This window comes from Ambystoma mexicanum, chromosome 5p (genome assembly GCF_040938575.1).
Source record: "Ambystoma mexicanum isolate Mex_15411 chromosome 5p, UKY_AmexF1_1, whole genome shotgun sequence".
Classification (NCBI taxonomy): Eukaryota; Metazoa; Chordata; class Amphibia; order Caudata; family Ambystomatidae; genus Ambystoma; species Ambystoma mexicanum.
The window spans coordinates 359,056,222-359,200,400 of NC_090930.1; the positions used below are offsets into that span (position 1 = coordinate 359,056,222).

Genomic DNA, 144,179 nt, shown 5'->3' on the forward strand with positions numbered 1-144,179 from the left:
GCAGCTCTCTCCTGAGTTCATCAAAGGCTCATGGGCCCTGTCTAGGCTTAGGAGCTACAGTAACACATGGAACCGATGGGAGCTGTGGTGCAGCCAACCGGGTTTTCATGCAGTTTCTGCAACTGTAGTGCAAGACCGCGATTGTAATAGGCCTGTCTAAGGATGGGCAAGCTTTCAGGACCCTCAGGGTCTACAGGTGAGGCATATCGGTCGGTCATGAGATGGTGGATGGAGTGCCCAGCCCTGGTGCATCTGTTACCAGATGCGCCTTTGCGAGTGCTTCCGGCACTCAGATACGCTATCCTCTGGAATGTGGAGGACGTTTTTTGATTATTTCTTGGCTGTCCAGACAATAGTCAACTGTCAGTCTCTAGACTGTGAGGGAAGTTAGCTATGTTGCTCTGTTTCGTGGTCTGTAGAATGGTATCTGATTTGAAGGCATTAGAACTAGACAGAAAAAATGTCTATTCAGAAGGGGTCGCGTTTAGTGTAGCCAAACGCATGAAGACTGCTTGCAAAGTAATTGCTTATCCTTATTTTCCTGATAACCCTAAACTCTGCATAGCGCAATGTAGTAAATACTATGAGAAAGCTGTAGCTAATGTCTGGCCAGCAGGAGTGACCCAGATGCTCATAGCACGTAGGAGGCCTTACCATGCAGTATCTTCAGCAACTATAGCTAGGTGGGACAGGGAAATTATGCAATTTGCAGGCGTTGATTTGAGTGTGTTCAGTGCGCATTTAGCTAGAGCCGCTATGGCATCTAGAGCATTTACTGCAGGTGTCTCTTTGCAAGATATTATAAAATCAGCTGACTGGTCTTCTGATAATAAATTTAAAAGATTGGGTCTCATTACGCGTATGGATGTAGCCATGCCGCTTTTAGCGGCATGGCTACCCCATACCGGGTACCGGGTACCGGGTCCGGGTTCCAGGAATGAGGAATTACCAGGCCATTCCGACCTTGGAGGGCCCGGTAATTCCCTTTCTCGGGACCCGGACCCGGTGCATCCCCATTCCCATTTCAGCCCTCACAGTGCTCAATGGGAATGGGGAGGATGCTAACAACGGGCCCGTTAATGACAGGCCCGTTGTTAGCATCCTGGTCTGCTAGCGGGTTCCGCAAAGGACGCCTTTTTTTACCAACAGTTCTTTGTGGAACCCGCGTGCAGACCTTGTAATGAGGTGGTAGAGAGTTAACGGCACCGGCAGCTCTACCTGCGCCGTTAACCCTCTACCACATTCCTCAAAATGAGGCCCATTGTATTTTAAGCATGTGTCAGAGATTGCTGTGACAGTCATAGGTAGCTTTGAACAACCATAATGCTCGCCTCTGGTCTTGACATAGAATGAACACTACCCAGGGTTGCAGCTCAGGGGAGTCTTGATTCTATTAAAGACACAGAGGCTAGCATTATCCCACCCTTGATATGCTGGAAGTGTTATTTTTTAATGTAACGCAGTGTCATGTATTGAGAAACTGTTGGTGTAACCCTACTCTAATGGTACAATTTTCTTCTTGCCTTTTAGGGGATGACCAGAACAATTCTTGAACATTAATGTTCAGCTGGTTGACTGGCGTCTGGATTTCGTCTGGATTTGTTTGGGAGTGTAAGCCATGGAGAATCCGGTGTTGGAGGAGCCGTTGCTCCATTCATTTTCCTTGGAGTTGGCTTGTATGCATATTGACAATTTTCCCAAGAGGGGTGTTCATTTGTTGTCAAAAGAAAGAGGAAGGGACCAAGGCGGGACGTGTGTCATATGAGGAGCAGAGTCATGATTTGTGGACTTTGTGGACATTAGACTACAGGGAACAAAGGGTTTTGAAAAGCTGCTGAACTGTAATCCTGGGTAATCTTCATTCTATATTAGTGTGATTCTTGCCATATGGAGTACAGTAATGAACAGTGATACTTGCTAATAAATGGGCTCTTAATTTCCCATCCGGAGAATCTATGATATACGGCATATAAAAATACTGTCCATTTAGACCTGGATGCCAGACTCAAATGGCGTTGCTGGAGTCTCCAACATCCACTCTCCATTCCAGTGGTTTTGGCATTGCCAAGGTGCAACACAAGAAACAATTAACACCATGGGGAAGGGTGTTAGTGTACTTAAATGGTTCAGGGTACTGTTTTATTATTTGGTTCAGTAGAAATAGGAATTTGCATACATGGTCTTTGTTTCTGATCCTGAGAGCTGTTGTCTCTCCAACATGTCCAAGTTTTTAGTGAAGCTATGCTCTACCAGCTTGCTCCATACTATATGGAAAATTAGGATTAATTATGTCTCTTCACACGTACACATTTTGGGCCGGAATCATGGAAATATTTGTGCAGAAATTAGAGTACTTGTGCGCCAAAGTGCATGCGTAATCCCATTCGTCGATTCATGGAATCGAATGTGCAGGATATTCCTTGGACTTCGCGCATGTTCAGCATAGCTCTGCGAGCTGCCGAATGCTTTGCGTGAGACTCCTGCACAGAGAGCGGGCAGGGGGTGGAGCTTGCTATGAGGAAGAACAAGGGAAAAAGTGGGAGTTACAAGGGATGGGCTGCAGGCAGTCCATAGCACACCCACAAATTCGCACGGCAAAGCTTATTCATGTATGTGACTGTGCAACCTCTCACTTGCGAAATACCTGTGAAATACCTGTGCAAATTCCTTGATATCTCTGCCACCCGAAGGCAGGTGTATGGACACTTGCAAATGGGATTTGCAGCACAACGGGGAGTTTGCATGTCGGATATAGGGGTGCTTGCATGCAGACAGGGTTCCGATCGCACTTAGGGGTGCGTGTACGCTGCATAGTGTGGTGCTGAGCTGGTTTACGGTGGTTCGCACGCATATTTTCTAAGTTTTAACCGATTTACCAAGTGTCATACGCATGTTGTTGGGATGCCAGCAACAGTTACTGGGCACCCTGCGCACAGTGCCCGAGATGCAGGCCTGCATGCGGGAGACTCCACAAACTGTTTGAAGGGTGACTGTTTCCGCACCAGGGTGAGCACACAAATGTAGCTGTTCTGGCTGTTTATACTTTGCGTTGGGGCGTGTCAGGGCCATTCCATGCGCAACATGCGAATACGGTTATTTTGCATTGTAAATTCTATGAATACGGGGGTTCGCATGTCTTATTCTGCGTGAAGGCTTGTGCACTGTCACTCTCTGTGCATGGTAATAGCGGGACAAATACGCACTTTTCCATGATCCGACCTTCACTCTCATTCACATTCAAATGTTTTAGCGTTGTTTCAAGGACTATTGTTCATATCCCTTGCTAGGGAAATCAGATAAGTTTAGCAACAAACACACAGTCAGCAAATAACTTAGTATACACGCTCAGCATGTGAAATTATGGCTTTTTCATGTGGAGATTGTGCGCCTGATTCAAGTGTTTTATAATGGTGCAATCCCATAGGAACACGTTCCATATTTGTTCTCCAAACACTAAAAATAGTCAGTCTCAATATTACCAAATATTTACAAATATATAACACACAATCAGACCCTAAAGTCTCCAAATAGAGCAGGCAGCATGATTAGTTAAGTGGAGTTAGTGCTAATAACATGATTGTGTTCGTTACAAAGAAATAAAGAAAACGCAGTAGGATTTACAGATGCGGGAGATTGTGTTTTTTCATTGTTTTATTTGTATTTTTTTTTATTTAGACAACCCGGAAGTCATGTGGGACAAACACAATGTACATAGGATTAAGTATTGGATGACTGAGGCTATCCTGATATCGGGTTATGTTTACAATGTGCAGGGGTTAGCGGCTTGTTGGTAAGACTGGTAATGATGTGGTTGATTGGGCAAGGAACATAGATTAGGGACATTAAAAGACGGGTGGGGCGATATAATGCAAGTAATAACTGAGTTCTGCTCATGGTGCTGCTTCCTCCATGCAGTTCCAATACAATAAACGAGGCAGCATGAGTGAGGCTCCTTGAAATAGCGCGCCTTGCCGAAGATTGCATGTTGTGTGGTATTTGATGCCACGAGGCATGATTTTTGTACCTATAGTGTTAGGCATTTGAACAGTGATTTTTAGGGTTTGTCTACGGAATCTGAGCAGTAGCTTTCTGGGAACTGATAAGGGAGCAGATTGTGTTAAATACTGTGGCTGTTATGTTTAAAGTGTTCATCTCCAGAATGGCACCTTCTCGACACCCAATGGTAAATGGTTCTGCAATGTGATTTCAGGAATTCAGTACCCACAACACACACTCCAGTGGTTTTATTTCAACCAGTTACTCTGTGGTTCATGACACTGACAGACAAATGGAAAACATAATTTGATTTTTCAATGAAACAACTATGCGTTTATTGTAGATATTGTCAGAAAAGGTATGAAGCATCCGTTTTATAATTGAATTTGTGCACATGTCACCACTGCCATAGTAGCACACAACACAATGATCAACATTCTATCAATTAATAGTCTACAACTTTTTACGTTCAGGTAATCAGCAAAGCATTGTGTAGAATCATATTTAGACACAAAGGGTGAATTGGCATTATTTTATTCCCAAAGCTTTGGTAATATGAATGGACAAGGTTAAGCGGACAATGTGACAAACAAGGTACATACAACCTAGAGAAACATTCTTCCTTATCAGAGATCTAAGAGCGTAAGTTCAGGACTTTGATGACGAGGAGAAGGGACTACCGAGTTAAGGCTAGTTGAATTAAATCAATGCATTATGTTAGAAAGAGTCGTTGTTTAGTTTATACGACTATTCGACATCCTTTTCTTTGCATGCAACAATAAAATAAAAATATTTAGCATCTGCCATAGAATCCATGAGCTTCTCAGTTCTAGGAAGAACCTCTAGCTGTTTCATTACAAAGCCTTTTTCAGTGAGGGTTTCTTTTAAATACGTTTTTTCAATGCATAGTGTTGGGAAACGTTTTGATCCAACCATGTAAAACGTATTTTCAATAACTCCCATCATTATAAGATACCCTCCTGTTCTTAACAGGCATGCAGCATTTTCCACACCAGTAGAGAACTTTTTCTTGTCACTGCAGAGAAATTCCAAACAGAATTCTAGGAGCAAGCAGTCGGCTTGAGGCAACGCATGAGGGGCTAGTGGGTTACGTTGGCCAATGTCATATGTTAGTGTCTGCGTCACAGTTCTTCTCACTTTCTCTTCCTTTTCCATCCACTTGTTTCTAAAAATGTAAGCAAATAAATGCATTACTTCGCAACCTGTAATTTGTTGAAATAGCTTTAGGATGCGATGTGGTTCACAAAGTCAACAACATTTGCACATAATTCAGAATCTTTAGGAGAGCAGAGCACTACCCTCGTAATGAAGTTGTCAACATATACTAATAGCACAATACCTGTGGCTTCTCGAAACATGTAGCGCTGTTGTTATCACGACAATCGTATAAGTGTCAATTGTTATTCATTGTAACATCTCTTGAACTCCTATTTCCCCTCTTGAATTGCACTTGGAGGTTAATCAGCCCACCCTTAAGCATGGCGGAAGCAGAGTGATTTGGCAGAACATTTGGGAAGAAGATGTGAATGCACAGGCATGGGCTGCACACTGCCCATATTACCCAGTTGCTTTGGTCTTCTGTTACTTCTCTCTGTTCAGCGGATTGATGGAGCCACAGTTATGGACAGGGGGTGGAGTTGTGAGAGCGTCTTATAAAGGAAGACAGAGGTGAAAGTCCATCATTACAAGAGTTATATTAGGTCATGTCGAATTGTGCCATGCTGTTGTGATAAATTGGTTTCTGCTCTGCAGGAGTACAAGCATGAGCAGAGGCTAAACTGCCTACTCCCCCTCACACTTCTACAAAACAAGAGTGACCCCAATCATACAGGTAAAACAGACACAAATACGAGAAACAACTCCTTTGCCTTTTGGAATATCGTGGGCTGAAGGAAGACTATAATCTCAGTGGACAGCAGTGTATAACAATCCAACTATGTATGTCCAATTAGGTTTTATAAAAAGATATACTTTGGTTGAGCACATCATCTTCAATAAAAGCTAAATATAAAAACACTATACATAACCCACCCCTGTGGAAAGAACAGAGAATATGCAAGGTAGAATGATGCAGCACTTTGAGTAGGGAAGCAGGGTAGAAAAGGGAAATATTTAATCATAATGATTTTAAAAAGGATATGTTTTGGTTTGAAAAGGGAAGAATGGTGACCTAGGCAGGCTTTAAGACACAGAGATAGGCCAAGGGGACAGGTACCAGTCAATGGCAGATTTGCTGGCCTTGCTGTTTGACAACAGCAAACCAGACTTCTAGTTGCTACTCGTGTGGTTCGAACTGGCTCAAATTGGGTTTTGGTGTTGTTCCAGATGGGAAGCTATGTCGAGCTGAAGTTCATTTTGGTTTGAAGTGATGTGTGAAGAGGGATGGTTAGTGAGGGTTAGCAGGGTTGGTTCAGCTGCATAGATGATGGTAACTTAATGTGCTGTTCTATGCGGTAAGTTTGATGAGGCACTCAAGGACATGCAGATTGTGAGGGACACCAGGCTCAGTTATATGTTTGGTTCGACTGTGAAGATGCTGGTGACTGGATTGCACTTTGAGTTAGGTAGTTCAATGCAGTTACTTTTCAGTGAGCCCACCAGCGAGATTTTGATTGGTGATGAAGTTCGGCAGCAAAGATACTGGTGGTTCAAAAGGTTGTTTGAACATGGCAGAGTTGACAAGTTTGAGCAGAGGCAACAATGCACCTCAGTGCAGTCGTTTGATTGCGCGAGATAACATCTCAAGGATCGATTGAGTGCCAGAGGCAGCTCTGGAGGGTTCTGGTCTTTCAAATGGAGTTCAACAGGCATGCATCAGTTTGAAGCAGTTTGAAGCAGTTTGACAACAAAAACAGGAATTCTGTCCTGTCTTTGCTCTCAGGCACTGTGAATGCCACTATGGGGTCTCAGGGACAAGTGTAGTCCTTTTCTTAATCTAACAATGCAAAAGAGTCTGGTGCAAACTTCCAGGAGTCCTTTACCACAATGAGGTTCTTGGCAGCAGTGGGAATGACAGAGATGCATGTCATGTTCCGGCATAACGTCACTCCCATTGATCCCCAGGAATGGGTAGGGAGCGGCGCTCCTCTGCCTTGGACACTCAGTCTTCACCTCACTGGTGAAGGGCTTTAGAAAGTCATCTCTCTCAAAGGAAACTACAGGCCCATCACAACAGTGCCATTCCTGCTGAAAATCCTTGACAAGGCCGCCTATCTAAAGATACAAGCCTACCTTGAATCTCACAACATCCTAGGCAAAAGACAGTCTGGTTTCCGCCCACGCCATGGTACAGAATCAGCACTACTCGACCTAAAGAACCAACTACTTAAAAATATGGACAAAGGCAAATGCGCCATCCTCCTACTCCTTGACCTGTCTGCCGCGTTCGATCTAGTCGACCACAAAACACTGAGGACACATCTCGCCAACACAGCCCACTTCTCGGTTAAAGCCACAACTTGGATCTCATCCTTCTTGGAGGGCAGAGCTATGAAGGTCTACTCGGACCAAGCGTCAGCCACCCCCTCCCCTATCAATTGTGGAGTACCACAAGGGTCCTGCACCTCCCCTACTCTATACAACCTATTCACACTCCCACTATTCAATGACCTGTAAGAATCCGGCATAACGTTCACCAACTATGCCGAAGACACTCAAATCCTTCTCCAACTAACTGGTGATTACGAGCAAGACCTAAAAACCTTACAAAACACGTATGCCATCATCCAAGCATGGATGGCAGCCAACGGCCTATGTCTCAATGGAGACAAGACAGAGATCCTACTAGTGGGCCCTAAAGAATCCCTCAACAAGTTAGACAGCAAATACAGTACCTTCCTAATTGAGAACTCAGTAATCTCTGTCTCCCCTGATGTAAAAACATTTGGTGTATGCCTCGACTCCACCCTGTCCATGGACAGACAAGTCAGTTACATCTCCTCCTCAGCAGCTCTTACAACCAAAATAATCAATGCAGTAAAGCCTCGCCTGTCCACTACAAACCGCCTCAATATAGCCAGAGCCACCATAGGCGCTAAACTGGACTACTGTAACGTCCTCCTACTAGGTATCTCCGCCAAAAACATTAATAGACTCCAGATTTCACAAAACAGCGCTTTGAGAGCAGCCCTCAATATTCCAAAGAGGGAACACATCTCCCTAGCAAGACAAAATGCACCCTGGCTCCCAGTCAAAGAGCGCATCCAGTTCAAGACTCTCACCATTACACATAGAGGCATATCCCAATCTGCCCCTAGCTACCTCAATAAATGGATACATCCAGTCCAATCACTCCGACCCAAGAGGGACCCATATGCCAACCAACTCGCAATCCCAAACTTCACTAGAGTCAAAGCTGACGGCTCGAGTTTCGAAGTCCTAGCGCCAAAAGCCTGGAACTCCTTACTGCCCAAACTAAGAGCCGAAACATCCCTCATAGCTTTTAGAAAATCTCTGAAACCCTATTTAAGTGAATCCCACCTATAATTCTATTGCATGCAACAATGTCTGTAAACCACAACTTTACCATGCTCTCGGTTCCCATGTAACCTTGGAACCACAGCCATGCCTCTAACCAAGTTCACAATGTTAAGTAAATTCTCTTGTAACAACGCCACGATGCCTGAGGTCAGCTGCTGCGCTTTAAAAATGGAAATAAATAAATAAATCATTTCACATGTGTTTGCTCCCAAGCCAATTAAAGATTGAGTCGGAGATCCTTTATTTTAAAGGCAGAAGTCCATTTGGATTAACACAAGGCTGCTTTTAGGGGTCCCATCCCTTTGCTTGAGGCAAATATACTTAATATTTAATTGCTTTGAATTAAAAGAAGTGGAGAAGACAGGAAGAAAGAGAGAATATAGAGAGAAACATGATGGTGGAGTTTTCCTTTGGCTATGCTGAACTCCCTCTATCTACACTACACAACTACAGTACACTGTACCCTTCCCTTGTCAATATCATCAAAGGCCCTTTTGGTATGCAGAACCCTAGTGTGAGGATAGTCCTTTTGGAATGGTCGTGCCCTTTTTTGCTGTTTCCTAGACTAACATCTGCTGAGAGGCTGGCTAGCTATGGATAGTTGTTACTTGACTTCGTAAAGGATTCAAAGGAGAGGCACAGACATCCAGTCTCCTGCCCTATCACTTGGCAGAGGCAGGATTTCTGGCCAGAATAAACATAACACTTCCACAGCTCAGTTGGTCTCACAGTGCTGACACTTGTATGATAATTGATGTGGTTGTAAAAGCCTATGATAGTCGGTAGGGTAGCCACCACACCCTAAACTCATGTAGGGCATATATTTAAAGTTTACCGCTGACAGCTTGATATTAACTTTCATAGTTATGTGGTTTTGGGAACAGGGGTGCATATATTAAATAAAGCACTTGTGTTGCAATGACCTGGCTGACCCTGTAGCTACCAGAGAGCACCTGTGCACAATGAGCCTGCACAGGTGGCCACTGATGCATTGTGCTTTTGGTATGGCGTTATTAGAGAGGTGGGTCTAATCAGCAGGCCACCCTTTCTGGGAGAGAAATACATGCATCTTTGTATCACAAAAGCCAGCTGTGTTATCTGGAAATTATAGTGTGCATTTGCCATGTACACAAGCTCTTGGAAGATTTGGCTGTGAGCTACTTCATTGAAACCATATGATCTCAGTTGCCATGCTTGCACTGATGGTATGATTTCCAAGAAATATTGACAATCATCTCTTCTCAATTCAATATGATCTTTGGTTTCCTGTTGGAGAAGAGGAAGGTTCGTAAGAGTGCAAGAACATCCAAAAGCCCTTTTTATGTCATGTAGTGTAATTATGTGACAAACTTACTTCTGCTCTGCTGTGTTATAAAGATGATTAGTGCCTAAACCAACCACTCAGCTCCCATGCTTCTAAAACACAATGGCAATCTTATTCATAAATGTAAAACAGGCACAGCTAGGAAATATGCAACTTTTGTGTTTTGGGGTAACATGGCCAAGTGAACGTTATACTCAGAGAAGGGTTGTTAAGTTTTTGGTGGGTACACAAGGTAAACAAAATGTATAGCCAAATGCCCCATGGGATTGGAGGAACGCAATGCTGGTTTACGTGGTGCAGTCCCAGGCCCTGTGACAGGTGGTCTTTGCTTGGTTGCATCACCCCCAAAGTGCTTTGTACTCAAGGATGTGTAGGGGAAAGAAAGGAATGAGATGTATAGAGAAAAGCAAGATGGTGGAATTCTTCCATAACTCAGCTGATTGACCTGCCCCTTCAGACCCATTGCATCAAAGGCCCTTTTGTATGCAACAACCTTGTGTTAGGCACTTCCCTTGCTGTCCTTCTGTAGGGAGTTGTTAGTCGACCTCACAAAGGATCAACAGTGAAGCAGCTCCCACTTGCTCTTGTCCTGCTGGGTGTAGCAGAAACAGCAACTCTAGAGAGAATGCACACAGCATGTCCATGGATGCCCTTGGCTCACAGATGTGAACTATATATGATACAGATGAGATAACGCTATACTCAGAATGTGCACTGCCTTCCACCATACCCCAAACTCAGTTCATGTTTACAGATTAAAGTGGCAGCAGGATGTTAGTACATAATAAATATGAGGTGCACATTTTAAATGCAGCATCTGTGTGGAAGTTACTTGGTTGTAACTTAGGTGTTAGACAGGGCATTCGTAAAAACTGGACGCAGTCTGTTCCAATGAAGAGTATGTGCTGCATGTCATGAAACTGAAATATCAGGGTACTGGGCTGCACTCCGATTTTGCCATGCAGTCTGATGATAGGGGATTGTGGTTAGCAGATCACCCTTTCTGATATGGAATTACCTGAATAATTGCATTACTACCATTAAAAAAGCTAGGGATTATTCATCTTTACCAGATGGCAATTATTCACAAGTGAAATGAGGTGATGTGTGGCCTACTTCTGCAATTTTGGGGTGTTCACTTTACATAGCCTGCAAGAAAAGGGGAAGTGGGTTAGTTAATAGGATAGAGGAAGAAGTGAATCCTGTGGTGTTGATGTTTGCAAACCTGAAGTATCAGAGTATTGAGTGCAAGTGTTTAAGAGTAATGTTGATCAATAACAAGGCTCATACGGAAATACTAGTTAATCAGCAATTGTTGTGGGGGGAAAACAGAGTCTGGGTGTAAAGACTGGAGGGGGTATCTGTACTTCCGCCCTCTATATAGTGGGGTAAAGGTACAGACCGCCGCTGCCAAAGCTCTAATTTGCCTAGCAATGGACGAATAGACTGGCTTAAGCATTTTAGGAGGTGATGCAGTCTGGTTCTTAAGTACATTGTTTGCCCAAAGCCCACACAAAGGAATGTCCACACACTATGCTAGGTGATAAAACAGCTTCTTTATATAAACTAAGTTTCAGTAATATACACACATTTAAATAATAACACTTTGTACTTGGAAATACATATTCACAGAATGGCAAACATATACACTCTATGTGTTATCACACAATACTTAAATTCGGTAATAGACTCACTAACTGCAGGCAGTTCTAAATAGGCATGTAAATTCTTAAGTGATGTGTAACAGCATAGAATGCGGAAGAAAAGCAGGTTAGTTACGAACAGTGTCAGAATGCTTTCTTTAGACTAGATACTCAATTCTGTGTGAGGATCCTCCCACCTGGGCAAACTGTAATAGAAAAGGTAGGGTCTAGCTTAGCTTGTCTTTTACAGACCACTCCAATAATGTTCAATACAAGTTTTATTTTTTTCTATTGAGAGGTTCTACTATCCAAAGGTACCTGAGAGGCCACATGTGAACAAGATCCAAGATGAATGTCAGACCCATGGACGACTCCTGAGGCTAGAAGATGCTCTTCTGCATCACAGTACCTTTGGTGCCTCAGGAGGTGAAGTGGCAGAGCTTTTTGGTTTCACTCAATGCTTTCCACCAAGTATGGATTCCCCTTGAAGAAGGAGCCACAGGGATGCTGAGTCCATGAGAAAAATTGAATCAAAGTCTTTCTGAAGTGCAGCAGTTTTACTCTTCACAGTGCTTTCCTTTGGTCGATGATTTCTCTGACTGTAGAAGAGATGAATTTTGCTGTGGGCTCTTTAAAATCTTGGCCGATACGAGTATGATCCCTGGCACCCTCTGATGACTTTGGGCACCAATGGGTGCATAGGTCAGTTTTGGTATTGGGTTTCGGATTTACGTAGTTATCTGACTTTTGGTTCTTATGTGCTGCAGCCGCATCACAGATTCAGGACAGCTTCTGGCAACCTGTTCCCAGCCACTGGAGTGGACCTCAGACCCTCACCAATTCTGCACCCTCGGGACATTTTTGTTGGCTTCTGGTGGCAGGAATCCCACCGGCGGACTGTCCTCTGCACCCTGTGACTCTGGACTCTCTCAGGAAAAAGTGGTCAATGAGGATGGCAAGGATGTCCTTTGAAAAGTTCTTAGGCAGTTTGGAACTTTCACTGCTCCGGTTGTCCAGCAGCACTATGCAAGGTTACCCGCTCTTCTGGGAGGTAGACTGCATTATCTTCCAGCGGTCACAAAATGCACCTCCAGACTCAGGTTGATAGCAATGGACTTCTCCAACTCGAGATATCTAGGCAATCCTCTTCAGGACTTGTGAAGACCCCTTCTGCGGATGGCAGGCACACAGGACTGGCTTCTGGGATACTTCGGTGAAAAGTAGCAGGTTGCATGATGGTCCCTAGTATCTTGGGGAGAGGTCTCTTTTGCAGGTCATCTCTGACACGGCAGCTTTTGGATTACACAAAGAAAATGCAACAGCAGATTTCTCCCCCAGCTGGGCTTAAAGGAAAAGTTTCTTCTTCAGCTTTGACTTCAGATACTGAACAATTTGGTAAAGGAGAGGTTCATAGATATACACATCTGTTACCAATTCACTCTGGATGAGCCAGGCTCAGTCAGCCAATCAGGCAGATGGGAATTCATGCCATTTACTCCACCCAGACACCCATAACAAAGAATGTAGATTGGGGTATGTACCCAGTCTTTCAGCACACTACTCAGCATTCATGTCAGTTTCAGTCAGGGCTGTCTCATTCATTGTGTCACACACACAAAAACCAGACACCCACAACACAGATTGTGAGTTCACTAGACTCCATTCATACATGTTCCACCCCTAAGGTATACTCAAAATGCACAGCACGTGGGAATGCTCCAGTCAGTCTAACAGGAGGCATCCCCAGAGCTAGATATGGTATTTCCACCCAACAGCCAGTCAGGAGGACAAGGAACAGAGACATAAATAGTGTTTCCAGCCAACAGCCACTCAGGAGGAAGGGAACAGAGACAGGATTTCACAGGTCTTTGGGAAACAAGGTAAAAGGCAAAATAAACTGAGAGGCCACAGTGGTCATCTTGCATTTGTATGGGAATCCATTGATTCCTATGGCAGGGCCTGGGTATCCTGAAAAGAGAGCCGCTGCCATGTCAGCATGTAGCTGCCACTAGCTCATTCCCTGGTCTCTGGGCAACACACAGGTGCCTGAAAACACATTTAAGAGGTACAAGGTGTTCCCCCACCAATGTGCGCAATAAGGGTATCCCATGGGTGTTGTTCACCAAAAGATAAAACAAAGAGCTGCACTGCCAGAGGTCCAGGCAGGACCTCAGTGGCAGAAAACATAGAGAAAAAACACTCAGAGAAGTGGTAGGGTTAGGACGAAGAGGCCCAGCATCACATGTGGCGCTGAAATATAAGTGAACAATCTCTTGACTGTGGAAAAAACAACGGCCCGGTCTCTAGAAAAATATTACCTGGTAGTCTCAGTTTGAGCTGAAGGGTGTCCTTCTCCCTTCTTCTGAGGTTCTTTGGGTTCCATCACCTAAATTCTTTTTTGTTGGTTTGGTCCCTGGAGTGAAAGGGTTGCCAAACCGTCTGTTTCCCTTTAACCAAACCATATCTTTGGAGCATAGCTCTGGGGAAACGTGCTCGCCTTGGAAGCAAGACGACACGGAGCAACACAGGTTCCATCTCCGGGACCGCGCTGAGAAACATCTGGGTATTGAGTTCATTATAAACAACCAATTACAAATTGACTATGTATTTTAGTATCATGATAGGCTTAGGGGATTCCTACATACTTTTTCTTCAGGCTTCTTGAGGTGCCCTCTGTCCCTTTTTATATCATTCTTGCATTGAAAGTGTTGCTGATCCCTTCCTCTCTAGCTTGCTGAGAGTCCTGTTATTGAGATTTAGCATCTGTTTAGTTTTCACAGATGACTGGCTCCCTTCCTCCTCTTACCCTGTTCTGGTCTATCTCTTCATTTACCTCAAGCTGCAAGCCCTTTCCTTCTTCCTCTATGGGCTTGTCCATTCAAATCATTTTTTCACCTCTAATCCCTGCCGTGGGACTAGCTTACCGTGTGGCAAATCAACTTCTGGGGCACCAGTGGTCCAGGGATGAATATCAGTTTCTAATAGGGATAAGAACAGATTGGAAACACAAGTCAATTATAATCCTCCTTGTCCAATTTTGGTAATGTGGACGGAAAAGCAGGCTTATCTCCGAAAAGTCATGTATTGTTAGTTAGTTGCAACACTGCAAAACTACAATTATTTTCCAATGATAAAAGGGACTGCCAAGTCAAGGTTCTATCTAAATATCTACTTTACTATTATCACAACAGACAGTTCTAGCACCCTACAAAATACAGCGCTCCGTAAAGGAATGCAGAGGACAGACAGTTTCAAAGAAGGAAAACAGATGCACTCTGGATACTGTCTCGAGTGAAGTCGGTATGATAATTAATAACAATAGTTCAAGGACAGTTGGATTCAACACAAAAGGAGTAATTGGTTATAAAATGTCACTAGGGGCATTTGCAGGGGGCTGTAGGAGTTCTTGGAGCTAAACAAGGTCAAATCGGTTTCAAGGTTCTTTGCAGCTTTTGTGACAGAGTTCAAGAGGAGAGACAGCTGCTTTTTGCAGGCGACAGGAAGTTTGGTGAGCAAGGCTGGACAGATGACTGCAGACAGCCTACATGGCAGCGTAGGGTCTGGAATCGTTATCTCAGTCCTGGTCAATGGTTCTGAAGTACTGGTTGAGGTGTCTCGGACGGCTTCAGCAAATGCAGCTTAACAACAGCATGCAGTGTAATCAGTTGCAGATCGACTGGCTCCAAAATTTCCTTTAAGGCAGACATTGGTAGATGTTTGTCGATGCACTCCTCCTAGATTCTTCACTGGGCTCATGTCGCCCTTTAAGACGGATGGCCCAAAGCTGAGGAGAGTGTTGCAGATAACTATCTTGTGCTTGGTATTTTTCAGACACTCTGTAGCATTTCCCTCCTAGGAAGCCTGCTGCAGAGGCTACCAGGGTTTGCTGTGTGCTGGCTGTGTACCAGTTCTGGAGCTGCTAAATGGGCCTTCTGGATTCAATATCACCCTCTGTTCCTTTGGGGATGTTTAGATGAAGGATCTTGCTTCTCTCTTGGAGGTCCTCACCTTCCTTCACTGGAGCAAGATGCAAGGCAGACTGTACCTTCAATCAACGTCCAATGATGAGTTCTTCATTCTGCTTCTGGTTAAGCCTTCAGATGATCTGCTCAAAATAGGGGCTCAACACATTTTTAAAGCCAAATGGACCACAGGAATTGGTGTAGGCTAAGCCTACCTTAATGAACAAATCCTGGGTCCCCACCAACCAAATGGCAATAATCAGAGTCCTTTGCAACATAAAACATAAAGGGGTGAAAATATGTAATACTAAGTCATTCCCATTTTCATGTCTGGTGTGGATCAAAGTGTCTCTTTGGTCAATGGAGCTCTCTGTGGTTCCTGATTAAAGCGACAGGTCTCCCTTGAAGCTGCGGAGAGACCAGACATTCTGGTGTCATCAATCCACATACTCGTACCTTCTGAATGTGGTCCTCCTGCAGGAGAAATACTGAAATAGATGCAATTCCAGACATGAAATATCACTGTCAATCGATACTAAGATTGGGAGCTGGCTTCAGGTTGACAGAGTGCATATGAAAGGGTGTTGAGGGTTTCCTGTCTTCTTTGTTAGCCTATGCATAATTTAAGTAACTTTGGATCTCACCCTAAGTTACTAGGGGAAACCAGATGTAGAGCCCTTGCTCGCTATTCTTAGAGAGGCAAAGCTCCACCCTACTGATGAGGTCCTTTCAAACTGAAACAAGTGTCTGAGGTTGCTGTTGGTACACTTGTTCAGATGAGAATTGCCTAGCATTTCAGTGCTGGACTACCCCAGGGCAGGACAAAGATTCGTGTTTTGGATATTTCTCCTCTGTGAAAGATAGTAAGCTAAAGATTCTGGTTAAGGCTCTCATAACCAGGACAGATGTCAGGCAGAGGAACTCCCAGGACCCTCTTTGTTTTTTCCCTACACTGAATCCCATGCGTGACATGTCACTGTCAATCAATACTAAGGGTGGGAGCTGGCTTCAGGTTGACACAGTGCATATGAAATGATGTTGGGGGGTTCCTTTCTCCTTTGTTAGCATCTGCATCCAGGCTCCATGTGGGCCTGTTTGACATATAATCTATCAGTATGTTAATGGCCCAACAAAAGGACAGGGAGGATCCATAGGGCCTTTGTCAGTTAATGAGGCTGGCCATGACAGGGGGAAGGTTTAGTCCTGCACCTTCTGGAGATGCAATGTGTACTCCACCTGTCAGATCTCAACTAAATATAACAGGGGGCACAGTGCTGTAGGCTGTGTCCACCCAGAGTATAGTCTGTGGTCATGCGTTGAGCATAGGAAAATGTGTGCAGCTTAGCCCCACACATTTTCCAGAGGTTCATCTGCCATCACCTAATTTCATGTAAAAACATTTTTAAAAACAGGTGAGCGCCCACCCACCATGTGGATGGTCGAATTCCTCACATACCCTCTTGACCTGACCAGTCTGGCCCATGCCCCCTTATGTTCTCGTACTCCCTCCTGGCTACCACCTCCTGCCCCCTCCTGATACACTGCTCCAAATCCTGATATTCACCCTCTGCTTTTGCTCTTCCCGTCCAATGTGTGCTAGTCTACCCCATTCAGCAGCTGATAGTCACCTCCTTTCATCCCCTGATGATCTCCTCCTTTCAACTCTTGAGGTTTTGTTCTGCTTCTCTAGCCCCATTCCACCCCAAAAATCTTCTCTGGTACAGTTGCAAAATGCCTTCCTCTCTTTCCCACCTGATTCAAGCTCTCCCCTACCTCTTCAAACTCCTCCAAAGTCTCTTTTCAATCCCCAACCTCAGCCACACTCCTCCACCTGTCTCCATCCTCCTTAAAAGTCTCCCCTGACCAACCCACATGCTTCAACCCCCTCTCTCTTTTTCCAACCTGGTGCAAAGTCTCTTAGATGTTTTCAACTCCCCTAAACTACCTCTGTCAGTCCCTACCTTTTAGGGGAAACATTTCCACTCATAGTTTCATGTTCCCACCTTCTCATTCCTAGAACTACTGCTGCCATGATCCTTAGCCAGCGCTCTCACTAAGAATAATCCAAGCAAATAAATATGCTCAAAAGACTTGCGTAGGTTCAAAACACCTATGCCAAGCCTGTTTGAAACAGGTCTGACCATGGCGGCCAAAGCTCTCTGTAATTATTGCCCTGGCCTGTGTCATTCATCACCTACTCCCTCCTTCCCATATTTCTGAGTTGTTTTGAATTTGTATTTTTCCCTGCCTAAAATCATGTCTCTCAGTGAAACTGTCCCTACTCTGTACCCTTCTTGCTTTAATGCTATGTTACAAAAGCATTTACTGGTACTGCAGTGGGACATACATAGTATCTTCATTGAAGTCAGTACTCAAAAATCCCTTGTGAATGTTGCTCCTCGTTTCACTTATCATTATGAAAATTAATAATATGCCCTGCATTTCTTTCCCCATTTGTAAAGTGATGCAGTGGGGCACATTAAAATGGGTCAAAATATCCCACATCAAGAAACCTCTCTCTGCCCATAACCGACCAAAGTTGTTAAACATGGCAAAGGCATACTGACTGTCTGTAAATATATTCATACTAAGCCCTTCGGAAAGTTCACAAACTTGAGTCAATGCAATAATCTCTGCGGCCTGCGCAGAGGTATGTGGAATTCTTTTGGTTTCCACAATAGTGCTTAATGTAGTGATTGCGTAAGCAGCAGTGGATGTACCATCTGGAAGATTGAAGCAGGAGCCATTGCAAAACAGCTCCCCTTGTTGTTTCTTTAAGGGTGTATCAGTTAAATCAATTCTGCCTTTCGTTTCTTGCTCTGTGGTGTAGAGGCAGTCATGTGACATCTTGTCACTGCAAGCAGCCTTGAGCAGATCAAAAGGTTTCTGGCAAACCATGTTCCACAGAATGCCCTTCTTTGTCAATGCCAACATTGGCTTTATCATTAATGAGAAGTTAGGGATCCACTGTCAACAGTATGAAGCCATGCCTATCAAGGCTCTGACCTCTTTCTCTGTATTTTGGACAGACATGCCAGAGATGCTTTGTATCCATTCAGGCGTCAGTCTTCTGCCCTCCTTTGACAGGAGATAGCCTAAATTGGCGATCTCCTGTCGACAATATTGAAACTTTTTCAATGAAGCCCTATGCCCATGTTCTGTTAGATGAATAAGCAGCAACACAGTGCCCTCCTTGCAAGCAACTTACTAATCTGCAGCTAAAACAAGATCTTCAACATACTGCAACAACGTACAAGTGGAAGGCAACTCAAGTGTATCAAGCTGTTCCTTCAAAGCTCTACTATAAATGCTTGGACTCTCAGTGTACCCTTGTGGGACACAAGTTAATGTAAACGAGTGTCCCCCTAGGGTGAACGCGAACAAATATGTACTGTCAACATGTACAGGAATACTAAAGAAAGCATTCTTTAGATCCACAACACTGAAATGAGTAGCTGAAGCTGGAATCATTGTCAATATAGTGGTCACATCAGGCACAATTGGAAATTGTGGAGCAACAATCTTATTCATAGCACGTAAATCAATAATAAAACGGAAAGGAATGGCATTATCCCCTTTCTTATACACCAGTAGAATCGGACTATTACACAAACTTCCTGCAATTTCCTCAATCACTCCTCGATGTACAAAATCAGAAACTATACTCTTCAAAGCTTGTTCACCGTCAACTGAAATCTTATACTGTGAAATATGTGGCAATTTAACACCTGGTTTCAACACAATTTTAACAGGCCCAATTTGCAAAATACTAACGTCATTATCATCTACTGCCCATAAACATGCCGGAACCTTATCCAATTCAGTTGGTAAAGGCCAAATGAAGAATTGTGAAACAGAACTTCATTGAGGTGAAATCGTTAAATGCACTCCATCCGGAGAACAGTAAATTACAGCATTCAATTCTTTCAACAGATTTAACCCCAACTCATTTTTGCCACAATTCGTCGTCAAAAGAAATGGACATGGATCAGTAAATAGCCCCAGTGAAATCGGTACCGGCTGAGAGACCGGACTAACCACTGGCTTACTTGAGAACCCTACAGAAATGTTGTTCTGCCCTGACAGTGGACTATCTGGAACCCGTGAATGATCAACAAAACAATCTGCGCTCCTGTATCTATCAAAAATAGATGCATCCTATTCCCCACCATCATCTCAACGTAGGGCCCTTTCTGATCGACAGGAATAGGTACTGGTTCCAGACACTGCTTCGGGCTGTCCTAACGGAAAAGTACATCATCAAATGCATGATCCTCAGAGAAATAGACAGTCAAAAGATTATCAAATATGTTCCCATTATTAACACTATGCTGCTGACTATCCTGTGAGAATTACTGTTGATTCTGAACAAACTGACTTCTACCAGGACCCCCTATCCCAAGACGGCCTCTGGATCATCTACCCATGGTACTATATGTGTTATTCGATCGCTACTGAAGGATCGGGAATTGTGCTCGCCAATGACCTTCTTGTCTGCAATAGGCACATTGGTTCATATGCACAGGACACATTTGCGCACTACTCTGCAATGCAAACTGACCTCTAAACTGTGTATTCCCACCTCTACTTCCTCTTACTATTTGCTGGAACAATACTTTTGTTTTTAAGACTCCCTTCTTCTTTTCTATCTTGTCTTTTTCAGTATTGACTCTATTTTCATAATACTGAGTTTGAGGGACCGGAGGGGGGGATCTGCACTTCCGCTCTCTATTTGGCAGATTGTCAATAAGGTAGAAATGGACGAGCAATCAAGGCCTAGCTTCTTGGGAGGTGATGCGGGCTGGTTCTTAAATACAGTGTAGTCCCCAAGCACCCACAAAGGAATGTCCGCACACTCTATCAGTTAAAACACAGTCTTTATATAATTAATATTCAAGGTTATATACAATGTCACAATAACGCACTTTGTACTCGGTTATCTATAATGGCAATTATACAGTTCTACGTGGTACCACAATTACTATTAGATCTCTTTAAAGTGCACCAACGGTACGGTTAAATGGCACACAAATCAAGTCGTAAAGGAAACCAACAGTAGAGAAAAGTGGAAAGAAGTTGATATGAACAATTGGCAGAAATGCTGGTCAGTATTGTTAAACACAGCTCTGTGCGGAGATCCCCCCACCTGGGCAACCTGTAGAATAAAGATACAAGCCCAGTCCATATATTGTTCATGATAGACTTCCCAATAACCCTGCAACTCCAAAGTACCTGGTGTTGTAGCATTCCTCGTCGGGGAATCAACGGCCCTTCTTGAGTGTCCTCCCTTTAAGGCAGGAGTCACGGGTCATCGAACGTCCGACGGAAAACGGGGTGAGCTATGACGGTGAAGTGGCAGCTTTGTTCCTAGCAGTGCTTGTTGACGGGGAAGCGTAAATGTCCTGCAAGGAAGAGGAGTGCAGGGCACCTCAGTGTCGATAGTTCTGGACCGCAAAGAGTTTGAAGAACTGTGGCCGAGCAAGGGCATCGAGTCTTCAGCGTCTCTGTGTTATTTGTGTGATGGGAAACCCACCGGGGGATGCTCCTCGGTGCGTCAACGGTCAGGGCTTCTCCAGCAGGATACAGTGGCAACGATGCGGACGAGAGTGTCCTTGGATTCGAAAGTTCTTAGGCAAACGGGATCACGCCAGCTCTGGTTGGCGACGGCGGTCATCGAAAAGTGCCAGACAACAGTCCAGGCACTTCTCCCTGGGATTCCGCAGCAGTCCCCGTCTCGGGTCAGCAGTCTGTCGAAGGTCTGTCTTCCAGGGCGCTTTGGCAAAGATCAGCTGGTGCACAATGGTCCCTCATAGCTCGGGAAGAGGGCGCCTTACCAGGTACTCTCTGGGACAATCCTTGGAGACACAGCAGCTTTCAGATTATGAAGGAGAGCAACAGTAAATCTTCTTTTCCAGCAGGGCTTCAAGGTCAAGCTTCAGTTACTCCAGTTACTTGTCATAGAGGACTTCAGCTTCTGAACACGATTCCTAGCAGTGAGAGGTCCCCAGATATACTGTCGATCTCCCATTCATTCCGCTGGGTCATACTCAAGCATCCAATCACGACGAAGGGCATTCATGCAGGCAGCCAGCCAATCAGGCACACAGTGCCTTCAGGCCATTCTGTTCTCTCCAGACACTCACAACAAGTTATGTGTATTGGGACAAGTACCCAGCCATTCAACACTCCACACTGCATTCGTTCCTGTTTCGGGCAGGGCTGTCTCAGTCATTGTGTCAAACACCAGATACTGGACACACACAACACAGAATGAGTATTCGTCACACACTCTATTCACCCAGGTCCCAAACACAGGCGTATCCACAACATACGGTCATTGGGAAGGCTCCAGCCAGTCTGGTCAGCAATTCCCCTTACTACCATATACGGAACTTCCACCCAAAAGCCAGTCAGGGGAAGGGACAGAGTCAAGGCTTCCCGGGACTTCGGGAAGATCAAGGTAACAGGCGTTGGAAGGCAAGAGGCCACGAGGGCCATTTTGTCTCCATCAGGAATCTACCAATTCCAATGACAGGGCCTGGGCATCCAAAAATGGAGGATGCTCAGGGCACTAGTCAATTCAGCACAGAACTGCCACCAACCCATACCCTGCTCTGTGGGCCACACACAGGTGCCCAAAAACATACACTAGAGGCACACGGTTGCACCGCTACCCATCGGTGCCATAAGGGTATCCCATGGGTCTGTTCACCAAAACCAAATGAGAAAGCTGCACACCGCCAGGAGTCCCACATGAACTCCTGCGCGGAAAACACAACAGACCACACGATAAAAAGCAGTAAAGGACAAGGATATGGAGGCCATGTCCCTCCGATGCATTTCCAGCATCACACTGATCCATGTGCAATACTTTGGACTGCGATTTAGATTTAGAAGTCATCATTTATGATTGAACATCAAGCAACAATCCACGCACAAATGTGTCTACAGCCTTTTTCCTGACTCGTACTTCAGTCCTGACCGCTAAAATCTGAAAACACTTGTTCGAATCGATTAAAAAATTCAGTAGCACTCTCAGATTTTCCCTGGATGCAAGCTGTAAGGTTGTCCCAAACTATTCTTCTCTGTGGAACCAAAGTTTTCAATGTAGTTACTATTCTGTCTGGCGGTGTCAATATCAAATGTGGTGGTTTCTCACCAGCCTACCTTTCTCCATCTATCCGTACCAAGTTAACCCATGTGTCAACCAGCCCTGCCAGATCATCTACGGTTCGAATCTGTTTCCATAAATCAGCAGGTAGGATCACAGGGAACATCAAATCTATATCACCCAGCGTGAAAACTGATGAATGCAAGACAGATTCAATTTCTTTATAAAATCCTGTTGGATTCTTCCTAATATCTGGAATTGTTTGTCTAATGGTATTCACTTCCTGTCTAAAAAATGGGACATGCACAAACTATGAGACATAGTGTGCTTCAATAGTAGTGGCTGGTGTGCCTGCTGCGGCATCAGCCAGAATTTCTACTTTAGGAACAAATGTCGGAGGAACCTCCCTCATTGGCAATTGTAAAGTAGGCAATTCTGAACGCTTATTAATCAACAAAGCTAAATCTAGTGGCAAAGTATTCAAAGCAGTATCGGGCAAAAATGCTCTCTTATAAATGACCATCAAATCTGCGGGACAACAAACCTGTCTCTTCATAAAATCATCTTGTAGATACTATACCATCACCTGTAACACTTTCCTTTGCATTGCCGGAGCATACTGACTAAATGTGTCATGCACTTCAATGGGAGAAATTGAAACATCCGAAATCTATCTAAGCACGTCTCTTGTGCAAATGCGCGTTTCTTCACTCATTGCTTTCAATGAAGGAAGAAATTGTTTCTGCACATATGAGGGTTCCACTCTATTACCATCTATTTCATCATTCTGTAACCAAACTAACCCCCTATTAAACTCAAAAACCTTCTCGACATGCTCATGTACTTTCTCCGCAGTGTTGCTTGAATGGGCAAGGGCATTCAAATCCCTTTACCCCTGTGGGACATTCATTTCTCTCAAATCACTCCAAATATCAGCTAAGTGCGTTCCCATCCCCTCTATCAAATTATCTTGTTCTGGAATACTTTCTTGGACATAAATCACAACTAAAACAGCTGATTCTTCACCCTCTTCTATATATTTCTTAGCCCATGCATACAATTCTCCTCTCCTAGCTTTAGATACTGTACTACGAGTCACTATTCTTAAATCAGCACTCATCCCTTCAATCGCTATAAGTGGAGCAGAACCACTTGCAAAAGAAAGTTCAGACAAATCTTGTTCAATAGGCTATGGAGATACTACCGCTGGCGGTAAACACGGAATTAAGGGAACAGCAACTGTTGGTAAGGGCGAGGATGCAGAATGGTTAACAACAACAGGAAGAGGAGCAACAACACGAGGAGGAGCAACAACAGGAGAAAGAGGAACAACGGGAGCAGCTGCAACAGCGGGAAGAGGTAAAACAACAGGGAGAGTCACATAAGGAGGTGGTGCAGTGGCAACAGTCCTACGCTCAATCAATAACTTATTGATCAGTTCATGTGAGGTGTGAAAATCCTTAGACGGATATATTTTCTGTACTCCAAGTTGAAACGCCCTATCCATACTTCTAATAGATTCCGACAGTTTCTGTTGATCATACAATAATGCTTTTTCAGTGTTAGACATATGTCGACATGCATATTTCTCTTTACTCTTTCTCCAATCCTTAATTAAATGCTGCAGGCCTAGCCTTTTTCTTCAACAATATAGATTCTACTCTATACGGGCAATTTCAAAACTGCCATGAACTGGCCACTGAAATTCAGAAGCATGTCTAGTTTGTCTGTGCCAAATATCATTGGATACAATACTATTTAGGCCGTACTTACAGTACATAGTACACGCCAGCGAACCAAAGGTGGCGTCGGTCCACCTCATTCCAAAGATTGTCTCTGTGGAATAAACCCCTGAAACAGGCAGAACATTTTTTTTCGGCTGAGGGCTCCATCTGGAACATCCTCCCTGCCTCCCTGAAACTTGAGGAGAACCATTTCCGGTCCCAGAAGCACCTCAAAACCTTCCTCTATGATTCTGCTTTCTCTCCTCCTCTCCCCTGCTGAACTCCTGGCTGAAACTGAAAGTACACTGGTCACCTGGCTACCCTCTGATCTCAGGCCAGATGCCCTCCATCCCTGTTGAACACCTGCACTGCCTCCTTGGCAACCCCCGCACTTGGGGACTGTTTTTCTGTATCCCTACAGTCCCCTACCAGCACTTGATATGATATGATAGTTTATTTATATAGCGCCTATACACAATGTGTTTGAAAGCGCTTCAAGGCAAGGGAGGGAACAAGGGAAAATACGACATTCTTACAGGCCATGAACAGTAAGGATGTGAAATTAACTATCCTACTCGGCCTGATGACATTTCAGATAGTGCAAGAGCTAAGACATAGATAAGGAAGGGAGGCGGAGAGTGGGAAGGAAATGGAAACAGACAGGCGATTACTGTACTAGGCCTAACAACATTTCTGGTAGAGCAGGAGAAAAAACAAAAGGTGAGGGAGAGGTGTGCAGAAAGGTAGGGGAGGAACAAAACAAGTGACTATCATACCAGGCCTGACGACATTTCAGATAGTGCTAGAGCGGGGCGTGGGGAAGTAAGGGGAGGGGGAGGAGACAGATGAGGTTGCTATCATACTACGTGTAGGGACAATTCTGATAGAGTAAATGCATAGAAGAAAGTAAGGGGAGGAGATAGGAAAAGGGAGAAGGGAAAGGAGGAGAGAACAGAGTTAGCAGTCAAAAGCGTGGAGAAGCAAGAGAGGAGAGTGAATACAATTGCAGAAGACAGAAGTAACACATAGGCCCTCATTACAACCCTCGCGTAGGACCATGGTGCTATTAGCACCATGGCCCATGCCGGATTCTGCCATGGTGGATGGCGGATTTACCGCCCCATTCCAAGGTTGGCGGGGCGGTAAATCCCCATTCACCATTGCCCCTTCCCCATTGCCATTTTTGCCCCATAGGGCTCAATGGGGATGGGGAAGGCGCTAATTACGGCACCGTAAATTACGGTGCCGTAATTAGCACCAAGGTCGCTTAGCGCCTTGGTCTTTAACGCCTGCAAAAAGCAGGCGTTAAAGTGTGAATCTGGTGTTAAGGGTTTAACGGCACTGCAGCCTTGTACGGCGCTGTTAACCCCTTAACACCAGGGTTGTAATGAGGCTGATAATGTTGCAAGCCAGGATACAAGATGAAGATGGGAACAGCATGATTCAGGGCCACCATGAGTACAAGATGCAAAGGAAGTCCAGCATGAGAGTTGAGAAAGGATGACACACCGCGAATGAATGAAGCCCATAAAAGTCAAATCCAGCATTCGCCACAAGACGGTGATGGTGAAACCAGAATGTATCAGGAGGGGGGAAGGCGGGGTAGAAGAATCAAGCAAAACAGGCAAAACAGGCAACACCTGTGTGCGAGAATGGTGGGGGCACAAGGGGCACAAGGGGTACAAGGGAACATCACGGGGATACCTGATGTCTGCACTTACCCTTGCATTTGCCACCAGCCGGCCGCACTTTGTTATTTATTGCTTTATTATTCTATTATTTTACTGTCGATAACATGTACTGCACTTCCCCCCACACATTTCCCCCTCCCCCTTCCACTGCACTTGCACGGTCGCAATGTCATCTGGTCTAGTAAGATCATTGTCTCTGTCCCCCCTCCCTTGCCTCGTCGCTCCTTGAAACACTTGTGTATAGGTGCATTATAAATTTCATATCATATTATATCAAACTGATTGAAAACTGATTGAAGCTCATTGGTTTCCCCATGATTAAAAACGCCATCACTAGTTTCCTGTGAAGCCTCTAGTTATAGTCCAATTGCGTGTATCCAATATAATTTAAGGATACTGGATAAGGTGGCTAGGCTCCAAATAAGGGATTTGATTGAGCGTTCATATCTCATAGGAGACTGGCAATCTGACTTGTATCCTTTCTCAGACAAAGAAGATGTATTGTTAAAGAATATCTGTTTGGAATCTGTGGAGGCATCATGAAGCAGACACAGACAACATAGTCACGCTTGGTCCACAGAATTGTATTTACTCAAAATGAAGGATGGAGCAAGGCCTAACTTGCCCTTCCTAAGATGGATTTCCCTACATAATGAAAACTAAGGATATTATAGAAAATGTCTGCCTGTATCCAAAACCTATACTAACCCCCTGTCTAATTGTATACAATGTGTTAGGTGTTAGGCAGAATCCTGTGCAGTTCCCTTAGGGAGCACTACAGAAGATTAGGACTACAGGTATATGCAATAAATCCCCTTTGGTATCAGTCTGTACCACACAGATTTAGTTGGTAGCTGTGGCTGAGCAGTCAGTCTTATCTCAAGAGGGAGATGAGTAGTATTCAGGGTTTACACAATAGGACCACAATACTATGAAACAAGAAAACACTGACCAAAGCTTTGTATCAAAAAGAATATATATATATATATATTTATTTTACACACTCTTAATTCCACACACAAATCACTATCCTTAAAGCAAGTTATAACAGTCTAGAAAAGTATTCACACCTCCCTAATTAAATTGTAGACATGTTTGAGCAAGAGTGAAAACTGAGCAAAACGGCACAGTGTAAACCAAGCAGAAATGGCACTCTAACAATTTCTTCAGAGGGAGGGAAAGGACACGTTATACAGGGTTAGACTCCTAAACAAACCAGCAACACTTCCCAATTGAATTGTGAATAAGTTTGGCAAGGTAGTACTTTAGCATAAGAAAATCGAGCAAAATGGCACTTCAGCAATATTTAAAAAGGGAAGGAAAGGTGATTATACGAGTTTAGGTGCACCATTACATTTGTTGCTCAAAAGCAATCTAGAGAAGGCAGTTGTAACAGATTTAGCCAGAGTTAATAGGCCTGTGCCAGAGTCAGTGGTACAAGGCAAAGTGCCCCGGATCAAAAGGTTCTAGTAGCTGCAGTCAAGTCTTTGTTTAACGATTTGAAAAGGCAGTTGCAGGGAGTAAAAGATAATGATAGACGAAAGGGGCGGCCAACCGAGTAGGTAAGTAAAGGGTTTAAAACACCATTAGCAGTACCCAACGAAACGGGAGGCCTGGCGGAACAATGTACCTTGAAAGTGGAAGAGGCTCTTGCAGTGGAGGTAACTCCTGGCAGTTCCTGCAGTCCGGGAGAACCAGCAGAGGAAGAGAGGCTCTCGTCGTGGAGGAATGTTCAAGTTCCTGCACTGCCCAGGGATGAAGCCAGCCGCGGTGCTGCCAAAATGAATTTAAAGTTACGCTCCTTTAAATCGCGGTCGTGGTGGACGGGTGCCTGGCTATCCGGTCTCCGAGTGCAGGGTAATGGCGATTCGACCGAGGCAGGTCCTGGAGGGTGACTGGCAAACTGGTTGGCCCCACCAGCTCAAGGGAAGAAGACTCTTGCAGGTGAAGATCTTCTCGAGTCGTTGGAGAAAAGTGGTGAGGATCTGCAGCAGGGCTTTACCGGTGGTTCAGTCATTGCAGATATCTTCAGCTTCTCTCCTCTTCAGGTTTCTTAGTTCCAGTGGTGACGTCTTGTCCTCCAGTGCTCAGAGCCCTGCTTTTATGCAGAAGGACCCCCATTCATACAGCCTAGCTGTCACTCATGCAGTGCGGTGGTTATCCTGACGGGATAAGCCCCCAGCCTATCAGGGCAGAGTGTGACTTGGGTTGCCTAGGTAACCCTGTCCAGGGTGCCTATTCCCCCTCCCACACATCCTGTCTACCCCCGACTCAGTGGTGCCAAAAGGAGGGCTTCTGTGCAGAAGCCCGCCAAAAGGACAAAGAAAGGATCCCCGACCCGGGTTAGGATTTCAGAGAAAGACATGAGAAAGAAATAATATCGAAGATCTGGCAATAAAAACCTACTGGAGTAAAGTTAATATTAAAATAAACCGCTGGTATGTTATAGGCTGTCAGTAAAAGTGGTAGCCTCGAACAACGGGAAAATCCCATAGGAAAAAAATTCACGGTTGAATATTCACGGTAGTAACCACTGCCACCAGCCAGAAACTTTGCAGAGAGGTACTGGACAATACCCCCTTGAATATGACACCAGGGAAAAACTATTAACCCTTCCCATTATTTCCATAGTAAGATGGGTTGTAATGGTTTTGTTCATAAGTATTGACTAGTAAAGACAATAGCGACTTTACATTCCCTGGGAGACAGTAGTCAGTCCCAGGGTATGGAGTCTATGTTTGGGAGTCACTATGACACACCTGTGTTACTGCACTGAGGGTGCTGTGTAACACACATGTAAAACGATGATACCTATGAGGGTGAGAAAACCCCATAGACCATAAGCACCAAAAACAGCTTAAAACACACATCAGCAATCTGCCTAAGAGTGGGGAAAAGGAGTCTCACTCTTAGGAGGAGAAACAAATAAACCCTTAAAATCCAGCAAAGCTGCTGGGGGACTCTATAGGTAAGGGAAATTAGCCTAATCAGAGAATTCTCCCCAACATTAGGGATGTCGGCTTCAAAATAAGTAGTGTTCAAAATAAAGTTCAAAGCTTCTTCCAGTTCTTGGCATGTAATCACCTCTCTCTTCCCCAAGTTCAAAATAGTTCATAAGGCATAGGGGATCCCTTCCCTAAGAGTTCAAATCTTGCAGCCTTTCAAAACAACACAATAGTTCACATAAGTAGTTCAGCTTCCTGACTTCAAAAGTACGTAAGAGCTGTTGTAGGTTAAACACAAGTTTATTAATAGATGCTTTCAGTGGCTTTTCCATAAAGGGGGCATTAGGTCTAGGTGCGGTTGTCGGACCACACGGTCCACCCATTATAGGCCTCGCAACCGATACACCTTCTTTGCTGCTTTTCCATCACCACTGCACCACTGCTTCAACTTGACAGTGATGCTTGCTTTTATTCACCTTTAACACACTCTCTTGACACTTCACGTCGCATGGTTAACCACCATGCACTTGTTACACTTTCTTGTATTCTCCTTGCTCTTGCCAATGTAGGTTGGCTCATAACATTCAGTTCCTTGACTTCTCTTGGGTATTGCCAATGCCTGTTTCTTCATGTAATACAATTCCGTTGAATCCTCTTGGTGTTTACAAATTCTTGTAGGCAGAATTGCAACTTTTCTTTCACTCCAAGCTATATTCAAAGTGCTCAAATTTGCTTTCACTCTGATCGGTCTTCAAAAGTACTTATATTGGTTTTCATAACTATGTGTGCTTCTGTTCAAATCAATGTTCATTACTTGTTTTGCATGTTTGCCTCCTATCTTGGTGTTTCCCCTTCTTGGTACACTAATCGGTCGCAGTGTACGGCTTCCTGCTAGGTCCTATGCCGCCACAAATTCTTTCCTTACCATGCAGTACCTTGTGTCTTCTCCCAGTGGCTCTCGATAGCTGCGCTCACCCAGCGATGCTCCTGACATGTCCCCTTTGCTTGGTCCCACCAGTCTCCCACTTGTGGTTCACCACCAGCTGCCAGCTTGCTGCTGCACAAACTCTGCATCTTCCAAAGGGTCTCAAGCGCTACGCATGCCACACTGCTGCACCAGAGAAGTCTGCCTGCACCCAGTAGTTCATTACCCTGCATCCACAGCTGACTCCGTTTATACAACAATTCTGGCCTTTAAAGTTCCTGCCATCATGATTGGTCCAAAAAGGACTAGACTGCTCACTGCTGAAGTCCAGCCTTACTCGTGCTGTCTTTGTGTTAATAAAATGAGGATGTGTCTCTCGAGTTGTTCTCTTCCCTGTCCCAGTACTGTATTGATGTTTCTTGGGGAATATTTCAAGGGAGGAACAGGGAAAGGACTAACAATAGCTTATAAAGACTTGAGGGAGAGGGGGTTCATTCTGAAAAGGAAATGGGGATACCATGTCTCATTTTAGGACGCCCCCTCTCCAAGTCTCCTCCACAGGGATGTCATTTCACCAAAATGCCAGGGTTAGTGGAAGTGACTTCACACAGCCCTTGACCTCTGATGACATCACAGGAAATTATGCCATCTGACCCCACCCCAAAGTGACATCACAGGAAGTGATGGAACACAAAATGTTGACCCTTGACAAAACAGGGAGCGGCATCACATAGCATTGTTTCTAAGTACACTATGAAAAATATGGTTACGGTATCACTGTATTATTGATATTCATTGCATACAAGAATGCATCACAATATGTATCATTAATATCAGTGCGTGTAGGCCCACATATATCCAAGTTAATGTGAATGCAAGAAGGCCAAACGATAATCAACCCCAACAGGAAGAAAGGCTGAGTTCACCTTGCCGGGAGTCGAACCTGCTGATTACACACACATTGCAGCAGTGTGCGCTCTACCCACTGAGCTATTTTACTGGCTATAGCTACCAGAAAAACAGCCACTCCAGAAAAAAAGAGTCTGCTTCTGGCAACAGCCCAAAAGCCTCAATTAAAAAAAAATCATTAAATGCATGCGGTTTTCATTGTTTTGCCCTTTTCCACTGCTTACCAAGTATATGTGTGTCAAAGGCTGCTTTGGCATGCTTTTTCCTATAAATTTCAGGTGGGAATCTGATTGATTTGACCTTTTAGTCATCCTAAGCAATGCATCCGTGCCTAAAACTGCTTTGGCATTCTCACTCTCCTACAAAATGCACTTGGGTTTTCACTGCTTTGACAAACCATCCATGTCACAAAGTCGAGTAGGTTCAACACATCACAGATGAATAGGGTTATGTTCAAACATAGATTTAATATTGAAGTATACAGGGTTGACAAACACAATAGAATTAAAACAAAAACATCATGGTTACCTTTGAGGAGTACAGCTTGAGTTTTGAACTTATGACAACTGATCTTGTTCGCTCACTCAGGCAGGTGATCAAGTGAGAGTCACTCAAGCTCCAAGGGTTTTTAAGTATACCCTCCACTTGTTTCTCATCTTAGTGGTTGATATGTTCTGGTTGTCTTTCATGCATACTCAACTCTATTAAAACATGCTTGAAGCTGAGTCCCTGGGCCCATGTCCACCTGCACACTAGATCAGTGGAAATGTAGATGGTGGGATTGTACCTCCTCTCTTAATGTCATGGCTTAATTCAGCTTTTTTGACAGCCTTACATCTGTTCCTGGATGGGATACAACAGCTTTCAGACACCCCCCATCCTGTCCCTTCATGTGTACCTATTTGACATTTGACCACAGACTTGTACATTGACTCCTCCCAGGCTCATCCTTAACAGCCACTTTGACCATCCTCTTTCTTAAACTCTAGGCCAGGTGGATAATTCAGGGGCAATGTGCTTGTCCTGGAAGCATAGGTGTGATACCCGGTCCCATGCTTAGAGTTATGAGTCTAACATGAAGCAGGTTATAAATACACAAGTATTATTTTTTTACTCACCAAATCAATGTGTGCCTCCATGTGCCTTCCACAACTTCTTTTGTCCCTTCTCCCACCCTGTTGTTCACACTCTCACTTTCCTGAATATCTATTCATGCTAACTCTCACACTAATGGCTCCTCCAGCCTCCTCATGTGATCTCTTTACCATTTCCTTCGAGTTATCTCCCTCTTGCTGCTAAATATCTCCCCAAATCTCCTCTCTCTTACTTTTTTGTTTGGCGTCCTTATCTCTCCTTACCACCTCCTTGTGGTTTTAACTTGCCTCCTCCTTGACATCTCCTCCAACTTCCCCCATCTCTTTCTTCTCAATCTCCTCTTTTTGATTCATTCCAACTTCCTCCTTACTTGTCTTTCTTTTCTAATTCTTCCTTGGTTTGGATTTCCTTATACTCTTTTCCTGAATGCCTCCCGAAACTGAGCTGCACCTCTCCCTGGTACTATATCTCTCCACATCCTTGTTTCTCCTCTCAACCACTGCAAGATATCACTGTCCGACATCCTATTGGATAGCCTTCCAATTTCCCCTGTGTGTATCCTTCCAAACTCCTCCTTAAGTTTCCTTCCTCCCCTCATTGAATCTACTATCCTTTGGTTTCCTGTGTTCCCCAAATCACCTCTCACCCATGCCTCCTTCCGCCTTCACTTTGATGTCCTATCCAGTAACGGGTTAGTGATTCACTGTTTCAGGAAAGGTACAGCATCCTCAGATCTGCTGACATATCCATTCCTTTCAATCAATGCATGCAGTGAATTATATAGGTGATCTCTGACATGCCAGAATATGATGTAACAACAGTATCAGCCATCATTGACAAATTAATTCATACAGATGGCATCAGGTTCCAGCTGGCACATGAATGTCAAGCACATGACATGAGAATGAAACCATTCTGCAGAGATTGGGGTTTCCACATGGCATTCACATGCTGCTGAGAATCACATTGAGAGACAATGCTTAAAAGCATGGACAGATAATTAGCATGGTTTTGCTCAGTATCCACATTCATCAAAACTAGTCTGCATTACGAAAGGCAGGTCATGAAATAACTCGTGAACAAAAAAAATACAAGTCGTTTGAACTCCTACAGTAAAGCCTGACGATTCCACTGGAATCATGCACTGCTAGGAAAAAGTGATGAGCAATCACAGTATCACTGAGTCTTTTACACTGAAGGAAGTGTTATGTGGTAGGGTCTGAATGGTTGTCTGCTGTCAATAGTAGCTGTAGATGCAAAACGTATCTGAAGAACATTATCAGGGCTGCTTTAATGTGAATTTATCAAATCAATGTTTTGAGATTAATTTCAAATACACAAAGCAAAACCGTTTTGAGGATCTGTATGAAGATCCCTGAGCTACAGCTACGTTTATAAGTGATTTAGAGAAACCTATGAGAAACACAGGTATATGTAGAAGACTTGGATGTTTAGGCATTTTGATTGAAAGCAATAGACAGGGATTTTAGTGGTATTTTTTCAATTTGTTTTGAACAAAATACATTATGAGAACTTATTGTGGAACTAATTGATGCCAAGTTAAGGGATCATAACATTCTACAACATGCAGCTAATAGGTATGTCAGTGCCGATTACTGAAAAGAACACCAGGAATTTGAGGATGGACCCCTCCCCCCAAGAAAATTAGAAGGTAGCCACAAAATGTTAGCAGACACCCTCAAATGCTAGGCCATACATATCTTACGAACAAGCAAGCTTAGAACTAGGAACAATGTGTTTCTGATTTCTTTTATATACAGCAGACATGATTGATCCCAGTGCTTTAGGTGCATTATGGCTGGAATATTTACAAGGTTCCTGGAAATAAGGAACGGAGTGGGAACTGGGACCTTGAAGTCATCTCTGGTGTGGCTTGGGATTTACTGTTTGCAAAAGGGAATCCAATAATGTCCTTAATTCACTATAAGGCTAGGGTTGATGTAAGGTGTTGGTTACTTGGCATTTGATATATTTATCCTAATAGGTGACTAAGATAGATGTTTGCTCACTGGATGCTTTTTCAGTTTTGTAAGCACCCCTCAACCACTATGTTCACCTCTGTTTATGCTACAGAGGTGGCAGTGGATAGTGACATCAGGGAATGATGACCCATCTCAAGAAGTAAAGAGGAGAATCCCACATGACAACCCTGGACATTTATCACTGAAACCTATTGTCTATGGGAGGTTGATCAGTGTATTGTTCATGACTTTATCGAAGCAGATGTAATCACTTTCCCAAATGTCAGAGCAACAGAAGCAGTGGTACATTTATGGGATGGGTGAATAATGTTGTCTGATCAGCCCACATCTATTATTTTGGGCCTTTTTAAGCATGTTCCTAATTCCCCCCTCCCCGCCCCCATAACATGCTTTCATTGTATTTTATTTACTGTATAATTAAAGGTGCTGATTTCTGTAAAACGATGCCGTTGTTGTTTATCTATGTAACTTAGTGGTGTGTTATAACAGATCCAGAAATACCATGTATTTGGAGTAATTCTGCGTTCACGTTTGATTCAATTAAAATACATTGGCAAAATCAGTGTTTTGCTTCTCTCTCAGTGTAGACTCTACGCTTCTGTTCCAAGCACCTTCCTTAAAAGGTGTACATGACAGAACCATGGAAACGGCTATGAATTGGAAAGACTGGTCTTCCCCCTACTGTAATGACATGCACAGTTAGCAACTATTTTGGATGGTTGCCCAGAATAATTGCCATTGTTTAAGATTTTTTTTTGTTTTGTCCCAGCCAATAAACCTTGAGTTTTACACGCATCTTTAATAGCGGTGCAAAACAGAAGTTGCCTTTAGTCCCAAAGGGGAAGAACCCTCTCAAATTAACAAATGTGTTTGGATGCCATGCGGCTCTAAAGAATCTGCAGATACCTCAACAACTAAGAACTAAAAAGCTATGTTTGAATCAGGGACTTTAAGAGAAGCAGGTTGATAATACAAGCTGAGGAACTGGGAAATCACTCTCCATCACCATGAGCACTGTTCCCCTAAGACCTGATTCAAGTGGCTAGAGTGTTGATATGGACTCGGAAGAGGCCTCCGTGAATGTGTAAGAGTGATGGGGTGTGCCTTGAGCCGGAGCAGTAGAGTGGGTCATCATGCACATTGTATTTGGCTTGGTCCTTCTTCACATTGTAGCAGGCAAGTCAAGGTCACCTAACAGTTGTTGCTGCCTGTTGGGGTGCAAGGTATTGAGAGATCTCAGAGTGAAAGAGGGGGCCAGAATTGGAGGGGATGTCCCTGCTACACAAAGAGCAGATGGACTTAGGGTATACAAACCAGCAGTGAGTGATGGGTGAGGTGCAATAGGTGAGGGAGGGGGAGCATGTTCCTTTGGTTTCTTAGGACCTGACTCATCTCCCATTTTATTTGCTCTGGAAATCCCCTCCTTCCCTTATCTTTTTACCTCTACACTGCCATATAGCTCGAAGTAACAGCTGTGCACTTTCAAATCCTGTACTGCTTACGTAATAGCCAGTTCACACTTTCATTTATTTGAATATGCCCTTGAAGCTATATCTGAGTATTTACCATTATATTTACCATTGTTTCCCAAGCACCTCTAAGAATCCCTCTCAGTGTACACTAAGGATGGGAAAAAAGAAAGCACCTATGAAATCATATCTTCCACTGGCCACCAAATAATCATCTGTAACAATGGCACCATCCAGGATCTCTGCTTCTTGAGATTGAATAATGATAATAATTTGATATTTATGTAGTGCTTTTATCCAAAGCACTTTACATTTAACATATGTTTACAATTATTTGTATGCAATTGAAACTGGTACTCGCTTTATTGACATTGTAATGATGAAAGGTTGAATCGACTTATTGGGATTTGAACCAGTCACCTGCAGATCCCACACATGCCATTACTGGTGAATTATTGCATGGGTAACTACATGTTATGTTATGTTAAGGGAATTTATAAAGCGCACAATTCACCCCAGGGCAACTTAGTGATGAGCAACACTCAGAAAGAGGACTAAAGGAAACCGTAAACCCTAGAATAGGTAGGTTTCAGAGACCGAATACATACAAGGGAAGCATATTTCAAAGGGATTAGATCCCTCTGTTCCTCTACAAAAGGTGGTTGATTCAGTAATAAATCCCCTAAATAAAAGTGGCAACCAGAATCATGTTAATAGCAAAGGACATAAACGAACCCTCCTTTCCACAGTTGAACAAAACTACTTAAGACTTGGCTCTTTAATAAATTCTAACTCTAAGAGATTCACTTCTGTACCCAGCCTTTACCAAGCACCCCTGCAACAAGCGTTCCTAAGTACTTAATGCAATGATTGTAGTATTACGTAGAAATGTTATCTTTTTTCGACAATATGTAAGACTGTAAGTATCCGTGTTCTATGCAAGACCTGAAACTTTCCTTGTAACCTATGCTGTGGTACCCTAGGGTTTTGGGCGTACAAATAAATAAATAAATAAATACATAAATAAATAAATAAATAGGAAGTATTCAGAGACCCTCGACAAATCCTCCCGGAAACCATGGCGGAAACAATCTCTACTGATTTGTTCAGCTCGCCAAAGTTCTTCTTCACATCTTTTTCTTATCCTGCAACCATTACTACTTTCTCAAAGAGGGAAATGGAATGTGAGAAAGGCTCCAAATAGCCATTATAAATCCCTTTCTACACCATCTACTCAGGCAGAGGGGAATGATTCACCGCAGACATTGGATGTGACTCAGAAACTATTTGAGGCCGAGAAAATCCCACATCAATGAGGATGTAAAGCATATAGGATCCCACCTCAAGTTCATATTCTGCCTTGTTTATTAGTCCACAGAACATAAAGAAAGAAGGAGATGATTGTTCTAGTGAGAGATGGGAATTTGCATTTGATGAGGATGAAGCTAAATGAATGATAAGTAACCTTAGTTCCTCGAGGGCAGCTGGCCCTGATGGCCTGCCTAATCAGGAGCTAAAAAAAAACATAGGGTTAACAAGGCTGAAACACATGTATGGGGTTGGTACTCTTGTTCAAAGTAGGCTTGCTTGGCATTTCGGTGCTGGACTGCCCTTGTGGGTGAGTCAAAGACTGATATGCAAATGTATATTCTTCCTTTGTGAAAAGTACAGTGAGCTAAAAGCTTTGGCTGCAGATTCTCGCGGTGGGATAAAACCACAGAAACGGTTATTATACCATGTTCTTTCTAGAGAGGGGCGCCTGCTACCTTTTTTTGTATTTTTGTGAGGACTTGGGGTTGGTTACCCTAAGTTACCTGGGGGAAACCAGAGGTGGACCCCTTGCTCACTGTGCTCAGAGAGACACAGCTCCACCTCACTGATGATTCCCCTCAAGGCTGAAACACATATATGGGGTTACTGTTGGTACCCTTGTTCAAAGGAGGTTTGCCTGGCATTTCGGTGCTGGACTGCCCTTGTGGGCGGAACAAAGACTGATATGCAAATGGATATTCCTCCTTTCTGAAAAGTACAGTGAGCTAAAAGCGATGACTGTGGACTCTCAAAGTGGGAAAATAAAACACAAAACAGGATATAATGCCATGTTTTTTCTAGAGAGGGGCACCTGCTACCCTTTTTGTATTTTTGTAAGGGGCTTGCGGTTGGACACCCTAAGTTACCTGGGGGGAACCTAGATGTGGACCCCTTGCTCACTGTGCTCAAAGAGGCACAGCTCTACCTCACTAATGAGGTCCAACAAGGCTGAAACACGTGTATGGGGTTGCTTTTGGTACTCTTGTTCAAAGGGGCTTTGTCTGGCATTTCGGTGCTGAATTGCACTTGTGGGCGGGACAAATACTGATATTCAAATGGATATTCCTGCTTTGTGAAAAGTATAGTGAGCTAAAAGTGATGGCTGTGGACTCTCAACGTGGGGAAAAAACCCCAGAGAGGGGCGCCTGCTACATTTGTAGGTTATTTTTCTAAGGGATTTGGGGTTGGTCACCCTAAGTTACCTGGGGGAACCCAGATGTGGACCCCTTGCTCACTGTGCTCAGAGAGTATACCCAAGTATACTTGGGCGTGGCAATAAACCGGAACATGGATGACATAGGCCAAATTCTCCTATTAAGGGCTAAAATATCAAAGCTGACCATAGAGGGGGCTGCCCTTCTTAGAGTGTATGGTAAATTCTCGATGATACCGCTGGTTACTTTCTATGACCAGAAAGTTATTCATATTTTAACCTACAGTGCTGTAGCAACATTAAATCTAACGTGGAACATCTGGGAAATATTGGAGGGATTTTCTGCATGAGGATCTTGAGATGGCCAAACTCGCTTCCAATGGTTTGTATTCGACATGAGCTACGGTTGCAATCAATGGCTTTGATGGTCCTTTGGAAAACTATGGCATTATATAGATGTTCCCATGTGACATCAGAAACCCCCTTCTCTATCCTCGATCCACAAAAGGTAGAACAACAAGGGAGTCTGACCACGTGGAGATTGCAGGTTGAGTATCCTGGCAGAAAAAGACTTTGGGCCTCATTATAAGTTTGCCGGTCTGGTAAGTACAGTACTGGTAAGCTTGCTGGTACCGTAGCTACTAGACCAGCAAACTACAAGGTCTTCCAGTGAGTGCCTGTCAGTCCGGCAGGTCCGACCTGCCATGCGGAACGGCACCCGCAAGCTGACATACCCGGTAGCGCCAGCACCATTCCCATTGAGCCCTACGGGGCTGGATTGAGGGACCAGAATGCCCCAGTAATTGCCCATTGCTGGGTGCTGGGAAAAAAACGACTCAGGCGGCAGCCGTGCCGTTAATTACTGACACAGCTACTGCCATAGACGTTGTGAGGCCCATTCAGTTTAGCGATTTAGCCTTAAATCCAGTAAAAGTGAGAAAAAGAAATACAGGATTTAAACTGGATTGAAACTGTTGACAACAGGGATAGAGATAAAATGAGACCATTTTTAGTTATGGAGCAAAGAGGTCTGAACCAATTGCCGATTTACCTCCAAGAATTCCCATCGGCTCTTTATAGAGACCTCCTACTTAGGTGTAGGCTGAACATCTTAGATATACGGGAGGTCCAACTAGCAAGGAAAACAATTGACTTGGCAAACGCGCAATGGAGGTATTTCAGGGAAGGGGGGGTGTTGAAACTCTTTTTCCCCTAGCTACCGCCTGCAAAGTCCTACCTGAAGTGCAATCAAGATTTTTAGAGGCTAATGTGGAGCAGAGATCATCTCTATCAGCTAAACAGTGGTGGGAATGGGGTCTCTTAGTAGAAATGACTAGTTTGGTCCTAGGAACTATGGAATTAGTGGACTTTGTGCTTAAGGACACGGCCTAATTGAGGATATGTTTGTTTGTTTTGTTTGTTTGTTTTATTATTTGTATTGCGCACCAGACACAAGGGTATCAGGGCGCATCGCATAAGATAATTCATAAGATAATTCACAGCTTGGTTACACATCAAGGTAATACAATACTTTGGGATGGGATATTCAGCTATTACATCCCCATTCTAGTTCCTATCCTTTCACATGTAAGCGCTGCGATTCTAGTTCTTACATAGACCACTTTTTTGTGTCTACCCTTATTCACAATTTGAGCGAATTGGTACATATCAACGACCATGGTTATGGGGATCACTATGCCAACTTCACTAATTTAAATATATTGGATTGGAGTCTTGATTCACAGATCTCGCTACAACTTATAGAAAACCAAAGTTCATGTTGATCTATTAGATGGAACAAACACACTTGTATGAGGCTGATCAGGTACATTCAGGAGGATCCTTTCTACTAATCCATTAGGCACATCTACCCATGGATGGGTGAGGAGACGCAAAGGCAACTTAGTAGCACCATCAATATGTATGTAATGGGCATTGCGCAAGATTACAAGCCTCTCCGCTCCCTAAAGGAACATAGGCATGCCTTTAATCTACAAATGCATCAGTTTAAGATTAAGAAGAACCTCAATTTGAGGAAATGAAACAGATGTAATCTGGGTAATGAGTATTGAAAAACAAACATGTTCTAAACCAATGCAAAACCGGATTAGAGAATTTAAACATTTTACAGCAATCAAAGACAACCAGCGTATGATGTATAACATCTTAAACCATGATACACAGAACATCTGGACTCTCATGAGAACCCTTAATGCACCTTATATTCACAATGACCCGGCTATTTTAGCCTCCACCTGAGTTTAATATTTTACCAAGAAATTCAAACTACCAAATATTTTCCTTGCTGATCATTACTGCAATTATGCAGAATTAATTATTGACTGCTGTCCATGGTCTATTGAGGATATTGTGGACGCTATATCAAATAAAAGGACTCGAAGGCTTCAGGTCCTGATGGGATCCCTTCCTGAGCAATAAAAACCGATCCCCACTTATGGGCGAGAATCTTTAAAATCAAATTTGATGTTATATTTTCCAGCAAACAGATCCCACGATCATGGTGTTCTGCAATAATTGAACCCAATTACAAAAAGGGAAATGTCAATGAACCAGCAAATTTCAGAACCATAGCTTTAACTGATGCCTCCTCAAAGGTATTCTCTCAACTAATTTTAAAGGAATTACAAGATTATATATATAAAAATAACAGACTTTCCAAATGTGAAGTAGGCTTTCGGAAAGCTAAAGGCTGTCCTTTAAATGCTACCATTGTATCGCTATTGCAGTGTCAAACCAAACAAAAGGATAAAGGAGCTGTATATATGGCTGCAATAGATCTGAGTGCAGCTTTTGACACTGTAATAAGGGAAATAGTTTGGAATAAAATGATTCATTTTGGTATCCAGGTACATCTAGTAGTAATACAATTGGAACATTGACAGAGGAAATTCATACTGAAATTGGGCTAAAACAAGGCTGCTCTTTAGCCACAATACTATTTAATGTATATCTTTTTGATTTAGATTATAGATGGAAAGATATTATAACCTATCCGGTACGTTTAGCTCATCTCAAATTAAATTGTGTAAGTTTTGCGGATGATCTGTTGCTGTTAGACAAAACCCAGCAGGGACTACAAAACAAATTGAATTCTCTTTATGAATTTGCGGAATCCCATAACCTTCAGATCAATCAAGCTAAATCGAAGATCATCATTTTTTCTGATGGGAAGCGAAAAATAAAGCAATTCAACTGGTCTGTGGTAAGGTAAAGCTTGAAGAAGTTAAGGAATTAACATACCTTGGTTATATAGTTATTATACTGGTGGAAAGAAACGTTGTGTAAGAAATGTAAGAAATGTAACCCTCTTATTGCCCAGATGTGCATTTTCTAGAGGAAATATTGCACCTTTTCCATAGTTCCAATTATACAATTCTATCTTTTGAAGATCAAGCCTAGTGTTTTGTACATTCTTGACACTTGCACTGTAGACATCAATGACTATCTTGATATGATTCAGGGAAAACTATGGAAAAGGGTGTTGGGTTTGGCATACTCAGCTCCTAACGATATAATTAGGCACAAATTGGGTCTGCTACCACATTCAGACAAAAGAAATTGGAGGTTATTAAACAACTATAGCAACTATAGCAAAAATGTGCTTTATGAAGACTTGAATAACATTATAGAAGCTGGTGTATCATCTACTTTAATTACTTTTGTTAAGAAGATGGATAAAATATTTTATCTCGCTAATATAACTAAGGAAGATCTTATTCTTTGGGCCTCATTACAACCCAGGCAGTAAGTTCCCTACTTTACCACCATGGTGTAAACTCTGTTTGCACCATGGTGGATGGTGGATTTACCGCCCCATTCCAAGGTGAGTGGGGCGGTAAATACCCATTCCCCATTTACCCTTCCCCATTCCCATTTTTGCCCCATAGGGCATAATGGGAGTGGGGAAGGCGCTAATTACGGCACCGTAAATTACGGTGCCGTAATTAGCACCAAGGCGGGTTAGTGCCTTGCATTTTAACGCCTGCTAAAAGCAGGCGTTAAAATGGTAATCAGGCGTTAAGGGTTAACGGCGCCGACGGCGCCGTTAAACCCTTAATGCCTGGGTTGTAATGAGGCCCTTTGTCTTCCTTCCAACAAGCAGAAATTCAAACGATTGAGTTTGTGCCAGGGGTTTATATATGCGCTTTCGGCTAAACCCATTTTTTTTACTTATGAGCGCATTTCTAACTGGAATGTATACAAGGATGGACATGGAATTCATAGTAATGAATGTTGTTTCTGTTGTGTACCTCAATTAGTTGAATCTTTGAAACACCTTGTGATGTACTGTATGCATTTTGAAATTGCTAAGGTTCAAGGAATTTGGAAGGTACTGGTATACAGGATCTGAATTATCTAGGGTTGCACTATGGAATAAGTGTATTTGGGGGGAAAGTTCTACTCTCGTAATCAGTCTGACAAAATATTGAAAGTGATAAAAGATCAACTAGCACCTCGATCTGGTTAGACCTAATTTGATTTGTAGTATTCTAAATGAATTGGTGAAAAAGTACGATTTGAGGAAATTGGTTAGACTGTATTTTGCCCCACACAGACAAGTACCGGCTCAAGTATCGCTTTCTCGCTTTCCTCTCTGTCACACTGCTATGCTGCTACATTTCCTTCGGTCCTTCGGATCCTGCTTCTATCTAAAGAAAGCATACTTTCAGCATACTTTCTGCGTTATTCATCGCTTTCACAGTGATTGACATTGCAAATCAATGATCCCGCCCCAGATTTGCAGGGATTGGCTCCTGTTTTAAGCCTATGGTCGCTTGTTAGCAGCTCGTGCGCGAGCAATAAGTACCGGCTCAAGTACCGCTTTCCCGCTTGCCACTCTGTCACGCAGCTACGCTGCTGGATTTCCTTCAGACCTTCGGATCCTGCTTCTATCTAAAGAAAGGTGACTTTGTGGCTTCTACTCATCAGTGCCTGCCACGGATTTAGTGACTTTTATTGATGCTGACCCCTCTTTTTGTTTCAGCGTACTTTCAGTGTACTTTCAGCGTTATTCATCGCTTTCACAGTGATTGACATTGCAAATCAATGATCCCTCCCATATTTGTAGGGATTGGCTCCTGTTTTAAGCCTATGGTCGCTTGTTAGCTACTTATTGCTCGTGCACACTTACAGCGCGCGCACACGGCAAGTAGTGGCTCAAGTGCCACTTTCCCGCTTACCCGTGTTAGCTGCGGTCTGTGGCTGCGGTCTGTTGACTTTAATTTATTGTTCATTGTCCATGATTTGCTTGATCCAAACTTGATATTAACCACTTGTTTTATTTGGATTTTCAGTGTTCTACTTCTATTGTTATTTTAGAATTTTTGTCACTCGCTAGTGAGCAAATTTGCAGTTTTATTTTAAGGTTATTGGAAAGCCTTTAGCACTATTTCATTGCATCTTTTTTGATAATTGTTGAATGGTGTTTTACACCTACAAACTTACTACAAACATGCCTAACAATGCATGCGCTCTCCTCAACCTAACTGCTTGTGGACAAGTGCCAGCTCAATCCCCAAGATGCTTCTCTGCCATTGCGCTGACTCCTTTTCTAGCGCCTCGTGTCATTGGCCCAATAATGCCTGCCAAATTTCCTTTTCCTACAGTATTGAATGAAGCCTCCCAAATGCTGGACTTGAATCATCCTTCAACCTCACATATCCCTAGACTCAATGCCTTATCCTCCACCATCAACAAATGACCAGCTGCCTATCAATCTCCACAGGCTCACATGCATACTCACCCATTGTCTGATGTCACAATGCTTAATTCAGTCAATCCTCATTCCTTGGCCCCAGACAAAGGGTCTGTTCCCTCACCAATCAAATTCCCTTCCTTGCATCCTGATGTCTCAGATATTTCCATTCATGCATCCTCGAGTGCTTTACCTATTTCTTCGAAGTCTGAAGAAACTCTTGCTGAGATTTCTATCCACTCCTCAGCCATTTGTTCATCCTTGTTTATTCATTCACTTGCCATGCCCACGCCTCGACTCCCACAAGCACTGCCCTCAGCTGCCCTGCCCCAACAACTTGCATCCATTCAAGCGAGGGCACTTCCATTAACCTTGCAATTTCAACCATGAATAAACTGTACGATACTATAGATCACAAACTTTTGAATCAATCTGCTCTGTTTGAAGAACTTGCCAAATGGCTAAATGGCTACATGCACACGGCTCTCCACCCAGTATTATATCGCCCATTAACTCTCCATCTACCCATCCTCAATCACAGACTCCTAATCATCTCAATGCCATTGCTGATGACCTATTGTTGCTCCCCCTTTGCCATTAAAGCCAATTTTGCAGGACGCCCTTGCTGACTCTGCTCCCTCACCACCAATTCCTTCAGATGTTGCTCCCGAGTCCTCTTCCACTCCCTCGCTCCCACCTGCACCTCATATCTCTATACCTGAGTCTACACCTGTTCCCCCTTTGCCTTCTGAATCAGCTCTTATCCCCATGCCTGTTCCAATTTCAGGTGCTTCTTCTCATGTGCCAATTTTGTCTTCCCTCCCAAGGCAATCTTTATCATGTTCTTTTTCTGTAGATATCACAGGGTCAAAAGCTATCCCCATTGCTAAACCATCACATCGAATATCTCGCCCTGCAATCAAGAAAACCAAAAACCTGGCCGCTTTAAAACACTCAAAACATACTCTCACAGCTTTCTTCAAAGCTCTAGGACAGTCTTCTAAATCCACTACGTCCTCTATTACTCCTTATGTGTCCCCTCAACTTCAACCATCTTCTGTCCTCAACAACATAGAGCCCCTAGCTCCTTCTTCAAGATCACTTTCCCCTTCCCCGGTCACTCATCCAGTGTCCCTTTCCCCATTAAGTCAGCTAGTTCAATCTCTTGAATATCATGAGCAACCACATCAGTCGGTTGCACCGACACTACCACCACAAACACAAACTATGCCTCTTCAATCCTTGCCTAACTTACCAATTGTTCCTACCAATCTTCCCACCATGAATGTACACTTTGATTACAAAGCAAGCATTGATGCCTATTTAGCTTCGCGTTTGTGCCATCTGCAGATTCCTACAGGTCCTTTCGTCACGTCATCTTCCAGGATGTCTGATTCAGCTCCTGCCATACAAACTCAAACAAACAGTATGCAGATTGCTCTTCCAACCAAAAAGAATTTTACTTTTCGATCTCCTTCCATCTCGCCCACTCCTCAGACACATACTCCTTGCCTCTGCATTATCAGATCTAAAAGCCAGTGTTGATGCTTATTTAGCTTCGCAATTAAGCTCTACGCAGACTTGTCATGAAGATTCTGAGCTAACTACACATAGCTCCTCAGTGTTAACGATGCAAGATGAAGAAAACGCCTTACGCTCATGTTTTAGAGCGACTTCATTGGCCCCATCTTCAAAATGGCCCACTTCAAGTTCGACTGCCAAACCTTTCTCTAAACCTCCACTGTCATTGCATTCCCCCCTCCCACTCTTTTATTCTTAAGTGTGGAGATGGAAATTTTAGCAAATATGAATTTAAATCAATCAAGCGTTCTAAACATATTTGGAGATATTGAGGACTTGAATGATATTACCACCCATGACATAGACGAGATAGAATTTGTTTCTGATACTTGTGTTTCCATGGTGAGACTTTGCATCCCTTCTGGCATAGTCTGGAATTCAATCTGGCGTTGCAAAATGCAACTGTTCGAACTGGGTTTTCTCCTAGCTCTAGATCCAGAATCTTCTTCGCACCTGACACAAGCCCCAAGGTCTAAAGTCAACATCTATCAAGGCTCTGCCAATAAAGCTTATAGTTGTTCTGCAATTTCTTCGTATTGCCCGTTTTAACCACCAACTGCCTTACCCTTTTCACCTTTGAAACTCGCTAGTTGGAACACCCGAGGCCATGCTCACTTGCACATCTCTATGTCCACTCTTTCCTCTACCCACCATATCATAGCCCTAGAGGAAACTTGGTTGCTAACCCACCCTGTATGGGACAGAGTTGATCTTACTTTGCTCCCGGCTCTACCTAGTAAGGGCAGACCCTCTTCTGCCTTTCTGTTTCACCACGGGCATCAGTACAAGCCCATATTCAACTGGTGAAGATTATCCATCGCGCCTTCACCATTGCACTGGTTAATATTTACCACAATCCCCTTGGACAAACGGATGAATCCTTTTATGATGGTTTGGCCTCCATCCTTGATACGGTACTAAAAACTCCACATATCTCACATACAATTGTCCTGGACGACATCACTCTTGACTGCTGAAACCAAGCTTGATCTAACCAGTCAACATCTATGTGGTCTTCTTTTATGATGCAACGCAATTCCCACATGGTCAATGGTGCTGTTCCAGGCGATCTCCCCGCTCAATGCACTTGGCATCGTGGATCTAGCTCAAGCATCATTGATTACATTTCTGTGAATGATAAACTGTTTCAACACATAGACAGCCTTACCATCATTGATCAACTTCATAGCGACCAGAAATTACTTTCCATACAGATTCAGTGGTGTCTTTTTATGGAAGAAACTCACCATCTTTCCACCGAATTACTTGTCAACTCGGCTAGTTCTCGAGTGTGTTGGAATCTTTCAACTTTGTCATCATTCAAACATAGTGTTGAATATAATGCCCAGTCGAATCATCCCATACACTATTCTGAGCTATTGCACCATTTTGTCAATACTCTAACCACTTCGCGAAGGTTGAGTGGTCGACATAAACATTCTTTCGATCTGGATATTCAATCTGCTAAAGCTGACTATCGGAGAGCGCGAAAAGCCATTTTGCGATCAAACTCTTCTTCATACAGGTGTGATCTTTCCATGCTTAAATGTAAATATAAGAATTGGATCAGAAGCAGAAAAGCTCTCCTGTTCCAGCATGACAGTGAAACGATGCTCAGGGAAATGAGGAACACAAATTCAAGCTCCATGTGGCAATTACTTCAGCACCCAGACATCTACTTCACCGGGTGCTCTGCAGATCGATGGGGTCTCAGACTCAGCATGGCTGACTCACTTCTTGACGCTTTATACCGACCCAGAATTCTCGAATAACAATGTTCAATGTAATACTCTTATTCCATGGGAAGTCGAATTCACAATTTCTGCAATTCAAGACCAAATCATGAAAGCAAGCTCATCTTGGGCCGCTGGCCCAGATGGCCTGTCTAATATGATCTTTAAGGCCTATCCATTTGAATGGGCAAATATTCTATACATCATCTTCCGTAATATTCTAAAGCATCAACTAATTCCTCCTTCCTGGAAGACCTCACTAATCATTCCGATCTTTAAAAAGGGCGACCGTAGTTTACCATCCAACTATCGCCTTATAGCGCTTCTTGATGCCCCCGGTAAACTCTTCTGTAAATTAATTATTCGTGACTTTAACATATAGACCAAAAACTCCCATCTGCGTTATCCCCAGTAATCAGGTTTTGTTGCTGGTTTAGGCACTGCCATCAACTTAATCTGTCTAAATGCACTTAAAGCACAGTGTCATACCACAAAACAGCACATTTTCTTTGCTTTCGTGGACCTTCACGCTGCGTTCGATTCTGTCAGCAGACCTCTTTTATTCGCTAAATTACTTCATGATCACTGTTCGGCCACTCTTTTTGACATAATCTCTGCTTTACACACTGATACTTCAATCCAAATCCGTCTTTCATTAGATGAACGTTTGTCCCCAAGCATCCCCACGACTCGTGGTCTAAAACAAGGCTGTCTCTTAGTCTCGGCTATTTTCAATTGTTTTATTCAAAATGTGAAACTTGCCTTCGAAGACATCGGGCCTCATTATGAGTTTGGAGGTAACCATGGCGCTATTAATGCCATGGCTGCCTCCAAATCCTTACCGACTCCGCCCTGGTGCATGGAGCTATTACTGCCCCATTCCAAGCTTGGCGGGGGCGGTAATTCCCCATTCACCAGGGCCCTTCCCCATTCCCATTTGAGCCCCCATAGGGCTCAATGGGAATGGGGAAGGTGCTAATAAAAGTACCGCAAACTGCGGTACCGTTATTAACACCAAAGTCCCTTTGCTGGTCCCGTCCTTAACGCCTGGTAAAACCAGGTGTTAAGGGAGGACCCGCAAAGGGAACTCGTAATAGGGCGGTAAGGGATTACCGGTACTGATGCCCTTACCGGTACCGGTAATCCCTTAACGCCCGGGTCGTAATGAGGCCCATCATCTCAGATTTCCCCAAATTCAATAATCATCCAATCAAAGCATTAATGTATGCTGATGATTTGGTTCTCATCTCCAAAACTCATTCCGGTCTACAGAATCTTCTAAATGCATTCCATAATTATATTCATTGTAACGAATTAAGAGTAAACGCCAACAAAACCCAAATTGTATCATTTTGCCCAAGAAAACATAGACCCCTAATCCATCTCTGGCATATCAATCAGATCCCATTAACTGTGGTTTCTCAGTACACCTATCTTGGGATGATCCTCGAGGGCAAGTCTCATGCCTCTAGCCACATTTCACACTTAGGTAACAAAGTGAAAACTGCCATTTCGCAGGCCTCCCTCATAATGTTCAAATATGGCAAATTTTCAGTTAATCCCGCTTTGCAATTTTGGAACATGAAAGTTACCCTCACCTTACTTTATGGCCTTGAAACCACTAATGAAGACCTATCATCGCAGTTTGTACTTTGGGAAGCTACATTTTGGAGACATGTGCTACATCTACCGCAATGTACCCCTTGTGCATGGATCAGGTTTGAGTTGGGTGTAGTCTCATTGCAAGCACTCCACAACTGGCGAGTTTGTGCACTCTTTAGGTAATGCTTACTTTCAACTTCCCATACTTCTATACTGAAATTGCTATCTAATTATATGTTTTCTGTAACACATGTCTTTATACATACATGGCTAACAAAAGCTTATAACATTTTGGCAAATGCAGAAGTCTCAATTGAAACCTTAGTAACGAACCCAGACAGAGCCAAATTTAAAATTTACCAATCTGATTGGCTTGTGACAAGAGATCTCTGCTTACAATATAAAGATGGGGACGGCTTAAGGTTCCCTCACAAAAAAATTGAAACGTAGCACTTTATTTGATGCTATCGCCAACCCCGACATACCGTCTGGGTATTCTACGCCTGAGGTTCAATTTATGGATCACAAGAGACATACAAGTCAGACGCAAGCTTTTACCACCCACAGGCAGCGTTTGTCGGTTTTGTATGATGCCTGATACCCATGAAACACTTATTAATTTGATCACTGAATGTGTGCCTCTCTGTGGTGCAAGAGAAACACACTTCTCAAAATATTCTAAATACCTAGGTCACTTAGATCCCCGAGATTGTTGGGCAGCAATTTTAAATTCGTCTTGCACAGCAATACAAATAGCTACTGTTAATTTCTTGAACTGTTTGTTGTTTGATTCTGTGCCTTGCTAGCCTTTTGCATTTTATTTTTCATTACTCTCTTTTTATGTTAAATTGTGTTGTTTTTTATGATTGTATTCATGATTGTTTTATATTTGAAAGGTTGATTAAGTACAGCCAAACAAATAAATTTAAAAAAAAAAATGAAAATGTATGAACATGTATAAAAAAAATGTTTTAATGTAAATTAATTTTAGATTTTTCTACTTTATATAACTTGAACTAAGATGACATTTTTGTAAAGGTTCTGTGATGAACTAAACACAATAAAAAAATAAAAATAAAAAAAAATAATACAATACATAAGAAAGATGCTGAACAGAGAAAATGTACAGCCAAGGCAAATCGAAAAGAAGCAGAGACAGGGCATAGTCCTAGCAGAGGGCATATACAGAAGACAAAGTCATGATATAGTTAATAGCTACAAATTTTACACAAGGTGGGGTGAGTTAGTGCTAGGTGGCATGAATAGGCCTAGATGTCAGTGTCTATGAGCCATCTTATTATGTTGTGGCAGACGTTTGGGGGTCGATTGATCTGCCCTCAGTGGAGTGGGTAAGGAGTTTCACAATTGGGCTGCCTCAACCGGGAAGCTACTGCCCCCCCCCACTCTAGATAACTTAAATCTAGGGCATGAGAGGCGGTTAGTACTGGATAATCTGGTAGTTCTTTTTGAGGATTTCATGGTCAGTCTATCTGACAGGTAGCAGGGTGCCGCGTTGTTTAGGCATTTGTATGCGAGTGTGGCGACTTTAAGTTTGATCTTATCATCTGCTGAAAGCCAGTTATTGGCTCTTCTGGTTTCAGAGAGATGTTCTCTCCTGGAAATTCCCAATGTGCTCTAAAGACATCATTTTGAAGGAATTGGATTTTCTTAATAGTTTGTTTATTCGTCCCTAGATACAGCGCATTACAGTAATCAAGCTTAGATAAAATAAGTGCCCTAGCAACGGTACTACAGCTGTCGTTAGACAGGCAGGGTTTGCCTGCTCTAATCAGTTTGCAGGTATATGTCGTGGCTGAGGCCAAGGCACTGACCTGCTTCTTGAAAGATAGGGTTGAGTCCAGATAGAAACCCAATGTTTTCACCTCCTTTCCGACGGTGATGTTATTGTTGTCAATATTGAAGGCAGAGTATTTGGGGCTCAATTCTTTAAGGTTTGTGGTCGTGCCCAGGATAATGATCTCTGTCTTGTCATCATTCAGGCATAGTCCGTGATTGGCCATCCATGCCTGGATGATGAGATAAACCCTATTCACCAGGGCAAAATCCTTGTAATAATCCCCAGTAAGTGGTAAGAGGATCTGAGTATCATCTGGATAGCTAGTGTAGGTGATACGAAGATGATCCAGATCATCGAAAAGGGGCTTTGTGAAAATATTGTATAGGGTAGGTGAGACACCGGATCCCTGGGGCACTCCACAAGTGATGGGGATTGGGTCTGACACAGCAGTAGGCGAGAAGACTCTTATGGTCCGATTGCTGAGAAAGGATTGAATACACGCTATGGCTTCATCTGAGAAGTGTGCAGTAGTATCCAGGTGGCTGCATAGGACTCTGTGGTCCACAAGGTCAAATGCGGCTGATAAGTCCAGTAAAGTAAAAGAGCTGAAGTCCCTTTGTCTCTGAGTTCATCAATCTGATCTTTCAGGTCTATTAGAGCTGTTTCGGTCCTGTACTGAGGCCAAAAGCCAGACTGCCGTGCTCCTAGTAGAAGGTTAGATTCCAGATGCTTTTGAATTTGTGAATAGGCCATTTTGTCTATGATTTTCAAGAGAAAAGGCACTGTTGTAATCGGACGGTAATTGGTAGGTTTCAAAGGGTCCAGTGTCTGTTTTTTCAGTAAAGGGAGAACCCGCGACTCATTCAGGTTGGATGGGATAATGCCAGATGTGAATGAAGCATTAATGAGTTTCGTAATGAAGGGGGCCAGGTCTCTGGCTGCATCCTTTATGAGTTGTGCAGGGCATTGGTCACCCTGACAGTTTGAAGGTTTGAGCGATAGTATGATTTTTTCAGTTTTAATTATGGTGACTTTAGAGAACTGAAATTGGAGCGGGTCAGCAATGTTATCAGGGGGAGCAGAAGCAGTTGTGGGGGTAGTGGTACTAGCTAATGAAGCTTTTTTCTTAGCAATTTTTGTTTGTAAAGTTGTAACGTTGTTAGCTAGTGCGTGCTGTATATTAGTGCACCATGATATATCTTATATACAGTTGTCCGGTACTGGGATGGGGGCTTCTAGCTCTTTCAGTATGACGAAGAGCTCCTTCATGCTTGATTTGGCCTGTGCTATTCTGGAGTTATAAGTTTCACGTTTAGCTAGGAGTATTTAGTTTTTATAGAGGGCCGCTATAGTACTAAGGTTCGACTTGTTTTCCTCGAATGGTCGTAATCTCCAAGATGTCTCACATTGTCTTTTTTTCATTTGTAATTTTTTCAAGTGTCGAGTGTACCATGAGTTGAGGTGGGCTTTGGCTTTGCTTTGTCTCATTTTAAGTGGTGCCACTGAGTCAAGTGAGGTGGACATGACTTGATTATATTCCTTCACCAATAGGTCAGGTCTCAGATTTTCAGGGAGCGCATTGAGTGTAGGGAGGATGAGAGGGAGTAGATTGTCATAAGTAATATTCTTTTTATTCCTTGTGGGAATAGGTGGAGCTAACGATATAGGCAAGGAGATACGCTTTTCAGTTGCTAAGGAGAAGGTTACAAGGTGATGGTCTGTCCAAATCTGAGGTGATATGGATGAAATTGAGGCATTGCAATTGTGGTCTGCCACCCAATCGAATGTTCTTCCTTTGTTGTGAGAAGGGTGAAGCACTCTCTGAGTGAAGCCTAGATTTGTTAGGATATTGGCCACACTAGCCGCATGGGAGTCTTTAGGGTCATTGTAGCCTAGGTTCAAGTAGTAGGATTTGAGAAGAGTATTTTAAATTATTAGATAAAATATTGGAGATATTTTCTTCAAAAGTGCTGATAAGGCCTGGAGGTCTGTATATCAGATGGATTGTGAGAGTCTGGGAGTTGTTTATATTATGTTTGGCTATGAGATTCTCACATGATTTAATGTCAAGAGGTGGCGCTAGTCTGGGATGAAGATTATCTTTTGGGATAAGGGCAATGCCTCCTCCTCGTGTTTCATGGATATGGTTTTGTAATTTCAATTTTAGTTTGAATTTTAAAAATGATGTACCTTAGGATGATTAGTGTGATTTTAAGGGATGGATGTTAATAAGTTGTTAGTATATTGATGTCAATATTAAAAATGTGATTTGTAAAACCAATAAAACATTTAAAACAAAAAGGTCCCACCTCAAGTTCATAATATGTGTCAGAAATATATGCAAATCCCCTAAATCTCTGGAGGATTACCAAATAATCATTGTCGACCCCTCAGAATTTATTTCCAATGTCACCAATGTTACAATTCCAGAGAAGATTAACCAGATCCCCATCCCTTTCACCCAATTCTGACCAAGAGCCTCACATTGCAATTACTGAAGGTGACCCAAATATCAATAGATCTGCGATATTGAAGATATCAGAACCTCACAGTGCAAACCATGTCACAAAACCAGTGGAACTGAAGAGAGTGGGAACATTATTAGTCAAAAACATACATGAATTAATAATGGATACATCCATGGAATAGAATTGGGGTGGAAGTTCTACAAAAGAAGAAATGTTTGAGTACTAGAAATGAATTGAACTCTAACAATATTTTGGCAGCTATAAGACCTATATTGGACCTTATCATGAATGATCTGCCTGTGATAAAAACTATGCTGAAAGTAATCTCCCAGGTACTAATCTTTTTGATGAATTATCTGATTCCTTAATGTGTCTGCAGAGGATATACAAATTTAACAAAACACTACAGCCATTAATCCCCTCCTCTTCTGAAACACAGACACAATATAATATGAACAATTCAAGGAAATCTCTTGCAGTAACCAACCCTCAAAATTTAACAAAATATCAACATTTCAACAATATTTTTTATGCTAGGAACTCTTTGCAAGGATTGAGAATAAGAGGCACGAGTGACATCAATAATTTAGGTTATCATCATAATGTACACATGTGCAATAGGTCCTCCCCTCAACACTGGGTTCCAGTAGCTTTAAGAATACCCCTATGATCCAATATATATTTGTAGGTTTTGAATTGGTCCTGTTTCAGGAAACCTGGCTATTGAATTCCATTAATTTAAATGGCTTTACTATCATCGAGCAAAAAGAAACACATCAGAACGGGGGACGCCTGTCCAATGTTCTATTAATAGCCATTTGGAATTCGGTATTAATGACTACAGCAGAATTACAAGTTAATAATCTTGGTATTTCTGCTGCTCATACTCACTTTAGGGTATGTGGCCAGATTGTTTGTTTAATTGTGATTAACGTTTACTGCAACCCCACAATATCAACAGATTTCTTGGTGGATCTTTCTTTTCTCCTCTCACTTGTAATGAAAGAATTGTTGCCCACTGAAATAATATTGGCGGGGACTTGAATTTTTCTAGCCTCACACTTAAGACTAATGGCAATGGCAATGGCAAACATGAATTCTTTGCTGAATGGTGAAAAGTGGGTGGATTGTCTGTCTGAATGGAATTTGAAAATAGTGAATGGGTGTATTGGGGGAGAGGAAGCGCTGAGGTCAACTTGGTCCAATGCTCATAACAGCTCAGTGATTGATAATTTGTTCATGTCCAAAACCATGTTGGACTGCTGCGTTGAATTTAAAATTAATGAGACGGATAGAAGTGACCACAGCATTCTTACAGCTACCCTCAATTTGGGAACTAGTTTGGCCTGTGATCTGTATAAGCTACCTCTGGAGGTTAATCAGGGTCCAAATAGGGCAGTTAAGCTCCAAACGGGAAGGGGGGGAATCTCTAAACTTGAAACTTGACCGTTTATTGAGACACATGATTGAAACCGATCTATCTTGGGCCTGTAATCTGTTTAATTATACTGACCTTATTTGGGGTCTAGAAGCTCCTAACTTAATGACCATTAAGGCCGGGGCTAGCCATGAACATGATTTTGACAAAGTGACCTACTGGAAAAAAACAAAACTTAGAAGAGCAATTCAAGCTCTTAAATGCTGCCAAGGAGATCTGCTGGCTATAGCTACTAGACGCACATATTTGTTGAATTGTTATAAAAACTGTTCCAGGGTTTAAGGGGCTTTGAGATTTCAAAGGGAGGGGGTGTCCATGTTAAGTGATCTATCCAAAAACAACTACAGTAACTTCTGGGAGATTGTAAACTATGGTAAAAAATGGCAGCTTGGGCTCCAAGGCGTGGCGTTCACATTTTGAGAGGCTGTACGGTTCTATGATTGAAGAAAGTGTTCCCTGTCACATTATGTCTCATTGGAGTTCGACTATTACAAGGGAATGCATTGAAGATCTGATCGTGAGAGACTCGTTTTCAAGAGCCCCAGGACCAAATGGCCTCTCAAACTCGTTTTTGAAATCTAATGCCCCAGCATGGTCAGTAGTATTGTATAACCTCTTCAAGAACATCATAGAGTATGAGGTAACCACTCTCTCATGTAGCTCAGCAGTAGTCATTCCCATCTTCATGGGGGGTGATCGGGCTGAGACAGTCAACTATCGCCGATCGCTCTTCTTGATGCTGATAGAAGGATCTTTGCTTCATTGATTTTGGTCGGACTGGAAGCCTGGGCGGAGGGGTGTGGAATCCTCCAAAAACATCAGACTGGGTTTAGAAAAGGCTTGTCCACAGCTCTTAATGGGGTCTTAATACACACGTTGATTGGGAAGTCTTGGGCCAGAGGCGGGTCAGTCCTATATGGAGTTTGGATTCACCTGTCTCTGGACATTAACACAATTAACAGAAACAGGTTATGGGCTAAATTGGATGCTTGGGGTATTCCGTCGGGCCTTTTTTTCCATTATCCTACATCTTCACAAGGGCATGAAGATACAGGTGAGACTGGATGCCAACTATAATCTCACTGCTCTGATCATGACGAGTAGAGGGGTTAGGCAGGGTTGCATTTTGGCTCCCTACCTATTTGACCTCTACATTTCAGATCTGGGTAGGGTCCTAAGTCTTTATGCTCTGGCGGCCCCCAAGATCGGGACCCAAACACTGAGCTGGCTACCATAAGCAGACAATGTGGTTTAAGTAGATTTAATACTTTGAGATTGCGCAAGTGCGGGGGAGATGGAAGAGGAGAAGCACCAGGGGAAGAGGAGGAGGAGCAAGTGCAAGATATGAGATAAAAAAAAGTAGAAGTGCGGCCAGCATGTGGCAGTGCAGGTTTAAGTGCAGAAAACAAATGTTAGATAAGTGCAGGTAGGGGGTTGTAGGGTTGCAGATACAGACCCAAGTGCAGGATTGCCATGAGGCAGTGCAGGTGTGCAACTGGGCAGGCGGGGACCCGGGCCCATGGTCCAGAGGGTAGCCAGGTGACCAGTGCAGTGTCAGACAGGAGATCAGCAAGAGATAAGCTAGAAGCAAAGAGGAAAGTCTTGAGCTGCTTCTGGAACCAGGGATGGTTCTGCTCAAGTTTCAGAGATGAAGGGAGGCTGTTCCAGAGGGAGGCACTAGCCAAAGAGAGAGCTCTGCCCCCAACTTGTTGTTTGGAAAACTGACAGACCCTCAAGGTGTTGGAGTTGGAGGAGTGAAGAGCTTGAGAAGGAAGATACTTCAGAAGAGAAAGTGGGAGATATTTTGATCCCAGGGTCCAGAAGGCCTCGTGGACAATGCAACGGGTCTTCAACTTGATCCTTGCAGCCACTGGGAGTCAATGGAGAGAGTTCACTGCTGGAGAGATACAATCCCTGGGCCTGAGGCCAAGGACAAGTCTTGCAGTCCTGTTCTGGATGAGTTGCAGAGGATGGTGGGTAGAGGTAGGCAGATTTAAAAAGAGGCTGTTTCAGTAGTCAAGCCTAGAGAGAACCAGAGCTCTAGATACAGTGAGCTTCTGGGGGAAGGAGAGGAAATGAAGAATATCTCTGAGGAGGTACAATTGGTAGTTTGACTTCTTAGAGACATTGGTAATATGAGGAGAGATGGAGATTGAGGAATTGAAGATAACCCTGAGGTCCAGAGCCTCACAGGAGGGAGCAGGAGGAGGGCCAAAGGAGGCCAGACAGACAGTGGCGGGATAGAGGGGTGCAGGTGTGCCAATGAGGAGGATCTCCATCTTGCTGCCATTCAGGCAGAGATCATTGGTTGGAGCACCACTCCGGGATTGCCGTCAGACAATCCGTGATGAGAGAAGGAGAAGAGGTAGCAGAGGGGAGCCTGAAAGCAAGCTGGGTGTCATCAGCATAGCACTGGAAGTTGGAGCAGAGAGCAGCAATGTGCTCAGCGGGAGGTGCCAGGTATTGGTTGAACAACTAGGCAGAAAGGTTAGACCACTGGGGAACATTGCAGGTGGAGAGAGAGATAGAGGAGAGGAAGGGCCCAAGTTGAACCTGGGAGGGATGGTCAGTGAGGAAAGAAGTCAGCCAGGCTACAGCCTGATCAGTGATACCCAGGTTATCACAGAGCCAGATGAGCAGGATGACATGGTTGACTATGTCAAAGGCAGAAGAGAGATCCAGTAGGATGAGGACAGAGGGGAGATTAGAATCAAGGTTAGAGAGCAGGTCTTCACAGATATTCAGGAGAGCGGTTTCTGTGCTTCTGGCTGCTCTGAAGCCAGACTGATGGCCATAGAAACAACCAACAGATTCAGTGCCAAGATTAGGCTGGGAGTTGGCCAGCCTTGTGAAGAGTTTGCCCAGGAAAGGTATGCTAGAGATAGGGGGATAGGTAGTCGGAAGGGAGAGGTTGGCTGAGGGTTTCTTGAGAAGAGGGTGCATAAGAGAGTTCTTCAGCCGGAGGGAAAGGTTCGGGAGGCAAAAGAGTGGTTCCAAAGTCAGCCAGTGCTGGAGCAGGGGGTCAATGTGGTCTTTGATGGTTTTATAAGAACACGGAAGAGCCTGTTTTGATGAGCGTTTCATAGATCAGACGTGTCTAGAAACCTCATCAAGGAAGAAGAGAGGGAAGGCAGAAAAGGAAGGGGGGAGGTGACTGCAAGGAGGCTGGAGGAGGGGGAGGGACTGGAGGGAGAATCAGGAGAAGCTGAGAGGGTGGACAGGATTTCCTGGGTTTTAGAGATGAAGTGAGAAGCCAGGGCCGAACAAAGAGCCTGGGAAGGGATATGAGAGGCACACACTGCAACAGAATTGGCCAGCTCCTTGCAGATTTTAAAGAGTTTGACTAAGTTGTTAGATATTACAGAAACACAGGCTTGGATGTGTGCTGTCTTCTTATTGAGGACAGAGTGTCAGTATTGCCTTTGGTGCAGGTGGCAGGCCGCTTTGTTAGAGGATGTACAAGATACCAACCATTTCCTCTCAGCCACCCCTACACTTGTGTTTAATGGTGATGAGGTCTGAGCCGTACCAGGAGTTACATTTGACTTTAGGCTTCATGTGGAACCTCATGACAAGGGCAAGTATATTGAGAGTATCAGAGATAGCAGACTGGAGCATGGAAAGGGCTGCTCAAGGGTGTTAGTCAGCCAGAGGTGCAGGAGGTGGAGAGAACGATGCAGCGAAAGCCTCAACTGACACACGCTTCATGGCCCGGGGGTAGGCTTGGCCTGAGGGGTAGAGAGAGAGAGATGAGAAGAAAGAAGAAAGCGGTCACTCACTCTGGGAAGATCAGGGCTACACCCCCACCAGAATGGTTGGATCTGGGTGCAGAGAGGATCTTGTAGCCATCAGGAAGAAGAGTGTCAAAGCTTGTGACAGAGCCTGCCGTGAACCATTTCTCAGTGAGACCAAGGACATCAAGGTCAAGTTCTTCCAGGAGATAGCTGATGTCAGAGGAGTGTTTGACGGCAGAGCGAGAGTTTAGAGTGTCGAGATGGCGAAGGCTGCCATCCTTGAAAGACTTCCGGGGAGGGGTACAAGTCAGAGGTACTCTCTGTGGAGGTGTAGAAGCAGCCCGAGGTAGGGCAGGGGAGGTATGCGGAGAGGGCAAGGTAGCCGAGGAGGAGGAGGATGGTGCCAGACTAGTGGTGGCGGGTGGGGGCAAGTAAGCTGATGTAGGAAGTGAAGGGATAGCGGGAGAGAAGAGGAAATTGATAAGGCATGGGGAGTGTCTATCAAAGAGGAGGAGGTTGGCTTGAGGGCCTTGGACCAAGACAGTGCCATTGAGGTAATTATTAATGATGATGTTAGAGGAGCGGAAGGCAGTCATAAGGGCCTTCCATTGGGTGCCACCATTAATGGGAGAAGAAGAGTTAGGAGAGAGCACAGAGACCATACGAAGGGTCCGTAGGTCTGGTGAAGGAACGAAAAAGAGGATGCCATTGAGGGTCTGTCTGGAGGAAGCTCTAGTGTAGGTATCAGCAATAGGGAGGCCTGGGTTGGAGACCAGGATATCCTTTTTGAACTTCTTCCTCCCAGAGAAAGCCTTTGGCAACTTTTAAACAACTTAGAAGTTCCCTAGAACTTAACATCAGCAATTACAAACCATAACCTTGACAATTATGCATTAGCATGCTATGGTACTGGGGAGAATGTGCCAAACCTTTCCCACTTGGTTGATAAGTGAGACAGGCATGTGTAATTTCTTCCTTTGTCCCTATATAAATCCGTTGGTGATACTGGAAGCACTGAATATGGATGCACCATCTTTAGGATTGATATATTGTTCTTTGCAAATGATGAGTTTTTAATAAGTAAAACGTCAACCATCCTGCATAATGGGCTTGACGTATTCAACACAAATGGTGAATAAATGGGCAATAAGTTCAATATGACTTAAAGTAAGTGTATGATTTGGTCACCTAAAAAACTCAGGCTCCAAGTATACATCTTGGTGGTATTTAAATGCAGAGAGCAGAATACCATGACTATCAAGGAGGAAAAATCGATGTGAAAGGCTAATGTGGGAACCAACTTACCAGGAGTATGCTCTCTCCATTCAGACTAGGTGGGTTAATTTGCTCCTTCTTGGGGTACTATGGTGGCCAAGCCCCTCACCCCCCTTCCCCAACTTCGGAGGTTTCTAATTGACAGTGCATATCCTGCCTTATTATATGTAGAGATATTTTAGGTTATTCAAATTTTCAACAATTGGAAATAAAATAATCAAAGTTATTAAAATCTTTGTTCACACAACCAACAAGCACAACATAATAATCACTAAGGCCAGAACTAGGTATTCATGGTGTTGTTTATGAATGACTTCTAAAACCTTTGCCTTCTTGGCATGGATCATGCACAAGCTTTTATGTGACTACATATTAAAAGGCCTTGAGTAATGTATTATCAAATTTTTTTTTATTTGTGTATTTGTTTGGTTGATTAAATCAACCTTTCAAATTTGTCATACATATTACAAACATACATGCATATTAACACTATTAATTACACAGTATTCAATTTATATTTACCTGATTACACTTTCGTATCATCCTTGTCACAACAATCTCACTGATTTATACACTTTACAATAGCAGTGATTGTGTGAAATTAATTACCGATCCCAAAAGGAAAATACAATCAGTAAAATCTAAACAATAAATCTCTAAAACAGACATGAAACAGTATTCAATCACTGACACCATTCTGCTTCTAATGTATCTCTATCGGGAAGTATTGCTCAAAAAATAGGTTGCTGCAAATCTACCTTGGATAAAATATGTCTGAAGGTTAGTTTGAGATTTAGATTTGACTTATATATCTGATCATATGCAAGTTGCTCTAGGGAATTTGTCTGATACTAAATTAGCTATTAAACATACCTATGAAGAATAGTTTGTATTTGTGTTCGTTTGCTGGAGTAAACTTCTCTGGTTTCCTAGTTAGCTATTTGGGAAAGTAGATCGTTCTAGGTTGGGGATCCTACCAGGGGAAAATTGAAGAACAGTCAGAAAATATACTGTACGTAAAGTGTTACCTTGGAATTTTACTCTTGCTACTCATGCCAGCAAATGGAAACTGCATTCGAACAATTAATGTATAATTTGTCAGACCATTAGAGAGGATGTACATCTGTATGAATAGCAATACATACAATTAATTAAGCAATATGACCTGAGCGGCGGGGGCATTACAGACTCAGGTAGTGCCCCGGGGCCCATATTTATAGGCCCAAGCGAGTCGGTAATGCCCCCGCCGCGAGGGTCATATTGCTTTTAGTACCCCGGCCCGCATTATGTGTGTGACCAGGGCACTAAAAGCATTTTTTTCTGTCCCGAAAAGCTGCAGCGTTTCGGGACAGAAAAAAAAAAACGACCAAGAAAATGGCCGCGGGGAAAGGGAAAACAGGAGTCCGTTTTCCCTTTCCATGGTGGCCATCGGGAGCGGACGCGCTGGGAACACAAGTGATCCCAGCACATCCGCTCCTGAAAAAAAAAAAAGCAGAAGGTAAGTAGGGTTGGGAGGGGGGAAGGTTGGAAAAAAAAAAGTACCTGCGTCTCTGCTAGGGGACGATGCAAGCCTCCAGCCGTGTGTCTCCACACAGCTGGAGCCTGCAATCGTTCCCCAGCGGGGACGCAGCAGCAAAAAGATAAGTGGGGCGGGGAGGGCAGGGAGGGTGGGAAAAAAAAGTTTACCAGAGTCCCCGGCGGGGGTGAAGGCAGCCTCTCAGCCGTGGGGAGGCTCAGAGCGGGGATGGCCCCGCTTCGAGCCTCCTCATTGGCTGAGGGGCTGACACGCCCCCCTCTGGGGACAAAGGCCGTGGAATCCCGACAGAGGGATTCCCGGCCTGGTAATGACTCGGCGAGGGCCAATCAGAATGGCTCTTGCATTCTGATTGCGTCCTCGCCGGGTACTAAATTGCAATATATGTATGTGGTAAAAATAAAATGAAAATCAAAGAATTAGCAGAATGATGCAAACAAAGCTTTCTCACCTTTGCTGCATAAGAAGTGGGAGCGTGAAGAGGTGAGGTGGGCTGGCTACTTAGTGAGGATTGTTTACCACGGATCGTGGGCCAAGGAGTAAATCCTCTGTTTTATTCAGATTGAGTTGTAAGCCGTTGTTACACAGCCATTTGTGAACGTTGGCTAAGCCTTTTACCAGGGCAGAACATATATCAGCAGGGCTAGAGACATCGTCATCTACATATGAATGATATTGTAACTGAAACATTTGTAAAATGTTCATCAAAGGTTGCACATACAGATTAAACAATAAAGATGACAGCAGTGAACCCTGAGGAACCTCACAATCTAATATATTTGCTGATTGAATTTCAGATTCTTCTCACTGCATTGTTGGCACTCCATTGCTTATGGTACTTACTTTTAATCAACAAAGTGGGCACCATGTGCCACCAACAATTCATATATGTCATTGCTCACATTATTGTAGTTATCCAAAAGGTAGAAAGTTTGAAATATGGAAATATACAATTTAAAAAATAAGTGGTGCTAGCTCGAACAGTTACACGCCTGAATATGTACATTACCTGTCGCCTTCAAGCTCACAAGCATACTTCAGAAGGCTGGTCCAGTCATATGCCCCACGGTCATTTTTAAGCCATTTCTGCAGCTCTTCCAAGCACGACTCAGTGTAAGTTGTTGCAATGATCTCTTTGAAATAATCACAGGCTGCGATGTACTGGTGAATAGTGGGAGCTATACACAGTCCAATCAGTGTATTTCCTTTAATACCATCTGATATATAAAAGAAAATGGTGAACTTAGTTAGTATAAACGCATATTAAAGAGATAATGAATGCTCAGCAAATATGCACTTTGCCTGCTCATGGCCGCCCTAGTTGTAGGAGCCGCGTTGTTTGTTACACAAATAACCAGCTACAATGAACTGATGGCATGTCTAGCACGTGCCCTATAATAACCATTTTTTTTAATATGGTTATCAACAAAATCAATATAAAAACTGAACGATTTAGAGAAGGGAAAAGGTGATGCAAAATTTTACGAAAACGAGTGCAATCAGAAGTAACCTCCTCAGTTTAAAAAACAAAAAAAGAGTCCAACACACGGGTGTAAAAAGCACTGTCTGAAAAGGGATCGACATTTGGACATGGATCGATCAGGATCATACAATCACTGCACCTACAAAAATTCTGAATACGAAAATGCTGAAACATGTGTGTGCGTTTCAGCGCAAGTATATATGGGGGTGGGTTAATGTAATAAATAAAGGGGAGTATGGGCAAGGCTTAGGGGGGTGACCCCCTGACTGTACTTGCAGTGAAAGGAAAAAAATCAAATCAACATTTTCGTAATCAAATTCATTTTTTCGCAGTGCTCATTTAGATCCGATCGATCTAGTTAAGGTGATCCACTGAAGTATTTCAATCCGAAATGTGCCATTAATATCATTAAAGTTGTCTTTTCCCCCAGCAAAAGCGGAGGCTACGTTCCTGCAACATGCCTCCATGCTGCATGCATCCTGTATGGCGCCAGATGACAGACATTAAACATGAGACTCTACTTTGAAAGACATGTGTGCGGACACTTCGTTGTGTGTTACCTACTCTCAACAAACCTTTCCTTCTCTCAATCTTACTTAATTGGAATTATTTTTTGAGAAATTGCTCATGGAAGCATTTTAATAAGTATCATGCATTCAGGAATATAGTGAAAGCTGCACAAACCATACCCAAACTAATAACCCTGTGTATGTGCAAAGCACACTTCTACACTTCCACGACAGACGCACTGGATTTTGTAAAGATAAAATATTGGGAGAGGCATCTTTCCAGCATGATAGCAGCTTCCACTACTTTGCCTGGAGTCTTTCCCTTCCCAAGCATCTTACTCTCGCAAGACATTCTTATGCCCGGTCTACTTGATGGAGCTCGTAGGCACCTAGCTGCCCCTCAGTGTGTGAATCTCTCTATGTTCCTTAATACTTGGGGTATTGACAGTATGTGCTGCTGTATGTTGTATCTTTGACCCAAGTACGCACAAAGCAATACCCACAGTAACAGCCCAAAATGTGGTTTGGTATTTTTGGTTAGAGAGTGTAAGGCTTCAAGGGAACTCTTGTCAAATATCGGATTGACTTGGTGGGAAATGCTGGTCTAGGCTTTTCTATTGTTCGTTTCAGGACACCATTGTCACAGTATTTCGGGTGTCATGCTTAACATGGTGTCTAAGTGCTCAGTAGGGTGGTACACATGGGGGGTGAGGGACAACATGTCCCAGGATTTACATCACCCTTGGGCCTATATACTATGACCCAGAATTGACAGTCTCCAAGTAATCAGAGGAAGTCAAGACAACGTAGAACATTGAAAATGAATAAGGGACCAACAGCGAATTATACAAGAGACACACCTAACAAAAAAAGCTGCGGGGACCGTATACAATTATTTAGTTGTGTTTTTTTATTTGATATAACGCAAACCTCTGTTGCTCTGCATGGTCTTGCTTCAAACCTCTGTTGCTCTGCATGGTCTTGCTTCCAAGACCAGCGCGTTGGCTCTGTGCTTTCCTCCGTTCATGTTTTCTCATTTACCTCATGTGCTAGAGGGATGACCACTCTGTTTCAAAATGGTTTGGGTTTTCAGCTGCATGACGTGATTGGGGATGGAGAAGGTCAAAAGAATGTAAATCAAAGAATTAGCAGAATGATGCAAACAGCACCTTCTCACCTTTGTAGCATAAGAAGTAGGGAGCCTGGAGAGTAGAGGTAGGCTGGCTACTTAGTGAGGATTGTTTACCACGGATCGTGGGCCAAGGAGTAAATCCTCTGTTTTATTCAGATTGAGTTGTAAGCCGTTGTTACACAGCCATTTGTGAACATTGGCTAAGCCTTCTACCAGGGCAGAACATGTATCAGCAGGGCTAGAGACATTGTCATCTACATATGAATGATATTGTAACTGAAACATTTGTAAAATGTCCATCAAAGGTTGCACATACAGATTAAACAATAAGGGTGACACCAGTGAACCCTGAGGAACCTCACAATCTAATATATTTGCTGATTGGATCTCTGATTGTTCTCACTGCATTGCTGACACTCCATTGCTTGTGGTACTTACTTTTAATCAACAAAGTGGGCAGCATGTGCCCCCAACAATGCATATATGTCATTGCTCACATGATTGTAGTTATCCAAAAGGTAGAAAATGTGAAACATGGCAACATAAAATGTAATAAATAAGTGGTGCTAGCTCGAACAGTTACAAGCCTGTACATTACCTGTTGCCTTCAAGCTCACAAGCATACTTCAGAAGGTTGGTCCAGTCCTGGGAACAGTTTGCTTCCAAAACAGCGATGTTGTATTTGTGAATATATATGCCCTAAACTAAGGCATTCACGAGTTCTTTGATGGGATACTTGCACCCGGACCCAACATTTGGATTATGCAATTGTTTGGGGTTGATTTTGTCCTGCCCATTAACGGGGAACAGAACAGATTTTCAGTTACAACTTGACCACTCCCTATACCAGTGAAAACACTTCACAATAGCATGGAATATATATCCACATGTTTGATTTTAGGAGATGCAAGAAAGTGGCAAATGAGAATTCACATTCCAATAAGCTGTGCCATCGTGCATCTTCAAGAATATATCATGCCCTACAAACGTACCCGTGGGTGGGTGACATATAGAGAGCACAGCTTCCTAAATCCCTGTGCAATCACTTTCCACCTCAAGTGACATCATCCTTTCGTGACGATCACATCCATTGCGCATTCTGGTTCTTTAAAATAGATTCTCGCTCCGGCGTGTCGTTTTAAACCACTCTTTAAAAGAATACTAATTATTCCTGAAAAATAACATGTGCTAGTGAACAGCTATGACACCCTGTGGTAGGCACACGGGCCCAGCTTCACAAAATGCAGTGCAATTGAAAGGAGTGCAGAAAATGCACTCATTAACAGGCCGATTCATGGAATTAATGTGCGCTGAAATTTTCGGCGCAAGCATGCGAAAGCGCGCAAATCGCAGTGCAAGTGCGAAAATCACATCAAAACCAGTGCACACCGATGCGGTCTGTGCGCGTGTAAATCCCTGGATGTGCGCTAAATATCTGTGTGGCGCACGCCGGCGCACACGTCTCCAAACAGCGTGCGCTAAGTGCACAGCAAAAGCGCACATAGCGCAGAGCACACAACAAAAGTAGGCGGAACAGGGGGCGTAAACTGCAGAATGGGGAACAACGCATGAAAATGTAGGCATCACGGGGGAAGTACAGGAGGCAAATGCGCAGAACGCCCAAACGCGCGTCTACAACACGTATTCATCGAATCGAACGGGGCTAATGCGTGCGCCAAAAAAGATGCGCTAATCCGGAAACACGTACACCAGCAGTAAGCAGGCGTACGTGGACCCGCACAGCATAAAAGTGTGCACAAACAACAAACAAGCTCAGACATAAGATGAATATACCGTTCCTAGAAGCAGTGGTGTAGGGATACCGCAGGAGGAGGAGGAGGATAGTCAGGCCCTGAATTTTTACACCCAGAACCAGCCTTTTTGGGATGCCTGATGACCAGGTGTATGGGAGGTACAGGTTTCCACCTCACATAATACTCGACCTGGTGAGTGAGTGGGAGGATGACCTCACATCACCCACCCTGTGCTCCCAAGCACTCAGCCCCCTGGAGAAGATCCTCAATGTACTGCACTTCTTGGCCACTGGATCATTTCAGCGGACAAGTGCTATAGTGGGGGGGTGTCACAGGCCACGCAGTCACGTTGCCTACACCAGGTGTTCGCCATCATGACTGCATGCCCATCAGTCCGCAGGCACATATACCTGCCCAGAACACCTGCATAAAGGCAGGCTGCCGTCCAGGATTTCTATGGGATGGCACAATTCCCCAAAGTGCTAGGTGCCATTGATTGCACCCTTGTGGCTCTACATCCCACCAGGGCATCTGAGCACATCTATAGAAACCGCAGGCACTGGCATTCCATCAACGTGCAGGTAGTATATGATGCCAAGGGAATCATCACCTCAGTATATGCCAACTATCCTGGGTCCACCCATGACAGTTTCATTTACAGAATGTCAACCCTAAACCGGGACCTAGAAGCTGGGCGGCATGGTGATACATGGCTGCTTGGTGAGTATAAATGCCACTGCACATGCATGCTTGTCAGATACTGAGTAATGTCACAACCCCACTAATGATACCCATCACCACCTCCCCAGGGGACAGTGCCTACCCTCTGAGCACCCACATGATGACGCCAATTCGGAACCCCACCACGCCACCCGAGGTAAGATACAACACAGCCCATATTGCAACCCGGGGCATAGTGGAGCGCACATTTGGAGTACTCAAGTCACGCTTTCGCTCCCTTGACCGCTCTGTTGGGCAGCTGGTATATGCTCCCCCAGTAGTGTGCAGGATCATAGTGGCAGCATGAGTCCTGCACAACGTTGCAACACGTCGGGGCCTGCTGGTGGACATGGTGGTGCCCCCACATCCCCAACCACTTGCACACCTGCTGCGCATGGGAGGGGAAAGGGCACATGGTGAGGCAGCCCGTACGCAGCTGGTGGCTAATTACTTCACATAAAATCACACCCCTGTGGAGTACACACAGCCCTGGCACATACCAGCTGACAATCAATGATGATGACATAAGGGACACTCAACTGTCACAACCATACCATCCTGAGATTGGTCACCTGGAAGTGTTACATTGTGTGCATCCCTACCTACCCAAATACCACCAATTCTGTGTCGTCAAAAGACATACATCTATGCTTCTAAATTCATTACCCCCTTGCTAAATACAACATGAGAACAGCACCATGTCACCCAACCCCTCCCCAGCTCCACCACCAAACACGCCATGGCATGTCATGCAATGTGAAAGCAAAAAAAGCAATGCACAAGACCTGACACAAGTGTCACAAAGTACACTGTCCCTAATGGAAACTGCCCACACACAATATGCTCCGAGTAATGTATAACTAACAACACACATTACCAAATACCTACCACCAACACAATGCTGCAACACACCATGGAAAAATGCAAAAACATGACAGTACTAAGTTCAAGTAGTGGTAGTCTTACAACCTGAATTCGCCAGCACATCGACCCCTTACAACTGTAGAGTGTTGCTGCCACGCAAATGTCTCAGTGTACTGCATACAACAAGAACTGCATCTGCAAAGTAGACGGCCTTGTGAAGACATGAGGAAGGAACCTGCAGATTAGGAGGAAGAAATGGATGCACAAGCACATATCAATACACCATGCAGTGTACAATACAACAACAATATCCACTAGGGATGTCTACACAGTATTGACTACAGACTGCCCACACAGCTCATGGGAGCTCAACGTCACTGTGTAATTCACTGTCACTTGGTCACACCCTTTGCAAGCCCATGGAAACGGAAAGCAGGAGGGGTGTGTGTCTCACGAACCCAAGCATCTAACCCAAACTCAGGACAAGCCTGCATGTGCCCAGCCGGAATACAGTGGATGCCCACGGGAGCCAAACAAGGCAACACACTGTAAAAAAAAAATCAAAAATCAAAAATGCCCATGTGGGGGCCAGGGGGGTAGGGGGAGGTCACCCATGAGGTTCGAGGACAGGGTGCACACCAACACCCACCAGTGTGGATGTTGCGAAAAAAAACCCTCCTTGGGCTCATGGCCTGCACGGCTATGCCTTGTGGGAGAACTGCTGTCGCTCTGCTCATCCTCTGCTGCTGCATCAGGAGGCGGTGGCACTATGGGAGGCAGCCCACGCAAAGCCCTGGTATGTTCCTCCATGGCAGCAAGCATGCGGGTCTGGAAGGTCTGATTCTGGAGGATTAAAGTGCGGAGATCCCCATGTAGCACATCACGGGTTGCCTGCATTTCTGCACGCATGGCCTCGCGTGATGCCCCAATGTCCTCATGTGTTGCATGCAGCTCAGCTGAGAGGGAACGTGTGAGCTGCTCCAGCTGCTGATCTGCCCTAACATTTCGGGAAGCCTCAAGTTCAAGCAGACTCTGCCTGAGGTTACGGAGTTCCACCCTCAGGGCTTCCCTGTGGCCCTGTGACTCTATTGATATGGATTCGCGCAGAGTCTTCAGTGCCGCCCGTCTGTCCCTGTTGGACGCCAACATTTCTTCCCTGTGTGATTGGCAGAGAGGAGCGCCTGCTACCTTTTTTTTAAATGTTTTCAAGGAACCTGGGGTTGATCACCCTAGGTTACCTGGGGGCAACCAGACGTGGACTCCCTGCTCACTGTACTTAGAGAGGCACAGCTTCACCTCACTGATGATGCCCAACAAGGCTGAAACACGTGTATGGGGTTGCTGGTGGTACTCTTGTTCAGAGAGGAATTGCCATAGCATTTCGGTGCTGGACTGCCCATGTGGGTGGGACAAAGACTGATATGCAAATGGATATTTCCCATCTGTGAAAGGTACAGTGAGGAAAAAGTGTGTGCTGCAAACTCTAACCTCAGAACAGGTTATCATTCCTTGTTCTTTCTGGAGAGGAGCGCCTGCTACCTTTTTTTGAAATGTTTTCAAGGAACCTGGGGTTGGTCACCCTAGGTTACCTGGGGGCAACCAGACGTGGACTCCCTGCTCACTGTACTTAGAGAGGCACAGCTTCACCTCACTGATGATGCCCAACAAGGCTGAAACACGTGTATGGGGTTGCTGGTGGTACTCTTGTTCAGAGAGGAATTGCCATAGCATTTCGGTGCTGGACTGCCCATGTGGGCGGGACAAAGACTGATATGCAAACTGATATTTCCCATCTGTGAAAGGTACAGTGAGCACAAAGCGTGTGCTGCAAACTCTCACCTCAGAACAGGTTATCATGCCTTGTTCTTTCTGGAGAGGAGCGCCTGCTACCTTTTTTGAAATGTTTTCAAGGAACCTGGGGTTGGTCACCCTAGGTTACCTGGGGGCAACCAGACGTGGACTCCCTGCTCACTGTACTTAGAGAGGCACAGCTTCACCTCACCGATGATGCCCAACAAGGCTGAAACACGTCTATGGGCTTGATGGCGGTACTCTTGTTCAGAGATGAATTGCCATAGCATTTCGGTGCTGGACTGCCCATGTGGGCGGGACAACGACTGATATGCAAATGGATATTTCCCATCTGTGAAAGGTACAGTGAGCAAAAAGCGTGTGCTGCAAACTCTCACCTCAGAACATGTTATCATGCCTTGTTCTTTCTGGAGAGGAGGTCCTGCTACCTTTTTTTGAAAAGATACAACACAGCCCATATTGCAACCCGGGGCATAGTGGAGCGCACATTTGGAGTGCTCAAGTCACGCTTTCGCTCCCTTGACTGCTCTGGTGGGCAGCTGTTATATGCTCCCCCAGTAGTGCGCAGGATCATAGTGGCAGCATGTGTCCTGCACAACGTTGCAACACGCCGGGGCCTGCTGGTGGACATGATGGTGCCCCCACATCCCCAACCACTTGCACACCTGCTGCGCATGGGAGGGGAAAGGGCACATGGTGAGGCAGCCCGTACGCAGCTGGTGGCTAATTACTTCACATAAAATCACACCCCTGTGGAGTACACACAGCCCTGGCACATACCAGCTGACAATCAATGATGATGACATAAGGGACACTCAACTGTCACAACCATACCATCCTGAGATTGGTCACCTGGAAGTGTTACATTGTGTGCATCCCTACCTACCCAAACACCACCAATGCTGTGTCATCAAAAACCATACATCTATGCTTCTAAATTCATTACCCCCTTGCTAAATACAACATGAGAACAGCACCATGTCACCCAACCCCTCCCCAGCTCCACCACCAAACACGCCATGGCATGTCATGCAATGTGAAAGCAAAAAAAGCAATGCAAAAGATCTGACACAAGTGTTACAAAGTACACTGTCCCTAATGGAAACTGCCCACACACAATATGCTCCCAGTAATGTATAACTAACAACACACATTACCAAATACCTACCACCAACACAATGCTGCAACACACCATGGAAAAATGCAAAAACATGACAGTACTAAGTTCAAGTAGTGGTAGTCTTACAACCTGAATACGCCAGCACATCGACCCCTTACAACTGTAGAGTGTTGCTGCCACGCAAATGTCTCACTGTACTGCATACAACATGAACTGCATCTGCAAAGTAGACGGCCTTGTGAAGACATGAGGAAGGAATCTGCAGATTGGGAGGAAGACATGGATGCACAAGCACATATCAATACACCATGCAGTGTACAATACAACAACAATATCCACTAGGGATATCTACACAGTATTGACTACAGACTGCCCACACAGCTCATGGGAGCCCAACGTCACTGTGTAATTCACTGTCACTTGGTCACACCCTTTGCAAGCCCATGGAAACGGAAAGCAGGAGGGGTGTGTGTCTCACGAACCCAAGCATCTAACCCAAACTCAGGACAAGCCTGCATGTGCCCAGCCGGAATACAGTGGATGCCCACGGGAGCCAAACAAGGCAACACACTGTAAAAAAAAAATCAAAAATCAAAAATGCCCATGTGGGGGCCAGGGGGGGAGGGGGAGGTCACCCATGAGGTTCGAGGACAGGGTGCACACCAACACCCACCAGTGTGGATGTTGCGAAAAAAAAACCCTCCTTGGGCTCATGGCCTGCACGGCTATGCCTTGTGGGAGAACTGCTGTCGCTCTGCTCATCCTCTGCTGCTGCATCAGGAGGCGGTGGCACTATGGGAGGCAGCCCACGCAAAGCCCTGGTATGTTCCTCCATGGCAGCAAGCATGCGGGTCTGGAAGGTCTGATTCTGGAGGATTAAAGTGCGGAGATCCCCATGTAGCACATCACGGGTTGCCTGCATTTCTGCACGCATGGCCTCGCGTGATTCCCCAATCTCCTCACGTGTTGCATGCAGCTCAGCTGAGAGGGAACGTGTGAGCTGCTCCAGCTGCTGTTCTGCCCTAACATTTCGGGAAGCCTCAAGTTCAAGCAGACTCTGCTTGCGGTTACGGAGTTCCACCCTCAGGGCTTCCCTGTGGCCCTGTGACTCTATTGATATGGATTCGCGCAGAGTCTCCAGTGCCGCCCGTCTGTCCCTGTTGGACGCTAACATTTCTTCCCTGTGTGATTGGCAGAGAGGAGCGCCTGCTACCTTTTTTTTAAATGTTTTCAAGGAACCTGGGGTTGATCACCCTAGGTTACCTGGGGGCAACCAGACGTGGACTCCCTGCTCACTGTACTTAGAGAGGCACAGCTTCACCTCACTGATGATGCCCAACAAGGCTGAAACACGTGTATGGGGTTGCTGGTGGTACTCTTGTTCAGAGAGGAATTGCCATAGCATTTCGGTGCTGGACTGCCCATGTGGGCGGGACAAAGACAGATATGCAAATGGATATTTCCCATCTGTGAAAGGTACAGTGAGCAAAAAGCGTGTGCTGCAAACTCTAACCTCAGAACAGGTTATCATGCCTTGTTCTTTCTGGAGAGGAGCGCCTGCTACCTTTTTTTGAAATGTTTTCAAGGAACCTGGGATTGGTCACCCTAGGTTACCTGGGGGCAACCAGACGTGGACTCCCTGCTCACTGTACTTAGAGAGGCACAGCTTCACCTCACTGATGATGCCCAACAAGGCTGAAACACGTCTATGGGGTTGCTGGTGGTACTCTTGTTCAGAGAGGAATTGCCATAGCATTTCGGTGCTGGACTGCCCATGTGGGCAGGACAACGACTGATATGCAAATGGATATTTCCCATCTGTGAAAGGTACAGTGAGCAAAAAGCGTGTGCTGCAAACTCTCACCTCAGAACAGGTTATCATGCCTTGTTCTTTCTGGAGAGGAGGTCCTGCTACGTTTTTTTGAAAAGATACAACACAGCCCATATTGCAACCCGGGGCATAGTGGAGTGCACATTTGGAGTGCTCAAGTCATGCTTTCGCTCCCTTGACCGCTCGGTGGGCAGCTGTTATATGCTCCCCCAGTAGTGTGCAGGATCATAGTGGCAGTATGTGTCCTGCACAACGTTGCAACACGCCGGGGCCCGCTGGTGGACATGATGGTGCCCCCACATCCCCAACCACTTGCACACCTGCTGCGCATGGGAGGGGAAAGGGCACATGGTGAGGCAGCCCGTACGCAGCTGGTAGCTAATTACTTCACATAAAATCACACCCCTGTGGAGTACACACAGCCCTGGCACATACCAGCTGACAATCAATGATGATGACATAAGGGACACTCAACTGTCACAACCATACCATCCTGAGATTGGTCACCTGGAAGTGTTACATTGTGTGCATCCCTACCTACCCAAACACCACCAATGCTGTGTCATCAAAAAACATACATCTATGCTTCTAAATTCATTACCCCCTTGCTAAATACAACATGAGAACAGAACCATGTCACCCAACCCCTCCCCAGCTCCACCACCAAACACGCCATGGCATGTCATGCAATGTGAAAGCAAAAAAAGCAATGAAAAAGATCTGACACAAGTGTCACAAAGTACACTGTCCCTAATGGAAACTGCCCACACACAATATGCTCCCAGTAATGTATAACTAACAACACACATTACCAAATACCTACCACCAACACAATGCTGCAACACACCATGGAAAAATGCAAAAACATGACAGTACTAAGTTCAAGTAGTGGTAGTCTTACAACCTGAATATGCCAGCACATCGACCCCTTACAACTGTAGAGTGTTGCTGCCTCGCAAATGTCTCAGTGTACTGCATACAACATGAACTGCATCTGCAAAGTAGACGGCCTTGTGAAGACATGAGGAAGGAATCTGCAGATTGGGAGGAAGACATGGATGCACAAGCACATAACAATACACCATGCAGTGTACAATACAACAGCAATATCCACTAGGGATGTCTACACAGTATTGACTACAGACTGGCCACACAGCTCATGGGAGCCCAACGTCACTGTGTATTTCACTGTCACTTGGTCACACCCTTTGCAAGCCCATGGAAACGGAAAGCAGGAGGGGTGTGTGTCTCACGAACCCAAGCATCTAACCCAAACTCAGGACAAGCATGCATGTGCCCAGCCGGAATACAGTGGATGTCCATGGGAGCCAAACAAGGCAACACACTGTAAAAAAAAAATTAAAAAAAAAAAATGCCCATGTGGGGGCCAGGGGGCTAGGGGGAGGTCACCCATGAGGTTCGAGGACAGGGTGCACACCAACACCCACCAGCGTGGATGTTGCAAAAAAAAAAACCTCCTTGTGCTCATGGCCTGCACGGCTATGCCATTGTGGGAGAAATGCTGTTGCTCTGCTCATCCTCTGCTGCTGCATCAGGAGGCGTTGGCACTATGGGAGGCAGCCCAAGCAAAGCCCTGGTATGGTCCTCCATAGCAGCAAGCATGCGGGTCTGGAAGGTCTGATTCTGGAGGATTAAAGTGCGGAGATCCCCATGTAGCACATCACGGGTTGCCTGCATTTCTGCACGCATGGCCTCGCGTGATGCCCCGATCTCCTCACGTGTTGCACGCAGCTCAGCTGAGAGGGAACCTGTGAGCTGCTCCAGCTGCTGTTCTGCCCTAACTTTTCGGGAAGCCTCAAGTTCAAGCAGACTCTGCTTGAGGTTACGGAGTTCCACCCTCAGGGCTTCCCTGTGGCCCTGTGACTCTATTGATATGGATTCGCGCAGAGTCTCCAGTGCCGCCCGTCTGTTCCTGTTGGACGCCAACATTTCTTCCCTGTGTGATTGGCAAATGGAGTCTGTTGCCTGCTGTTGTTGCTCCATCTGCCTTTCAGGGGGGATAATGGAACTGGCCACCCTCTCCATTGCCTGAGCCATCATTTCTACTGATGCTGCCTGTCGGGTTTCCATACTGTACATGGAGTTTTCCCATACAGTATTGCCTGTTGGCGCACGGCCACCGTATCGACGGGCACCACACCTGTTTGGGGCAAGGCGATCTGCACCTTGCTTTGCTGGCACTGCCTGAGGCTGCAGGACTGCATCCCCCTCTGATCTGCTGGCCCAGGAACAGGATCAGATGCTGTGGAGTGTGACCCTGCATCCGTAACCGCTAAAGGCGGACCTACCAACACTGACATCCCCATAGAGGGTTCCACCCCTGGTCCAGGTGGGTTGGACAGAACAGAATCCCTGCCAGAAACACTTACCTGCGACGAAACATAAGTCTCATCATCTGGCACCTGAATAGAGGTCTGGGGAGGTGCACCCAGAGACACCCCTGGACAGTATGTTCTGCAGTAACTTTGGGTTTTCACCCATCACCACACCACGTCCCTCACTGGTGCCCGGTCATGCCTAAGATTCCTCCTTGGTCTGCACCATCTCCTCAACCTCAACAGCACCAAGTGCGTCATCACCTGCAAAAACATGAAAGACAACAAATGGAAACAGGCATGAGCACCATAGCACACACATAGGCCGTGACAAGCCAGAGATCCAGTACATGATTTACACATGTCCCACATGACTATAACACTGCCATGCATGCACTGTCAAAGAGTTGGAAGTGGAGTCAAAAAGGCAGACACTGGGGAGAGCAAGATGGAAAAGCAACACATTTGCAGCATGTTGGGAAGCACTGGCATCACACATCAGGCTGTGAGTGGCATGTCCAATACACATACATGACACATGCCACCACACAGATGTCATATAGCATAGCCATGGTAAATTACAAAACTACAGCAATATGTCAGTGAATGAGTACTGTCACACATCCATGTCACATCGACATGATGCGAAGATTGATGCTGAATAGTGTTGCAAAATATGCATGTGCCACACACTGAAACACATCCAGTGTCCAATAACACAGTCATCGTGGGCTGATCAATGGTTGGTCACTTTAACATCACAGGAAACATCTGTCATCTTCCGTATACAAACAGGCCCTAACAAAACATTTCTGCAGCCCAATACTCCATCGGCCTGAATGGTGTAATCATTAACATAACTAGGTAAAATAGTGGCCCAGTGTGGGCTGTAAACAATGACCGAAGCATATCACATATGTTGCAATAGGGCAGAATAATGTGTAGCAAAAATGGGAGAGTGGAAACAATCAGCCTGAATGAACACTTACAAAATCTGAACAATGTAGTTGCAAGATGACAGTTCAATGTAAAGTGCACTAATGTGGGCCTTATTGGCAACTGTGGGCAGAAGGGATACAGTCATACCCAAATCCAATGCACGTGAATGTATGGGAGGAAGCAAATGGGTGACCCATAACACTCAGGAGTACAGACCCTCACCTGGCACTCAATCAGAACCCGTCACCCAAACAACATACGCATGGATTACACACACACGCATGGGCACTCACCGGACAATGCCTCGTAATCAGGTAGATCTCCCACACCTTGGATCTGTTCCTCTGTGACGAAGGTCCCAGCAACAGACTCATGTTCAGTGAGTTTGTTGTCCTCTTGTGGAGACCCACTGCCAGTCACCAGAGTAGCGGCATGATTTGAGGCCAGCTTGTTCTTTGCTCTGCATTTCAGCTCATTCCACCGCTTGTAGCAATCATCAGCTGTGCGCCTCACAAATCCAAGGGCACTTATGCGGTCCGCGATGGTCTGCTAGTGTGCCCTACGTTGACCAGGTGTGGTCTTGCACCCTGCAGTCACCAACATTTTGCGGCTATGTGCCGACACATAGCTCACAAGTGCATCAAGTTTGGGGTCATTAAAGCTAGGCTTCCTTGATGTGCCGGACTGTGTTGTCGTGTCTGGGGTCTCAGCCTGTACTGCCAGAGCACCCTTCTTCCTCTTCTTCAAAGGTGGAGCACAGCCTGAGTGGCTTGCGCCGCTCTGGTCAGTAGGGGCAGAAGCGCAGGTGGACTGGGTACTGGGAGTATGTGAAGGCACAACGACCATAGGTCTTGGTGCAGGCATTGGCTGAAGTGTGATGTTGGCAGGGGCAATGTCAGTTTGATGGACCAGGACTGACACTGTCCCGGCTGGGAGACTCAGAGCTGGGGTGGATAGAGGTGCAGCTGCCCCTGCAGCCTCCCCACCCTGCCTACTTGGGGCAGCAGATGACATCGCGTGTTACACACAGCCTACAATGACCTCTGAAGGGGTACGAGACACACGGGGCAAGCACAGTTGGTAAATGCGTACGCAACTCACCGTCTGCCTGGAAAAAGAATGTGAAAAAAACATGCGTGTGCACGTAGGCAACACCCTCGCCAAAAGAAGAACTGTACGCTGTTTGAGGAGACAGGCCCCAAAAAAATAAAGAACGCTGTAAGAGATAACAGGGGGTACGAACTTGAAACGCTGTGAAGTAATCGCGTGTGAACCGACAAGAAATACAGAATTCACCCACTAACTCTCCACGAAAAGCACGTACAAGGGAATGGGGTCCTACACATACCTTTTAAAGCGGCCCACACGTACAGCGTCACTTACGCGTGTACGCGCTAAGGCCCTTTCCTCCAATTACACGAGCTGATACTCGGACGTGCAGTTTTTGGACGTGTACGATGAACATGCACCCGTGTTGATGGAAACGCCTGCACGTGTCACGTCACTTACGCGCATAGGCCCTTTCCTCGGATTACACGCATCCACACGTGGACGTGCAGTTTTTTCAGGCGCGCTGAACCACTATGCCCACATCACGAGGGAAACGCCCGCGCGAGTCACGTCACAGAAGTGCTTACGTGCTAAGGGCCTTTGGTCCAATGAAACCACGTACGTGTGCTGACGCGCTTACGTGCAAAGGGCCTTTCCTCGAATTACACGCTGACGTGCAAGATTTTCACGTGCCAAATCACTCTGTATCAAGCTGGCCACGCAACAACACACGGAAGACCACGCTCCTGCCCAGAAGGCTGAATTACTGCCCCCCAGAGCCCCGAGCACGCTCCCACCTGCCATCTGCTGGTGCCTGACTGCCTGCTGCCTATGTGCCCTGCTATTTGCTGCCTGCACGTCAGCCAGGGGTGCAGTTGCTGTGACCACCCCTGCTGGAACCGAAGACTCCCGACTGGGATACCATCGCTCCACAGCCCAGCTCCCGGACCCAGTTGCCCACCCACTCCTGCCTCTGGGGTTGCCATGTTGGGCACAACACCATCTGGCACCACTGGCAACCCCCAGCCAGAGAGGCAGAGGGCCACCAGTTTCAGTGCCAGGGAAGTTGGTGTCCTGGTGGAGCAAGTCCTGGGGCAGTATGATGCCCTCTTTGGAAGTTTGCGCGCCGACAATGAAGGACGGACCAGGATCTGGATGGACATCGTGACTGCCATTAACGCAGAGGGGGTGGCAGTCCGCGACTTACACCATGTCAAAAAGCGCTGGGAGGACTTCAGGTCCAGGACCCTCAACAAGGCCCGGCGCCTCTTGAAGGCAGCGGATGCCAAGGGCGCCAGGGCCACCTGTCCGACCACCAGATAAGGGTCCTGGAACACATATGCCCAGCGCTCCACATCCAGGTCCTTGAGAGGCAGACCCGTCTGGAGTCGAGCGGTAAGTGTACATGCATACTGATTGGACCCTGTGTGTGTGGTGGTGTGCCAGTAGTGTGCAGGTTGCACATGTGTTTTCATAGGGCCATGTAGGGATGTGTATGAACAGGGGGCGTGAGGCTGCCACATGTGAGTCCTCTTAGGTGTGAGACACATCGATGGTGTATGTGTTGGTAAGCATGCTGTGCAAATGCAGGTGTGGTAGCACACATGTTTGAATTTCTGTGTATGTACGTTGGCATGGTTGTGGTGTCACACATGGATGGTGGTTCCTGCTGCATGTAACGGCACTGTGTACATGTGCATGTGTGTGTCTTTGACAAGTGGGCAACTGTGATGCAACATGGATGCATGTGACACTGATATGTAGAAGGCTGAATGCCAGATGTGACATGTATGGCGATCGCATCACTGCGACAGTTGGAGGAGATGTAGACATGCATGTAAGTGTGGTGGCGTGTGTGCATGTCTAGTGCACTCCCTGTGTTTCATGTGATGTCAGGCTCACCTTCGGCTGCTCATGCTGTTGTATGTGTATGGATGTTTCTGCCTGGTGCAATATTGCTGTGAAAATGCTCATGTGTGTGAGTTGAAATGACATGTGTGTCATGAGGTGTGATGCCATGTCTGAAGTTTGATACTGCCACTCATGTGCAACTGTCATGTGTGTATCAGTCCATTGTACAGTGCCCTGATGTCTGTGTTTTATCTCTCCCTGACTGCAGCGTCAACTGATGAAGAGAGCGGAGAGGGTGCTGTGGAGCACAGCGTCAGGGATCGCACCACGAGCCAGAGAGGCAAGGCCCGGCTCCCCTCCCAGATAGTCATCTCGTCGAGGAGTGAGGAGTCTGGTGCCGCATCCCAGGCCGCAGCTGCCGAGGGTAGGTCCAAGAGGCAGAGGTCGAAGGTGGACTCCTCGGCAGCAGAAGGGGCAGCTGAGACCCCACAGGGTCCAACGGAGGAAGATGGCATGGAGTCATCCAGGTTGGTGGGGGGTTTGGTGGAGGAGGAGGCCATGGAAGGGACACACACGGGGTCTGGAGGTGGGGATTCCACTGGTGCTAGTGGTGCAGTGCAGGGGCAGGGACAGGAGGCAGCACAGGTAGTCGCTGAGGTGGCTGTGTGTAATCCTATCCTGATCCTGTCACTGCATCATCTGGTTCCAACAGGGATGCCTACGTCCAGACCCGTTTTCAGGGAGCGGATGAGCGCACAACAACTGGCCTTCCTCTCCCTGTGGACGTGGCTATCTGGGACCGTGTTGAGCCTGTCCTGAGTGGGATAGCGTTGCATCAACGGGGCATGCGAGGTGACCTGCAGTCTTTTCGTGGAGAGACTGCACGTCGTCTTGCATGCCTCTTTGACCACGTTGACCTACTGGGACGGGTCACCGGTGCTGGATTCCTCTGTGTGCTTGACCTTCTTGCGACCCTCTCCTCACCTGAACCCCCTACCCGCCAGTCGTCCTCCATGCCATCTTCCCACCCATGTGTCACCTGGGTATCCTGTAGAGTTGCCCCTGACCCAGCGGCCAGGCTGGTGGAGGACACATCCCTGCCACAGTCGGGAGTCGGACATCCAGCAGGGGTGGCCACCACGACAACTGCACCCCAGCCGGAGGAGGACATGCAGGCAGCAAGAACCAGGGCGCAGGCACAGGCACAGCAGCAGAAACATGGTGGGAGCAATAATGGCTCAGGGTCTTCAACATCGGAAGGGCAGGCATCGGCCATAGGGCAGGAGGACCCCAGATTTCAAGTGTCTTCCATGTGGCAGCGGTTGGGCCACGCCATAGATGCGGAGCGGCAGTGGGCGGAAGAGGCACGGCTCACAATGATCAGGGCGGAGAACTCCATGCGGAGGGCCCTGAGCGGGCCGAGTGCCTCGAGGCAATTCGCAGGGAGTTGGAGGTGAACATGTCGTCGTCCCTGCGAACCCTCGGGGCCATGGAAGAGGACCGCCTCCAGGACATGAGCAGGAGTTCGATGATGCCCTGGCCCGGGACATCAAAAAGTGAGCCGTCGGACTAGCCCGCTGCCATTGTAAATAGTTAGATAGTGTTAGGTTTCCTTTCTGTTTTTGTTTATTTTGGGACGCTCGGACAATGCACCACATTTTTGTATATAGTTCATTATTAGGTAGAGTTTTTTGTAGGTTTCATTTCATTTGCTGGGCTCATGGACCCTGGATTGCTGATTTGTATATAGTTGAACAGTGGATGTTTCTCGTTTTTATTTTTATTTCACCATGGCGCAATGGATTTCATATATTTTTTTTCCCTTGGATTTGCTTTGTTGGACTGAGACTTTGGACACATTTTTATTTAGATTTCTTTGGATTCCGATTTCATATTTTTTATTTTTTTCCAGACATGCTGCATTTTATTTCTTATTCCGATTATTGATTTTTGTTTTTTTCATTACATTCATGTTGTGTTCAATAGCTTTTTGTTTCATACTTCGATGTGTGGTATTCTCTCATTGGTTTCATGCATGTCATGATATGGGTTTTCACATTCACTTGCACCCATTGTGTGTGTGTGACGGACATGTTTTCATGTACATACTTGCCATTTGGGTTCTATTATGTAGTGACCATTTCTCTGTGGGTGGATGCAATACTTGTTTGGGTCTTTGGGCTGGGGTGGCGTGTGGTGTGGGTGGCCATGAGGCCCATGATTGAGGATCGTCATGACGTGGGTGCTGGAGGACATGAGTGGGGGCCTGCTGGCAGGTGCCCCTGACTGCTGGGGGGTGGGGGTGCTGGGGGACATGAGTGGGATATGAGTGGGGGCCTGCTGGCAGGTGCCCCTGACTGCTGGGGGGTGGGGGTGCTGGGGGACATGAGTGGGGGCCTGCTGGCAGGTGCCCCTGACTGCTGGGGCGTGGGGGTGCTGGGGGACATGAGTGGGGGCCTGCTGGCAGGTGCCCCTGACTGCTGGGGGGTGGGGGTGCTGGGGAACATGAGTGGGACATGAGTGAGGGCCTGCTAGCTGGTGCCCCTGACTACTGGGGGGTGGGGGTGCTTGGGGACATGAGTGGGGGCCTGCTGGCAGGTGCCCCTGACTGCTGGGGGGTGGGGCTGTTGGGGGACATGAGTGGGTCATGAGTGGAGGCCTGCTGGCAGGTGCCCCTGACTCCTGGGGGGTGGGGGTACTGGGGAACATGAATTGGTGATCACCAGTGCAAGGTGATATGTGGCTTGGCTGGGGGGCATGGCCATGGTGGATGGGCTGCCTGCGGGACATGACCAGGGGTGCAGGGTAGTCCCCTGTGGTGTGGGCTGCCTGTAGGGGCCGTGGAGGGTGTAGAGGGAACACCTGGGAGGACCCACACTTCCAATTCACGTGTAGGGCTCCCTGCGTGTGAAACTTCCTGCGCACCCCCGAAATACATGTACCCCTCTCCAATCGCGTGTGAAACTTCTCGCGCACCCCAGGAATACACATACCCCACTCGCACAGAGCATTTTGCATGTGAAACTTCCTGCGCACCCCCGAAATACACGTACACCGCTCCAATCGCATGTGAAACTTCCAGCGCACCCACAGAATACACGTACCCCACTCCCACAGGGCCTATCGTGTGTGAAACTTCCCGTGCACCCTAGGAATACACGTACCCCACTCGCACAGGGCATTTCGCGTGTGTAACTTCCCGCGCACCCCAGGAATACACGTACCCCACTCGCACAGTGCCTATCGCGTGTGAATCTTCCCGTGCCCCCCAAGAATACACGTACCCCACTCGCATAGGGCATTTCGTGTGTGAAACTTCCCGCGCACCCCCGAAATACACATACCCCACTCCAATCGCGTGTGAAACGTCCCGCGCACCCCAGGAATACACATACCCCACTCGCACAGGTCATTTCGCGTGTGTAACTTCCCGCGCACCCCAGGAATACACGTACCTCACTCGCACAGGGCATTTCGCATGTGTAACTTCCCGCGCACCCCAGGAATACACGTACCTCACTCGCACAGGGCATTTCGCATGTGTAACTTCCCACGCACCCCAGGAATATACGTACCCCACTTGCACAGGGCGTATCACGTGTGAAACTTCCCACGCACCCCAGGAATACACATACCCCATGAGCACAGGGCATTTCGCGTGTAAAACTTCCCACACACCCCTGTTATACACGTACCCCACTCCAATCGCGTGTGAAACTTCCCGCGTGTTAGGAGAATTCTCTGTTTAGGCTAAATTTCCTAACCTAGTGAGTCCACCAGCAGCTTTGCTGGATTTCTGGAGTTTGTTTTTTCCATCCTGCCAAGAGTGAGACTCTTTTCCTCCCACTCTTGGACATGTATGTGGGTAATTCCTTTGAATGTCAATGTGTTCTATGGGCTATGGGGTCTTTTACTCCATAGGGTCTCATATGTTTTTCTATGTGTGTTACACCGCACCCTACGTGCCGTAACACTGGGGCGTCCTAGCAGGCCTCCACCATAGACTCCATACCCGGGGACTGACTACTGTCTCCCCGGGCATGTAAAGTCACCATTGGTTTTACTAGACCTAAATTTACTAACAGAACTAGTACAAACCATCTTATTGTGGACGTACTAGTAGGGGTAATTCGATTACTCCTGGATCTGTTATTCGAGATGGCACTGTCCCGTCCCACCTCGTCGAGTTTTGGCTGGTGGTAGTGGAAACTACTTGTTATGTTCGACCCCGAACATAACCCTATGGGATTTGTCCCATTGTTGGAGATTGATACTTTTTCTCGTTAATCTCTGACGTACCACCGATCTACTTATCTGAAATAAGTTTATCGGAGGGTATTTTCTGCCAGAACTCGGTTTGTAAAATGGCGTCTGTGTTCGTCTCTGTGACTCCTAAACCAAAGGTTGAGCCCTTTGTTCCACTTTTGGCGGGCTCTGTACAGAGGCCCTCCAAAGTGATGCCATTCTGTCTGGGTTACCACAGGGGTGTGGGAAGGGTTTAGGCACCCTGGACCGAGTTGCCTTGCCAACTCCGGTCGCACTCTGGAGTGATTGGCCCAAGTGGTGAGCCTCCCCGCTCACCACTTAGCATGTGTTGATTGACAGCTAGGCTGAATGAATGGGGGTTTTCTGCATAAAAGCAGGGCTTTTGAGGCTGGATCTTCAGAAGTCGCCACAGGACCTAAGAATCCGACGAGGATAACGCTGTGTCGACCTGCACGACAACACCTCCGGTGGAGCCCTGCGGAACCGACTCACCACTTCCCGACGACAGAGGAGATCTCCCTGCCGGAGAGTCTCTTCCCCTGGCTGGTGGGAACAACCAGTCCCCTTTGCTTTTTATTCGCCTCAGGACGCAGTGGTCGAATTGCCCGTGCAGTGCACCTCGGCAACCGGATAGCCACTACCCCTGTACCACAACCAAAAGGTGGTGCCTTGTGACGGAGCACTCCGCGGCTGGTCTCTTCGCTGGTGGTGCACCGGACTTGACTTTTCTTCGACAACGAGATCATCTCTACTCTTGGCAAAGACCCGACGTGCATCCACCACCAGGAACAACTGCCCCCGCCGGAGCTGCCCTCCACAACAAGGTACCGTGTCCGCCTGGCTTCCCTTTCGATCGGTTCGAGTGAGGTGTCTTAATCCTCTCCGTTCCGTGGGGTCGCCTCCAAGCTTTCTCACGTATTGTTCTGAACTAGTTCAATCTGCCGATAACAATTTGCTACAAAGACTCGAACGCATTTCTACTAGAAACTTTTGGGACATATCGCCTTGCCTCTCTCTGAGTGGGCCTGGCCTCTGAACTTTATGATCTATTGTGGTTCTTGCCTTCTTGCCTTGCATTTTTCCCGCAAAGTATTGCACTGTGTTGATTTCGTAACCTGCCTATTTTTCTCTCCCGTCCTAACTAATATTAGAGTGCCATCTAGGTTGAGGCATACACCCCTGTCTGTAAATAAGTGGTGCCGGTAAAACCTAGACTTGTCGAAATATTGCTAGGGGGATTGATTGTTTCTTCTTCATAGAGTAATTGTGATTGATTTGTTTGCCGTGATAGTGCCATAGTGTTTTTGATAGATGTTTCGTTATAAATAAATACCTTAATATCTTTACACTGAGCCTTGTTGCGTGTTTGCTTGTCTTACTGTGAAGAATTGCCCTATCTTGTATACTCCACATACTGCTTAACTCTTCTTGAGGGAAGTCTGACTGCTCAGCCACAGCTACCAACAGTGAATCTGTGTGGTACGGACTGCTACCAAGTGGGTTTACTGCCAAACACCTGTAGCCCTAAATCTTTTGCAGTGGTCCCAGAGGGAACTGCACAGGTTTCCGCCTAACACCGCGCACTCAAGGAATACATGTACCCCACTCGCACAGGGCCTATCGTGTGTGAAACTTCCCACGCACCGCCAAAATACACGTACCCCGCTCCAATTGCGTGTGAAACTTCCCGTGCACCCCAGGAATAAACGTACCCCACTAGCACTAGTCCACATGTACAAGTGATCATATACACCACAAACTATGTGGGCAAGACCACTCGTAAAGTAAAAACCAGAATCATGGAACATCGAAGTTGTCTGAAGAATAGAACTGAAAATGCTCCCATGGTGAAACACTTCAACTTGCTAAAGCACAATCATGAGGACTTTAAATGGACTGTACTAATAGCCCTTAAAGGAACTAATTTTTCAGCTCGAGAAAAGAAACTGTTGAGGATGGAGCAAAAAATGATATATACGCTGCACAGTGATGTGATTGGTCTCAATGAATCTATTGATTGGCAGAATATTTAGCCACTTCTATGCTTTGGTCTTATTCTATCACAGTGACGTTTGCACGTTTTCCATCTAGACTTATATATGTCGAGTACACCTCCGTGTAGATCTTCTGTCACTCCCCTCCACCTCTGTTCACGCTTGGGCCACTGTCTTGCAGGCACTTACTCTACTTCTTAAGATGGCCGCCGTCGTGTTCCTTGTTTTTCCAGGCTCTGGCCTTATTTCCACTAAACATAGAGGTAGGACTACCAGGTAACTATGACTACCTGCTAGCATTGGTGGCGAGCCTCCTGAGCCACTCGGGGAGTTGTTCCCGCTGAGTACAGAGCACTTATCCTCTGGCGGTTATTAGGTTCAGGGTAAGCGATATTAATTTTTTATTTCCTAAGCGCTCATGAACAAGTTTAAGTGAGATGGGTTACGAGCGTATATTTATGCTAGCTCCGCTCGTATATTTCTATTTTCTTCTAGTGTCGAACGAAGGATTCCCGCTGAACTGTTGCCTTTATGGGCTCTCCTAAGGTATACCAGTGTTGCTTATACCTCACAGTAGCACATCCCTGGGTGTCATCTTCGGGTTCGGGACATAATTGACCTTCACTTTCCTCTTTACTTTTCGGAGCGATGCATGGCCCTCACAGTAATTTCGAGCACTGTTGAGCTTCTGTATTTGCACTTTGAGCATAGCGTTTCTCTGACTTACATTACTTTACCGGTTATGAAATGATTCGACCATTTTGCTCGGCGATCCACCCCTACGTACCTTCGTATTTCTGATGTATCCTTGTGACGTCCGCCACACAGTACTTGACATCTGCATTTTGGTCTCCCATTCTGTTGTGTGTTAAACACAATTTCTGCTTTTCTGTAAGCGACTCATTACGCTTATAAGGTATTTTTTATCTCCTGTAGGATTGACCATACGGTCTTCTACCTCCTACTATTCTGAGCTTCTGTATTTGCACTTTGAGCATAGCGTTTCTCTGATTTACATTACTTTACCGGTTATGAAATGATTCGACCATTCTGCTCGGCGATCCACCCCTACGTACCTTCGTATTTCTGATGTATCCTTGTGACGTCCGCCACACAGTATTGACATCTGCATTTTGGTCTCCCATTCTGTTGTGTGTTAAACACAATTTCTGCTTTTCTGTAAGCGACTCATTACGCTTATAAGGTATTTTTTATCTCCTGTAGGATTGACCATATGGTCTTCTACCTCCTACTATTCTGAGTAGCGAGCACCCACAGGCGTCATTTGAGGTATTTGTTTCCTCTTTTTGTATGCCTCTGTTCATAGATTTTGAACTTTTCATAGTATCTTGCTACTCATGAGCTGACTATTTGTTTTTCTCTTTTATCCTCACAGATGCTAGAGAGTGTTCACTGTTATGTGCTATATTTCAACTGTAACTGGGTTACCTTAATATTTTCCTCCTGATGAATGTTCCATACTTGTTTTAGGAACAGAAACACGTCGAGATACCTCTCTGTAATGTAACCAGAGATCTAAATTTATGACACAATGATTCCAACGGAAGTAGGGTACTATACAATGTGTTTAATAGGTACCCCCTTGTGCTCTTTCAACACACTGGTTTTGTAACTAGCCAAACTAGTTTGTCACGTAACTTCTGTTTTAGTTTGTTTTTTTATTTTGAATATTGTATGTTTTGTACTGTGGACCACTTCATTTAATTGGTTGTTTTAACTTCTATGATTTATTATTAAAATTTGATTTTAATTGTGACTGGTCCCCAATGTGATAAATAGTTTTTCCCGTACCTCTGGCATCTACACTTTAGCTTTGTCTCTCTTTATATATACAGGCTATTGTCTACCTGGACATAGACAAAGTATACATAGCTAACTGTTCTTAGCTATTAGTATACCAGGCTTCCTCCTAGTATAAATTGAGTCTGTACTGGGCCAGCCCTGGACTAGAACCAGATTGCAGCTTTTCACTGTGCCTTTTTCTGCATCATTGCTGGCACCTCTGCTGGGGTCCTATGAGTTCTGCGGATGTCATGCCTCACCATGAGGAAGACCTCTATCTAACCTAAGCATTGAACGAGCAGAGCCAGGGGTAGCAAACATGGAGCCAAAGGTCACTGCCCGCAGTGCCGACATCAGAGACCTTTCTTTGTAAACTCGAACCCATTTATCGGGGAGGAAGGATAGCTCAGGGTCAACGCTTTTGTCTTGGAAACAGGGCAACACTGCAACACAGGTTCGAATCCCGATCCGCCTTAGGCAGCTGTGTTATAAATGAACAATAAAATAAATACATATTGAGTAATGGTTGCATGTCATAATGGTGGGTCTGTGGTGCCCTATGAGCACGGTTAAATCTTAACCGATAGTGTCCATGGGGCACTGTGGCTGTTTACAGGAGGCTGGGGACGTTTGTCCTCTTACTGTGCTTGGCCACAGATCATGCCTATTGCATACCATTGATATATCAAAGTACAGAATTTAAAGAAGAAAAACATTAAGTGAAATACAAGCTTGTTTGAAATGTTTAACCTTCTGTAAACTTTTGAAATTCTATTCTTGATGAATATGGTTGCAACAGAAAATGTAAAATTCACTGAAATTCACCCGTTTTGTTTCCGTAAGCAACTTAAATTCCCCCATGGACTGCACTGCTCATGGGCGAACATGTGACATCACAAATTACATGCACATACCTAGATTTTCCACAGGCCACGACTACAAATGAGCTAAGATAACAATAGTAACATTCTAGAAAGCTTAGGTTAAGTTTTGTTTTGTAAGAGAGCTCTATATTCTCAAGAGCCTACGATGTGCGTTATCATGGGTGTTTCATGGTGGTGGTGAGATATGTTTGTGTGCCTATGATTGGTGAGTTTCAGTAGTTGATAGGCTTTTATTTGCGACCATCACTTTCCTTCAAATAAAGTTGTTTTTTTGAATTCCAACGGCTTTTTTTTGGGGAAGACTAGCCATAACTGTAACAGTTGTTTTGTTCCGTAACTTCACAAATATGTGTAAATCATATGTAATTTGCAATGAAGAGAGAATGATGTGCTTTGCCAAAAAACATGCACTGAACTGTTACTCCTTTACTCTCTCTGGCTTGAGTAGTTGCGGCACGACAATCGCCTTGTTAGATTAGTCAAATAGTGCTTACCGGCACTCCCTCGGACTCCCTGACCTCTACAAACCGTGCACAGCCCTGGTCAAAATCATGGAATGAAAGTCATTTAAAAAATCAATGTACACGTTACAGCCACAAATGGCACATATGCAGGTTGGCATTAGCTTTCTGAATGTACACAAGTGGTGAAAGGAAATCTACTCTGTGGAATATATGTACACTGGAACTAGTCTTGCAGTGTGCCCCTTCTCCTCTGCAGCCTGTGCACCACACTTTCATGAGATCGGTTCAACGCATGTGGACAATCAACACGAAAGACGGAGGAAAATTGCTGTCAAACGCTAAATCACGTATCTGAACAGAAACAAAAAAATCACTACACATTTCTCACAAATGTACACAGATATTGAGCATTGTAATCACACCAAATCCAAAATATTGAGGATGGAACTGAAGTGATAATATTCAGCACCACTTTACTTACATGTGGTGAAGGCTCTTTGCAGCTGTTCGAGTTTTTGTGTTATTGTGTCATGAACGAAAGAACATTCAGCACGAAAATACGTTTTAACAACAAATTGCGGTATGCAATACTGCTCATATAGTCTTTTCATTGAACTACTGTCCGCCATGGTATTATTCAGAAGTGGTGTGATGTGTCCCAGTTCTTGCTCGTATGCGGGTTCTTCCTTGCCCGTGTCCTTTCCTTCAGCAGTACACAGTGCGTGGCTTGGTACCTTTATAGTCCACTGTTACTCAATTTCTACAATGAAGTGTTTAATTAGTATGAGACCAGGATTGGATCCGGATCTCATGCATTTTATGTCTTGTTTATCTTCTACTTTGAATACATCATGTGCTTTCACCCCTCCAGGTATGTAAATGCAAGTCAAATATGTACTGAAAAAGAAGCTCACTGTTTCCCACAGCTAAAGGATTACATGTGCTACTAAAAGTCTTTCTAGCAGTCTAATATTTTTTGAGGATAAAATGAGTACCCTGGAGCAAAAACAAGGGTGTATTTGCTATAGAAGCTCACCAACATATCCAATGAGGCAAACCATACAGTGGGAGCATGGCCAGTTTTGTTGATATGCAGCTGGGCAGAAATGAGCACAGAAACTGGCATAGTATTCCCGTCTCAGAAGCCTCACAATCACAGGCTTCTCTGGGTTTCTATAGGGCTTTCTACAGTTGTGTTACTTTTTTATTTATTAATTTGTATTGCGCTGGTAGCTCGCAAGCTTCGGGGAGCAGTGACATGAACACAGTGAGACACATGAGAAACATAAATGGCATGTTACAATAGACGACAGGTGAGTAGAAAGGAAGTCAAAATATGATTTTTAGTTGAAAATGTGTGCAGGGAGATTGTTTCATAGGCCAGAGAAAGACTTTCCTGCTCCATTTTGCGCTTGTGGGTGGCCACTGTGATCATGCCTTGATCAGCCGATCTCAGCTTTCTGTTGGGCACATATAGGAAAAGTTTAGATTTTAGGTATACCGGAGCCTTTCCGAAGATGCATCTGTGTACCAACGTCAAAGACTTTAATTGGACCCTGTCTTCAACTTTTAACCAGTGCAGTTCTTTCTTAGCTTCACTAATGTGCTGGATACTAGTTTTTTGTTTGATAATTCTTACTGCATTGTTGTGGATGACTTGGTAGCTGTGAAAACATTGTTTCTGGATCCTAAAATGAGGGCATTACCGTAGTCAAGGCTTGATAATATAGTAGCTCTTGCGATGGTAGCACAGTTGTCTTCTGATAAGTATGGCCTAATGGTGTTAAGCAGTTTGAGATGGTGGGAGCATGCTTTTTTTTAAATATATTGGGCTTGTGCTTCAGTCCTGAGGGATGCTTCAAGCATCATACCGAGAGTTTTGACCTTACCCAGGACTTGAATTTGGGTGTCATTTATCACAAATGAACTGTAAGATGTATGTAGCTTTGTTTTGGCTGAATGTTATCCAAAGACCATAAGCTCGTTTTCTTTGCCATTTAGGCACATCCAGTTCATGTGCATCCATTATTCCACAGTATTGTAGGCCATGGCTAGTTGCTCACTGTCTTTCTGATAGTCCCCACTTAGTTCAGTCACTAGCTGAGTGTTATCAGAGTAGTTGCTGAAAAATGTGTTGATGTTGTCAAGAATTAGGCAGAGGTATCTCAGGTACAAATTGAATAAGAGAGGGGACATGCTGGCCCCCTGTGGTACACCACAGATGATTTCTTTTTCCAGGGAGAACTTGCCCCTCCAGTGACTCTAGACATCATATTTTTAAGAAAAGACATTATCCAGCCTATAGCTTCTGCTGAGCAGTTTTCCGTTTTCTTCAGTGCTGTTTTGAGTAGATTATGGTTGAGAAGGTTGAAAGCGGCGCTCAGGTCTAGAAGGATGAGAAGGCCGGCTTTCCCCTTGTCTATAATGCTGAGCAATTTAGTCTGCAAATCTAACATAGCTGTCTCTGTGCTATGGGTGGGGCGAACACCTGATTGTTGGTAGTGTAGGGACTCTGATGCTTCTACATGAGCTTGGAGTTGCATTGTAGCAAACTTGCCCATGATTTTGAGAATAAAGTTACAATTAGTAATGGGTCTAAGGTTATTTGTATCTCTCTGGTCCAGGTTCGGTTTCTTAACTAATGGTGTTACTGTGACCCTTTTTATGCTTTCAAGCACTGTTTGGTCTCTGAAAGAGGTCTTGATCACTTTTGTCAGAATCGGGGTGAAGATGTCTGGATTGTCCAGAATTATATTTGGCAGAAGTATGTTTTCAGCACAGGTTGTAGGTTTCATGGTGGCAAGCACTTTTATCATGTCGCAGGTGGTGAGTTGTGACAACTTAAAATGGGCTGAAGGGTGGATGATTTCCTCAGAGGGCAATGATGTTGGCATCTTACTAATGGATTGGGACTTTGCTATGATGTCCCTGGCCTTAGCAGTTTTGCTAAAGAAGGCAGTCTGGGTTGTGTCACACTCTTCTTGAGCGGGTGAGAAGAGAGTAGTGATTTCCTTAGGTTTCTCAACAACCGATTTCAAGATGTTGAATAGTTTGTTGGTGGAGTTAGCTGCAGTGATAATCTGTTCATTATAAAAGTTCTTTTTAGCATCTATTATCATGTTTTTATAGGTTTTCTCACTATCTTTCCATAGCACTTTTTTCTCTGGGGTGGGATTTATTAGCCATTCATTTTCCCCTTTTCTCTTTGCTTTTTTTTGTTCCAACAGCTCTCCCATGAACCATTGTTGATCTTTACAGTTAGATCTAACTGTCTAAGGTTGTGGTGGTGTCTTCTGATCCGCCAATTTCTGAAGGTGGCATAGAAGGTTTGTCAGTAGGTACTCACTTGAGTCTTCCTTACTTTCGTTAGTTTCAATGTTATCCAAGCTTTGCTTGAGTTGCTCTTTGCTGATGTTTTTAAAAATCTGCTGTGTTACTTTGATCGGAAGGTTAGGGGTCTTGGGTTTCGGTAATGGTGGGGAGATGTAGAAAGTGACACTGTAATGGTCGGACCATATACATGGGTCAGTTTTGTAGTATTGTGAGATAAGGTTGTTAGTAACAACCCAGTCCAGTAGATGACCGCTATCCATGGTGGGTTCAAGATTTGCCACCTTATAATTGATGTGTTTTATAGGTTTTGCTAATTTAATGGCCTTTTTATCACTGGGGTGCCCTTGCCCAGTAGCAGTGTTGCTGTATTAGGTCCTTTAAGCATATTCAAATAATGAGTTATTGCTTCATTAAATTCAGTTGTAGTGGAGGGTGGCCCGTACACTACGATTATGTTTAGACTGCTGTTGTGTGTTGGAAGGTGTTTAAGGTGCAGGATCTTGGTGCCACTGCATGATATATTAGTGGAAAACAATTGGATGGTATCTTTAGTAATTACTGTTACACCCCACCCTGTCCGATTTCTCTGTTGGTGTAGTAAATGGCATACCCCTCTGGGAACGCAATATAGAATGTCGGTACAATCGGCTCTTTCAGCCAGGTCTCCGTAATGCACATGATATCTAGGTTTTCATCAGTAATCCTGTTGTGTACACATTGTGCGTGTTTTTTTAGGGAGCGGCTATTTAGTAGGCTGATCTTTAGGTCTGGTATGAGACGTGTCGATTGGGAGGTCAGTTGTGGCGCGTTCGAAGGCTGTCTGACTTTTTTTGCATGTCTTCCTGTTGCGAGAGCTTCCTTTGCCGGGCTTTGTACTTGGCTAATTCTGTCTAAGATTGTTTCGATGGCCGCTTTAGCTAAGTTCAAACATTGGTGTTTGTGTAAGTCTAAAAGTAGTAAGTCAGATGGTAGCAGCTCATGATTACCTGATGTTTCGGTAGGAGTTTTCTGTATGCTCTCAGGCAGAGTGTTGTGCACCGAACGATGTGGACGGCGAGGACCTGCGCACGACCAGCTTGGCTCCTGAAGCGCTGGCGCTGAAGCACCTGACGTTTCTGCAAATGAAGCGCTGGTGCTTCTGGGAGTCGTGGTCCCAGGCATCAAGTTTCAGATTGTGGTGGAGCGCAGGGGGCAGTCCTTCACAATATGTGTGCCTAATAGAATGTGGCACAAGTGACACAATAAAGTTGCCTTGGTACTTTGGCAGTCAATAGGATGAAGAAGAATATGTTGAAACGCTGAGTGCACACACGCATCTATGAAAATCACAGCGCATGTGGTGCGCTTTAACTGTCGTTGACAATTACAATTTCACATTTTACAAAGTATGCTGAATCACATTCACAGTATTAGATCAGAAGATGAAACAGTCATTTGCCTCTTTATTTGCTCAATGTAGCTTGCTCACAAACTTAAAGTAAGAGATTCACAGAGACAAGTCCCTGCCTTCTACCGCCCCATGAGTGTTAGAAATAGAGATTCTCACCACCCAAGATGTCACTGGTGAAATAGAGTACCTTGGAGCAGCAGGGGTTTAAATATTGGGTCCGGCGGGACCGGCGGGACCGGCGCACGACCGGCTTGGCTCCTGAGGTGCTGGCGCTGAAGCGACAGACATTTCTGTAAATGGAGCGCCGGTGCTTCTGGGAGTATTGGTCCCAGGCGTCAAGATTCAGAATGTGGCGGAGCGCAGGAGGCAGTCCTTCACAATATGTGTGCCTGATAGAATGTGGCACAAGTGACACAATAAAGTTGCCTTGGTACTTTGGCAGTCAATAGGATGAAGAAAAACATGTGGAAATGCTGAGCGCACACACGCTTCTTTGAAAATCACAGCGCGTGTGGAGCGCTTTAACTGTGGTTGACAATTACAATTTCAGAGTTTACAAAGTATACTGAATCACATTCACAGTATTAGATCAGAAGATGAAACAATCATTCATCTCTTCATTCGCTCAATGTAGCTTGCTCTGTTATATGCAGTACCCTTTGGGAACACCACACACAATTAAGACTACACGTGACAGTACAAATTCACCTTTGGTACAAGCCTGTACTACACAGTTAAAGTGGTAGCGATGGCTGAGCCGCCAGACTTATCTCAAGAGTAAGTGAGCAGTATCAAATAGTTACACAAAGGACAGCAATTACTATGATTCAGGCAAACACTGACTCATGGTTTTCAAGTAAAAGAATATACATTGATTTCACTCTTCAGTTGTATAACATTACACTATTATAAGCAGTTTAAAAATCACACTCTTAATACACCACACCACTCCCAATAAGTTCCAGACAAGTTAAGCTCACAAAGTGAAGTGGGAGCAAAATGTCACTCTCGCAATTTAAAAGGGAGGGAAAAACAAAGTTAATAGAACTGGAACCACACCAGCAGGTAAGTACTCAGGGCAATTGAGCAATAGGAACTACAGTGATAGAATCAGTTAGAAAAGGCTTAGGGCCAAAGTCAATGGGTCAAAAGTCTTTTGCTCAAGATCACACAGTTCAGGGTAGTTCGCAGTACAATTTGTGCCATGGATTCCGGACGAGGTTGGTTGGCAGAAAGCTTAGTTCAAAGAGAAGGACAAGCCCTAGGTTTGGAGAAAGATTTCAAACACATTCCCTGCGGCTGAATGAAACGAACAACCGGATTTGCACAGTACCTTAAACAAAGAGGGAGCTGTAGCTGAAGCAGACGTTCCTGGTAGTTCCTGCAGGCTCACGGTTCCTGAAGGCGACTGTTGGACTGACAAGAAGTAGGAAGACTGGAGGGTCCTGCACAACCCAGGGAAGAAACCAGCAGCAGAGCAAAGCAACGAATAAAAGGTGCGCTCCTTATAACCCAAGCAGGGTCTGACCTTCCTGGCTATCCGGCCCACTGTAGATCTGTACAGCAAATTCAACCATAGGAGGGGTCCTGGCTTGCAGTTTGGGCAAACTGGTTGGTCCCACCAGCTCAAGGGAAGACGTTTCCTGGAGGATCTTCTCGGTCGTCGGATTCTGAAGATTCGGACCTGCAGCAGGGCTTCACCGGGCGGTTCAGTCATTGTAGGGGTCCTCTTCCATCAGCTCCTCTTTGGTTCTTTTGTTCCAGTGACAACTCTGCCTTTCCAGTCCCAGAGACCTGCTTTTTATGCAGTTTTCCCCCATTCATACAGCCTGGCTGTCAATCACACAGCAGGGTGGCAAGTCCTGGCAAGGACAGTCACCCAGCCAATCAAACAGGAGTGTGACTTGGGTTACCAAGGGAACCCATGGCAGGGGTCCTAAGACCCCTCCTTCACATCCTGCCGGCCCAGACTTTCAGGCACCTTAAGGAGGGCTTCAGTGCACAAGCCTGCAAAAAGACGGAGAACAAAGCGACCAAACCTGGTTTGGCATGCAGAGTAAAACACAAGAAAGACATTTACAAAAAGAAATGGCGAATAAACTCAGCTGGAACTGTAATAAAATATATATGGTCAAGCGGGTTTGTGTTTGAGGCTAATATAGTAGCCTAAAACAATACCATGGTTATTTAAGATAACCGTGTTATAAAAAAATAGGGTAGTTAACACTGCCACAAGCCAAGTCTTAGTGTAAAGGGAGCGAAACAATGCTCCAAGAGACACAGACAAAAAGGGATAACAATTAACCCTTTCCAGTACTCCATGTAAAATGGGGTATACTGGGTCTGTGGTTTAAAGTGACTAAAATAAAGTTAATGGCAACTTTACCTTTTCTGGGGGACAGTAGTCAATCCCAGAAAATGGAGTCAGGGGGAAGTCTCAAAGACAACCCTGTGTCACTGCACTGAAGGTGCTGTGTAACACACATGAAAAATATGATGCCATGGAGTAGGTGAGGCTCCGATGCTCAAGATCACACAAAAAGTGAAAACACACACAACAAATCACATGTAAGAGTGGGAAAAAGGCTCACACTCTTACCAGGTGAAAAAAAATAAACCATAGAAATCCAGCAAAGCTACTGAGGGACTCATTAGGTAAGGGAAATTAACCATTTATGAGAATTCACCCTAAAATGCTCACAAACCTCAACCCAAGACCCCTATTCTTCCCACCCAAGATGTCCCAGGTAAAAAAGAGTACCTTGGAACAGCAAGGGTTTAAATATTGGGTCCAGTGGGTCTGGCGCACGACCGGCTTGGCTCCTGAAGCACCGGCGCTGAAGCGCCTGACGTTTCTGTAAATGGCACGCCAGTGCTTCTGGGAGGTGTGGTCCCAACCATCAAGATTCAGATTGTGGCGGAGCACAGGGGGCGGTCCTTCACAATATGTGTGCCTAATGGAATGTGCCACAAGTGACACAATAAAGTTGCCTTGGTACTTTGGCAGTCAATAGGATCAAGAAAATATGTGGAAACGCTGAGCGCACACACGCTTCTATGAAAATCACAGCGCATGTGGAGCACTTTAACTTTGGTTGACAATTACAATTTCAGAGTTTACAAAGTATACTCAATCGCATTCACAGTATTACATCAGAAGATGTAACAGTCATTCCTGTCTTCATTTGCTCAATGTAGCTTGCTCACAAATTGAAAATAAGAGAGTCACAGAGACTAGTCCCTGCAATCTCCCGCCCTCACAAGTGTTAGAAATAGAGATTCTTCCCATCCAAGAGGTATCAGGTGAAAAAGAGTACCTTGGAGCATCAGGGGTTTAAATATTGGGTCCAGTGGGTCCGGCGCACGACCGGCTTGGCTCCTGAAGCACCTGCGCTGCAGCGCCTGATGTTTCTGTAAATGGAGCGCCAGTGCTTCTGGGAGTATTGGTCCCAGGTATCAAGATTCAGATTGTGGCAGAGCGCAGGGGGGGCGATCCTTCACAATATGTGTGCCTAATAGAATGTGGCACTAGTGACACAATAAAGTTGCCTTGGTACTTTGGCAGTCAATGGGATGAAGAAAAATATGTGAAAACGCTGAGCGCACACACGCTTCTATGAAAATCACAGCGCATGTGGAGCGCTTTAACTGTGGTTGACAATTACAATTTCAGAGTTTACAAAGTATACTGAATCGCATTCAGAGTATTGGATCAGAAGATGAAACAGTCATTCGTCTCTTCATTCGCTCAATGTAGCTTCCTCACAAACTGAAAGTAAGAGAGTCACAGAGACTAGTCCCTGCCCTCTCCCGCCCTCACGAGTGTTAGAAGTAGAGATTCTTCCCACCCGAGATGTCCCAGTGAGGTTCATTCAGAAATTCAGTAAGATACACATATTAAATTACATTAATAATGTGCTTCCTAAAAGAACAAGATCTTGCTGTGAGGAGCATGCTATGCCAGAACAATATTTATTTATTTATTAGATTTCTTATAACACTTGAAACACTTGTGTAGGAGCGCGATATAAATAAATGATCATATCATTATACAGTGCGCCACACACCCGTAGGCCTCAGGGCACACACAAAAGACACAAATCAAAACAGGAAGAGACAAATTGTGAAGGATTAAGTCACAATGGATTGAAATGTCAGGGGGAGAGGCAGAGGGCAACTAATCAGGAGGCTGATTGAACAACATTGTCTTAAGTCCCCTTTTAAAATCCAAAGTTGAAGAAATGGATCTAAGAGTCAGCAGAAGGGAATTCCAGGCAGTCGGGCCGCACACATCGAAGCTCAGACACCAGTCTGAACCGAGGCAGAACAAGTTTGAGTTGATTCTCGAATCTTAGGGAGCGTGCTGGAATACAATGCTTGAGTCAAGCTGAGAGATATTAGGGTGCTAAATCAAGACAACACTTGTGTCTCAAAGTGAGAATCTTGTGCATCAATAGGTGTTTTACAGGCAGCCACTGCAAATTCTCTCTTGCTTGTGCAATATGGGTACATTTAGATAAGCCTGTAATGGCGTGCACAGCACCATTCTGAGAGACTTGGAGGGAAGAAAAGGCAGACTGGGACCAACCTCTCAGGAGGCTGCTGCCTGAATCCCGTTGTGAATCTATGAGGGCCGTAGCCAGAATGGTGACATTCTCAGTTGACACAAAAGGTTGGATATTGCTGAGCAACCTATTGACAAGTCCCCAGCATCTACGTATCTGAGCCACATGATGCTTTATAGTCAGTTCCGAATCGAAGGTGACAGCCAAAGTCTTCACTTTTTAGTCTTCACTTTCTTAACCAACGGAACAGCATTTAGAATGGTGAAGCTAAAATACTCTGAAGGAAAGGATTTAAGTTTAGGTTCTGAGGCCGCAATCAGAAGTTCAGTTTAGGTGGCATTCAGAGCCGAGTTAGCAGCCATCCACTCATTAATGGCGACATTAGCGAGTCTGTGGCATATTGTCCAAAGAGTTTCATGACAACCTGAGTGTTATCAGCATAATTAGTATACTGGACACCCAGGTTGTCCAGCAGTGTCAGAAATGGAAGAATATAGACATTAAAAAGAGAGAGGGAAATACTAGAACCATGAGGCACCCCACAGGTGATGGGAGAGGGCACGGAATGGCCATCACCACTAACAACTCTGGCCTGCCGTGGCCCAAGGAAAGAGCAGATACATGAGATTGCTAGACTAGTGCAGCCAACTACTGATTGAAGTCATTCAACTAGAAGAGCATGGTCCACAAGATCAAAAGCCAAAGAAACATCCAAAAGCATCAGAATGGCAGAATGGCCTTGATACACATTATTAAAGAGGTTGTCTTTGAGATCCAGTAGAGGCGCCTCAGTACTGTGACAGGCTCTGAAGCCGGATGGATGGGTCCCCAAAATATAATTTTGCTTGAGAAAGCACTGAAAAAGTGTGCAAGTCGCCTTTTCCAAAATCTTTATGATAAATGGAACATTAGTGATAAGGCGATAGCTATCTGTCACGAAAGGGTCAAGATTCTCCTTCTTCAAGAGGGGAGAAAGCCAGGCATCCGTAAAAAGAAGGGGAATGGTGCCTTCATAGAAGGAGAGATTAACACGTTTCATAACCCAGAGTCACAATACATCGAACCACTTAATAAATAGGCTAGATGGACAAATGTCCCAATGACACGAGGTAGGTTTCAGGTGCAAGACCAACTGGGCGATAAAGAGTTCAGTACAGGGAAAGAAAGTAAAGATGGGCGACTCAGTGGTAGTTGACAAAGCCAATTCTCCAGGAACCACGGGTGAACCTCTGGAAATAAGAGAGCTCCTTAACACATGAGTGGCATTTTGATGCACAATGACCTTGTTGGTAAAGGTGTTGTGAATCGATTGACACAAATCATCATTCTTAATAGGGCCAGGTGCAAGACAAGGTTTGGTTTTAAATTCATTAAGAGCTAGACTTGGCTTGACAAATCCTGTCATTGTAAGTCGCAGATTTCGCCTTTATAATGGCTGCCTTATATTGCTTGACAAGGCCTTTATAATGAGCCAAAGTTAGTGGCAAACAGTTTGAATGCCTTTGGCGTTCGGCGGACCATTTCTCCTGTCGAAGAAAATGAATATTCTCATTGAACCAATTCTTCTTAACAGTTTCACTTTTAACTTTGCTAGATTTGATAGGAGCGAGGGCGTTGATAGCACCTTCAAGTGGAAAAATGTGGTGGCTAGCCAAGTCATCAGCCTTCTCAAAGTGATCTATTGAGCCCAGGCATTCAGTGAAAATAGATGATAAATTGATTGGCGAGGTGTTCTTCCAATTCCTTGACTGAATAATTAGTCTGGGATTAGTGTTAAGCCTAGCAGGTGGCTTACGGATATTAACGTTTAAATAAATTAGGTAATAATCTGACCAAAAACACAGGGTTACCGTAAGATCCACAATGGTCAGAGAGTGGGATAAAACCCAATCAAGGTTATGGCCATCAGAGTGTGTGGGGCCCCAAGAATGTTGCATAAAACCAATATCTCCAAGAGCTCCCAATAGTGAGGCAGTAGACACAACATTGGGGACGTCGGCCCAATAGTTGAAGTCATCTAAGACCAAAACAGCAGTGTTGGTCCTGGTAATTTTATTAAGGATGCAAATAAACTGCTCTTCAAAGAGAGGAAGCAACCTGGGGTGACGATAGATAATAATGATGGTGACAGAAGTATTATCGGAAGCTTTAAGCTTCATGATCAGGCATTCGCAATCATCTGGGGCCTCATTTGGAACCAGGAGACAGTGAAGAGTATTTCTGACAAAGAGAGCCACTTCACCCCTAGGCCCATCATTTCTATCGGCGCGAAAGAAAAGGTAGTTATCTGGAATAGCGTCTGTGGAAATGGCACCATTAAGCCAGGACTCAGTAATGGGCAAAAAAATCAGGGAGGAGACCCTGATTACATCTTCCACCTCCACTCCATGGGCTCGACGGGAGCACATATTCAACAGGCCAAACTTTAGCAGAGCCGCATGAGTTGATTTAACAAAACAAGCGGGAGTCTCTGTGGCAGTAGCGGGGAAGTCATTGAAGGCAAGCTAATATTGTAAGAGCAGAAACATGGGCTAAACTATCAGCAGGATATGAAGTAATTGGGTGTGTATCGGGTAGGGAGGAAGCAGACAACGTGATACAATTATGCAAGTAAGAGGTTTGGTTTGCAGTACTTTGAGGGAGCCCATCACCACTAATGAGGTGGAGTGCAGCTCTACCCAACATGGAGGAGTGGTACATATGGGAACAGCCACCACGTTGCACCTCTTATCTAGCTTTGCGATTATTTTGGATTTGCTTGACTAGGTCGGCACGTGACATGCTGGTCAATATCAGTACAAGACAGGAGTACTTACAGCAAGAGGAGGTGAGTGAATCTCGTGGGGCACACTGCACACTGCATACTACTCGTCCTACCTCAGTGGTTGAAGAGTATGAAAAGAAGCAGTGGAACTATGTTCCCTTCCGGCCCTGCCCTTGCTTCCAAAAAACCCTTTTCCATGCCCCCTCAAAACTGCAATCCAAACCCCCAAACAAGCACACCTGCTGTTAAAGGGAATGTTCAGTGCAGTGCACTGAAGTGCAGGTTTCATTTTCTTCCTACACTTTGATTTTAAAGGTAAACCATTCTGGAACGGTTTCTTTTGAAAATAAAAGTATAGGAACAGTAAAACCTAAAAAAGAAAAGTAGAGGAGCACCTCTCCCAACCACTCCTACCCACTTTGACCGCTGGCCTACCAATGTGATACAATTACAACCTACATAGAGACTCTCCATCATATGTCATATGAGGTCAATGTCACCTGGTCTAGTAAGATCATTGTCTCTGTCTTCTCACTGTCCCTCCTCCCTTGCTTTGCCATGTCTTGAAACACTTGTGTATAGGTGTGTTATAAATGCCACATCATATCATATCATGTAATGGACCTGGTCAGGTGATTACCACCCGACTGACCCTTATTCCGGTGATCGTTTAAGAATACTTTGCCCTTATGTGTGGCATGCCACGATGCACTGGTTGTAACTACATCCAAGGCATATCATGAACCCATAGCCACACAGCCTTATGGGCTACCTGTCAACCACTGAAGCTCACACATCTCTACTATTACAATATTACATTTGTTTTCACAAAATAAATATATAGATAGCTTCTGGTAGCAGCTGTGTAGTTATGGTTAAGTTGCTCAACCCATAGGAAGAGCACTTTTAAATCTGCCCACTGTAAAGCACCAGAGGGGTGTCTGCACTCCTGCTCTCTATATGGTAGAGGAGAGGCGCAGAGGACCCCAGCCAAGATTCTCTATTTGGTAAACGTGGATGAGCAATCAAGGCGTAAGCTCTCAGGAGGTGATGCCGGTTGGTTCTTAAGTACAGTGTAGTCCCCAAGCACCCACAAAGGAATGTCCACACACAGTTCTTTATATAAATAATACTTTGATTATGTACACATACAATAACACACTTTGTGCTCCTACAATTATAAAATGGTAAATATATACAGTCTGAAGGTGGTACCACAATTATACTTTAAATCCTTTAAAATACATTAACTGTACTCAGTTCAAATGTTATACAAATCAGTTAATAATGTGAACCAACAATAGACATAGGAGGAAAGCAGGTTGGTTTAAACAATAGGCAGAATACTGGGCTCCTACCACCAGGCACAATTCTATATGAGGGTCCCCCCCCCACCTGGGAAACCTGTAAATAAAGATATAAAACAGGCCCAGTCCATATATTGTTCAATATGAGTCTTACATTCTTCTAAATAGGTCTACCACCCCAAATGTACCTGGAATGGTTGAGTTCTTCGAGGAGGCGTTGATGGATCCTTCTTGAGTGGCCCCCTTTAAGGCAGGAGCGACGGATCGTCGATAGGGCTTGAAGAAGGTGAACATTGCCATCAAGATTCGCTGATGAAAAGGTTTGACAGTGTTGATGTATCATCTTCTGTCCTGGCGGTGCTCGTCGACAATCAGTCGTGGATGTCCTGCAAAGATGAGGTGTGCTGTGCACATAGACAATGATAGTTTGTTGCTGCAAAGAGTCACTGAAGAACTTTGGCCCAGCAAAGGTGTTGAGATATCGTCGTCTCTGCGGTCTTCGGGTGGCGGGAAACCCACTGGCGGATCCTCCTCAGTGCATCAGCGGCCTTGACTTTCTACAGCGGAACAAAGTGGTTGGCGGTGCGGGCGAGGGAGTCCTTGGATTCAAAGTGTCTTAATCCGGTGGAGCATTGTAGATCCAGTCATTAGTGCACAGTGTTTGGTGGTCCCCACTTCTGGGGACCATGGCTTCGACGGGCCTCCAGCAGTTACAGCAAGCCTGCAAACCCCGGTGACAATGGTGGACAGAATGTCCAGTGCTTCTCTTCATTCTCCTCGGTGGTCTCCATCTCAGGTCGGCAGCCTGTCGAGGATCTGACTTACAGAGAGCTTCGGTGAAGGTTAGCGGATCAGTCCTCGATAAACTCGACAGCATTCGGATTGGGTCAAAGCAAATGCAGCAGCAAGTCTTCTTCTTCCAGCTGGGCTTCAAGGATCAACTTCAGCTTCTGAATGATTTCTAGCAGTGAGAGCCCCCTGGTATACTTTCTGGACTCTCATTCATTCTGCTGGGTCATACTCAGGCAACCAATCGCTCAGAAGGGCATTCAGGCAGTCAGTCAGCCAATCAGGCTTAAAGTGCATTCAGGCCATCCTCCTCCCTCTCACACACTCACAACAAGGAATGTGTATTGGGACAAGTACCCAGCCATTCAGCACTCCACACCGTATGCATACCAGTTGTGGACAGGACTGTCTCTGTCTTTGTGTCACATACCAGAAACTAGACGCCCATAACAAGAAGTGCATATTGGTCATACACTCCATTCACCCAGGTCCCAACCCAAGGGTGTACCCACAACCTAAAGTCACTGGAAAGGCTCCAGCCAGTCTGGCCTGGATTCCCCCCCAATACCACATATGGAAATTCCACTCAACAGCCAGTCAGGTGGAAGGAACAGAGTCAGGGTTTCCCAGGATTTTGGGAAAAACAAGGTAACAGGCAATAGAACGCAAGAGGCCACAGAGGCCATCTTGTCTCCTAGCAGGAATCAACTGATTCCAATGACAATGCCATCCCAAAATGGAGGACAGCTTCTGTCAAATTCAGCACAGAGCTGCCACCAGCCCTTACCCTGCTCTGTGGGCCACACACAGGTGCCCAAAAACATACACTCGGGGTACAGGGTCTGTACACGAAACCAAAAAGAGAAAGAGCTGCACTGCCAGGAGTTCCACATAGACTCCAGGGCAGAAAACAAGACAGAATACACATGATAAAGCAATACAGGACAAGGAAATCGAGGCCCTGTCCCTCCAATGCATTTCCAGAATCACACCCATCACCTGGACAAATCCTTAGCATACTTTTCAAAACATGAATATGGCCCCCGCTGATTGATTCTGCAAGGTTTGGTGAGGTTCCTTCCAGGGAGGGCAAAGTTATAGGGAGAGTCCCAAAATGTGTGGTTTTCCTCGTAGACGCAATGGAAAATAAATGTTGTTCATGCCTACAACTCAAACAGATTGATGGATTTTCACCAAATTTGTGGCAGGAGTGGCAGCTTGGTCCCAAAAGCAGGCTTTTGTAAACTTGGTGTAATTCTGTCCAGTAGTTTTATTTAAAACAGCCCAAAAGTAGGTCTAAATAAATTAGTGATATCTGGGCTCACTTCCCTATTCACTCTGCGGACAGGCCTCTGGGGCAATCAGGGAGTGAAATGATGTCTGCAGAGATCGGTCGCACCCGCTGATTGGATGGTGAAAAATGTGAGGTGCGTCAAAATCTTTTGAAATGGCCGCCATGTTGGATTCATGGAAAGTGAACTTGCAGTGGTGAAAAAGTCTGGTAAACACATTTTGGGTTATTGGTGGCCGAAAGAGGACCTGGAAAGGGTAGGGGAATGGTATGAACATGATATGGGGCTGTTTTTATAGGTGGAAAAAGGGCATGCAGGTGCTGCGCTGTCAGCGGTCAATTTTGTTTTCTGTGGACATCATTTCAATGACAGAAGGTTAAGTGTGAGTTTTGTTATGTACTTGTTATATGGTTTAATTATATTGTGGTGTGGCCAGTGACCAGATTCTTGGGGGCATTTATAGTAATATGTGTATAGTAATTATAGGTACTGTAGGTGGAATGGAAAGTATGTGGTATTTGTTATTGTAGTACAATTGAGCATAGTGCTTATGGACTATGTATTTGTTTACACTTGGTATGATTACTTAGTTGAAGACAGTGGCGAAACCAGAATATCTGGTTCGTTTTCTGTGAGAAAAAAAACAGTATAATTTGTTAGGCAGGCTTTACATACACATTTACTTTTTTGACCCTCATAACAGTACATTCTATGTAATATGTTTGCTACAACAGTAGTGAATGCCACGCTGTTGTTGTATTGACTTGAATAATTATTGGGAAAAGCAAATTATAGAGAATTAAAAACAAAAACTACAATTATGTCAGTGTAAGTGTGATAGTATGTTTGTTTGACGTTTGTTGTTGTTAAGGGAATGTTTGAAGTAGTTATACACCTATTGGCGTATTCCAACTACATTGGACTTTAGAAGACGTTTTGTAGTAATAAGAATTGTGATAGCATATTTCAAGTGTATTGCAATGAAGGGTATTTTTTAAGTACTTATATACCTGTTGGCTTATAGTAACTATCCTGCATCTGTTTTTTAGAAAGAATTTACACACAGTGCTGTTATAAATGTACACATATGTGTTTTAACGTTCATAAAGTGCTCCTAAAAATAATGATTTCTAAATGCACAGAATTGTAAGTATTTGCTACTTAATGTGAGGAGGTGGTAAATGCTGTAATGCATGGTAAATGCTATAGTGGTTAAAAAAGAGAATATGCTTATTGAGAATCTTATTATAGGGTAAGTAGCAGGAACCCTGTATATTTATATTTGTTAAAGAGTTGAAGAAAACACTTTTAAAAATATAAGCATACCTGTACCATGTCCAGTTAAATGCAAATGTTGAATCATTTTGGAGAGTTGTAAAGTATTTTTTATGCAGATGGCTGTTACAGGAGACATGTACTCTCTCAGTTCAAGTGTACATCTGAAGTGTTGAACTAAGATGACAGGGTTACATGTAGCGTTTTTGAATGTGATTGGTGGATGGATTTGTGATTGTTTAAAAGAAGCAATGAGGGCGTGTTCCAAACATAAAAGTAAAAAGGGTAAAAGGGCTGCCCTGTAGTAATTGAGTGTAAACCTCCCCTTCCCCTTTAATTAATCATTCTGTCCACAGACACCACGGTAGTCCACAGATAGCATATGCCAAATCCAGGTATTTTGAGGAAGCCTGGCATGGAAAGGTGACTGCAGAGACCGCAGACATTAGTGGTGTCCCCGGACATCGGGGGATCAGTCAATCATGTTTTGTGTGTGATTCGCCTGATTAATCTTCTTTGGTTACTGCATTTCCACACTCTGATGGGGGGGTTTGGATGAGTTGGGTGTGGTGTACAGGAAGAGAGGGTGGCAGGTGTTTTGTTTGGTGAGAGTACTGAAGAAGTCTATGGCTATGTCTTTGAGGAGGCAGAGTGTATGGATTTTGGGAGATTCTTTGATCCAGTCTTTGAAGTTGTATGCTGAAAATCATTGCAAATGTGAAAGTGTTGGACTGCAAGCAGAGGTTTTGTGGCTTGCAGATTGTGGGTTAAAGAGGACACGCTTGCTGTCATTCTGTCAGATTATGGCTCACTTTAAATGTCCAGACATTATAGTTGTGCATTGTGGAGGGAACAGTTTGGGGTATGTGACTGCAATGTATTTGTGGGAGTCTCAGACATTCTTTTGGTGAGAGCACTGAAGATGGCTATGGCTTTGTGTTTGAGGAGGCAGATTGTATGGGTTTTGGGGGACTCTTGGATCCATTTGCTGAAGGTCTGTTATGAACACTGTGGATTGGCTAAAAATCTTGGATTCCATGAATTTGAAGTGTTATGGTATGGAGTGCGTGAAATTAATTGGGCTGACTTACTCCCATTTTATAACTGAAACCCCCAGAAATATGCCAGTTATTACAACAAATTTGCGTGATGAGTATCAGCAAGGCCCTAAAGAAGGTTTTGGAAATCTGTCTTGTGTTATTTATTTTTTCCAAAGTGTCAGAATGTAAGTGGAAAAATGAGTGATATAAATTTGGTGTCTGGGTAGGAGGCTTGGCCCTCTGCAAATGCAAATGTGTACTCTGATTTGCTTATTGGTGAATGCAGCATGGCTGAATACCATGCCACATGGATTTGGAGGCTGGCCATGGCTGAAAGCCACGAGTACTGGCCATTGGTCACATTATTAGGGTATAAAGGACACAGAACTAGGATGCAGTGTAGGTGCAGTGAATAATAGGGGTGGTTTGGTGGAGATGGGGTTATGGTTGAGCTTTATGCCATAGGCAATTCAATGATGATTTGCATCCACAGCATGTGCTGCTGATAACGAATGGCAAAAGTATGAGTTGCAAACATTATATTTGTTAATGGAGGTTAATAGTTCTTTCATATATATTAAAAGGAAAATTATAAATAAGTTATATACAGTGATGTAACATCATGAAACATTTTCACTTATAAAAACCTTCTAAATTAACACTTATAAAAACCTTCTAAATTAACAGAAAGAAATGTGTTAAAGGGATGTTACGGTTAAGATGCATCCCATCCTTCGGTCTCCTCCGAAACCCCAGCAGTTAGCAAGTGGCCTCCCACCTTGGCATCCATTGCACATCCCTCCTGGGCTCACAAGAGCACTTGCCGATCCATACTGCCCCTTCTATTTATGCACTTCTCTTACTGCACAATTCATATGAGCTCTTGTTAAGTGGCATTTGGTGTGTGGAAGTGTAATATGTTGATAGGGTTAAATGAAGAGATGTTGGCAGTGATTGGTGGATGGATGTGTGACTGTTCAAAAGTAGGCAATGAGGGAGTGTTACATATACAAAAGTAGAAAGGTCAAGAGGTTCTGTCCTGTGCGATGGTATGCACATCCCATTCTGGATCTTTTAATGATGAATGGCCTAGAAAGGGGACTGAGGATACCGCAAATATTTATAAAGGTCCATGGATTATGGTCTATATTGTATTCTAGAGAGAATTATCTGGGACAGAAAATTGTTTCTGTTCCTTACCATTTTTCTCTAGTATACAAATGTCCATTATTTCCATTAGCATAATAGAAAATGCTAATGAAAATGTTGGTGAATATTATTGAGTCTAAATAATTTACTGAGTAATGTAAAGTAGATGGAGTCTATAAGATTATTTTATTTAGTTCTATTTTTTAAGTGTGCAAAATGGATCCTAAAGTAACCTTTTTCTTTCGTTGTTTTTGATTTTGTATGTTTTTTCTTTTTGTAGGAGAAGCCAGGAAGTAAGGTGGAGGAGGGTAGTGAGGTAAGGGGAACCGACTACAGATAAGGAAGGGCAGGTGCATAGGGCAAGATGTTGGGTGTGCGTTAAATGTAAGTTAGGGGACAGGGTTTCTCATGCTGCTTGATAACAGCTTTGAAAGCACTTCGGAACTGCTCCTCCCTGCAGAGTGGTGTGTTGCAGTATATACAGAGTACTGTTGTCTTGGCAATATATGGAACACCAGCCTCTTTTATGGCTTGCAAGGTAGCTGGTGTGATCCTCTGCCCCACCGTGGTGGCCTGTGTGGTGGCAGTAGCGGTTGAGGAAGATGAGGTAGTGGAAGAGAACCTACTACATCATGAGAAAGGACATACTTTCTAAGAGCATCCCAGTAGTTGGAATTGGTGTGGCATCACATGGAGGTGGTCCCGTATGAGTACTGCTGAGGTTCTCCGTGAGTGAATACAATGTTGCACTCAGTGCATTTAACCTTCATAGCCTTAGACTTCAGTACATCCCCAATGGTGGTAAAAACTGCTGCACCCTGATTCTCTCTGGGTGCTGGAGGTAGGCATCACCTCTATTTCATCTTCTTGGTCCTCTTGATTGTTTTGTGCATGTTTGCGATTTTTCCGTTGTGGTGGCCCTGCAGGTGGGGATGGTGGCTCCTGGGGAGGAGGGATGGCCATGGCTGATGCCATTTTTTAAATTAAATAGCAGTTGTGCTAATATTGTTCCAAGCATGTGCTTTCTCCTGGATTGAAGATGGAAAATCAATAAGAATAGGTCTAGGAGCTGTGCAACGATACATTTTCAACTTGAAGCTTCCTAGATCAGCTGGAAATATAGTTTCAAACTTTTTGCAAAGCACATACCCATTTGCGAAGCACGGACGCGTTCAGTGAAACGTCATCACATCGCACATGGGATCAAGTGACACTGTTCGGAAAGTCTGCGGTGACGTCAGACGTCAGCGAACATCAGCAAACAGGAAACAGAACTAAACTGTTGCAAAAAGTTAAAAGAAGTGTTCAAAATGTTGCTAGGAGGTGGGGAATGGCAATGTTTTTACTTGAAACTTTCTAGATTGGCTAAAAATTATGATATATTGGGGGTAAATATGATATTAGGAAGATGGAGCACATTAGGGTGCACTGGTAAAAACCTCTGAAATTCAGTGAAAATACTATGTTGAATGGAAATTATGGTTACATGTAAAACAGAAACCCCCCAGAAATGTGCCAGTTATGGTAAGCTAAGCAACCATAAAACACGGCACAACCATGCACTGCTAAGACTAACACCCAGGACATCAAAGATGACATTATAAATCTCATTGAAGTGGTGTGGTTATGCATCACCCGGTTATTCAGAGGGACTGACGAGATCATGCAAAAAGTACTGTGTCCCAAGGACCTCCAGTGTCTTCTCACTGCAGCAATGTCTGCTCTTGCAAAGCCTTGTACACCAGCAACCTAGCAGGGAGAAGCTCAGAATATACTTAACTAGATGTGTATCTGGTCTTGTAGAGATAGATGACGGACAGATATGCCGTGCCATTATGGGGCCATCTTAGTCTGGTGAACATCCAAGTATACTTAAATTTGTCCAAAGAATTATAACTTGTTTCCATATTACTAAGGCCAGAAGTAAACAGCGTCGGATTTGCAAAAAAGCTATAAACATGTGTGGGATCCTGTAATGCTACTGAGATAGATACATAAAAATATATTATTATACAGTCCACAATAGTGACCCTGTAGTTATGGTTAAGTTGGCTTTCCCATAAAAAAAGCAGTTTTTGGTTGGTTTGTAACTTTGGCACCCTTCAACGAATCAGCACAAAACTTTGCAAAACAAAACGTCTTGACTCCAAATGGTTATGCAAAATTTGGTGTGCGTTCATCAAGCGGAGGGACACTGTAGGAGGGTCCCACATTTCTGAAATCTGTATATACTCGAATGGGAAAAGAAATTGCACACCCTATAGCACAAACTGCTGGTCGAATTCACACCAGACCTGCAATAGGAGTGTCAGTCTAGCCCCGAAAGTGTGCATTTGCAAATGTGCTGTTAAGCCCTCCAGTGTTGGTACTTAAATGAGCAAATAATATATAAACAACAATTAGTGATATCTCCGCCCAGTCCGCATACCCACTACCTGATTTGGTTTTTGCAGCTGATAATGTACCAATCAGAGATCCAAAAAAGGGAAACCGACACAAGTAGAGGTCTCTAGTTGTTTACCCTCACAGTTCATCAACATTATTTGCATGTCTCTGGTACAGTGTCCATGGGTGTACGTTGAATGGCTGCCATGATGGGTTTGCGATCCATGTTGTTTCTCTGCGGACACTGCGGTAGAGAAATGCATGAAAACACACATTTACACTTGTGTTGTACTGAAAGAGAACTTGGGGTGATTAGGATTGGGTAGGAAAGTGCATAATATATGTGTGAAATGGCAAGAAAACGCCTTTGGGCCTCATTACGAGTTGGGCATTATTCCAGTGGTTAATACACTGGAATACCACCCAAATGAATCACTGTTTGTTAGGGAGATTTATCATTTTTATGCTTCATCCCCACTCCTAGTGAGACCCCCAGCATGTTCTGATACACCTCTGGACCTTTTTCTGAAATCCTGAATGAGTGCAGCCTTTATCCACTCATTCATTCTTATGGGTTCGGTCTTTTAGAACTCTATTCTTTGTATTGCACCTATCCTAGGAAGTCTATTTCCTCCTTAAATGCATCTGTGTTTTACTATTGCAGCACCCAGCTCCCCTTAGGGTCCTTCTTTGAGACTATTTCTATATCCTAGTGTAACTACAATTCCCACTCTTCCTTTGGAAATACCTTCCTACTTGAGCTCTTCACTCCTCCACCTCCAACTCCCTCAAGGTCAGTCGCTTTATCAAGCAACAAGTTGGTGGTATATCTCTTTCTTTGGCTGGGGCCTCCATCTGGAACAGCCTCCCTGCCTCTCTGAAACTTGAGGAGAACCATCTTTGGTTCCGGAAGCACCTCAAGACCTTCCTCTCTGCATCTGCGTTCTCTCTTCCTCTTCCTTGCTGATCTGTTCTGTTTTTACACTGGGCTCCTAGCTACCCTCTGAATTCAGGCCCAGATCCCTGCCCTCCCATCTGCATACACGCACTGCCTCCTGGCAACCCTTTGTACTTGTGGTGTGTATCTGCAACCCTACTGTCCCCTTACACGCACTTATTAGACACCCGTTGTCTGCGCTTAATTTTTGCACTTGCCTCCCGCTGGCCACACTATCTGTTGTTGTTTTGATCTCATGTTCAGCACTCTCCTCCCCTGCCCCTTACACTTTCACCCCTTCCCTCTCCCCTGCACTTTTGTGTTCTCAATGTCACTGTGCTTAGTAAGATCGTTGTTTTGTCGTCCCTTGAACCCCTCCCTTGCCTCGTTGCGCCCTGAAACACTTGTGTATGGGCTCGATATACATGAAATATCATATGATATCATTGAGAGATACTTAGTATCTCTCCTAAAATGTTATAGTCTGAGAGATTGGCACACACCACATTATGTGGAGTGCCAAAGGGATAACTAGCATCCCCTTCTCTCTGCTCCTGTTACTTTTTAGTCACAAAGACAATCTCCTAGTTATGGCTGGTAGGAGTGGACGTGTTTTACCAACTATTGTGTGATGTTTCTAAAAGAGCATGTCCATGGCCTCCGTAGTGTATACTAGGGACACCCAAGTACCAATTTGGGGCTACCCTTCTTTTTTTCCATTACTAGTGTGGTTGTTCCTTGTCAGCCCTTTTTCTACAATTCTGGAAGGTGGTGGTCTGTCTGTGTGTTTTGCCTTTGGCAGGAGCACTTGGGTGTCCCCACCTAGGCTCCAGAGTGTCTGGGCAGGTAGGAAGCGGGGGAGGAGTTTTCCACCCCATTTCCTTTGTCTGTCAGAGTGCCTGAATGGGACAAGCTCCCACTGGGGGTCTGGCTGTCCTGTTTGGACAGCCAAACACCCCTTTATGTAAGCTGCTGTGGAAGATTGCAGAAGAACGAGTGCTGGAATTGTATTAAAGGTGAGGCTCCTGGAGTGAAAAACAAGTAGACCACTGGAAGCTGAAGTAGCCAAAGAGGAAGATGACCAAAGACTCCTGCAGAACCTTTGCAACACCAGGGTGTGACTACTGGTTACCCTGTTTTCTGTGTGACAGGGGAACTTGTAAGAGGATGACTCCTTCTTTTTGACTGGTGGGAATAACCGGTCCCAAGATGAACTTTGATTTGAGCCATCTCCCAAGGTCCTGTGAGGTTCCAGGGCTGTGGTACCCCAATACCAGGAAACCGGCTGCCCATTTCGAGTGCCTCATCGTGGAATGGCTGAATCTGTCCAAGTCTTTGATGAGCCTTCAAGGATATTCCAGAGACATAAACCAACTCATCCAAACCCCCCCATCAGAGTGTGGAAATGCAGTAACCAAAGAAGATTAATCAGGCGAATCACACACAAAACATGATTGACTGATCCCCCGATGTCCGGGGACACCACTAATGTCTGTGGTCTCTGCAGTCACCTTTCCATGCCAGGCTTCCTCAAAATACCTGGATTTGGCATATGCTATCTGTGGACTACCGTGGTGTCTGTGGACAGAACGATTAATTAAGGGGAGGGGAGGTTTACACTCAATTACCACAGGGCAGCCCTTTTACCATTGTTTGGGTACTTTTAGCGAGTCATTTAACAGGGTCTCCAACGTTGGTTAATCCTTCTTGCATCCACAGGAACTTTTGACTTCTGCTGCTTTTCAAGACTTTAAGCCTTTTATATAGGGTTGCGTTTTGGACTTCAAAAGACTTGCTGTGCAGGGAAACTGCCTCTAGAACCTGAAGCTCTGCTAATATAACACTAACCAACTGTTTTCCTTCCCAAAAATCACTATTTTATATGTGTATGCTGACTAAATTCAATTACCGTATTACTGTGTGTGTGCACGTTATTACCGATAGCACAGTAGACCTGTCAAACTTCTGTAACAAATGTGCGCATTCAGCAACTACCAACTAAGAAGTGGCATTTTGAAAGTATTGTAAAGTATACCTATGTGTGTTGGTTTATTGTGCTAAGTATTTAACAGTGACTCTTCTGTAGTTGCAACAGTATATGACCGACTCTGAATTTGTTTGCAAAGTTTGGTGAAGATTTGTCCAGGGGGAGCAAAGTTATAGGGGGGGTCCAAATTTTTTTTTTTTTCCATAGACTGAATGGAGAAAAAATGTTGCGCATGCCTAGAGCCCAAACCGCTGGACAGATTTTCACCAAATTTGCGGCAGGAGCAGCGGCTTGGTCCCGAAAGCTTTTGTAAATTTGGTGAAAATCCATCCAGTAGTTCTTTTTAAAATGACCAAAAAGTGGGTATCAAAAAATTAGTGATATCTCTGTCTGCTCCGCGGGCACACTTCCCTGTTCGATCCGTGGACAGGACACTGATTGGACAAGCGGCTTGTGTCGTGTCCGTGGACACGTGACGTGTTCGCTGATTGGTTGGGGTGAAGCGTGAGGTGCGTTACATTCTTTCGATGCACCCGCCATGTTGGATCTGCGGACATCCACGTACAGCGCGGCGTGGAAGTAATCATCAATCCAATTTTGGGGAGTGTGTTGGTGTGTAGGAGTGCTTGGAGAGGTTGGGGGAGTAAGAGACGGGTCAAATGATGTATTTGTTTAGGTGGGAGAAGGCTGTGATGTGTTTGCGGTGTCCACGGTCACTGCGGTTGTCGGTGGACATACTAAACACTGGGCGCACTATGGGTTATTTTACTTTACTATGATGTTGGTTTTGGGTTGTTAGTAGAGCATTGGGTGAAGAGGGTATGTATTGAAGAGTTTATGCATTGGTTGTAATTATTATTTTAGAATGTTAATTGAAGTGGATAGGTTTTGAGGTGGATGTGTTATGTTTTTGGGTTGTGGTCATTCGGTAGCTGTTTGTTCCTATGGGTGTATTATGCTGCTGCCTTCAGCCATGCACCCAAGACTCTAGGCCCTGGCCACAACTACCGCAGCATAACACACTAATGCTACCAAACATTTTGACTGTGGTATGTGGGCTGCTTAGGGGATATGTTTTCAAAAATGTGAGTATTGATTGGCAGTAGTGTAATAGTGTTTATAGGATACTGAGATGATGTGTCTTTGTTTGTTTTTTGGATTGTGTTCAGAATGTTGGTATTGAAGACTCTAGGCATTTTGGGTTGTATTTATTGGTGAGGTGTTTGTTTGCATGGCTGTGTTATGTTCCAGTGTTTGTGAGTCTAATTATTACATATTTACTGTTTCCTTTGTTGAGGTTGTATATAGGGTGTTAGTCAGGCTATGCAGTCAAGATTGTAGTATTTGACAACAAGCACTGCAGCATAAGATACCCACGGAAGCCAGCATTTTGGATTGTGGTCTATGGTCAGGTGTTTGCTTGAATGGGTGTATTATGCTGTGGTGTTTGTGAGTCCAATCATTATATAATTACTGTTTGCAGTTTTTTCATGACATGTGTAGTTGGAGCAGACATTTTTTTCAATCACTGTGATAAAAGAAAAACACACCTGTTAGTGTAGGTAGTTTATAATGAGTATTGCATTGCATAGTAGATATTTCTGTATTTTGTTGACTTTCATAGTTAGTACTTTAGAAGTAATATAGTTCAAACCAGTATACTGTGCAATTTGCTCAGTTCCTGTGTTTGTTCATTAAATCATTGGGCCTGTGGGAAAAAAATCCATGCCGGATTTTTTTTAAAAAAACGTTCTACGTTGTGGTACAATATATTATTTTCATTTATTTCAGTAGGAGGAATTGAATAGGTGTATGGTTTTTTATTTGGAAGTGGTGGCAGTATTGTTCCAATGAGATAGCAGTTGGTGTATTCTATTTGTTTATTTCTTTTTCTATTTTAGGGGTATTCATCTATCTGTTGGCTTGTTGCAGATTTTTGGGGCAGTTAGATACCTGTTGGCATATTCTAACTGTTTATTTCTTCTTTCATTTTAGTGGTATTCATTTATCTGTGTGCTTGTTGCAGATTATTGGGGCAGTTAGATACCTGTTGGCGTATTCAAACTGTTCATAGTTTTGAACTTGAAGTTTTGTTTATGTTCATAAATAAATTAGTTATTACATTTTGGTTTTAAGAATATTAAGTAAGCATTTAGAAGATTTGCTGGTAATCTCTTTTTTAGAGTAATGGTAATATCATTACATTCGAACCATCTACAATTCTTTTTTATATATGTAGTGTAGTGACCTGCATTGGTTGTGGCTCCTGTGTGGTAGATTATACCTATTGTTGTGAAGGTTTTCTTACCAAGTGATACTTGACCATGTGTGAATCCAGTCAGCTTGCAGTTGTTTTTGGTACCATCTGCATTGTAACGTAAAAGCATCTGTATTACGTATTTACTATGTGTCTGTATTATTAAGGTGGAGCGATTATCTGAATTGCAGGTAGTACATAGTCTGCTATTGTTTGAATTTTGTACAAGTTGCTGAAATGGAATGGATTCACAGTTAGGTATGGATACATATAAGAAGCGCTCATTAGGAACTTCTTCTTGTGCGACATGGCTGCAAAGAATGCATGTATGTTTCCACATGTATGAAATCTGGAAGATTTCATTTATAGGTATGTTTTTGTTTTCTAGTACTTGTTGTAAGTAAATTGGAAATTATTGTGGATCTTCTTGTGTGTTTATAGTAAATGTTACCATTCCAGCACAGTAGTCCAATTCCTGCCTTATTCCAGAAACACTCTAAGTGTTTCAGGATTGTTGGTTGCATTTCTGTGAAGGACTAAAATTTGCAAACACAACTGGTCTGTCACATTTAAGTAAATGTGTTCAATAATTGATGGTAATTGGATTAGAATTTTGATTGCTACATTTACGTAGCAATTTACACCAGTTATATTTGAAAATTTTATTGGACCTAACAGTTCTGTGTCCAAGTCATTTGTTCAGAATGTGCGTTGTTTCTTTGAAGAGGGATTTGACTTTGTTTTTGCAGTAGATTCTTCTTTGGTTGTGGTCATTGATGAAGTAGTAGCTTCTTTTAATTTTCTTTGGAGGAATTGCTGTGATATTCTGCATAATTTGAGAGTGAAGTCGTTTTCTTTTACAAAATGTTGCTTTTTGCAGAACAGGATAGGTTTTTACATGGGGGTGTAGAGTGAACACACAGCCCCAGTTCTCTTGAACCAGAGTTGGAGCTCTGGCTGCATCACCACCATGAGCTGCAGGAGTAGCATCTACATCACCTTCACCCTGCTGGGTGTCAAGGTAAGCCTTGGGGCTTTATTACCCCCTCCCTCAGTAATAACTGCGGATCTGCGGCACCCGTGATTTTCATTCTGCTAATATCATAGTATTACATCTACAACTACAAGAAAACTTGCAGGACCACGAAAAGCCACAGATTGGCCCATTTCTTCTATTTGAAAATCCAGTCACCTTTGTGCAACATGAGGATTGTCTCCTTCCAACATGGCCGCCCTCTAAATTTGACCATCAGCACCCAGACCCCTGTGCCCAGAAGCGACCGGATTGGTTGCTTTGCATCTTTATAACCAATCACCTCTTGCCAGCAGGTGAACGACGGCCCTCGTAACAAGGAACGAGAAAAAAGGCTCATGTCCCGATCCTGTCAGAGCTGATAGGAACGTTGGAACATTCTCCAACCCATTTAATCCCCACGTTCTGCACAGCATGAGTAATACTCTATGTACCCAGTACTTCGATATTGTTCTATCTTGGTTCCATCACCAGCTATGTCCTAGCATATCTACGCATCTTCCCTGAGTGTGCAATCACTGCCATAATCTACCGTTGAGTTACACATATCTTCCATCTCACTGGTGCTCATAGCCCATGTGCCCCAACTTGGCAAACATTTATTTTAATCTTGTGAACTATTAACACCATGATCCTTTGCACGCCGCCGCGGTAGCCCCTATTACTTAACTCATTTTCTGATGATATGCTGCTGCAATGTGCGCCGCCTCTGCACCTCTTAACTATTGAGTTTGTGTTTAATTAAGTCCATCACCCACTGTACACCGCTGCGGCAACACTCTTTAACTGACTTGCTGCACTGATGATTTGTTTCTTTATTGTGCGCCGCCCCGGCACCCTTTTTACTAACTGTGACACCTTTCAAAGTTACCTCTTCTGCACCACCAATATATTCTACTGCACGCCTCATCTGCACGTTTTCTAGTAACTGCCTTGCTATATTGTTAATATTTTTAATATTGCTATGCTGCTATTAGTTCATCAATATTAACCTGAATTAGCCACTGCTGCTAAAATCACTGCCCTATTTTGTTTACTGCACTGATTCCGATTCATCCTGCTTCTGAGGCTTGCTAACTTGAGCTACCCTGTCTCAACTGAAACCACTGATTATCCTTACGTGCCAATTGCACACTTTACCTATCTTGAGTAAGCCTATTGATGACACACTATATACCTGTCTTTGTATTTCTTGGACACACTGCGTATTATCGATGTAGTATAGCTGAATCTGCCCACTTGTGCTGGGCCACTCCACTGCATAGTTGAAACAGCCTTCTTATTTGATGCCATAATGTCTTTAACTACCACTGTCTGAGCCCACCGGACATTCAGTCACCCAATGCCCAATGTACCTAACTATACCATCCCTGAATTGCCCGATGCTGCCCACTGTGCCTATTCCTAATTTAGCCTATTGTAACCCACTGGGCCCACACTGATTTTAGCCTATTTTAGCATATTGTGCCTACTTGATTCTAGCCTATCACAGCCTATCGTAGCCCACTGTGCCTAATATGGTTTTGGTCCTTGGTAACCCACTGTGCCTATTTGAATCTAGTCTATATTAGCCCACTGTGCCTATTTTGAACTTAGCCTTTTGTAGCCAACTGTGCCTATTTGAATCTAGTCTATTGTAGGCCACTGTGCATATTTTGAACTTAACCATTTGTAGCCAACTGTGCCTACTTCGAACTTAGCCCACTGCAACCCACTGTGCAGACTGTGGTCTGGCATGTTCTACTAAACTATTGAGCGCCATTCATGTATGAACCTGAACCCACCTGTACGAGCTTACTGCATCATGTACTCACCTGAGCCCACTAGACCTAGCTTACGCCATCGAGTTATGAACCAGAGTTCACTCAAACTAGCCAATTATATTTGGGTCTTACCCTAGCCAACTACTTCCCATATGCACTTGAGCTTACAGGACCTAGTTCACACCATATAGGACTCCGCCCGAGTTTATCTGATCTAGCCTACGGCATCTTGTACTAACAGCCTCCAGTGACCTTTGCATGCCTCATACTTAAAATTATAAACCTAGTTTAGTGTACTCATAGGCCACCACTTAGAAGGTGCATCATGAGCATTATAGCTCGTAGCTTCTTAACCCACATATGTCTACTGCTTATTATCCACCAGACACCTTGCAGTAGCCACTCCACAACTATCAAACAATCTCTACATAATTCAACCTATATATTGTTAATCACCCCCAGCATTATGGAATGCCCTGATCCAAATCCCTCAAGCAGGCCTCAAAGTATTCCATGCAGTCCACCCCTCAGAAACTCTAGACTTCGAGCGAGACTTACTGCACTCCAAGAGCCCCTGACCAGAATCCTACCTCCTGCCAATAAAAGATCCAATAACCAGATGGTAACTATCACCCACCTTAATATCCTAAGGCCACCAACCATTCCCTCTAAATTAAAACCAACCCAATACACAGTAGTGCCCCCCCTTAAAGGAGGATTAATAAATGCCAGATCCCTGACTGCACACTGCACGGACATCTGTGACTTGATATTGGCTGATTATCTGGACTTTCTTGCAATCACAGAGTCTTGTCTGCACGACACAGCAGGACCCCTACTCTCTTTAGCAATCCCGGATGGTTATACCATACTGAGACATGACAGAACTAATATGGGAGGCGGCGCCATTGCTATTATCACCAAGACTAGTTTAGGTATGAGAACTACGCCCACCCTAGTGTCTGAATCTTGTGAAGCACCCACTATCAAACTTCCTCTAGTTAACTCCCAGACAGTTACCATCCACCTCATCTACAGACCACCTGGACCTATAGGGACATTTGAGGAGGATATCTACAACCTACTGTCCAATAAGCTCAACATTTATTCACAACTACTTGTCCTAGGGGACTTTAATTTGGGATACAATGACCTACTAGATAAAAATGACACCACCATGGCCAACATTCTTTCTGAACTAGGCATGACTCAAACAATTCGCGAACCCACTCATACTAAAGGGAGACTCCTTGACTGGCTAGCAGATTACAACTGTACTACTAACATTAACTCCATCGACCCACAACCTTGGACATCCACTTCCTCGTGTCCTTTGAACTCTCCATCTCTAGACCACTCTCTCTAGTGCCCAACATGGCCCGCCATTTCCAACTAGGAATAAAACGAGTATCACCAAGGAAAAAGTGAATCCCGTGATCCTACCCACTCTTAACCAATTAGCGGATCACTTAGACCCTGAAACGCTTGTCAACGAGTATAACAAAATCATGCTAACCACTTTCGACACCATTGCCCCCCTAAAACTTAGAATGCGTAAACCCAAATCCCATTTAAATAAATGATTCACCGCCGAACTAAGGGACCTACGACAACTTACGAGGGGTTGCGAACGGAAATCTCTTCCCACTACAAAAAGGAAATCCATTTGGGCAAGCGAAACTCATATAACAAGCGTATATCTAATGGCAACTCGAATATGAGGGAACTGTTCACCATCCTCAAGGAATTAGAGTCACCCATCCCCATTCGGGATATTTGCTCCAAAGATAAAACATGGTGTTCAGATATACAAGAACTATCAAATAAAGTATCTATGCTCCAAAAGAATATAGCTAAGAGAAAAATCCACTCTCAATCAACCAGCCCAGACTAATAATCTGATTACTGACCCCCGTCAAAGGAACCGGACTCAGCTGCACGATTCATGTTGTCAAAAACTTCTATCCTTGCGGTAGAGAAAGTCATCCTCTCTCTTAAGCCATCCAACTGCCAGGGCGACCTCTGCCCTGCCCAGCTTATAAAAGACGCTGCAAGAGATCTATCCCCATTTGTATCAAAACTAATCAACGCCTCATTCATGTCAGGCACTGTGCCCAACAACTTGAAACAATCCTGGGTACTACCTCTGCTTAAAAAGCAAACCCTAGACCCACTTATACCAACTAACTACAGTCCCGTAACGACAGTCCCATTTTTGCTTAAAATCCTGGACAAGATTGCTTATAACCAAATTCAGAAATTCTTTGAACAATATAAGCTCTTAGGAGCACATCAATCAGGATTCCGACTCCAACATGGTACAGAGACTGCCCTTATCGATTTGAAGACACAAATAGATGAACTACGAGATAAAGGTAAAATGGCTCTTCTCCTGTTGCTGGACCTTTCGGCTGCATTCGACCTTGTCGACCACAAGGTCCTTTGCATCCATCTAGATTCAGCCGCAAACTTTTCCAAAGAAGCTATAACCTGGATCGAGTCATTGCTCAGCGACAGGACTATGAGGGTGCTCTCTGCCTCGGTTGTGGCTGACCCGATCCCCATCCGGTGCCGAATTCCTCCGGGCTCATGTGCCTCCCTACCCTATACAACATATTTACTAAGTCCCTTTTTGATGATCTGGACCTTCCTGGTATCACCTACACTAATTATGCAGATGATACCCAGATTCTCCTCCCACTTTCCGGGGATTGCAACAAGGATTTGCCCTTGGTAAATAGGGTGTATCTCATCATCCAGGCATGGATGGTAACCCACGGTCTATGCCTGAATGATGATAAAACAGAGATTATCATCCTGGGGACCCATCCTAATCTCATAAAACTAGGCCAAGACTATATCTCTTTTGAGATTGATGGTAATATTATCAAGGTGTCTAAGGAGGTGAAGACAATTGGCTTCTATCTGGACTCCCCCTCTCCTTCGACAAACAGGTGAAATTCATGGCCTCTGCCAAAGTTTACACTTGTAAGCTCATCAGAGCAGGTAAACACTTTCTCTCAGATAACAGATGCATTATTTTAGCTAGAGCCTTGATTCTGCTAGGCTCGACTATTGCAATGCCCTATACATTGGCGCCCACAAATCTATCATCCACAGAATTCCAATCCTACAAAATAATGCCTTCAAAGCAGCTCTCGGCGTGTCCAAAAGAACACATATATCTAAGATTAGGCGCCAAAACAACTGGCTGTCGACCCAAAATAAAATCTATCTAAAAGTTGCATCCCTTGTTCACAAAGCTTTGAACAATGGTGCACCCAGCTATATCACGGACAAATTCCTAAAGAGAAGTTCCACCCGACCAGCAAGAACCTTCAATGCAAATAGCCTTATCATACCGAAATTTAGGCTGGATAAGTCTGGCGAAGCCAGCTTCCAGGTCTGAGCTGCCCAACTATGGAATTCACTGCCACACTCTCTACGTGAGGAGCAACCTTTTCGGAAATTTAGGTCAAACTATTACAATCTGCTGAAGACTGCCGATGACTAGCTGCTCACTAGCTCTTACTAACCTCATGGTACCTCCTACTGTATATATATTTACTCACCATCCTGCGGCTAATTTGTACATCTCCCCTTTCTAGCTAGTGATTTTATGCCCTGTTAGTGCCTGTATATAGTCTGTTCGGATTGTAATCTGTAACTGACCTCTATGGCCTGTATATATTTTGCTTTGCGTGTAATCCATAACTAACTGTTAACTGCTTGTATTTATTTTGCATTGTATGTAATCCGTAACCATGTAACCTCAAGCCTTGCATACTCTGTACTGCTGCGCCCGGCTACCTTTGGATTTGGTGCGCATTATAAGTGAATAAAACAAACAAACAAACAAACAAACAAATGCAGTTGTTTGTATTCTAGAATGCAAGGAATATCAGCATTTACTTTACTTGCATCAAAGTTGATTAGGAATAGTCCCTCAAGTGTGCGTAAGGGTGATAGTGCTACATAGCTCATGCCTTCTTTAAAAACTGTGCTGCCAATATCTATCAATGCTTTATCTAGGGTAAGACCTTGTGATTTGTGAATGGTGACTGCGTATGCTAGAGTTAGAGAAAATTGTTTTCTGCGTACATACATGTCTTTGAAAAGAAGCGGGCTGTTGAGCATCCTACCCTTTTAACTTCTGATAGTTTGTCGAAGAGAATATTGACAAACTGAATGTTGTTGTCACGTGGGGATGTTTGAAAGCCAACAACTGTACCAAGTGCTCCGTTAACTAGTCCTTGGTCCACGTCAAGGTTACGTTTAAGCATTACACTCTACAGTTTGAAGATAATTTTAATATTTTCTCCAAACCAGCTGTGTTAGAGGTAGAGTTTTCTAAGGTATTTAGCCTTGTTGTGGCGTGTTGACACATGGGTAGGCTCATACCATGTGCTGTCATGGCCATTGGGCCAGAACCCCGGATCCTGCACCTTCAGGGAATGAGAATATGGGGTAACGCTACCTTTTATTGTCCCTTGGGACAATACAGCATGGAGGGCCCACCTGGACTCAGTCCTGGCGCCTTTGGCAAAAGGTCCATGTTTAAATGTGCACTAGCAAATTTTTATTTGGTGCAAGTACTTGGGGCCTCCATGTGCATTCAGCCGGGCGTGACTGCTGGGGAGAGTCAGACTGGACGTGTAAGCATTCCTTAGGAGCGGCAGGTTGGGGCCGGTGAGTCATGGCTAATGGGCGTGGCTAGAGCCAGGCTATATAAGTGAGACAAATGCTTCAGACCCACGTGGGCCAGGTCCCACTACCAGGACTTGGCCATCTTCCTGTGCAGCAGTCATCATCACCAGTTCAAGTGGTTCTTCCAGGTGCAGTGCCACTGGCCCTGCCCGAATGCTTTACTGGTGACCCTAACAAGTACGCTATATTCATGAACCAATGTCGCCTCCAATTTATGTGCCGGCCTGGGGCCTTTCCTAATGATCAAGCCAGAGTCGCATTTGTACTCTCATATTTATGAGGTAGCGCAGGAGACTAGTCGATACCATTAGTAAACCAGGACGATCCGCTACTTCGAGACTTTGGGGAATTTCAGCGGTGGATGGAGAAATTGTTTGCAAGGCATACTCAAGGACAAGCCTTGGGCAACAAATTATTGTCACTCAGACAAGGAAACCAAGATCTATTAACCTACATTGCCACTTTTAATCGTCTTGTAGCACAGACAAACTGGCCAGAAGAAAAAAGGACAACGCTCTTTTATCGAGGGTTACGTGGGGAACTTAAGGATGTTCTGGCCCAAGTGGTCAATCCCCCCATGGTATGTGCGGAGTACATCAACTTGATTGTGCAGCTCGACCACAGATTACAGAACCGAAAAATTGATCGCACAAGAGCTGAAGGGTGGCTGGTCTATATGCTACCCCGTGACAATCAAACCCAAACCCACGAACAAACTGACCCAATGCACATCGTTGGGCTGCAAAGTCCAATCACCAAGGCTGAGAGCGAAAAAAGGAGGCAACAGCAGCTCTGCTTATACTGTGGGAAAGCAGGACATTTCCTCTGAGAATGCCTTGTGAAACCGCCCAAGAAATTAGTTGGGGCAACGGACAATGGTGAGGAGGAAAAGGAACAAGGTTCGGGAAACTCCAATGCCCGACAAGTGTAGGGGTCCACTTGTTGAGCGAAAAGAAGGAATCTGTACAGACCTCACACATGTCATCCCGGTACTTCTGGTTAACCACAAACAGCTATCAAAGATACATGCCTTGGAGGCATACATTGATAGTGGAGCTGTGGGAAATTATATTGACCAAGATGTGGCTGCAAGAAAAGGCCTTCCTCTCCAAGAAAAGCTGAAATCAGAAAATGTCACAGCAGTGGATGGTTCTCAGTTATCATCTGGCCAGTGACGCAGCATACCGAAAAAGTCATGCTTATGCGCCAGGATGGTCATCAAGAAGACATCTGCTTTGATATCCTCACTGCTCCTCAGTTCCAGATTATATTAGGAATGCCTTTGCTGGAAACCCACAACCCTAGGATTGACTGGAGAAAATGAGTTCTGACCTTTCCTCAAAAGTGTTCTAATGCTTGCTACAACAAAGATGTGAGCAATCTGAAACCTAAGACAAAAACTATTATGGGACTCACTGGTTCTTTACCACCTGAATATCTGGATTACCAGGATGTGGTTCAGAAGGAGCAAGCAAACACTCTGCCTCCACACAGGCCGTACGATTGCCAAATCGATCTGGTGCCCGGAGCCCAAATTCCCTGCATTCGAATTTACACCCTAACGGAACAGGAAAACCAGCATTTAAAATCTTACCTGGATCAGTATTTAGCTAACTGCTTTATCCACCCGTCTAAGTCCCCTGCCTCTTCGGGTCTCTTTTTTGTACCTAAAAAAGAGGGCGACTTAAGAACTTGGATTGACTATAGAGCACTTAACCAGTTCACAGTAAAAAACAGATACCCACTGCCACTTATTCCGGAACTTCTGGATTAGGTACAGAATGCTCAAGTTTACACAAAACTGGATCTACGAGGAGCCTATCACCTTGTGAGAGTTAAACAAGGGGACGAGTGGAAGACGGCATTCTGTACCAAGTATGGGCTTTTCTAACACCAGGTGATGCCGTTTGGGTTATGTAACACCCCGGCGGCGTTCCAATTTTTTATGAACGATGTGCTTCATGAATTATTGGACGTTTGCACACTTGTCTACATAGATGACATCCTTATTTACTCGGCTTAGTAGGAGGACCACGTCGGCCATGGAAGAGCAGTATTGGAAAAACTTTGACAGCAGCGCCTGTTTGCCAAGTTAGAAAAGTGTTTCTTCCACGTAACAGAAGTAGAAATCTTGGGTTTTATGCTCACTCCATGAGGCGTACACCTGGACACACGCAAGGTGGATGCTATCCTTCAATGGCCATCACTGACATCCACAAAAGGAGTACAAAGTGTGCTCGGATTCGCCAACTTTTATCGTTGGTTTATTCCTAGGTTCTCACAGATAGTGCATCCAATTACCTCCCTGCTGAGAAAAAAAACAGGAAGTTTCTTTAGTCTCCAGAAGCAGAGAAAGCCTTGCAGGAGCTGAAATTTGCTTTCACCACAGCAACAGTTCTTTGACACCCTCGGCCATATCTGCCTATACGTGGTCGAAACAGATGCCTCCAATGTAGCTATGGGGGCGGTATTATTACAAAGAGACCCCGACACATGACAATTACATCCCATAGCATTCTGGTCCCATACATTTTCTGCACCGGAGTTTAACTATGCGATCACAGACAAAGAACTGCTAGCGATTAAGGGAGCCTTCAAAACACGGAGACACTATCTTCTGGGGGTGAGACATACAGTCACTGTCATCACGGATCACTGCAATCTGTAATACTTGAAGTTTGCCAAGGCCCAATCCTCTCGTCAACTTCGCCCGTGGCCATCATTATGGAAGAACGAATTCAGAACAAAACCGTTGCAAACACTTGTCTGGATGACTTGAAAACCGATCTCCAATCTCAGTTGAACCAAGCAACACGACTGGAGTGGTTATCCAGAGGGGACCAATACACCATTGAAAATTATCTACCGTATTTTCGAGGGAGGTTGTGCATTCAGGACAATAAGTTACAAGACCAAATAATAGCTAACTATCATGATTCACTAGTAGAAGGACATCCAGGGATTGCCAAGACTCAAGCTAAACTACAAAAAGGATATTGGTGGCCAACCTGGAGAATGGACATTGTCCAATATATTGAGACCTGTGGTGTCTGCGCACAACATAAATCTCAGAATCTAAATCAGCTGGGCTACTGCGTCCACTGACAATACCACCAGCAGCATGGCATACGTTGTCAATGGACCTCATCACAGATCTTCCACCCTGCAATGTATTTAACACCATCTTAGTGATTGTGAATGTGTTCTCCAAATGGCCCATTCTATCCCATTAAAAGGACTCCCTACTGCTTCCGACCTCGCCACCGTGTTTTTGGAACAGATTGTCAAATTGCATGGATTCTCATGAGTACTAATATCAAACCGTGGAAATCAATTTGTCTCAGCACTCTGGAGGAGGTTCTACAAAATAGCCAAAATTGATCTCTGGTTATCCACTAGCCACCATCCTCAAACAGATAGTCAAACCAAGCGGACCAATCAGACCTTGGAGCAATATTTGAAGTGTATGTTGCAACAAACTGAGGAATCCTGGAAAGACATACTTTGGTTGACTGAATTTGCATACAACAATTCCATTCACACTAGCACCGGACACAGCCCTTTCTACACGGTGCATGGTCGACATCCTCGAACGTCCACTTTCGACTCACTTGACAAATTGGAAATGCCAGCAGTAACAATCTTACATAAAACCATTACTCAGATTCTTAAAGAAGCAGCTGAACATCTGACCAGGGCTAAAGAAAAGCAGAAAAGATTTGCAGATCGACATCGAAGGGAGGCCCCACATTATCAGGTCGGAGACAAGGTTTGGTTAGCATCCAAAAACATTCCCTTAAAAGGGCCATGAGCCTTCCATCCCAGGTACCTGGGGTACTACCCCATCAAAGCCATAATAAACCCAGCCGCAATGAAATTGGAATTACCACCTAATATGCGAGTCCATCCAGTATTCAATGTTTCACTCCTAAAACCAATGAAACCAGGTACTCGAATTGAAGCACCACCTAAGCCCGACATCATAGAAGGAGAACCGGAATACGAGGTTAAAACTATTCTGGATTCCAAGATACTGCAATCAAAATTGTACTACCTTATAGACTGGAAGGATTATGGACGTCAGGACCGTACAAGCGAACCCAGTGGATTTGTCCACGCTCCACAACTAATCAGAAAATTCCATCGCAACAATCCCACCAAGCCTGGGCCAGGAGAAAGAACACCCGTGTGAGGGGCCTTTAGGGGGATTGCTGTCATGGCCATTGGCCCAGAACCCCGGATCCTGCACCTTCATGGAACGAGAACACAGGGTAACGCTACCTTTTATTGTCCCTTGGGGACAATACAGCATGGAGGGCCCACCTGGACTCATTCCTAGCGCCTTTGGCACCGGGCTCATGTTTAAATGTGCACTAGCAAATTTTTATTCGGTGCAAGTACTTTTTTTCTGCAGGGCCTCCACGTGCATTCAGCCAGGCGTGGCTGCTGGGGAGGGTCAGACTGCACATGTAAGCATTCCTTAGGAGTGGCAGGGTGGGGCCGGTGAGTCAGGGCTAATGGGTGTGGTTAAAGCCAGGCTATATATGCCTGCTTAGCACTCATGCACGCGCTTTGCATTATTCTGCTATTGCAGTATAACGCTCACCGCCACCTAAGCGCATTTTACCTGATTTCCAGCTACAGCCTGAGCGCATCTACCTGATTTCAGCTACAGCCTGAGCGCCTCTTACCTGATTTCCAACTACAACCGGAGCGCATCTTATCTTGGAATCTTCTTTCTTTGGCTTGCATCATCGTTGACTCTGGCATCATCCATCTCCGGACCTCCGGAAAGCAGCGTTCCAGCCCGACGCTGTGACACCAAGAGCAATCCATCAGAAAACAGTGCCTGCAACAGAAAAGAGAAAGACACGGTTAGAATTCGCAAGACATTACGTTTAAGGTCGCACTTTGACATATCCTCACGCTTAACGTTAAACCAACACCCACCTTCTTTCGGAGCATCGTGGCTCCATTTTCTTCCCATTTGGCCTTACTTCATACACCGCAACTACTGCTTGGCCGCATTTCATCTGTGTGGAGAAAGCGAAGGAAAGACATTATAAAAAGATACAGACTATAATCAAGAATCACCATTACAATATTTAAAAGCCCTAAAACACTTACCTTGAGGAGTGTTTCAGCCACAGCTGGTCTGGGCTGCCTCGCACATGGGCCAGTGAAGTAACTTGGTTCATCAAAAGCACCCCTGCATTGAGAAGCAAGACAGAGAGCTCATCATCATCAATGAACAGGTGAGACTATATGGGTTGGCGCATGCTCACCACTTTCTGGGAAGACGGGTTTGAGAGGGACAGCAGTCATATAGCCGTAATTTCATGATCTCTCTTATCCACGCAGGAGCAGTGTCAACAATCAGCACAGCCCACAGCATATGAGCAGGGGAAGAAGTCTGACAAGGGGAACCCACTTCCAAGGAGGGCTGCAACCATGCCCCAACCTCCCCACAGAGACCAGGAGAGTGTAACATGTACGTCCAGTTTCTCTGTGGAGCAAATTTGAAGTATTGGTTCCACACCGTGGGGCGAGGGCAGGAGCCCCCCAGCACCCCACCCCAGCCCAGCGGCGAAACCACGAGACGACGAGGAGCACGGACAGGGCCTGCCTGACCCTGTCCCCACACGCCGCCTGACCCACGCATGCCGGGCGCAGCGCGGCCTGAAACCGAGGCTGAGCCTCGCTAAAATCAGCTGTAACCGCCGGCAGGCGGATCACGCCGGCGGCCAGCGCAAAGGCCACTCTAAGGCCTGTTGAGGCCTGCTTACCCCCTCACTCACTCTTCCACACCGTGGGGCGAGGGCAGGAGCCCCCCCAGCACCCCAGCCCAGCGGCGAAACCACGAGACGACGAGGAGCACGGACAGGGCCTGCCTGACCCTGTCCCCACACGCCGCCTGACCCACGCATGCCGGGCGCAGCGCGGCCTGAAACCGAGGCTGAGCCTCGCTAAAATCAGCTGTAACCGCCGGCAGGCGGATCACGCCGGCGGCCAGCGCAAAGGCCACTCTAAGGCCTGTTGAGGCCTGCTTACCCCCTCACTCACTCTTCCACACCGTGGGGCGAGGGCAGGAGCCCCCCCAGCACCCCAGCCCAGCGGCGAAACCACGAGACGACGAGGAGCACGGACAGGGCCTGCCTGACCCTGTCCCCACACGCCGCCTGACCCACGCATGCCGGGCGCAGCGCGGCCTGAAACCGAGGCTGAGCCTCGCTAAAATCAGCTGTAACCGCCGGCAGGCGGATCACGCCGGCGGCCAGCGCAAAGGCCACTCTAAGGCCTGTTGAGGCCTGCTTACCCCCTCACTCACTCTTCCACACCGTGGGGCGAGGGCAGGAGCCCCCCCAGCACCCCAGCCCAGCGGCGAAACCACGAGACGACGAGGAGCACGGACAGGGCCTGCCTGACCCTGTCCCCACACGCCGCCTGACCCACGCATGCCGGGCGCAGCGCGGCCTGAAACCGAGGCTGAGCCTCGCTAAAATCAGCTGTAACCGCCGGCAGGCGGATCACGCCGGCGGCCAGCGCAAAGGCCACTCTAAGGCCTGTTGAGGCCTGCTTACCCCCTCACTCACTCTTCCACACCGTGGGGCGAGGGCAGGAGCCCCCCCAGCACCCCAGCCCAGCGGCGAAACCACGAGACGACGAGGAGCACGGACAGGGCCTGCCTGACCCTGTCCCCACACGCCGCCTGACCCACGCATGCCGGGCGCAGCGCGGCCTGAAACCGAGGCTGAGCCTCGCTAAAATCAGCTGTAACCGCCGGCAGGCGGATCACGCCGGCGGCCAGCGCAAAGGCCACTCTAAGGCCTGTTGAGGGCCTGTTTGGAGCATCAGGAGCCAGGGGCCACAAACTCTGCCCGTGCTGCTCCAGGTGGAGTGCATAGTCGAGCTTAGAGCCAGGACCCCTTGCCGTCCACCTACAGGGTAAGCATACTGCCCCCCTCCTCCACTATCCACTCCCGACCCTCGAGCTAGAGCCCTGACCTAGCACCTCCTAACATTGCTACGCCCAAGGTCCCACATGCACCGTTGTGCTTCTGAACTGCAACAAAATACTTAATGCACAATCCATAGCCAACCAACCATGCTCTTGCCTTGCTCTGCAATATGCTGCCATCTGACAATAGCACCGTTACCACGGTCGCCCAGCGACCACTGTAATACTGTGTAGTCTCTGTGTTGTGCCCTATGGTCATATCTAGACCACACTACTGTGTTGTGCCTTATGGTCGCATAGTGACCACACTACTGTGTTGTGCCTTATGGTCGTATCTAGACCACACTACTGTGTTGTGCCTTATGGTCGTATCTAGACCACACTACTGTGTTGTGCCTTATGGTCGCATAGTGACCACACTACTGTGTTGTGCCTTATGGTCGTATCTAGACCACACTATTGTGTTGTGCCTTATGGTCGTATCTAGACCACACTACTGTGTTGTGCCTTATGGTCGCATAGTGACCACACTACTGTGTTGTGCCTTATGGTCGCATCTAGACCACACTACTGTGTTGTGCCTTATGGTCGTATCTAGACCACACTATTGTGTTGTGCCTTATGGTCGTATCTAGACCACACTACTGTGTTGTGCCTTATGGTCGTATCTAGACCACACTACTGTGTTGTGCCTTATGGTCGCATAGTGACCACACTACTGTGTTGTGCCTTATGGTCGTATCTAGACCACACTACTGTGTTGTGCCTTATGGTCGTATCTAGACCACACTACTGTGTTGTGCCTTATGGTCGCATAGTGACCACACTACTGTGTTGTGCCTTATGGTCGCATAGTGACCACACTACTGTGTTGTGCCTTATGGTCGTATCTAGACCACACTATTGTGTTGTGCCTTATGGTCGTATCTAGACCACACTACTGTGTTGTGCCTTATGGTCGCATAGTGACCACACTACTGTGTTGTGCCTTATGGTCGTATCTAGACCACACTACTGTGTTGTGCCTTATGGTCGTATCTAGACCACACTATTGTGTTGTGCCTTATGGTCGTATCTAGACCACACTACTGTGTTGTGCCTTATGGTCGCATAGTGACCACACTACTGTGTTGTGCCTTATGGTCATATCTAGACCACACTATTGTGTTGTGCCTTATGGTCGTATCTAGACCACACTACTGTGTTGTGCCTTATGGTCGCATAGTGACCACACTACTGTGTTGTGCCTTATGGTCATATCTAGACCACACTATTGTGTTGTGCCTTATGGTCGTATCTAGACCACACTATTGTGTTGTGCCTTATGGTCGCATACTGTGCCCTGATTTTGCTGCCCACATTGCATTCTGTTTCTAGTTGTGCCATGTTGAACGATACCCTCGCCATGCCTCAACAATCCACCAGCTCACCAGCTGCCCCACTGGCATTCCTCTCCAACATTCCTCCCACCTACTTCCTACCATCATTCTTCACTGAAAGCATCCCCACAGCACGTCATCCTCCACCCAGCATAACCTCCTACACCAGACCCATCCACACCAGGAACCAACTCCTAGGTCTCCGTTCTAGATACCCTAGACTCACCCACCAAGCACCTCCCACCACTCTTAACACGCCTAACACGCCATCCCTTACAGTCAAAACACCCTTACCTAAACCCACCATGCCGCACCCCATCCCGGCGACACCACTCAACACCACCCCTACCTCGGCCCAACACACACACAACCTACAGTGTGCCCTCATAAACGCCAGATCCATCCCTGCCCATGCCATTGAAATTCACGAACTCCTAATTAGCTTGGACCTCGACATCTTAGCCATCACCGAGACATGGCTGCACAGCGCTGCAGGGCCAGCCCTCAACCTTACTATCCCACAGGGGTACGCCATTATCCGGCAAGACCGCCTCTCCTCAGTAGGTGGTGGGGTAGCATTCATCCTGAAAGATCACCTCGAGGCCAGACAAATCACCTCCAATCTAGGTGACAACATAGACTCTCTAGCTATAAAAATTGCCCTCTCCCCTAACTCCACCATCACCTTCAACCTAGTCTACCGCCCGCCCGGCCCCCTAACAGAGTTCCATGAGAACCTTGTACACCGCCTAACAGAAAACCTAAAACTCACCTCCAAAAGCATCCTTCTAGGTGACCTTAACCTGGGGTATAACGATAAAAAGGACAAGCCTGCTAAATCTCTTGCACTAGCCTTAAAAGAATTAGGCTTCGACCAAAAAATAACCTCACCCACACACAACAAAGGCCGTATCCTGGACTGGATAGCTGACCACAACTGTCACGTCGACATTAGCTCCATCACCCCGACTCCTTGGTCAGATCACCACCTCATTCACTTCTTTATTCCCGCTGTATCTAACACAAACAAACCTAACCCCATCCCCCCAGCACTGGCAAGATGTGTAAAAAATCTCACTAAAGATAAAATTACACCCCACCTTCACATCCTCTCCACAGACCTCAAGTCATCTGACCCGTCAGAATTAGCAGATATCTACAAGAGCACCATAAGCACCGCCATTGACGCCATTGCCCCCTTGCAGACCAAAAAAGCCAAAACTATCAAACACTCAAATACCTGGTTCTCCACTGAACTCAAAGAACTCCGCTCACAGAAAAGAAAAGCTCTAAACTCCTGGCAGAAATCGCCTTCCCCAGCCACCCTATCCTCCTACAAAAAAATCACTGCCCAATACAAAAAAGCCATAATCACAGCTAAATCAGTCTCTTATAATGATAGAATTGCTAATGCAAGCTCCGAATCCAAAGAACTCTTCGCCATTTTCAACGAACTCACCACACCGGCCACCAAATCACAAGACATTGTTAAAGACCAAATCTGGTGCAACTCCATACAATCTGCCTTGTTAAATAAAATTGAACTCCTACAAACAAAAATTAAGGAGCACCACAAAAACCTATCACTGCACCTCAAATCTCCCACCACCACGAGCCACATGCCCACCCCTAGTTCGGGAACCACATCCACCAAAGCCCCCACTACCCCGTTCAAATTCAGGGAAGTCACAGAACACGAAGTTATTGAGATAATGAACAAGATCAAACCATCCAATTGTAAAGGAGACCCCTGCCCCGCCAGCCTGATCAAAGACTGCACTGAAACACTCGCCCCTTTCCTTAAATCATTCATTAATGCCTCTTTCAAAACCAACACTGTCCCTGACAGTCTAAAAGAAGCCTGGGTGCGCCCGCTTCTAAAAAAAACCACCCTCGACCCTGAAGTAGCTACCAACTACAGGCCCATCACCACTGTGCCTTTCCTGCTCAAGATACTGGATAAAATGGCCTACACACAAATCCAGGATTATCTCGAAACCAACCATATCCTAGGAAAAAGACAGTCAGGCTTCCGACCAGGTCACGGAACTGAGTCAGCCCTACTTGATCTGAAAATACAGCTTGCTGACACTATGGATAAAGGCAAACCGGCACTCCTTCTCCTACTGGATCTATCTGCCGCCTTTGACCTTGTCAACCACGATATCCTAGGCATGCACCTAAAAAATGAAGCACACTTCTCCCCGGAAGCCATTGCATGGGTGGCCTCATTCCTAAATGGCAGACTCATGAAAGTCTTCTCAGACACTGCCTCGGCAACCCCTACCACCATCCACTGCGGCGTCCCACAAGGCTCCTGCACCGCCCCCACTCTCTACAATATATTCACCCTTCCTCTCTTCAATGACCTCGACTGTCGTAACATAGCGTATACCAACTACGCAGACGATACGCAGGTACTACTCCCTCTAACTGGGACCTACGAAGAAGATGCGACAGCATTAACCAAAATCTACACAGCCATCCAAACCTGGATGGCGGCCAACGGCCTCTGCCTAAACGGGGACAAAACCGAAATCCTCATAGTAGGGACCAATGAAATTCTCAACAAACTCCCCCCCCAATACAAATCCTTCAACATCGACAACTCCACCATCTCAGTCTCCAAGACTGTTAAAACCTTAGGCGTTCACCTAGATGCCTCACTATCTATGTCTCGCCAGGTCAACGCCATAGCCTCTTCCTCGGCACTTACCACCAAGATGATAAATGCTGTCAAGCCTTTTCTCTCCGCCAAAAACTGCCTGTCCATCGCCAGAGCCACTATAGGTACAAAACTAGACTACTGTAATGCCCTGTTCCTAGGCACCTCCGCCCACAACCTAAAAAAACTCCAAATCACGCAAAACAATGCGCTCCGGGCAGCACTGTCCATTCCAAAAAGAGAACACATCTCGCAAGCAAGGAAAGATGCCCACTGGCTACCCGTGAAGGAACGCATACTTTTCAAAGCCATGACCATCACACATAGATGCCTATCCCTGGATGCCCCACCCTATCTCGCAGAAAGAATCACACCGAAAGCCTCCATCAGACCCACCAGAGCTCACCGCACCAACATGATTGATGTCCCCACGTTTCAAAGATCCAGGGCGGGAGGAACCAGCTTCCAACACCTCGCACCTAAAAACTGGAACTCCTTACCTACCTCACTAAGGAACGAAAAATCATACCATACCTTCCGTAAAAACCTCAAAACCCTCCTATTCCGCTAAAGTCTTCCACATGCACTCTCATGCTTGCATTGTAACCACAGCATAGCATAACCTCTAAGCTCAATGTTTATTACCAATGTGAAATGTACTCGGTAACTCGGTTTACATCTGTAAACACATTCCTATGCTTGTGTTCATGACTAAGTCTGCTGTAACAGCGCCACGATGCCCCAGGGCAGTTCTGTGCGCTTTATAAATGCAAATAAATAAAATAAATAAATAAATTTCTTTTTTTAACATTGTTTTATTAAATTCTGAACAGCTTGCAAGAGTTGGCATCAAGGATATACAGTTAATATTTTTGTGTGCTAATTGTTCCATGACACCAGTAGCACATGAGTTATGGCCATAGAGTGCATGGATGTGCCTGGTTTTCAATATAGATTGTGCTTCTTGATATAGTACACCAACTCTAAAACTTTTCAAAATGTTGGCGTATGTGAGGTCTGCAGACTGACGCATGTTTTCAGTTAATTCTCTGTATTGGAAATGTTGACAAAGGTTGACATTTCCTATTCTGCCAAGAGTTTTACGGCATAGTTTGTGCCCTAAGGTTTTAAAAATAGGTTCACCTTTAACTGGTGTTAATTGAAGAAGATCTCCGAAAACTATTATGTGTTTTCCTCCAAAGAGTTCCTTATAGTCTGTTTTCAGGACCTCTTGTACTCTGAGGTGAATGAAGGCTAACACTAGATTGGAAACCATGCTTACCTCATATATTAGCATAATGTTCATTTGTTTGAAAACCCTGCATAGTTCGATTGCAGCTTCTGGAGAAAGTTTGTAATAGTCTCCTTTGTTTAGGCGTTCTACTGGAAGAAGTGGTAATCAGTGTAAAGTGACACTGACTATGTTGTAGGCAGCTAAACCTCTGGGGGCAGTTACAACAGCTGACATTTTGTTGTTTGTCAATTGTTGGAGGAACTTGCTGATGATTTTGATTAAGAACTTTTTGCCTGAACCAGCTTCATCACTCACGTATAGCAGTATAGGTTTGTAGTCTTGGCAGGTACAATTTTTACTTTCATGCTGCACACCATGTTCAATGTGTTTTGTTATTTTTTGGAAAATGCTATGCTGCTCATTGTTTAGTTGTGATTTTAGTAGAGCAAAGTCTTCTGTAGATTGCTCATACTGTCACATGGTGTTTTCTACTTCTGTCATGGCTAATTCTGCCTCATTTGCTATTAGTGGCTGTCCAAGTGGTTCTTGGCTTCCTGTTACAGAAGGTTGACTACTGTCAGGAGTGTCCACATCTAGTTGCGCCTGGTGTTCTTCTTCTTGTTGCTGTTCATTGTGCAACATTGTTATGTACTGTGTAAAGTAAGTATATATCTGTGATAGTGCTTTCATTTGATTTGAAAGCATCTTCATAGGAGTCATAGGTATCTAGTAAATCTTCTTCTTTTCTCCATGGTTAAAAAAGTTGTAGCATGGACACGTAATACAGTTCTTTATGTTGAGGAGTGCTAAGGACAATTTGATATGATTAATTAAGCTTTGTTTGGTAAGTTTCACTAAGCTGTCATCACAATTGTTCACTCTGTCCCTACCTTTCTTCTCATCTAGTTTAATATTATTTGTGTATGTGAAGTTTTGGGCTATGTGGTATAGACACATGGTTTCCAAAGTGGTAATGCTGTTTGGGTGGTATGTGTCTAGTAAATTGTTTTTCAAAATGTCTTGGCTGTTGGGATCGTTGTTGGCTATTGTTTCTATGTCTTCATATGAATTGAGAACTCTTTTTCTAGATTTAGCAGGTCTAAGGCTTAGTCATACTATATTTTCAGATTTTCTAAACAAGCCATTACCGGTTAAACAGTCTGCAGCTTCATAGCAGCCGCATTCTCTATGGGAGAGCATTTTCTTTGCCTAAAATGTACAATTTCTTTGATAGTGTTTTGTCAGATGATATGTCATGCCAGAGGTCTTGGAGCTCTGTTTTTCTGCTTTGGTTTAGTAGGCTGTGACATATCGTGCAACTGCAGTGGAATTGTCTGCAATGTACTGCACATCTATATTTGTATTCCATAGGAGGGCAATGATTCCATTGTAATCATTGATGCATTTTGATCATTCTGTTCTTATGTAATATTTGTTCTTAGGTGATTTACCTTTGACACTATGGGCCTCATTACACGGAAGGCGGTAATGGTTAACGGCCACCATTAATGGTAACGGTGACCGTTAACCATTACCGCCTTACTACGAGGTCCCTTAGCGGGTTGGTGCTTTAACGCCTGCTTTTCGCAGGTGTTAAAAACCAACCCGCTAAGGGACCTCAGAGCTAATTACGGCACCGCAAAATTGCGGTGCCGTAATTAGCGCCTTCCCCATTCCCATAGAGCCCTATGTGGCAGAAATGGGGAAGGGCAATGGCGGAAGGGGGATTTACTGCCCCACCAACCTTGGAATGGGGCGGTAAATCCCCTTTCCGCCAAGGCGGTGCCAATATTTTACCGGCATGAGCCATGGCGCTAATAGCGCCATGGCTCACCGCCTTCTGTGTAATGAGGCCCTGAGTCTAACTGAAGACATGAAGTTCTTTACTTGACCTAGGGAAACCAAAGCGGCATTTGGTGTAGTATTTCCCTTTGTTTTTATATTTGCGACAACAATACTTCCCACATTTGTGTCTTTGAAATTGTAAATTGTTTGCATGAAGGTCACTATGTGTCATTTGTGAAGGGATTTCACAAGTGACATATTTTTGGATGAACTGCAAAACAGTGGCAACACTGTCCTGATGAAATTTTGGAGCATCTTTAATCCACAAAAGCATGTGGATGTGTGGTGCTCCTCTGTCTTGGTATTCTTTTCTCCAAAATAAGTGTTGCACTTCTGCGAGGGGAGGAACAGTTTTTATTACAAATGAAGTGTAGCATAGCAATGAAACGATGATGGAAATATTTTAATACATTTACAGGATCTACAGAGCAGAGTTCTCCTGGTGTTTTTATGTCTATATTTGTTTTGTTTTAGTTTGCTATGCGTAGGAAATTGTGTAAATCTTCCCATGCATATTCTGCACAACTTAATGTCACAGACCATTTAGGTGTGCCAAGGTTTCTTATCACACAGCCTACATCTCTGACGTCGGAACCAGTAATATTTTGTACAATGCATGTTTGCTAAAAGATTTGTAATGCTTGTCTGTAAAACCTCCTCTTTTTCTTGCACTTTTTTTTGTAGTAATTGCATAGCTGACATATTTTGAAAATTGGTACCTGATTTCAATGTGTGTGCAACTCTGTAGCATAGAGTTGCTAATTCACTTTCAAAGAAAAGGTGGAATCTGTATTCCATGTTTTGTCTGAATCTGGGGTCTTCAGAATACATTCATAAAGAGCAGTATTCTGATTCTGTTATTTGTGTGGGTGTATCATCGTACCTTCCTCCTTTTCCAGTAGGAAAGAGTAGAGGAAAGGCTTCTATCCTTTTTTACCATATGCTGATTGGAGATCCTTTGGCTTGTCGCATTTGGTATGTTTCCAGTGCATCATCTATGGTGTCTTTAGAGTGTAATGGGTGAATTGCATAATGGCCTAAAATATTGGATTCTGCAGCAGGATCTAGAAGTTTAAATTGACTTGTTTCCGATGAGTCTTTAATTATTTCAGTGGTTTCCCTCAAGTTTTCTTCAATATTAATTTCTTTGAAGTATTCATTGCTTCCTTTTAGATATTGCAGGGCTTGTCTAACTTTATGTAAGTCCATGAGTTGTTGCCAAATTATTTTGTCTTTTGTAGGTATGCCATTTACTAAGATGATTAAAGATTGATCTATTGGACGTTACACTCCCAGAGTGTGTACATTTTCTTTGAGATCTAATGGCAAATAAACTACTTTGCCACAAATGCCTTTCAGTAATTCAGAGGGTTTGTATTGGATGTTTTTGGTTTAAGCCGTATTATTGCTTGAATTGGGTGCATGTTTGAATTATGATGCTCTCATACAAGTTAAGTTGTTTCAGGGGTTTTGGTAGTGGGAATAATTCCAAGTTATTTAATAAAGCATGTGAAGGTGTTTGGTTGTTGTCACGTTTTGCAGTGCAGTAACTGCAAAGTATTAAGGGGTCAGTAATTTCATATTTGTTTTCTGCTATAAAATTGCAAGCTAATTGAAACCACTTGGAATCTTCATTGTCTTCTGTTTTGTACATTATGTCTACAGTTTTTGTGCTATTCTTATAAAAGGTCCTGCAGCGACACACGCACACATGGTTTGGTACTTCATCATATGTAATTTTAAACTTTAGCATTTCTTTTTTGTATGTGTGTAGTAAAAGGTTGCCATCTGTAAAATTGTTGCTAGTCTGTTGTAAAGCAATTGCATTTTCTAAGTGTCTTTCACTTCCAAAATATTTTCTCTGGATATGCTCTATTTCTTCGAGTAGTTCTTTGGCTGTACCATGTAGACAATTGTTATTTAAATTGGCCAGTGCTGAAGCAGGACTTTTGGCATAGTACAGTTTATGAACCAGATTTCTTATAGTTGAATGGTGTGTTATCATTTTGATATGGTGGAAGGTGCTTTTGCAAATAGGTCCAGAAATGCAGGTTAATTCATGTCTGTGTAGTCCTGTCTATTTGCACACTGGACAGGAGTCCATACTTTCTAATAGTTTTATGTCCAATTTTTCTTTGCCTTTCACATACTGATTGAGGAACTGGCGTAAAGATCTGAAAGATTTTTTGGCTATGTTACACATTGATGTGCACGGCCATTTTTAGAGTGGACGCATTGGTTCAGTCGAATGGAGAGTTGATACTGAGGGGCCGATTCATGGAACAAACGTGCGCCGAAAATCTACGCGCAAGTAGGCGCAAGCAGGCGCAAGCAGGCGCAAGCGGAAAAAAACAGGCGCACGCGCACGCGCGCGATTCATGGAAGTCCCTGCGCGTGTTCACCGCGCGATGTGCGCCAAACCCGTGCATGGCGCACAAGTCACTGCAACATCGCGAAAGGCGTGCGCGACGGTGCGCGACGCGCACAGTGAAAGCGCACAACCTCAGCGCACACAGCAGAAAGTGGGCGGGACATGGGGCGTAACGCGCGGAATGGGGAACAACACGCGAAAATAAGGGCGTAACTGGGGATGCACTGCACGGAAGCAGAGGTAACGCCCACACGCACACGAACCACACGTATTCATGGAATGGAATAGGGCAAACCCACGCACAGCCAAAGCCGCGCACAAGCTGAAACACGTCCGCCACACGAAGGCAGGCGGTAGAGTCCCAGCGCATCAAAAAAGTGGCGCCGCGGGAAGTAAAATACGCGATTGAGCGGGGTACGTGTATTCCGGGGGTGCGCGGGAAGTTACACACGCGAATGAGCGGGCTACGTGTATTCCGGGGGTGCGCGGGAAGTGACACACGCGATTGAGCGGGGTACGTGTATTTCGGGGTTGTGCGGGAAGTTCCACACGCGATTTGGCCGGGTACGTGGATATCAGGGGTGCGCGGGAAGTTCCACACGCGATTTGGCCGGGTACGTGGATTTCGGGGGTGCGCGGGAAGTTCCACACGCGATTTGGCCGGGTACGTGTATTTCGGGGGTGCGCGGGAAGTTCCACACGCGATTTGGCCGGGTACGTGGATATCAGGGGTGCGCGGGAAGTTCCACACGCGATTTGGCCGGGTACGTGGATTTCATGGGTGCGCAGGAAGTTCCACACGCGATTGAGCGGGGTACGTGTATTTCGGGGGTGCGCGGGAAGTTCCACACGCGATTTGGCCGGGTACGTGGATTTCAGGGGTGCGCAGGAAGTTCCACACGCGATTGAGCGGGGTACGTGTATTTCGGGGGTGCGCGGGAAGTTCCACACGCGATTTGGCCGGGTACGTGGATTTCAGGGGTGCGCGGGAAGTTCCACACGCGATTTGGCCGGGTACGTGGATATCAGGGGTGCGCGGGAAGTTCCACACGCGATTTGGCCGGGTACGTGGATTTCAGGGGTGCGCGGGAAGTTCCACACGCGATTGAGCGGGGTACGTGTATTTCGGGGGTGCGCGGGAAGTTCCACACGCGATTTGGCCGGGTACGTGGATATCAGGGGTGCGCGGGAAGTTCCACACGCGATTGAGCGGGGTACGTGTATTTCGGGGGTGCGCGGGAAGTTCCACACGCGATTTGGCCGGGTACGTGGATATCAGGGTGCGCGGGAAGTTCCACACGCGATTTGGCCGGGTACGTGGATTTCAGGGGTGCGCGGGAAGTTCCACACGCGATTGAGCGGGGTACGTGTATTTCGGGGGTGCGCGGGAAGTTCCACACGCGATTTGGCCGGGTACGTGGATTTCAGGGGTGCGCGGGAAGTTCCACACGCGATTGAGCGTGGTACGTGTATTTCGGGGGTGCGCGGGAAGTGACACACGCGATTTGGCCGGGTACGTGGATTTCAGGGGTGCGCGGGAAGTTCCACACGCGATTGAGCGGGGTACGTGTATTTCGGGGGTGCGCGGGAAGTTCCACACGCGATTCGGCCTGGTACGTGGATATCAGGGGTGCGCGGGAAGTTCCACACGCGATTTGGCCGGGTACGTGGATTTCAGGGGTGCGCGGGAAGTTCCACACGCGATTTGGCCGGGTACGTGGATTCCAGGGGTGCGCGGGAAGTTCCACACGTGATTGAGCGGGGTACGTGTATTTCGGGTGTGCGCGGGAAGTGACACACGCGATTTGGCCGGGTACGTGGATATCAGGGGTGCGCGGGAAGTTCCACACGCGATTGAGCGGGGTACGTGTATTTCGGGGGTGCGCGGGGAGCAGCACACCCTCTACAGTGTACCCTCTACACCCTCCACGGCCCCTGCAGGTGGCTCACACCACAGGGGCCTACCCAGCACATGTCCTGCAGGCACCCCATCCACCATGGCCATGCCCACCAGCCAACCCACATATCAACTAGCACTACTGCCCACCAACGCATGTCCCCCTGCACCCCCAGCCACCAGGGGCAGCCTCCAGCAGGCCCCCACCCATGTCCCCCTGCACCCCCACCCCCTAGCATCCAGGGGCACCCTCCACCAGGCCCCCACTCATGTCTCCCCCCACCCCCCACCCCCCAGCAGTGCAGGGGCAGCCTCAAACAGGCCCCCACTCATGTCCCCCTGCACCCCCACCCCCTAGCATCCAGGGGCACCCTCCACCAGGCCCCCACTCATGTCTCCCACCCCCCAGCACTGTGGGGCACCTGCCAGCAGGCCCCCACCCATGTCTCCCACCACCCCCACCCCCCAGCATCCAGGGGCACCCTCCACCAGGCCCCCACTCATGTCTCCCCCCACCCCCACCCCCCAGCAGTGCAGGGGCAGCCTCAAACAGGCCCCCACTCATGTCTCCCACCACCCCCACCCCCCCAGCATCCAGGGGCACCCTCCACCAGGCCCCCACACATGTCTCCCAGCACACCCACCCCCCCAGCATCCAGGGGCACCCTCCAGCAGGCCCCCACACATGTCTCCCAGCACACCCACCCCCCAGCATCCAGGGGCACCCTCCACCAGGCCCCCACTCATGTCTCCCACCACCCCCACTCCCCAGCAGTGCAGGGGCACCCTCCACCAGGCCCCCACTCATGTCTCCCACCACCCCCACCCCCCCAGCATCCAGGGGCACCCTCCACCAGGCCCCCACTCATGTCTCCCACCACCCCCACCCCCCCCAGCATCCAGGGGCACCCTCCACCAGGCCCCCACACATGTCTCCCACCACCCCCACCCCCTAGCATCCAGGGGCACCCTCCACCAGGCCCCCACTCATGTCTCCCACCACCCCCACCCCCCAGCCACCAGGGGCACCCTCCACCAGGCCCCCACTCATGTCTCCCCCCACCCCCACCCCCCAGCAGTGCAGGGGCAGCCTCAAACAGGCCCCCACTCATGTCCCCCTGCACCCCCACCCCCTAGCATCCAGGGGCACCCTCCACCAGGCCCCCACTCATGTCTCCCACCCCCCAGCACTGTGGGGCACCTGCCAGCAGGCCCCCACCCATGTCTCCCACCACCCCCACCCCCCCCAGCATCCAGGGGCACCCTCCACCAGGCCCCCACACATGTCTCCCACCACCCCCACCCCCTAGCATCCAGGGGCACCCTCCACCAGGCCCCCACTCATGTCTCCCACCACCCCCACCCCCCAGCCACCAGGGGCACCCTCCACCAGGCCCCCACTCATGTCTCCCCCCACCCCCACCCCCCAGCAGTGCAGGGGCAGCCTCAAACAGGCCCCCACTCATGTCCCCCTGCACCCCCACCCCCTAGCATCCAGGGGCACCCTCCACCAGGCCCCCACTCATGTCTCCCACCCCCCAGCACTGTGGGGCACCTGCCAGCAGGCCCCCACCCATGTCTCCCACCACCCCCACCCCCCCAGCATCCAGGGGCACCCTCCACCTGGCACCCACTCATGTCTCCCATCACCCCCACTCCCCAGCAGTGCAGGGGCACCCTCCACCAGGCCCCCACTCATGTCTCCCACCACCCCCAGCCACCAGGGGCACCCTCCACCAGGCCCCCACTCATGTCTCCCCCCACCCCCACCCCCCAGCAGTGCAGGGGCAGCCTCAAACAGGCCCCCACTCATGTCCCCCTGCACCCCCACCCCCTAGCATCCAGGGGCACCCTCCACCAGGCCCCCACTCATGTCTCCCACCCCCCAGCACTGTGGGGCACCTGCCAGCAGGCCCCCACCCATGTCTCCCACCACCCCCACCCCCCCAGCATCCAGGGGCACCCTCCACCTGGCACCCACTCATGTCTCCCATCACCCCCACTCCCCAGCAGTGCAGGGGCACCCTCCACCAGGCCCCCACTCATGTCTCCCACCACCCCCACCCCCCAGCCACCAGGGGCACCCTCCACCAGGCCCCCACTCATGTCTCCCCCCACCCCCACCCCCCAGCAGTGCAGGGGCAGCCTCAAACAGGCCCCCACTCATGTCCCCCTGCACCCCCACCCCCTAGCATCCAGGGGCACCCTCCACCAGGCCCCCACTCATGTCTCCCCCCACCCCCACCCCCCAGCAGTGCAGGGGCAGCCTCAAACAGGCCCCCACTCATGTCCCCCTGCACCCCCACCCCCTAGCATCCAGGGGCACCCTCCACCAGGCCCCCACTCATGTCTCCCCCCACCCCCCACCCCCCAGCAGTGCAGGGGCAGCCTCAAACAGGCCCCCACTCATGTCCCCCTGCACCCCCACCCCCTAGCATCCAGGGGCACCCTCCACCAGGCCCCCACTCATGTCTCCCACCCCCCAGCACTGTGGGGCACCTGCCAGCAGGCCCCCACCCATGTCTCCCACCACCCCCACCCCCCAGCATCCAGGGGCACCCTCCACCAGGCCCCCACTCATGTCTCCCCCCACCCCCACCCCCCAGCAGTGCAGGGGCAGCCTCAAACAGGCCCCCACTCATGTCTCCCACCACCCCCACCCCCCCAGCATCCAGGGGCACCCTCCACCAGGCCCCCACACATGTCTCCCACCCCCCAGCACTGTGGGGCACCTGCCAGCAGGCCCCCACCCATGTCCAACTCATGTTCCGCACCCAACATGTCATCACAGTCCAGATCCCTGGTCTCTATGGTCAGCCCCCAAATGCAAAACACCCACCCGAGTATTGCATCCACCCACTCATATTCTGCAATTACATCACAGAACACCAATTGCAAGTTCCAAAACAAACACATGTCCCTCACATACACCCAATGGGTGTCAGTGAATCTCAAAACACATAACATGAAATGCATGAAAACAATGAGACACCACACATTGAAGTGCAACAAATAAATAATGTATTAAAGGAAAGATGAATAGAAACAAAAATGAAGAAACTGAAATGTGAATGGAAAAAAATGAAAAGAAGCATGTCCGTCCAAAAAAAAGAAAAAATCAAAGAATATAGAAATCCAAAGTAATGTACTACAAAGTCAATGTCCACCAAACAAAATCCAATGTGAAAAAAAAACATAAGCCATTGATCCATGGATAATTCAAAAAAAAAAATATGTCCAAGTCCACAACTATGTACAAAGCAAGAAGCCAGGGTCCATCATCCCAACAAAATAAAGGAAACCTAACTAACTACACTAACTAATAAAAAAAACTATATACAAAAATGTGGCCAATGTCCAAAAGGTCCAAATGAAATAAAAACAAAAATGAAACTTAACACTACCTACATAACTATGTACAAGGGCAGCGGGCTAGTTCCACGGCTCACTTCTGGATGTGCCGGGCCAGGGCATCATCGAACTCCTCCTCTATGTCCCGGAGGCGGTCCACCTCCATGGCCCCGAGGGTCCGCAGGGCCGTCGACGTGTCCACCTCCAAAGCCCTGCGGATTGCCTCGAGGCACTCGACCCGCCTCAGGGCCCTCTGCATGGAGTTCTCCGCCCTGACCATTGAGAGCCGTGCCTCTTCCGCCCGCTGCCGCTCCGCATCTATGGCGTGGCCCAACCGCTGCCACACGGAAGACACTTTTTGTCCTGGGTCCTCCTGCCCTCCGGCCGATGCCTGCCCCTCCGATGTCGAAGGCCCCGAGCCTTCATGGCTCCCACCATGGAGCTGCTGCTGCTGTGCCTCTGCCCCTGCACTGCCTCCTGCTGCCTGCACATCCTCCGCCGGCTGGGGTGCAGTCGTTGACGTGGCCACCCCTGCTGGACGTCCGACTCCCGACTGTGGCAGGGATGCCTCCTCCACCAGCCTGGCCGCACCGTCAGAGGCAGCTCCACAGGGCACCCAGGTGACTGATGGGTGGGAAGATGGCACAGAGGACGACTGGCGCGTAGGGGGTCCAGCTGAGGAGGGGGTCGTGGCAAGCCCCATCAGACGGAGGAATCCGGCCTGGGTGACCTGTCCCAGCAGGCTGACGTGGTCAACGAGCCATTCGAGATGACCTGCAGTCTCTTCATGAAAAGACTGCAGGTCGCCTCGCATGGCCCGTTGACGCAACGCCACTCCAGCCAGGACAGGCTCAACCCGGGCCTGGATAGCCACGTCCGCAGGCAGGGGAAGGCCAGTTGACGTCAGCTCATCCCCTGCCTGAAAACTGGTCTGGACATGGGCATCCCTGCTGGTGCAAGATGATGCAGGGACAGGATCAGAGACAGGATTGCACACAGGCACCTCCGCGGCGGCCTGTGCTGCCTCCTGTCCCTGGTCCTGCACTGCACCACT

The 144,179-nt window shown here is 45.6% G+C and overlaps 1 protein-coding gene across 1 annotated transcript; it reads right to left on the reverse strand.

Moving 5' to 3' along the window:
- Positions 1-4,301: 4,301 nt before the first annotated feature.
- LOC138480953 (nicotinamide N-methyltransferase-like) lies at positions 4,302-88,171 on the reverse strand. The gene is made up of 3 exons (XM_069612773.1): positions 87,934-88,171; positions 61,650-61,857; positions 4,302-5,182 (listed from the first exon to the last, which is right to left on the reverse strand). Exons 1-3 carry the CDS (start codon positions 88,079-88,081, stop codon positions 4,744-4,746), a joined length of 795 nt encoding a protein of 264 aa, XP_069468874.1. The 5' UTR covers positions 88,082-88,171; the 3' UTR covers positions 4,302-4,743.
- Between the last annotated feature and the right edge of the window lie 56,008 nt (positions 88,172-144,179).

Excerpts from the sequence above, each read along its gene's own strand:
- LOC138480953 (XM_069612773.1), bottom strand. The coding sequence starts at position 88,081 with ATGGCGGACAGTAGTTCAATGAAAAGACTATATGAGCAGTATTGCATA. Across the intron at positions 61,858-87,933 it reads GCAAAGAGCCTTCACCACAT|ATGGTATTAAAGGAAATACA; the intron begins GTAAGTAAAGTG and ends TTTATATATCAG. Across the intron at positions 5,183-61,649 it reads TGTGAGCTTGAAGGCGACAG|AAACAAGTGGATGGAAAAGG; the intron begins GTAATGTACATA and ends TTACATTTTTAG.